The sequence below is a fragment of the Salvia hispanica genome, chromosome 3, assembly GCF_023119035.1.
Source record: "Salvia hispanica cultivar TCC Black 2014 chromosome 3, UniMelb_Shisp_WGS_1.0, whole genome shotgun sequence".
NCBI lineage: Eukaryota > Viridiplantae > Streptophyta > Magnoliopsida > Lamiales > Lamiaceae > Salvia > Salvia hispanica.
The window spans coordinates 13,343,068-13,473,182 of record NC_062967.1 but is presented as its reverse complement, the minus strand read 5'-3'; the positions used below and the strand labels follow the sequence as shown (position 1 = coordinate 13,473,182).

The following is a 130,115-nucleotide window of genomic DNA, read 5'->3' as shown; positions in this document are numbered from 1 at the left end:
ATCTCTCAAAATAAATAGAAATCATTAATCCCAATAATATTAATTAAGAGAGATTTTAATGTATCTGAATGAATAGAAGGTCATGCTTGTGTAAATGAGTACACCTAAAAGTTAAAACCATTGAATTGTGAAATTAATTTATAGTAAGATAACAATTTTAAATAATCAGATGAATTAGTCATAGTTCGGGGTAGGTTGACTAGAACAATAATGTCAAAAGTAGTGAGGCACAAGGATTCTCAATGATGAGAGGGGCCTAAGTAGTTAGGAACCACTTTTAGAATTAATCAGTTATGCAATACAATCGATTAAATTAATTATAATGAAATTGATAGTCTGCATTAATTTACTTATATAAATTATTACTCTCACCGTTTGTCACTAGGAGTTTCATTTCTTGGCGGCACAGATAAGAAAAGTGGGTGGAAAAAAGTTAGTGGAATATAAGTCTCATTTGTATGTGTTCGTTTTAAATTAAATGTGAATGAAATTAGTTAGTAGAATGTAAGACTCTATTACTATTTATAGTAAAAATGAACCAAGACTTCAATTTACAGACGAATTAAAACGAAAAAATAGGATTCTTATTCGCGGACGGAGGAAGGATGGAGTATTGTTTTCTTTATCAATCACTTTCGGGCCACTTGGAGTGACAGACCTATATACAATTAATTAACTAGGGTTTAAGTCCCTACTAGTAAAAAAATTTCCTTCTTTAATTTTATAATCCCATCGCAATTTCAATATGTTTGGTGAATGATTGTTGTGTATAAATCTCCACTACAAAGAAATTGTAAAATTTATAAATGCAAATTAATCGTCAGCGCTGTCGACAACGTTGTTGAAACTTGAAGTCTCATTTCAACACGTGTCCACTTCTGTAGTTGTCAGAAATGCCCCTTGTTGCAAAGTCAAATTTTATTTCCCAATTTCCAAAATAAATTCGTCACTCCAAAATCAAAAACCCTAATCCCCAAATTCCTCCCAACCAATTTCGGCAAAACAAATTGAAAAAGAAAATTAGTTCAATCTCCCCCAAAAACATGTCCTCTCTCGGCGAGATTCATCACACGCCGGCCGCCTCCGACCCCCGAGTCCCGCTGATGAATCTCTCCGCCGTCCAATCGCGGATGGACAACCTCCACCAATTCCTCTCCGAATCAGTCACCACCAACACTCCGATCGGCCGGCCTCAGATGGAAATGGTGAGCTCGGAGATCACCTCCGCGATCCACCAGATCATCGTCAACGGCGCCGCTCTCTTATCCTGCGCCGCCGCGCCGTCTGTCAGCTCGAATCAATTAGCGGAGGAGAAGGCGGGGAAGGTGCCGAATCAGGCGGAATTGGAGCAGAATCCCGACGACGATTACGAGATAATCGAGATCGACGCGGTGGAGCTGCTGGCGGAGCACGTCCATCTGTGCGAGATCTGCGGGAAGGGGTTCAAGCGCGACGCGAATCTGCGGATGCACATGAGAGCGCACGGCAACCAATTCAAAACACCGGAGGCCCTGGCGAAGCCTGGCGGCGGAGGAGACGATTTAATCCGGCGGAAGGCGAGATTCTCGTGCCCCTACGCCGGATGCAACAGGAACCGGCGGCACGGGAAGTTCAGGGCGCTGAAGAGCGTGGTGTGCGTGAGGAATCACTTCAGGAGGAGCCATTGCCCGAAGATGTACGCGTGCGATCGGTGCAATCGGAAGAGCTTCTCGGTGGTGGCGGATCTGAGGAGCCACATGAAGCATTGCGGGGAGAGTAAGTGGAGGTGCTCGTGCGGGACGAGCTTCTCGAGGAAGGATAAGCTGTTCGGTCACATGGCGCTGTTCGAGGGCCACATGCCGGCGGTGGAGGAGGAGGAGGAGGAGGGAAAGGGGAGGATGAAGGCGGAGAGTGATGATGTGTTGTTGGAATTGGATGAGTTTGGGCGCATTGAGGATTATTGCTTTGATGATGTGATGAATTCGCCTAATCTTGGCTATTTCAACTTCTAATGAATACGGGAGAGAAGTTGTTGTTTGTTTATGAGTATCTAAATTTTTCTTTTTCCTTTTCTTTTTTTAGTTGGATTGTGTGTATGTGAATATATGATGATTCTTGGAGTTATCCATGGCAAATAGATTTTTGAAGCTTATTAAGTGCATATTTGTTGGACTAGTTGCTTAGTTAACTTGTCAATATTTGATCAAATTTGAAAATCGTTAACTATTGTTAATATTTGATTCGTTATTAATCGGTGAAAAGTAACATTGTGATAGTTAATGATTGATTATCCTAGCATAAAAATTGTTAGTTATTGTTGGGAGAAAACACAGCATGGGCAACTGTGCTATTAATACGACGGCGTTTTGTGGGAAGTTTCACAAATTTTACTTTAATTCAAACCAAATTCAGCACTAAGACCACTTCCAACCATACACCAAATCCCATTGTTGATGTAAAAATATGCTCCAACCATACTCCATACCCGTACCCATTTTTGGGGTTTTTAATCAAACAACACTAAATTTGAAGTGAACACCTAAATTGAGTATCTACTGCAAAAAAATTTTAAATATTGCATAATAGTCCTTATTATTATTTTGATAGTTGAATCAGCCGGCGGCCAATTTGTATACTGTCAATTTGTGTACTAGTACAGTAGTACTCCCTCCGTTCTATAGTAATGGAAGCAAAACTTTTCAGCACGGAGATCAAGAAAAATTGAGTTAGGTGAGTTAAGTAAAGAAAGAACAAAGAGGAAAATGAAAAAGGTAGAAAGATGAAGATAGAAAAAAGTAAGAGAGAGTAAAGTAGGTGTGGAAAAATGTGTTGACTTTTACTAAAAAGGGAAATGACTCTATTACTATGGAACGAACGGAAATGGAAAAACGTCCCTATTACTATGGAACGGAGGGAGTACTTGATAGTTGATTCAAACTATCAGCCACATAATTTAGACACAATTTGTTCATAGAATTTACATATATTTTTCTAATAAAAATAATTAAATATAAATTAGCAAGCTGACCATATTATAATAAATTATGTTTTTTTATAAATAATAACTAATAAATTTACTAAACAGGAATGAGTATTGCTAAAAAAATCTTGTTATTATTTCAAGAGTATATGATCCGATATGATGCAATAAGAAATAAAAGTACTCATCTGGAACTTTAAAATGCGCTAGTTGATCATTTGTGGGAAAAACACACAAATTTTGAGTCTTGAATTTTAGCTATTTTTTATGTTTATCGTGATATGTTTTATGTAATTGCGATATATTTAAATGAGTTTCAATTTATATTTGAATTTTATTATTGCAAGTTTAGTGTATTTAATTTTAAAAGTAGTGTAATTTTTTTTAATATAAAGTATATTTAATACATAAATATATTAATAAAAAAATTTTGTATAATTATTTAAATTACATAAATTATTGATAAAATATTATGGGACTAATATGTAATTTAAGTAAATATATAGGTATAATTGAAAAGGTATAAAAAAGAATATAAATATGGAATATTCTTTTGGATTTGAGTTTGGAGTAAAAGATTGGAGTAAAACTACTTTTTGGTGTGACCCAAACTCAAAAATGAGTTTGAGTTTGGTGTATATGGTTGGAGATGGCCTAAGTAATCCATAACTAAGACCATCTCCAATCGTAAACCAAAACTCATTTTTGGTGTAGATAATTTCTCCAACCGTACACCAAACTTAACCCATTTTTGGGGTTTTCAATGGAATAACATCAAATATGGTGTTTACTCCAAAATTTTGTTAGAGAAATACTCAAAAATGGTGTAAACTTAAAGATGAAGTAAATGATTGGAGTAAAACTACTTTTTGGTGTGACGTATACTTAAAAATAAGTTTGAGTTTGGAGTAAATGGTTGGAGATGGCCTAAGTGATTTACATTGAGTATTCAAATATTCCACCGTCCACCGTCCACACCTGCCGCTTTCTCATCATGAAATAAAACAATTCTTTGCTAAATACTCCCTCCGTCCCACATTTATAGTCACATTTAGTTATAGCACGAGTTTTAAGGAATTAGTGGAGTATATAATTAATGAAGTGAGAGGTGAAGTGTGCAATAAATGAAGTGAGATGGTGAAGTGAGGTGGTGAAGTGTACAATAAATGAAGTGAGTTAGTTGAAGGTGAGTCCTTTTGACTTTTTTATTTTTGTTTTGGTTTATTTTAATGTAAATAATGATATTTGGGTGTAATTTTAGTGAATAATAAGGTAAAATTTTATGTCCAAATATGGAAAATTCTAAATGTGACTCTAAATGTGGGACGGACTTTTATGGCAAAATGTGACTATAAAACTGGGACGAAGGGAGTATGTTTTTCTGTATGGAACGTTTATTTTACTAATTAGAATTTCAATTTTTTTAAGTCAGTTGCATCATGATCATTTAAATTTTACTATTTAACTATTAATATTATGACAAATTAATATAATATTATTTAAAATTATAGTTATAGCTAATCTGTTGCATATTTATCAATTTCTAGTTATAATTCATTTTAACTAAAAAATCATCAAATTTGGAAGTTATTTTAAATTTAAATTTATTAACTTTCAATTGTAATATAATCACGTAATCATAGGTGTTTTGATAAACTTATGTCTTTGTGTTGATATTTAAATTTTCATGTTGTATTGATATAATTATGTCTTTGTATTGATAATTTTTATAGTACATATAATTGAAAGTTATTAGTTATTGATTACTTATAATTATTATAGCTAAGTTGTAGTTAATCGTATGATTAAATTTATTTAACTTTCAATTATAGCTAATCACGATGCAACTTAATTAAAAAATTGAAATTCTTATTAGTAATTCCATATAGAAAAACAATATTTAGCAAATTATTAAAGAATTCTTTTATTTCATGAGGAGAAAGCGGCAGGTGTGGACGGTGGAATATTTGAATACTCAATATAAATCACTTATTTATGGATTACTTAGTGCTGAATCTGGTTTGAATAATAAAATTTGTGAAACTTCCCACCAAACGCCGTCGTATTATTAGCACAGCTGCCCCTGCTATGTTTTCTCTACTGATGAAAATTTTTGTTGTGATCAGACTTAAAAATTGTTAATTATTGTAAGTATTCAATTCGTTAATTAGTGAAAAAGAATCACTGTGATCTGAAAACAGTTAATTATTGTCGGTATTCCACTCGTTAACAGTTGAAAAGATTTGTTGTGATCTAGCTTGAAAACCGTTAATTATAATTAGTATTTGACCCGTTAACTGTGAAAAGATTCATTGTGATCTATCTTGAAAAGGGTAGTTTGAAAACCATTTACTCCCTCCATCTCTTTGAAATATGCCATTTGGAATTGATACGAGTTTTTGTGTGTAATTGGTAAAGTAAAAGAGAAAGAGAAAAAATAGTTGAAACTGTATAGTTGATTGTGGGCTTATAAATGATAAAGGAAAAAGAAGAATGAAAAAGATTTTCAGAAATGGATATGAACTATTTCTATAGGACTGACCAAAAAGAAATATGGGCTATTTCTATGGAATGGAAGGGGTATAATTCGACCTGTTAATTGATAAAAATATTTGTTGTGATCTGGTTTGAAAACTGTTAATTATTATTAGTAGTATACTCGTTAACTGGTAGAAAGATTCGTTGTAACGTAGGTCGAAAATCATTAATTATTGTCTATATTCGAACTCTTTAACTTGCGGAAAGATTTGTTGTTTTCTAGCTAAAAATTCATTAAATATTACTATAAGTATTCAAATCGAATTTGTGAAATAATCGTTAATTATTATCAGTATGGATTAGGAATTCTGAAGTGGGCTTTATTTAAATTAAATAAAACTCTAGTTCTGAAATTAATTGCTAATGGGCCTTGTTTTCAAATACTCACCAGTAGACTATCTACTCACTCTCATTTGTTAAACAAAAAGTTACCCAATAAATTTTTGAGAACAAATCCAAACTCATGATTAATTTAATTGATTTTAAAGTTATAAAATAACCAAAATTCGACTAAACTTTACAATTCTTTTATAGATAATTCACCGTAATATTTTATACAGCTTCTCGTTATGGGATAATGGCCTTTAATTTAATAAACAGATCATATGGGCTAGGCCCAAACACTAACAACTTTATTAGCCCATACATGAGCCAGACAGAATAAAAATGGCACCTATGATTATTTTGGGCAAATTGTAAGGTTGATCAGTAACCACAAAGTTAAATTCGTTCTCAATAATTTCATCATAATTATTTTCAATTGTATCTAATATGCCGCTAAATTATAACGTTGATTTGTTAAGAGATGTCATCTATTTGCAAAAAGAACAACAATATTATCCGCGTACATGATCTGGTTTTATCATTGTAGCATAGTTGCGTACAAATCCAAATGTTATTATTTTGGACTGATTTTTAAAGTTACGATACAACCCCCGAATTTGATCATAGTTTATAGTACTCCAATAACGACGCCATTATTCGGCTTTTATTACTTTATTAGATCTCTTAATCCAACAACGAGACTACAAACATCATCATTATCCATTACAACATAACTTCCTCCCTTTTATTTGTGTTTCCATACATCCAATTAAATTAAGTTTGATGATTCAAAAGGAGGATGTCGATATGGGCTTCATGAGAATGGTGGAGTGGTTCGAAATGTGGAGGCTGAACTGCCCGGCCTTCTCGGCGGTGTCGATTTTGGAGTGGCCCGGGGGAGGAAGCAGCTCGAAATTCTGGACGAGGCGGCCTATGGTGATCCCGAGCATAGGCATGGCGAGAAGAATCCCGGGGCAGCTCCTCCGGCCCACCCCGAAGGGGAGGAACCTGTAGTCGTTGCCGTTGACCTCGACTCCAGCTTCCTCCTCTAGGAACCTCTCCGGCCTGAATTCTTCCGGCTTTTTCCAGTGCTCCGGGTTGTTGGCCAGCCACCACGCGTTCACCAACACCTTGCTCTCTGCCGGGATGTCGAACCCCCCGAGCTTCGCGTGCTCGAGGTTCATGTGGGGCACCAGGAGCGGCACGGGCGTCCAGAGACGGAGGCTCTCCTTGATCACTGCCTGGAGGTACGGGAGCCTGGCGATGTCGGGCTCCGTTATCTGGACTCCCGGCCCGAGGACCGTGTCGAGCTCGAGGCGCAGCTTGGTCTGGATGTCCGGGTGGTTCACTAGCTCAGCAATGCACCACTCCATCCCCCATAGAGTTGTCTCAATTCCTTAAATTAATTGATTTACAAAATTAATAATCTAATATATTATGTTATGATAATTAGTCATGACAAGAACAGATACCAGCAGAATTAATATTCTCAACAATGCAAAGGACGTTATCCTCATTCAACTCTCCCTTCTGCTGGGCTTCAAGTATGTGATCGATCCCGCATTTCTCGGTCGCCTCCTCCGTGCTCACGAGCTTCCTGTACATGTATATATATGGATGCACCCATTAATTAATTAGTAGTAGAAGAAAATAGTAATATATAAAATTAAAGAAAATTACTTTCGAATTTGAACGAATTCATCGTTGAAGAGGCGTGACCTCCTCTCGGCGACACGGCGGCAGATATCGAGATAGCCTCTGAGAAAAGGCCTCAAAACGGGGATGAAATCGCCATAGTTATACTCGAAGCTCTGCGCCAAACGACTCCTCTCACCATTCAACATCTTCAATTCCACAAAGAAAGGATCCTCATCGCTCTCAAACCTCCGATCAAACAAAATCCGATAAACATTGTTGTACATCATCCGCTGCAGCCGCTTCCGAATCACAACAATCGGCTCCTTTGCCTCCATCGCCTTCACCTCGTCCACCACCGCGGCGGCCTCAGCCTCCCAGCCCGCGCGGTGCTGCTGTGCCACCTTGGCGGTGAAGAAGGGCGCCGTCATGACGCGGCGCATCTTCCGCCAGTGGTCGCCGTAGACGGAGAAGGTCATGTCCATGCCTCTGCCCGTCAGGATGTCGTACACCAAGTTGCGGGGGCGTGACCCGAACGCCACCCCCTGCGCGTGGAGCACCTCCTTCGCTAGGTCGGGAGCCGAGGCCACCGCGACGTTGCGCTGCCCCATGCGCAGGAGGAACACGTCCCCGAAGCGGCGGGCGTATTCGCTGAGGTTGCGGTGGTTGAGATCGTCGCCGACTTGGAGCCAGTTTCCGAAGATGGGGACTGAGATAGGCCCCGGGGGAAGCTTCAGCTTCCTCCCGCGGACCTTCGACACCAAGGCCGCGACGACGATGGCCGAAAAGAGAGCAATGAGCGCCTTCTCAACGAAAAGGAGATCCATTTTAGTATTTTTACTACTAAGGAGTTGAAATGGTGGTTGGTTGAATAGCTTAGAAGGAGAAGGTGTGGGGTCTTATAGTGTGTGGGGAGCTTGCTATTCTAAATTATTAGGAAACTAGAATAATGAAAAAGTGCATGCAACTAGTATATTTTTTAAATAAGAAATTCCAAAATAAAACAAGGAAAGAATTGAGGTTTGGACTAACAACCTTTAGTTGTGACTAATGACTATACATATTTACCACTATTCTATCCCTTCCAAGATAAGCCAGGTACGTTCTTTTTCTCTAACTTTATTCTCTAACATATCTAGATATTGGGTAGTGATAAAATGCAAACTTATATATGGTATAAATTCAAAATTCCTCAACACAGCTTTAACACTGTTTCAATAAGATGTTAATGTTAACATAGTATCAATACAATACCAACACAACATCAATCATTGACTACCGTTGAAATTCTATTGACGTTTTTCTGTTGATGTTTTTTTGTGATCTGTTGACATTTTTCAATGGTCCAAATCATAGTTTTGAGTTTGTACAATATTTAGAGTTTTCATTTGATCACATTCCACTCTATATGTATATAAGTCATAGTTTTGAGTTTGTACAATATTTAGAGTTTTCATTTGATCACATTCCACTCTATATGTATATAAGTTTAAAGGTTTAAGATATTTTTTAAAAATTAGTTATAACTACAAAATTTAGTTTCCACAAATACATTTGGTTGACATTATTTTTCATTATTTAGAAATATTATATACTCCATTTTTCGTATTTCATTCTTTACAAGTTTTTATGACTTTTATGGCAATTCCTTTTGAAATGTTTTCATTCAATATAAGAATAGGTGCTAAAAAGTTGTCATGGGTTAAGTGCACGTTTTTTATTTCAGTATTTATTATTTGTGGACTTATACCGTAGCTTTGTATCATAAATAAATATTTTTGAAATATCACTTAAAATGAGTAATCATAAGCCTATAATATTTTGACCAGTAAAATAAATAATGTGATTTACTCAAGTACCGCATCCACATCTCTATCCCTATATCTCCTCAATTAGAAAAACAAGAATTTAAGGGAAAAGAGATTTTTTTTTTATCTATATGGCTTGTGGTATGTTTTGATAAGCAACACGTCTGTTATAATAATAATAATAATAGTAGTAGTAATATATTGTGAGAATTATATTTATATTCAATATGGAAATTCAAAAAATAACATACTATAACTTAGTGAAAGACGTATTATTGACTTAATTATTCAATTGTCATATTTGTGTAGGGGGTTCGGATTAATTAGAGCATTTGCTTTGACATATTTATAATTTAAATTTGAACGAATAACATGCTAAGCGTAACTTGTTCGGTTTGCTTACAAAACTTAGTTTAAAGCACCCATTGCAACATACTAGTAATTTAATAAATTTTGAATAAAACAATGCACGTATTAATGTTTCAAGTAAATACTTTTCTTCTTGATAAAAATATCATTACTAATTTTATTTTGGTAAATAAAATTATGCTGTAATTTCCTCTGCATGGTATTTATTTTTATGGGAAACACACTTTCTATTCCAACAGTCCACTTTTCTTCTCTGTAGAACTATATAGCCATTTTGAAAGTCAAATGAATGGGTTTATTTTGACAATTTAGAAAGTTAAATGAAAGGATAAACTTGAGGAGGAAAATTATGAATTTTGAAAATTTATTTGCCATTTCATATTTTTTTGCATTGCATGTGGTATTTTTAGGAAATAGGTACGGAATATTCTATATCCTATATTCCATTTTATTACAATATCTCTTTTATTTAAACCGATCCCCAAAAATGTCAAACCCATTACACATTTCATACGCGATCAAGGGTGGACGCAGAAAAATGTTATAGTTGTGGATATACATTCAAATTTATACGAGATAATAATTTTTCTATATTTTGTTGTTTTGATAGGAGCTTTTGCACTTCATTTCACATAAAATACCAATAAAATCATAATATTATATACCTAAAAATTTTGTGTCCGCCAGTGTACGACGATGTTTCACCCTGTTTCACCTTTATTTTGATATAAAAAATCAAATCTAGACACCCCCACTCATCGACTCCCTTTTTTTTCATTATTTATTAATATTATCCTTCCATTTCTATCTTTTCAGATTTTTCATTTATTAAAAATATATCACACCATATAGTTGTAGCACCTATTAAAATCTTAAAATTTATATCATAGTAGTAAATTTATAGTGTATAAATTAATACTTTCTCTTTTCTTAAAAAATATGCACTTTTTTGGTTAGACATGAATTTAAATGCACAATAGATAAAATCAGAGAAAGAAGTAGAAACAAAAAGTAATTAAAGTATTGATAGTGTAGAATAAGTGTCATCTCATTAGATAGAAAAAAGTTTTCATATTTAAAAATTGCATATTCTTGTAGAATGAACTAAAGAAAAAAAGATTGCATATTTTTGTGGTACGAATGGAGTAATATCAAGGGTTGAAAATAAACATTATTAATCTTAAGATGTTATATCACATGATAGTAGTATAAGTTAAGATGTTATTATGACATTATAATTGAATATTTAGAATTTTTATGTATACACAATATGCAGTGTCAATTTTTATATTTAATTTATAGTATGATCTTACATTTGTGATACTAATATAGCTTAATTATCAATGATAAATGTATTATCAATAATTATAATACTGTTTAACAGTTTATAATATGATATAACTATAGTATGAGTATTTCATAATTTAATATGCTCAAATTGTTTATTTCTAATTGATCTTTAATGGAACTAAAGATTAATTATTTAATTTCGATCATATAATTTGAGATTCAAATTAATTTTCATTCATTTAAATAATTTAGATCGTGAGTAGATTTTAAATTTAATTGAACAATGTGACATTTCTATAAAAATCAGACCACATCCAATTACATAGCAGAATATTTCTATTGTTTTTACAATAATCTAATTGAATATTAGAATTGATTTTCGATTTAATTGGGTATAATCCAGTATTAGATTAGATTGGAGATTTGAATTGATCTTCAGCTTAACGAAGAATATTTGTTGGTCTTAGATTTATTTAATAATTGAGGATTAAATTTTCAAGTACTCCTTAAATAACACCACAATCTAAAATCAAAGAAAAACATAAAAATAAAAATTAAAATAAATGACACAAATACCAAAAAAAAAAAAAAAAATACACGTAAAAGACGAAAAATAGAATGTTGAATTGATTTTCCAAAACTTATCATCTACTCCACTATTTTACTATTATTATTTATATTTTTTGTATGCGTTTGATGTTTTAATTTTTTTCATTATTAATATGTTTAAAGTGTAATTGTTATCCTTTGTATAGTTTATATCCCATTGTGTTATAATTAATCTATGTAAGTGTGTTTTTTTTCAAATTTATTTAATTATACAAACTCTTATTATATGTATATATTATTTTATATTCATGTAATGAAAAAGTAATTTTTTATTTGTTTTCTGAAAATTAATTAAGTCGTACATGGAGATTATTACACTACTATAATACACTATGTTAAATATTATTCTTCAATTTCAGTTGGATTGAAATTTTACATATTCAGTTCCTCAATTGAATAGAAGCATAGAAGATGGAGTGAATTAGAGCATCTCCGGTGGCGGACTTCCCACTAGGATTTCCCACAAAAACTTCCTGTCACGTCATTACTAGGACTTCCCATTCCACTGCCACATCATTAGGGCTTCCCCTGCACTAGGACTTTCCACTAGAACTTCCCGCAATAAAATTAAATTCACAATTATTCAATTTACGGAATTAAAATTTACGGAATTAAAATGTTGACACGGAATACGGGAAAATTCGAATGCTTCATTAAAAAAAACTACATAATACTTAAAAAAAACATAATTAAGTTAAAAATTATCTAATCATAAAAAAGTCTAGAAATACAATCCTCGGCTCTCACTCGTCCTCGTCCTCGTCCTCGTCCCCGTCGCCCGTGCCGTTGCCGCCTCCGACGTCCCCGCCACCAATCTCGACGCCATAATCATCAATGGGTGGCATTCCTAAATCGTGCCGACAGGCGTCGATCACATCCTTGCACATCCTTTTGTACACAGGATCGTTCGTGCTATACCACCTATGCATGTTCTGACTCAGGGTCTTCGTTAGCTGCACGTGGGCAAGACGGTCGTACTCATCTGGGGCCTCCAATTCAACCTCGAAGGACCCTCTGCGGCTGCCGCTTCCCCTCGCCATCCGCTGCGCAGCCTTTTGCCCCATTGGGCGACGACGACAGCGAGAGTCTGATCGTGGTAGCGGGGACACTTTCTCGGTTTCGGGGAGCTCATGCGAACCAGCACCGCTGTTGTACTCATCGGAAGAGTTGATCTTCGTCTGCTTCCAGCCCGAGTCGACACCCGCACAAAACTTTTGCGAGTCCCTGACCACGAGAAAAGCCTCCCATTGGTCAAAATCTTTGAACTTCAATTCTTTGTCGGGGTACTGGGACAAGGCCCGGTTCTTCACATCCTCCTCAGACATGCCGCTGATTTCCATGCGCAGGTTGTTTTGGTAGAGGGTGGAAAAACGACTGAGCTTAGGCCTCAACTGATCCCACTTGTTTCCGGCATTGCTCGGGACTGCGAGGCTTCGCCCTAGCTGGTTTGTGTGTGAGGTAGGCCTCACTAATGCGATGCCACAATCGGTCAATATACTGGTTCGCCCCGACATAGGGATCCTCGACTACACCGACCCAGGACTTCGCAAGCGCGGCGTTTTCCCACACGGTCCAGATCGACCTCTTCCCCCGCCCCTCCTCACCCTCCTCCTCCTAAGCCCCCGTTGCGAGGAAGAGCTCGGGGCTTTCCCCTTGCCCTTGCCCCTACCCCTTGCCCCTTGCAGCAGGCTCCGCCTCATTGGGAGTCTCACGGATCGGCGATAGCCCCAACTCCTCAAAAGAGAAAGTCTCGATGCCGGCGTACTGAGTCTCCGGAACAATACTATGGGAATCATGGGACAAAATATCTATATATGGGCGATAGACAGATTCTCTAGGTGTCTGAGGGCTCCTGTGCTGCATCGTCCCAACCATCCCCGCCATATTTGGTGTCATACTCCCATCCCCGAGGCCCTGGGCATCATCCCACCCACCCCGCCATATTTGGCGTCATACCGCCCATCCCCGCTACCCCCAGCATCATCCCACCCATCTGACTCATCCAATTGTACATATTGTAGAACATTTGAGGAGTAATTCCCGCCATCCCTGCCATTTGGGGATTCATCCCCGTAAAGTTTCCCTCCGTTCCGGCGGGAAACGTGGGTGTGTTTGATCCGCTCGTGGTAGGGGAGTTCCTATTGTACTCCATTTAGAGAGAGAAATGAAACTTGTAGATTAGAGAGAGAAACTTGTCAACACAAGTGGTGTGAATGAAATTAAGTTCAACGAGCCGTATTTATAGAGTTTAAAAAAAAATTAAATTTTAAGTCGGACGTTCGAACAAGAGAAACAAGAGAAGTTTTGGGTTTTTGAAAGTAAAAACAAGAACTCTCAAATTTATGCTATGGAAGTAATTGGCAAAAAGAAGATGAAAGATTAGGGTTGGAGGAGGAGCTATGAAAGCTCCCCTTTTGGGGGCTAAGGAAGGGTTGAATTCTATGAATGAGGTTATGGGGTATATATAGGCTTTAGAAGGATTTAAATTTGGTAATAAGTGTCCTCCAAGCATTAGGAAATATGTAATTTTCGTTCCTCATAGTAGAAGGAAAAGATTTGGCTTCACAAGGTAATATCTTCTTTCCTTCTTCAATTTTCCGCCTACACTGCAGCTGGCAGCTTTGCGCGACTTTGGTAGAACGGCCATAACCCTCTCCACAGAACTCCGATTGCGTTGATTATTAAACCATCTTGAAGCTCTTTTCAAGAAGAAGAGAATGGTGTATAGAACGCCCTGATCGGACTTCAGGATCTCCGGAAAATTGAGTTTGAAGACAGCTATCGCGCGCCGCGTTTTTGTGGCGGGCCGCCGCACCTTGGCCGGCGGTCGCCGCGCGCAGTCCAGTAGCTTCTGACTCCTTGTGGTGGTCGCCACGCACTTCCCGGCGGTCGCCGAGCGTGTCTTTGTCTCTGCTAAGTGCCGGCGGTCGCCGGAAGTGTTGCGGCGGTCGCCGGAGAAGCTCCAGATTCCCTACTTCGCGTTTTTACTCCATTTTTTGGCTCAAATATGCACAATTCTCACAAAACATGTCAAAATACTAAAATAGATAAAATATGCAAATAATGGACATGTAATGCAACTTTGACCTTAAAAACGGGCCAAATAATGGCCTTAAAACCGTGCAAAATCCGACCGTATCAGCGGCGGCTCGCGGTGCTCTGGCGGGTTCGACTTGAATTCGTTTGACGATTGGGCGAGCATGTACAACTTTTTGGGTACTCCCGGTTCGTCGCCGGGCACCCAAGGCTCGACGACTCCGCCGGCGTACCAAACACCACATTTTGATGTGGATGCATACTATCGTCCCTCCCCCCCAGAGGTACGGGCAATCGTCGGGATTATCCCAAATTCCGGAGAATTTTCCGGCTGAACGCACTTTGGAATACCGGCCGATAGGTGGAGGCTCCGCCAGGATCGGCGTCAATGCCGAGGAGGAAGAGGGCGGCCACGAGGTTGTGGGGGACGACACCCGTCTTCTATACAGCCAATAAGAGACGTTGGCTCTGTACGACGCTTGGATCAGCGTCTCGTACGATCCTGTCGTCGGGAATCAACAAACTCATATGTGTTTCTAGGAAAAAGTCACCGAAGTTTACAACGCACGAAGGCCGAAGAAGACCTTTGCCCGCAACGTGAAGATGCTCCGCAGTCATTGGGACCGATGCGACAAAGATGTCAAAAAATTTTGCGCGATATACAGGGCAGAAGAGGCGAATTACCAAAGCGGAGCTAGTGGAGACTGTTAGGTTTGGTATACTGAAAAGCATGTTTCGAGCATGTTTCGCTCGAATAGAATCTTGCTTGTATACGTAAAACTCTATAATCCACTTTTAACCCGATTCAATATTATTCGAGCAGTTTCGCACGAATAGAATCGGTATATTATTACATTGTGTTTGCTTGTGCATTTATAAGATGTTTTATAAACATTTAAATGTATAAGAAACAAACAAAGTCTAAGTCTTTTGCTTAGTAGACCGGTTGTGGGCGTCGTCCACTTTAAGGTAACACAGTCGGTTCTATGCAATGCTTTGCAAAAGAAAAAGAAGAATTTCACAACCCAGATAGGCTTAGACTACCTATCGTGAAAGGTTGCAATGTCAGTCCGATTATTTCTAAGCCTTACTGAAATAAGATGACGTTGGTGTGGTATAGCACTGAATGGATCTAACAGCAAGACGTGTCTTTATGCTATCTACTGAAAGACTATGTCTTGATAAATAACTATTTCTTAATCTACATATGTTAGCATTGAGCATACGGTATTGATTATGCACTACTTTGACTTATCAAATGGTGCGGGTTTTTCGCAATCCAATAATCCCGATATATTGGGTAGTGGTGATCAATATCTAGCGGTGCTAGGATTGCTATTATGTTGAATCGTGTGTGAGGTGAGTCTCATTTGATAATGTCCTCAAGAGGAGCTTGAACAAGGTTTTATTATTTAGAAAACTGGCCAGTTGGAGTTTTATTACTCTATGAATAATAAATAAGTGTTTCTTGCTAAGTCCACTCTTGGAATTAATAAGATGTTAATTAATTAAGTCCATAGCAGACATTAATTAATTAATGGACATTTATATCTTAAGCGCGGGAAATAAATAATATAAATAATGGAAACCCGGATTACTTGTAATTTCGGATTTGGATGGGGAGTGCAATATTACTTCTGTAGTGGCTGCTCGTAATATTCCAATATAAGCTTGTATTAAATTGTGGGTTCAATTTAATTAGTAAAAAGCTAATTGGGCGAGCCATATCCAAAACCTTCCATAGATCCCCTGTCTGGGCCCAAAAGGAACTTAATATAAATAGGAGAATAAATGAGACAGAAAATAACACAATTTTCATTATTGAAATTTTCAAAAATTACAGCTTCCCCAGCTGTAGGAATTTTTGAATTCCACTCCTATTCCCAAAAGGATTTCTTTTGTCTTCTTTATTTAAGTCCTAGTATTTTGATAAGATCAGCCCACCCTGATATCGAGATACAGTTCGGGAACCAGAGAGAAGATCCGTGGTCTAGTATTGAAGATCATCGTGGAGAAGGCGCAAGCAATCGACGATTCTTTGGAGAATCAAATCGGTAACTCTAAACCGTAGTATTCATGTTTAGGATTTACTTTCTATGAGCATGAATTATTTGCGTTCTAGCATGCAATTATCTGTTTAACATGTGAATTGATTAATCGCATAATCGGTCAAATAGATCCATATCTGATTTATTTATTTTGTACAAGTCTTCCGCTGTGCAAGGGGCACCAAACCCCATCCAGCCGACATTCTGAGAGCGGCATTGCGGGTCTTCAAAGACGACATAGGTGTCGAGTCGAGCTCGAAACGCACGAAGCACACGGCGCGTGGCCACTACTCGTCTAGTGATGGCGGCGCAGGCAACTCCTCATAAGAGGGTACGCCAACTGATGATGCAGGGGGGGTCTTCCGGTTTACGACGTCGGCCCCAAGGGACCAAGGCGGCGAAGGCGGCTAGAGCGAGGGGGAAAGGGAGGGGGAGGGGCCGCGGCGAATCAAGCCAGGCGGGCTCGGGCTCGAACACCCTAATGTCTATGTACCTGCTCGCCACGATGGCTGACACTTCAAAAATGAATCCTCGCCAATTTGAAGCCCATATGGACGGAATTGAGCATATGAAAGCTCAACTTGGTATTCGGGATCGATCTAACTTGGGTGCACCGCCGACTTCGGGGGATGATTCACCGGCGGAGTAGATTTTATAATTTAATTTAGAGTATTTTGATTATGAATTTTTAATTTTTTTTAGGATTTTAATTATGTATTTTTTAATTTTTTAGGCCTTTAAATTGTAATTTTTATTTTATTTAATGAAGTGTGTTTTTATTAATTGAATTTGTTGGAATTAAAAATAAAAAATGAAATTGAATGAATAGTTAAGGGATGGGATGATTAAGAGATGGAGGGATGCAGATGTTGGCTCTTAGTTAAGAGATGGGGTGAAAAGTACAGTGGGGCTCATGAATAGTGAAGAGATGAGACGGATAAGAGACATGGATGCGAATGGCCTTAGAGTCTCAACGATCCATACCAAGTTTGGTAATGGAAGAGTCTATTATAACTCGAACTGTGGTTATTCCATTTCAATAGGGAGTAAACAAAATTTTTCATAGATTAATTGGTTAATCATTTATTTAAAACTAAGTAATCAAATTGTAAGTTAATGTACACTTCCGAACAAAAAATCAAAATCAACATGGCACATTATTCTTGTTTGATCAATATGTTTGACTTTAAAGCTTAATGCACTATATAAATACTCCATCTAATAAGTACAGATTAAGTAACTAGGACACGTTTTTAGAAGACGACACGACACCCGACAAGCTAAAGAAGAAAGCTTCTGTCACAAAAAGGAAAGCTTTTTATTATATTCATTTTATTGGGAATGGATCCCCTACTGTGCAAAACGCCACAGCAGGGGATGATGTGCCAATCTTCACACTACAAATGAAAACAAACCAAAATAATCTAAGTATTTGAAAATTAATGGATGGTGAAGATTGGCACAACATCCACTGTTGTGGTATTTTGCACAGCAGGGGATCCATTCCCCATTTTATTAGAGTTGTCAACAATGTCTTCTTCCTTGTGCTTCAGCCATTGTTGCTCCTTCCGCACTGCAACTTTTTTTTCTCAAATTTTGCTCAGTCCTCCCTATCATTTAATATCTAAAGATTTAGACTTTAGTAGTGTTAATTTTGTGAGGGCCAGTGATGGTTCTCGAAAATTTTGAAAATTTTAGAAGTAGAAAAAAACATACTCCCTCCGTCCCAAGATAAGTGACTTGTATTCCTTTTTGGGGTGTCCCACTATAAGTGACCTATTTCCATTTTTAGCAAAAAGTCATCTCTCATACTTTATTTTCCACCTACTTTATTCTCTCTTCTCTCCTCTACTTTTCCCTCTCTCATACTTTACTCACTCCACTTTAACTTATTTAAATACCATTCCTTAAATCCCGTGCCCAAAAGAAGTAGGTCACTTATCTTGGGACGGAGGGAGTATAATTTTTTTTTTGGGTAGGGGCTTAAGCCCTCCCCCATGTCTTACTGCGTCCGCCTGTGGAAAAGAGTGTACGATAAAGCTGTCGAATCATCTCATATCTCATTTTCAGGCTTTGCAGAAGGGGAGTAATATTATTGCAACAACTTTTTAATATTATATGTAAGTAAATAGGGGTGTAAAATAATATTCCATCAGTAGTTGACCAGACAGTTTCCGATTTCAGCTTAAACGGCTATCTGAACCATTGGCCCTGAAAGGGTGAAGAAGCCACAACATGGGCTGTTTTCAAGCAAAATATCTGTTTTTTTTTTCTACGTATAATTAGTCTAAAAAGCTGTTACAGATTATAGAGTTGAATAGGTACATGTTTGTGTAAGTTTTGATTACACGAGATATTGTTGATATTATTTCCCTATTAGGGCGCGTTTGATTGCCCTGATATGGGTTGGTGAGATAGGGTAGTTGTAATTGAGTTTTCATGATATACCTGATTACCTTGATAGGCTTTATCTTACTCAGCCGTTTGATTGCCCTCGCTTAATTTTGATATTTACAATTTTGTCCTTGCCAAATTCACAAAGGCGCCCAAATTATTTATTCTCGCGCCATTCCCCTTACTCATTCTTGATGGCACATTTCTGCGAAATTCATTCTTCCACCTGCACGCTACAATAGCCGACGCCAGGTATGTAATTATGTACAACACCATTGATGCAAGAAATGTTATATGATGGGTAATGTCGGTCATTGCATTGTGTTTGAGTTATAATTTGAGGATAGATTGAATAGAAACTGTGAATTTTAGGGCAAACGATTTTTGGACATCAAAAGCCTTCAATTTTTGGGGTAATTGGGATGTTGTGAACAACATAATTAGTACGAATGTGTTGTGATTATAAAACAATACCCTACATCAAATTTAATGTGTGAGTTTGATAGGGTTCCTAATGCGAATTTTTTGTTGAATTCATATAGAGTTTGATTGGTATGGCCTCCCACCACAATGAAGCTAGTGACGATGATGGCAACCCAAAGGGTAATACTGTATTTGATTACTGCTATTGTTAGTTTCACATACAAACACATAAATTCGGTATTCAATTGATTAGTGTCTCTTACCGCGTTAGGCAGCAACAACTTGGCCCCGAACAGAAACGCAAAGGCTGAGAGGTCGAGACGCATATGGTCGGTTCGTGAGGAGGAGATCCTAATGGCAACGCTGAAGGGTTTGGCAGCCAACGAATAGAAGTCCGACAATGGATTTCACAATAGTTACTTAGTTCAGGCGAGGGAGGCGATAAAGCGTGAATTTCCAAATGCCGGTATCTTGGCACACCCGCACATCTACTCAAAAATAACTACTTGGAAGAGGAATTACGGATCCCTTAAGATGATGCTTAACCACAGCGGCATTGGTTTCAACTCAGATGGTACCTACCGAATTGAATGTGATGACGAGCAATGGGCTCTATTTTGTGTTGTGTTATGCGATGGCATGCTATGAATTGATAATTATCCAAACGTGGTTCACTAGTTGGTACTGGTATGAGTGCATAGCTGCCTTGGAATTAGTTAAAGCAATTCTTATTGAATGAGTTAAGTCCATTTATATATGCGTGTCTAATTGTTGATATGTGTGTTGTTCATGTTTGAGTGTGGAAAGACAGACATGCCAAGTATATGTGGAACAAATCTCGGCCTCAATTTGAAGACTGGAATGAGGTTTATGGTATGGACCGTGCTAATGGTGAACGCGGTGTGGACGTTGGAGTTGCTGTCGGGACCATTTACGGGAATAAAATAATGTTCCAACCGAGGATGAGACATCCCACCCCATGACTTTAGAAGAGCTATTTCCTGATGTGGTATTCCCAGAAGGGGTCCTTCTAGAGATGATCGATGAGAGCCAATCTGTCACCGAGGGTGGAGTGCTTGGATCTGCTGCTGGTGTTGGTGTTGGTGTCGGGTCAGGGTCAGGGGCATGGGGCAGGAGGAGGGGCAGGAGGGCTGGCCGGAACACCAATTGGGGCTGCATCTGGCTCTGGTTTTTGGGCAGGAAAAAAAGTGACCAAGAAGGTGACCAAAAAGAGAAAAGTTGAAGAAAAGATGGACGGAGTTCTAACGCTAATGGGGCAGATACACACCGACACAAATGAGCGGTTGAAAGAGATTTCCCACTGAATTGGCTACGAATTCGATCTAAGCAACAAAAGGTCTGAGGTGTTTGAGCAACTAAAAGGTATTCACGGCTTATCTCTCAAATTTCAGTTCTATATTTCGAAGAAGCTTGTTAAAGAACCCGAACTACTGGACCTATTTCGGGGATTGCCCCAAAGTGCTCGTGCAGCGTTTGTGTTTGCTCTCTTGGAAACCGACGGCAAGCTGTAAGAATGAAAAGCATGAAAATGTAGTTGCTGGTCTTTTGGGTATTGTCGAGCATAAGTTAGTTGAGAGGACTATGGTTTTATGTTAGTACTTAATGAGTTGGCGATGCATTTACCCCAGCAGCTAGTATATGCTTGGATCTAACTCTGCTATTTTGTAGTTGTAACAAATATTACAGACTTCTTATGATCTTCATTTATGTCTTGACTTGGATGCTTGTTTTCTGGTGGTTTATACCCCCCATATTATGTTCTTGGTTATAGCAATAGTTGGGGCCATAATTAAACATGGCACTTTGAAGTTCATACTCTATTTCACTTTGTTTTGTTTGTACTGTTTTTTCGCCACTACTACACAGCCATAACGCAGATTTTGTCTAATCCAAAAACACAACACAACGTGGAGCAACACTACAAACGGTCCAGAAAAGCGTATCTAATCACACCACATCTACTTAATTATTTCTTCAAGCACTAACTCAAACATTCGACACAATTAAAAGACCTACTCCCTCTGTCCCATTAGAAATGAAACGTTTTCCTTTTTAGTTTGTCCCATTAAAAATGAAACGTTTCCTAAAATGGAAACATCTCTATCTCTACTTTTTCATCTCTCTTACTTTACTCTCTCTTCATTTACTCACAAAACAACACTACATAAAAACCCGTACCGATTCCCAAATGTTGCATATTTAATGGGACGCAGGGAGTACTTCATAGTAGATTATTTGATCCGTACACATTATACTACGCGTCACTCAATGAGATGGAAAACAAAGCGTGAGTGAGGCCGATCTATGTTGCTACATACCGAGACTTGTGAGAAGGACTCCATGATGCACATGATGAGCCTTTGGTGAAGATAAATTAACACTTTTGCCGGTGTTAATGCGGGTAGGAGATGAGGACCCAGGAAGGGCACCGAAGTATGGAACTTCGACATCGAACAACTTACGCCGCACCAACGTAGAAGGCACCGGCATCGGTGAGGTGACTTCATCAGAGTCGGCGGGTGATGAATGTGGATGGACTCGTATGGGTGCGTCCGGTCCGTCGGATTCAGAAATCACTATTACTTCGCCAGTGTTGTCTGATAATGTAATGACTTCGTGAGGCAATTCGATCTTGACATCGTACAAGCCAAAGAAGCTCGCGAGAAGGCTGTAATCTGGCTCGTCTTGGTAGAAATACGCAGCGGCCGAAGCATCCCTCCGTAATGCCACATTATGAATGCAATATTTGTTTAGATATACTACTAACATTGCAAGTTTTTAGTGGTAGACTTACAAATGGAATTACACCAACCTGGAAAATGCGCTTCCATGTCGCGTCCGCGGAAGTAATAATCCGTTCTTGAGGATGCCACTGAACTCCGTCCGTCTTGACCAATTTTTTGAACCATGTGTACCTAGCCTTTAACAATTTCACACGAACTGCTATGTCATCGGTTGTAAGATCAACTCCAAATGGATGATTAAGCACTGGACGGACATTGCGGAGCACCTCCTCGGGCACATTTGCATCCTCCCATTGACGTCCGCTCCTCAAAGTGATGAGTGTCGAAAGGAGCATGGCATCCATCTCTTGAGTCCATTTCCCTATGTAAAAGAACATTGCTTGCGGAGGAATTATGAAGTTTATTGTGTATATGGTTTTAGGTTTTACAATGGCTGCTGATAATGTGTAGAGGATTGTGCGATCAATCTTTATAGATCATTTTTTGTAGCATTCTTCACGTCCGGAAGCATTTAAGGATTATGGTTGAACCATTAATAAATTCTAGAATGTCTAGCCTAGTTTCTTGTTGAACGCAGACCTTAATGCACCATTCGTACCAGCAATATGTTAGAGAAGAGGTGATGGAGGCAGTTACAAATAAATTAATTCGCCAGAGCCTCATTTGTATTAATTAAATATAACTTTTACAGATATTAAATGCATGCATTTTTTATTATGTGATAACACACATGTTACAACTACAACTAACATATGAACTTGTTTACAAAACGTGCTATCAAATGAGCGATACACGTTTGTACATATATTATATGGTATAGCTTCACGCGAAAGATTATGGATCATACGAATTTTACGGAACAAGCGAATATTAAGCGAAAGATTCACTATTTAGTGACAATTATCGGGACTGAGGCCGTGAATTTGTAAATAAATAATCACGAAGTCACTATAAATAAACACAAATTATTGTTTACGCTTAAAAATTAAATTCCTAAAAAATGAAATAGATGCCAGAATTAAACCTGGTTTTGGACCTCATGCAATTATATTGTATGAGATTACATATCTTGCTAATATATGGTCCGCCCATAGTAACAGAATATCCCAATATATTAGTTTCATAATATTCTAATATTAAATGCAAGCTTTATTAGGGATTTCATAAAATTTTGTTTACCATATTCTGTTTATTTCCCAAGTCAATATTAGATTTTAGAAGGTATTTTTTAACCACCGAGTAGACATATATAAATTTTTTACCTATATAGAATTACACGTAATATCTATTTAAGGAATAATTAAATGTTAGTGGTGCATTATGAAGCGGTTAATTAGGGAAAATAACTGCTATTTACAATGACAAAGCCCGATGTGCCGAATATTGAGCTTCTATGTATAAAATTGTAGCAATAGTTTTGTGACCAATTTTATATAAATTTAATCACAGTCAGTACTATGCATAGCATATACTTCGAAATTCACCCCATAGACATTGATTGCAACTCTGAAACGGCTGAAAATCAGTAGCGTTTGGCGTATGATATTCACCATTGCAGTCAATGCATTATTATTACCACAAGCTACCTCCTTTGTCCTCATGAAGAAGATGGCAGCCTTGGGCCAGTGATGTGGCTAATCAAATCCTTTCGAAACAACAGTCAATAGTGTGATTGAGGGGTGTTAAATAGGCGTCTCCAAACAAGATAAACCCATCCAAACTTCACCATACTTTCACGCTCCATCCATTCACGGAAGACGACGGGGCCATGGATTACTTCACACTCCCTTCATTCATTAAGAAGTTCTCCGAAGACCACGGCTTGAATGAGTTGGTAAAGCTTTTCTGACTCTGTTTTTCATTGTTGTAATCGCATGTATTGATACGGATTAATGCATTGGTCCTTATATTTGTAGCGCATTCCACCCAAATTTGTGGCTCTTCATGGAGCGGATCTCCCTTTCGACTGCCGTTTAATCATGCCGAGGGGAAGGGGTTGACCCGTTCGTCTGTTGAAGATTGCGAGTGGTTGACATTTCCACGCTGGCTGGTCTGACTTTCAAATCGTTAACAACATTGTTCACAACGATTTGCTTACATTCACTATGGTTGATGCGGGCATATTCCATGTGAATCGCTATAACCCGAGAACGGGATGCCCTCCACTCGGTGATGTACAAGGTGCGTTTATGAAAACATCGTTTAAGCTTAAACACTAGTTCGTTGTCTCTGACTTTACTTTATATCTTACACATTATTTTCTGTGAAGCCATTGGACATGGAGACTCCGACCACAGTGATGCCCCGGATGTTGATAGATCGGACGACTATGTGCCCTCCGAAACAGACGGGGCGGACCCCTCCGAAGACGACGCATACGTTCCGGACAGAGAGTTTTTGGATGATGATGGCCACCCGAGTTTCACTGTTACGTTCGACAGTTCCAACATCAATCGGGCGTTAGAGATTCCAATGGCATTTTGGCGCCGCCACATTCGAACGTATGCCCTGCAAGACCCGGTTTATTTCAATGTGAATGGGGACACTTGGTACATCATTCTCGACCACAATGAAACCAAGATTTGGGTGAAACGCGGGTGGAAGCGTTTCAAATATGGTAACAATCTGGTGGTTGGTGTGCATTGCAACTTCAAACTCATTGATCGGAATGAAGTTCAGTTTTATGTGTGGTTTGATCGGCCTTAAGTATGTACCTTGCCTTGGAATTGTATTAAAGTATGTAGTTTAATGTTGGTTTGGGTAGCGCATGATGTAGCTTCATGATTGGTGGTTATAGTTCACCAATTTTTATTGATCGGCTAGGTATTATATTAGTTGTTAGGTGGTTGTGTAGGTGGTCCTGTTTGTGATTGTTTTGCTTCAAAAATCACTTACAGATGAATGGATATTAGGCTTCCTGTTTCTTGCTGAATGGATATTATGCTTTCTGTTTCTTAATGCCTTAGCTTCATGCTTCATGTGTGATTCGCATTTTAAATTCACTCAAGCATTTGGTAATTATAAAGAAAGCAATAAGTGATATATACAAAAATGATATACCTGCATTCTGTGGCATATAGACTAAAATAAATTAATAACTTATATGAATACAGATGCATTCCCCGAAAATAAATCCTCTTTAAATAACAATACAACAATAAGTATCTTGGATGAATTCAAACTGACGAAGAATGAAATATGAAAATTTTAAACCAGTACACAACAAAGTTTTACACAGTCATCCAAAAGAAATTAATTATAAAACCATACAAATTCAGTTTTATTATATTAATTATTCCATAAATATTCAAATTGGTCCATAATTTATAAATATTTCAAAATAAGGATAAAACTTACAAATATTTCAAAAGACGACCAAAACTCGCCTTTTATATATGTATAGATTCCTTCGTTCCATTAGTGTTAAGACATTTTTTTAAAGTATGAAGATTAAAGAAAGAATATTTAGTGAAATAAGTGAAGTGAAAATAAAATTAAAAAAAATGAAAAAATAAAGTAGGATAGAGAATAAATATGTTGGATTCTGTTGAAAGGAAAATGACTCAAATATAATAGAAATGACTGAAAAAGAATACGACATAACACTAATGGAATTGAAAGAGTACCATTTTTATTGGATGGAAATTAGAATTAAATCATCATTTTAGCGGCTAATATACTGTCTACGGCTCTACGCTACAAAAATTTGTACGTATGATTTTTTCAATACTTATACGAAATCCTTTATTTCAGGGAATAAGGAAATGTCATGAGCCCAATCCCTGATATTTCGATCTTTCACCAGAACTGAAGTACTTTATTAAATACTACTAGTTAAATGCTTCCCTTCTGCACAATCATTCTTCAATCTCAAATTCAATATTAATAAAAGTCGATTGTTACATTAAAGAAAGAAAGTAGAAGAGTTAAAGCTGTTGAAAAAGATTCAGAACTATATTTGAGGCAGATCCAGATAGGGGGTATTGAGGAAGCTTGATCTGCAGGTCACTTTTCTTGCCATGTTCATTTAGTACCATATTTTTTCTATGGTAATTACGGTTTAAGAGTATAAAATTGTTGAGATAATGCTAATAAAAAAATTTGATTGATTATTAAAGTGCTATTGCCTATTAAAATCACAAACTTTTGCCCAAATTAGTATTTCTAACTTTAAACATGTTAGTTTGGTGCATTTATCAGAATTTGAAATTTTTGCGAAAGATTGCAAAATAAACACACAAAACAATGTCATTTTACAAGTGCATCATTTCTTATATTCACTGCATTGTTCAACTCCATAATCCAACTTGTCATTTCAAATTTAGTTTAGCAAAAAAATAAACTTATGAATATTAGTGAAAAATACTAAATTTCAGCAAAATCGGATGAAGTAAAATATAGGCTCCCTGATTTGGAGCTTTTTTTTAAAAATATTTTTCGTTCCGGAATATTTAAAGAAACTAGTGTTAGCCACACACAATATTTTCGGTATGTTGGTCAGATATCGTGAATAACTAAATAAAATAAAAAATAATATTATTACATAAGGTTAAAATAAAAAAAATTCAATAATATATGTTAAAATGTTAAATAATTATAAAATATAAAATTAAATAAATTTTAAATTAAATCAATTAAAAAATACTCCGTTTATATTGATACTCCCTAGTCCTTAATAATTCGTCACCATTTGACTCGACACGAGTTTTAATAAATGTAATAGAAAGTGAGTTGAAAAAGTTGGTGGCATGTGGGTCCTACTTTTATATATTAGTTTTATAATAAAATGTGAGCGTAAAAGAGTTAGTGGAATGTAGGGTCCACTACCAAAAATGGTAAAAGTGAAAGGTGACAAATTTTTAGGGACGAACGAAAAAGGAAATAGGTGACAAATTTTCAGGGACGGGGGGAGTATACCGTCCACAAACAATAGATCACTTTGTGTATAGCACGGTTTTTAATGTAGAATTGGTAAAGGAAGAGAGAATGGAGAAAAGGTAAGAGAGAAGTAGTGTTAGTGGAATGTGGGATAAGAGAGAAAGAGAAAAATGTAAGAGAGAAGGAGAAAAAGTAAGAGAGAATCTTTCAATAAATAATTGTAATCTATTTTTTGTGGACGGCCAAAAATGGAAAGAGTGATCTATTGTTTGTGGACGGATGGAATATAATATACAACTAAAAAATATAATAAGGACAATGATATCGTTCCAAAAATATAAGATGATGAACTACAAAACAAATAAAAAACACACACATATGAACATTAGAAAAATAAAACAATTCGTAAGTCATGGAAAAACTTATTTAAACAACCTTAATCGTACCATAGTAAGAATAGCAAAATAAAGAAAAATAATAATAAAAACACAAACTTCAATCTCTCGTTGACTCTTCCTCTGTCTTTTTTTTCTTCATTTTTCCAAATTAATGACTTATGCATATGTGCGAAAACAAATGTGATAGTTTATGATACTCGTCTTCTTTGTTTCCTTTCGCCATTTGGTTGACTTTAGGTGTTTTCCTTTGCATGAAAACTATGAAAGTAACAAAGTTGGCCATAATGTGCAAAACTGCAGCTTCAAAATCACGTACTTAGTTGCCATTTATATTCTGTCTTGGCTCATGTCTGGGCTAATAACGTTGATAAAGTTTGGCCAAATTAGCCCATTATGGAAGATGTATTAAAGCCTATTTGATCCGTTAATTTAAGGCCATTAGCCCATAATGAGAAGTTGTATTAAATATTAGGACAAATGGTTGAAAAAATTATGAAATTTGATCAAATTTTAGTTCATCGTGAAACTGGGATTAATCATGAAGCATGGATTCATTCTCGATTATTCTTATGATAGTTGTTTTCGGCGAAATTGAATCAGATTTGGTAGTTGAAAATCAAACATGAATGTGTTTAGTTAAATATAATACGGAGTACTATTGTTTATTATGGTGGTGTTCGGTTTCCAAGATAAAATAATACCAAGATACAATTTAGGATTGAGTTGTGAGATTATTTTTGTCATAACCAGCTATGACTAATTATCCTATGATTATTCATCTAGGATTAAGTCGTAGAGTTGAATCTCATGAATCAAACACACTAAAAATTTAATCTCAGATACAATCTTGCAAACCGAACATCCCAATTAAAGATAAAGAAATCGCTTGGTTGAAAAATAAATAGAAGAAAGCTGCAATAGAGTTAAAACAAAGTGAGTTTTCTTGCTTTATGACAACATTACACGTCGCCGGCCATATTTTTCACTATAGAATAATGAGAACAAATTCAAATATTAGGAGTATGATTTTTCTAATCAATTTTCAAAATTGCATGCAAACCAGACTTTATGAAATTTTATGATTTTTCTGATAGTTTCCATTTTTGTAAATATTTGTAGGATAGCCGGAAGATTAAGGCTGTCTATGCACTTTTTGTTTGTGGATTGTAGTAGGTACATGACTTTTGTTGTTTTCTTATTTTTCACTTCCATTCATTTGTTGAATTATATTCTTGATCACGCATACACAAGTGGCTAAGCGACGGTTATTGATAAACGTTATTGACCAAATTCGAAACAATCAAATGTTAATACTCGGTCTTCAAATAATAATCATCTTTTGTTCATTTTTTATTCATTTTAATCCGTCCTATAAAAGTAGCCTCACTTTTATATTCGTCACATTCTTTTCTTGTATTTCTTCATTAACAATAAACACTCCAATCATTTTTTTTTCTATCTCACTATTACTTTAACAATTTCACATTAAAACTCTGACATCTCCAAAGTCTTTAATGTTATGAAAGGGGAAATAATATGTATGTAGTAATTCAAAACTTTGCTCAATAAAATCTCTAATATTTGCAAATGATGTAGTATTATCTAGGTCCATAAAAAATAGTGTCATTTGTGGACGACACGGGTTTTAATAAAAAAATTGGTAAAAGTAAGAGAAAATGAGAAAAGGTAGGTATATTAATAGAGATAAGGAGAAAAAGTAGGTACAGTATGGGAAAGAGAATAAAAAATGGATAAAGTACGAGATAAACATTCCATTTTTAGAAATCATGAAACTATTTTCTATGGATACATGGGCGAATTTACATGTAATTAGAGAGGGGCAATTGCTCCACCTCATGTTTTCAATCCCATGTATTTATATACCTATTTTAAATTAATTTCTTTTAATATTCTCCTAAATGCCCCTCCTCAAAAATTTAAAATTCCTTCATATATAAATTTGCCCCCTTTCCTACAAATTTCTAGCTCCGCCCTTGTATAGATATACCGAAATATAAAATAAAACTATTTTTTATTGGAAAGAGGAAGTAGTGTTTAGGGAACTACGCATTGCCTTGCATCATAATATTCATACGCGGCGAACAAACATAGATAGTCAATATTTCATTTGCAAGCAAAAATACAAGTCAAAGTTGGTAATTTCTCAACATGTTCCAGCTATTTGAATTCAGATTGAATTCAGAGTATGAGAGTAAATTATTAATAATAAATCAAAATTGACACGTGTCACCGTGGGAGGGATTTTGAATAAAGAAAATATTGGAGCAAGAATCAAGGAAGAATCAGGCCAAATAATGAAGAAATCAATCTAGTATAGATTAGTAAAAATGGACAAAAATAAATTTACCAGTAATAAACATGGAAACTCGATATTAAAGAGTCCGGTTGTACAATTGGTAATCAATAAACTACTTCAACGTTTTTCCACATTTCCTTAAACTATACTCTAATTTATAATTAATTAACAAACCCTAACTAGATAAATAATCCTAATAAATTAATACGACAATAAAATCTGTAATTAATCAATAACAACTAATAATACAATAGATTAATTTAGTATATTCTACAATAAAATAAAAAAAGGTAATTAGGAGATTAATAAAAAGGTGCGATAAATGTTAATTAATTAAAAAAGACCAAAATATCATCTCATGCGACTTAAACAAAATCACACATGATTTTTCTGGATTACCTTGTTGATCAAATTAATAACATTTGATGAAATACATTCGTTGAATATAGCATAAAATGTGTAAGTTCATTGCATGCCTACTTAATTCTTCTAACACTCGTGATCTCTTTACACGTGAGAATATGATAAATAAATAAAATCTCTAATATACATCGTCACAAACTTCATTTAAAATATGCAATGTATTGCATCATCATCTTACGAGTCAAGCAATCAAACATAGAAATCTAAGCCAAAGTTCACGAGAATGTTGATTTGCTAACAAAATTCAACTTGTGTCATATATTTGAATTATCAACATGCACATTTTCACACATACACTCACTCCTATAAATGAGGCAATCCTGTACTTCTTCGATATATACAAATTCACTCACAAACAAAAAAACAATCTCAGCGATGACAATTTCTTTAGAAGCCTTAGCCATGTCCGGGGCCGACTTTCATGAAGTTGGCCTTGATGTTATAGAGTGGGAGCGGATAGACTCAAAGGTACCTTCATATCTATTAGCTGAAGAAGTAGACGGAGATGAAAACAATGAAATAAGAATGAAATGCCACGATGGACACATTCAATCGACATCGTGTGATGATGATGATGATGATGATGATAATAGTGACTTGGGCTGCATTTCATCTCTCGATGAAAGTAGTTTGAGTTTTGTGGGCGAGAAGAATGAGGGTGTACCCTTGAATTTTGGAAATATGATTGTTTGGGCAATAATAGTTGTTATTTTATTTGATGCAGTACGGATGCTCGAGTCATGAAAATGGCGATCAGAATAAAGTTTAGGGTTTAGGGTTTGTAATCGTAGAAATGTTAGAAGATCATTAATGTTCTTACTCACTTTGAAGTTGAGATGATTTGTATTTATTTGTAGGATGTAGGTACTAGGAATTTTTTATTTTTCTATTCTTTTATATTTCCATTTGTTTAATGAAACGATTCTTTTCTTACTTACGATAATTTCAATTTATTATTTTTTGCGAACTAGCTACTTGAGGTATGATTGTTTGGAAGTTGTACTATGTCGAGCTATGAAGTAGGTAGATGTATACTCATGAAATTTTTAATTGTCTCTCACCCTAAAAAATTGTACATTGAGCTATCAATCGAGCGAGCTAATTTGTCCGTGTTTGGATTAATCCTAGCGGATTTTGGCATTCGGACTACAAGTCATCCGTGTTAAATAAATTTGGGCTAAAACTTTCAGCCTTCAACCATAACCCTGAATAATTTTGGAGTTTCAGGCTAACATTTCAAGTCAATCAAGCTCAAAGCATTAAGATTTGCTTTTATATATATTGATCTTGACAATTATACGTTGGTAACAAAGAAATAAATCTATAAATATCATTATTACCAAGGATATCCATCGATGAACCCAGTGACTATTCCCCATGCCGATTTATAAGCACTTTAATGGGTAGGATAACTGACCCAAGAATTTAAGATTGATCTATACCCAAAATCATGGATCGACTCAAAACTAGTAGTAGTACTTATGCAATTCTTAGAAGAGTACGAACAATCCGGCGATTTTTCGCCGGATATCGCCGACTTATCGCCGGCCATTGGGAGGAGTTCGGCGATTTTTCGGCGAAATTCCTACCGATTTTACGCCAAGCGGCGTTTTAACGCCGGGCTATCGCCGGATCATCGCCGGCCACTGTGGGGAGCTGTTCGGCGATTTTTCGGCGATGATCAATTTTTTTTTTTTTTTTTTCCTCAACGGTCATATTCTAATTTCCACCCCTATAAATATTTCATCCTCTTCCTCCATTCATCACCCACAAACTTCATTCACACAAATTTTCAATCTTTTTTCTCTCCATCTTTATTAAATGAGTTCTGATTCATCGTCTCGTGCTCAGTCCGACGAGGAAATATCACATTCTTCTTCCGAAGAAGAGGTACCTCCCGCTCCCACCGGATGGGATGTAGCGGGTTTCGCCAACAACCCAATCAACAACTATATCTCCCGCTACATACAAAGCGAGATCGCTCGAATGCAGCAGCCACCCCCCCAACGGCCAATCCGCCGGCGGCGCCGATACATCCCTCGCAACCACACTGGTGCGCACGATCGGCTGTTCGCCGATTATTTCGCGGAGGAACCACGTTATCCGGCAGATGTATTTCGTCGCCGGTTCAGAATGCGCCGCTCCCTCTTCCTGCGCATTGTTAATGCGTTGTCCGCGCGTTACCCCGAGTTCCGGCTCCCGGCGAGACGCAGCAGCGGAAGCCCGGACAATCGCCCCTGGCAGAAATGCACTTGTTGCCATCCGGCGTTGGCATACGGAGGGTCCGCCGACATGTTCGATGAGTATCTGCAATGCGGCGAGACGACTGGCAACGAGTGCCTGAAGAATTTCTGTCAGGGCGTGCGAGAGATATTTGGGGAGCACTACCTTCGCTCGCCGGACGCAGCTGACTGCCAGTTCCTACTGGATTGGCACTGGAGGACCCACGGCTTTCCGGGGATGCTCGGCAGCATCGATCGTATGCACTGGCAGTGGAAGAACTGCCCAACCGCGTGGCGAGGCCAGTTCACTACCGGCTACAAAGGTACGCATCCCACCATCATTCTTGAAGTCGTTGCCGACCAACGGCTTTGGATTTGGCATGCTTATTTTGGTATAGCCGGGTCGAACAACGACCTAAATGTTCTCAATTCCTCGCCCCTTTTCAACGAGCGGATCAACGGGTTAGGCCCCTCCATCGAATTCACGGCCAATGGCAATGTGCATAACATGGGGTACTACCTGGCTGACGGCATCTATCCGCAATGGCCCGTGTTTCTGAAGACGATCAGATGCCCACTCGGAGATAGAAGAAGGTATTTTGCCCGAGCGCAAGAGTCTGCGCGCAAGGATGTGGAGAGGGCATTTGGGGTGCTCCAATCGCGATTTGCACTGGTAAAGGGCCCGACGCGCTTTTTCTACCAGGGGGATATTGCCGATATCATGTATGCGTGCATCATCATGCATAACATGATCATCGATGATGAACACGAAGGCGTCCTCGACGTCACCAACGACCCAAGTGTTGCATCATCGAGTCACGGTGTCTCAACCGAGTCCGCCCGCCAGGGTGTACCGCACAACGAACATGAACGGTTCCAGGCGTTCATGGACATACACCAGAAGGAGGCCCATCAAGCACTACAACACGATATCATCGAAGAATTGTGGGCAAATAGAAACCGCGCCCACCGCCCTTGAATTTTTTTTTCTTTGAATTTTTTTTTTGATTTTTTTTTCCATTCGTGTACTTTTTTTTTTTTTTTATTTTCTTCGTTGTAATGTGTACCCGTGTTTAATACAACGAACTTTATTACTATTATTTGTTTTATCTTATAAATTAAATAAGCTAGCTTTATTATATATAAAAATGAAATGTTGAGTTAGGGAGAAATAAGGGAGAAATAAGGGAGAAACCATTGCAGAGGTTGGCTAAAACTTTAATGGGTAGGATAACTGACCCAAGAATTTAAGATTGATCTATACCCAAAATCATGGATCGACTCAAAACTAGTAGTAGTACTTATGCAATTCTTAGAAGAGTACGAACAAACATTTTTCTTAAATGATAGTAGTAGTATTACATTTTCCTTATTTGAAACTAAATGTGGTATATTAAATGATATATGGAAAAGTGAAATGTTTATAATCAAAATGTATTTCGAATAACCGGTATGCATATTCTACCTCTTTTCCATAATAAAATTCCGAGTAAAAAAGCGTTCCAAATTTTCTTATCTCTCGTGATTTTTCAAAAAGTGAGTTTCTTCACGGAAATTTTATGTTGAAAAAATATGCGTAAATAACAAAATAAAACCTAAGGTTTAGCCTAATATTTATAGCTTGGTTTATATCTATAATTGATCAATCTCTACAAAAATTCATAATCAATCATCAATAAAGTAAATTGAGCTAATATAATGAGAAAGTAATATCTTAATCTTGGCAAAATGTCCAAACATTATGGGACAGATTTGTAATGAAAAAATACAGACAAGAACAGGATTATCTGAAATAATTTGATTAATCCAAATGATTATTAGCAGAAAACTAGTAGTAATAAACCTGATCATCTCATCTTCCCCCAGACAACTCAATATCCTCCTGGAGGTTGATTGAATGCTCTCCCCAGTTGAATCTCCTCTGCAGCCTCTCGTTTTCGAGCTTCCGAATCTTCTCAAAGTTCCGCCACACCTCCCACCTCTCCGCGAGCCCTTCTCCCTCCAGCATCCGCACAACCTCAGACATCGCTGGGCGCTGCTCGGGGGTAGATTGGGTGCAGAGTAGAGCTATCTGAACCATAATCTCGACTTGCTCGATGTCGTAGTTCCTCGCTAGATTGCTGTCCACAATGTCCTCTAGCTTACTCTCCTGCTGCAGCTTCTTCACCTTCAAATGTTGAGTTCAAAATCATTATCATACAAATTTATAAACACGAGCTGTTTCGTTGAGAGGAAGATGGTGGGGACTTACATGGTCGAGAAGCAAAACGTCGTCTTCTTCTTCTATGCGCGAAAAATCTATGGCTCGCTGGCCAGTGACGAGCTCCAGAAGCATGATTCCATAGCCAAAAACGTCGGTCTTCTCTGAGGATTTTCCGGTTGACAAGTACTCAGGAGCTATGTGGCCCATTGTTCCACGCACTTGCGTCGTGATGTTGGTTTTCCTGACGTCGACCAGCTTGGCCAAGCCGAAATCGCCAACAACAGCCTGCAAATTGGAATCTAGCAGCACGTTTGCAGCTTTAACATCACGGTGAATGATCTTGGGATTGCAGTGCTCGTGGAGGTACTCTAGTGCACGTGCTGTGCCTAATGCCACCGATTCTCTCGTGATCCAATCCAATACAGGGTGCCCCGGTTCTGTTCGGATGGAAAGATTAAATATTTCACTCGATTTTCGCAAACACATGCCAATATTCAAGCCATAATGAGAACGTACCTCGCAAACGAGAGGCAACACTCAAGTTTTGCATAAAAGGGTAAACGAGAAGGCGTTCGGTTGGAGTGGTGCAGAATCCAATCAAACGCAAAAGGTTTCTGTGAACAGCCACGCTTATCATCTCGACCTCGCACTGAAACGCTGTATCGCTCCCGGGAGTATCAAAATCCATTATGCGTTTAACAGCAATTTTCGTCTTATCACCAAGAATCCCTTTATAAACCTTTCCGGAGCCCCCCTGCCCGAGGACATTCTTTTCACTAAAACCGTCCGTAGCCACCTGCAGTTCTCTCCAAGAAAACCTCTTCAACTGACCAAATTCAATTTTCTGGTCCACATCGCCTGAGCACACGGGTTACAGATTAATAAAAGAACAAAATCAGTAGCACGATTCAACTTCGACATTCCTAGAAATGAAATGATGAGGGCGATAGTACTTGAGAACAACAAACACTTATCAAAACAAACCTGCAACATCAACAAAAACTTCACGCCCGTAGCCTATAGTCCAGCCTTTCCACGTGAATAACAGGACAGAAAATCCAAGTAAAAAGACAGTAAACAGCGGAACCACAATTGCCAATATCAAGCCAGTTCTCGATTTCCTTGGATCACCTGCACAGACAAAAAACTAATGGTCAATATCTTCAACACGGCCTTACTACCACATAACTTTCCCGGATATGGAATTTGATAAAAACCGTGTGACTCTAAAATACATGTACCTGTGTTTTCAGATGCACAAGGCGGGGAAGAAATGACGTCACAGTCCAACCAGTTCTTTGTGAAACTAAAGAAGAAGCAAATAAAATTCTGTCAAAGTAGGCTTATTTAAATTAAATATTTAAGGATATGATTCAATAACATGCGAACATGCACGATATATGATCACGAGATGGAGATAAGAAGTTGATCGTACTTATGTTTAGAAATCTGAAACAAATCCTTCGGAATTTTTCCGCTCAGCCTATTTGAATCGAGCTGGCTGCGAAATAATAATAAATGTTTCATCAATGAAAACATTTAATTATGGTAAACAAATAGTATATCAGATTATTTTTCAAGAAACGTTACATACAGGTCCGTCAAGTTGGAAAGACTTGAAAGTGATTTGGGAATTGATCCAGAGAGATTATTATCACTTAAGATCCTGCTCAGGTAAACAAGCGTATCTTAGTCGACGGGAACAAAATGGAATAATAAAAGTTGTTTGAGTTTCTTATAGTGTGCTTACAAAAATTTGAGCCCCTTAATATTGCCTAGCGATGATGGTATTTCTCCTGTTAAATGGTTATTTTCCAGATCCAACATGGTCAAGCTCGTCAAGTTGCCAAACTCTTCGGGTATCTTACCACTTATACCATTTCCGGGCAATTTGCTGTTAAGAATGAAGACCACATAAGCACTTTCAAATTAGTTGCTAAACGCAAACATAAACAACAGTCAGACCATAGGCTAATGCAAAGGCAAATGAAAGACAATTTCGAGGTTTTTCAGTTGACTGCTGAAATTTAAAATTCAGAACTTATGAAAGTAGTTCATTCAACAGCTATAAAATATCTCTTGCAAATGGAGAGAGAGCAGATTCAGTGCAAAGATTGAGACAATGGACGAGTAATTAAGTGGATTTTCACATTCACTATAAACTAAATTAAGTATAAGTCGAAGCATTATAGACAGACATACAGTGTAGTCAGCATCTCCAGAATTGCTATTCTCGGTGATAAGGTTCCAGAAAATCCCATGTTAGGCAATGTCCTGGTACAATTGCAATAGTGAAAAGACTTAATAACAATATGAAGTTCATAAACATAAAAAATATCAGGTGTGATCTGACATAAAACTACTCAGAGTATCCAAATACATTCTTGAAAAGGGATTTTACACTGATATGACATCGTTGTTACTGTTGCATGTAATTTTGGACCAAGTGCAAGGGTTAACTTGATCGCTATTCCAATCTGCGAGCTGATTGTCTGAAGCATTTAGTGACTTCCTCAAAGCATATAATGCATCCCCTGAAAGGCACCAATGTGTTATCTACTCAAACAACAGTACGTAGAAAACGACCATTCTGTTTTAACTTTGACAACTGAGATTGAACAAACAAATTGAATAAAGGCTGTCATATGCAAGACAATGTGATTTACAACAAAGTTAAATAGACGGCAGCTGAGAAAAAAAAGTACTATTGTTATTCCATGACGAAAAAATTTATGAACATTTATATCTCTTATAGAAAGAACAGAAAAAGGGATTCAATGTTCTGTTAGTCTTTTCACTCTCAAAAGACGGCGCTAGTAATGCTCACTGTCTGATTTATTACACATGACTGCATCATGTAATCCAACATATATAACTCCAATAGCATTAGCATATCATATACTCATGTTACTCTGTTCAAATTCTCAATCTCTCCAGTCTAAATCTAAGAGAAGCTCGAATGATCAATTTGAAGCAGTTTCAAAAATCAATTTTTTTCCCCTCAATTTCTTTGCATAAGTAAAGCACATGCTTTTATATAAACAGCTCATGGTCGGTGGTCACATCAATATACGAGGAGAGAAGGAAAAAGAGTCATTTGAAGCATATAAGGAAGAAACAACAATCGACCATATACGAGCATTTAGATAAGTGGTATTGATAAACATGCTCACCTTGTGCATCAGGAGCCACAAAATAAGATAAATGTGCCAATGCTAAAACTCCAATCAACAGATCCATAACTGATGACAACAACTCATTTCCCACCAGGAGCTGTTGCAATGAGTTCTAACCAAGCAACCTACAATGCCTTGCAGAAACTCTGTTTATGGAAAAAAAAATCCTTCATTTAATTGTTAAGAAACCACATCAGCTAATATCAGCTAACATGAACAGCCATAGAATTATTCATATTGACATCTAGGAAGCATCTTTCAAGAAAACAAAACAACCAATTAGAGAGAGAGAGAGAGAGAGAGATTAACCACACCACTTCAAACAACTAAGCATTACACACATTTCCTCCTCAATCACAACTGAACAACTCAGCCTCTTAAAATTCGAAAATATCCAAAATCAACATGTACTTACGTGAACAGCCATAGAATAATTATATTGACATCTAGGAAGCATCTTTCAAGATAACAAAACAACCAATTAGAAAGAGAGAAAGAGAGATTAACCACGCCACTTCAAACAACTAAGCATTACACACATTTCCTCCTCAATCACAACTCAACAACTCAGACTCTTAAAATTCAAATTTCCAAAATACATAAGCACCAAAACAAATGCCTAAAATCAAGCCCACCAATCAGTTTTCACAAACCATCAACAACCAAGAATCTTCTCAAATCAACAAGAATTCCAGGAAAACCCAAAAATTACACCACACAGATGCTTCAAAGAGAAGAATTAAGACAGAGAGAGCCGTGAAAACTACCTGAAGCGAAAAGGGCCTCGATGATTTCCAAAAGGGAGTCGAAAAAACACGAGCTTTATTCAGTTTGAAAAGCAAGTGAGGAGCCTAGAAAACACACACGCTTCCGAATAAACTCCTTTCTGGTATTCGCTTTTTGCGAGGGTGACGCTCTAAATGCGTGCTCTGGCAAAGGAGTGCGTGTAGATTGTGATACATAAATTGGCACTCCATCCGCAGTTACTTTTTAGGGAGAGAGGTAGATGAATTGGTGAGAGTGGTGGGCCATGCTTGTAGACATTTTTGGCACCTAGTTTTGGAGGTTTGCTTCGCCTTTAATCGATGATGATTTACTATGAAACAATTCGCAGAAAGAGAAAAATCAGAGGCAGCTCAGCTCTCATCTCTTCATTTGTTTCTTTTCACGAAAAGTAAATTCAGATGAAATGAAGATAGACACCATTTTGAAATGAAGATATTTACTGTGTTTTTTAAAGAGATCATTTTTGAAATTATACTCCCTATTTACAAACGAAAATGGTTAATTTATGTGAAATAATAAAACAATTTTAGTACTCCATTTGTTAAGAAAGTATTAATAAATATTTATCACCTAGTGCTAATTAGAGATATACTTTAACAATGCTTTGCGTTAAAGAAATAAAACGAGGGACAAAATGTATATCGGATGTGGTGTCGGTGAGAGCAAGAGTATTGCCAAATGGTAAAAGAAAAGAGCAATGATAGACAACCAAATTTTCGAAGCCAAAGCACCGACTCTATTTGTCGCATTTGAATATCTTTTTATTTTCTATTTTGGGCGGCGCAAACGTGTGGGTCGGATGAGATATACTCGAATTTAAGGAGATTTTGGTTGAATCCGTACGCGAGCCTTTTTTCTCTTTTGGACTACGTAATACGTCATCCTATCATTTCGAGCAGAACATAATAATGTTCCTTTTTTTTTTTGTTCCTAAGAATCTCTGGTCGATACTTTTAGTATATAATAAATATAAATTAGTAAATTATCCTCGAAAAATCGAGTGCGACAAATTTGGATTTATAGAAATTTTCTCTTTATAGATCCAATAGTATTTACTTTGTGTTATGCTACAATAATCTCCATTTTGGTATGTACTAGTATAAATTAATAAATCACGTGAATAATCAAGCACGACAAATTCGAATATATAGAAAATTAATCTTTATAAATAAAAAAATGATGTTTGTTTTGTTTTACATTACAATAATATCATAAGAGCCAATAGTTTATACTATAAAAATAGTGTAGAAAATTATTTCTAATAAGCAATGAGAAAAAATTGTACCCGTATAAGCGGTAGAAATAAATGATTCAATGAATTATTCAAGTCAACCTAAATTTCACCATGAACTTATTATTTTACCAAGAAAGAAAATTTAATGCAAAATCCATCAACACGGGCACGACGAAGCACTGATTTTGAGTGTGGATTTCGTATCCATTAATTAAGAGATGATTAAACATTAATTATCTTATCTGTAATTAGACTATCAGTTAAGTAATTAATTTATTTATCATTAGGTGAATAGGTGACAAATTAACCACAGTTAAATCAAAATGAGAATTACAAAAATAGTAAATTAAAATAACTTCCGTTGCCGGGACTTGAACCCGGGTCTCTCAGGTGAGAGCCGAGTATCCTAACCAACTAGACTACAACGGATTGATGTTCATATTAGAGAATGTTTTTATATTATTCAGAAAAACAACATTAAGTTGAGTTATTTCATTAGATAAATTAATTAAATAGCAAAGTACTACTATCTTAGAGTTAGCAAAAAGGTGAGATATAAATACAAGATCTTACTTCATTTTTGCTTTGTAAGATTGAGATGATTCTATCTCGTCTCATGGTGAGTTTGTTGATTATAAGTCTTTGCAGATGGTGATAGTGTTACCGTTTTGATTTTTGATTTTGTTGTTGTAGGGAGGGTGGTCTTGTTTTGTTGTTTGCTTTGGTATGTTGTTTCGTATGTTTTATCCTTGTTTTGACGTATCTCAGCGATCTTGTATTCTGCCACATATATTTTGATCTATTTACGTAGACTAGTTTGCTTATAAATATATATATGCTTGTAAAACACAACATAAATGAATAAGCAAAACACAACATGAATGTAGAGATTTTTATATATAAAGCTGCAGCTCGAAACACACTTGATAGTATATAACTTCAAAGTATCAGTCTACAATTCTGTCATCCATGCAGCTAAAAGATTCAAGAAATGTTGTTTTCGTTGTCATAAGTAGAAATCTCTAAGTTGTCCTAGTCATCTTCCTCATCGTCGTCAAAATCGCTCACATTGTGATCGCTATCACCACACAGACCCACTTCGTGTTCGTCTTCCTCACTCTTCACGTCATAAGGTTCCGAGTCATCAATTGTCGACTTGCGTATTCCGATTTCATACAACCTTGTAGAGGTGTACATCTCATCGTGGTCGTCCATTGTGATTAAACCTACAAAAGAATCAATTGGTTCAGTTGCAAAGTCGATCACACAATGGTCAACCGGGATCGTGGCAATGTCGGAATAATTGACGGCATCCACTGTGCGGAAAGCAGTGAAAAGAGGGTGCTTCTCGTAAGGAGTGTCAAAAGTTGTTATGATATCCTCGGGATCTATCCTCATAATGCCATAGATCACATCACCACTAGCATTAAACGTAATTGTTGTTTGATCCAACGATGGTATGCTCCGAAGCAGCCTAAACTTTCGAACATCCCAAACCTCGGAGTTTATGATCACCTATTCAAGTGATAACAAGTAGGTTCAAAAGAGAACATAAGACCAAGCTAAAAAAAAGTCATACATTTGCATATATAAGATCAGGGTTGTGTTATAAACCAAACTAGTTATAAACGCCAAACGCCAAACACATCATTATAAAATAATGCGGAATTCATTATAGGGAATTATGAGATTTAAAAACTATGACATCATCCTACAAAATTTAGAAATCTGAAGTTCATTATAAGTTTGTTATTAGTTCATTATAATGAACTTCAGGTTATCATATAATGATGTTTTTCGGCGTTCAAGGTTTAAGAGTGGTTAGGTATTGATCACAGTCCATTTGTAAATGCAACAAGCCCAATTTGAAATATGAACTATTGTCGTACCTCATTCCTAGTAGGATGAAAGCCGCCGCCACCGAAATCTGTAATTTGATCAAATCGATGAATTGGAGTGGAGGCCCTTTGATCCCACAAAACTCCGTTCCAAAGTAGCATAGAGTCGGATGGGCTAAAGTGAACTAGAGAATATGCATGCCCAGTACCAGAAACGTTGGTGGATGTATCTGACAATGTCAAGCCCAACTGACATGTTTGAATATCATACAAAAGAATCTCCGAGCGTGGTAAATCTGATCTTAGTGCTCCAAACATTCGACCTGAATTACTAGCTTTGGCGGCTTTGACTCCACCAAATGAGTGCTTAGGACCAGTAGAAACCGAAGACGCATCCCACAAGCAAACATCATTTGAACTTGAAGAAAGTATAAATTGATTTCCGCCGGAAAAATGAGATTGTACAAATGTAAGAGGAGATAGATGACTTGTACAATGGTCCAAGACAATGTTCTTGTTAGAATCGATAACTTTCAAATCCCTGTTGAGCCCACCAACAACAATTCGAGAAGAATCTCCTAGGAATGCAATGCACGTTAAAAATGACCTAGTATTATAGTGACAACTTCGCCATGGTGTGAATCTACTATAAACAAACTTCCGATCCTCCATATGCCCAATTGCCCTGTGCATACTTCTAAATTCACGCTCCCTAACACGATATGTAACATTTGATGGAGCAATAGCTATGCCACCTCTTTCCATACGCCTCGATCTCGGAGTAGCAACATTACTAGATGCTAGAGTACTCGCAGGTCCACAATTAGTTACAACCTTCAAAATAGCATAACAATATCATGAACCCTAATAAATAAATAAAAAGTTTACATAAGTACTACATGTAGTTTATGATATGTAAATTGGCACACTCTGCCATTACTTTTGGATAGAGATAGGTAGATGAATTGATGGGAGTAGGGGTAATATTTCTACACATTTTTGGTAGCTAATTTTGGTAGTATGATCCAATACAGACACCAACTAAAGTCAATACAGACACCAACTAAAGTAAGATCTTTTGTGTGTTTTAAAGAAATGATGTCATAAGCATTTTCGAGGTAATATCTACAAATGAAAAGCAGTTAATTTTTATGAGCGTAACGAAATAAAAACCAAAAGATGTACCATGGCAACGGTGGGGTAAGAGTATTGCCAAATGGCAAAAGGAAATCCTTGTAGACGCCTAAAAACAGAATTTCTTTATCTCGTTGACAAAGTGTATAGATACTCAAATCTATTGAAATGATGTGGAATTCATACGCGAGACTTTTTCTATCATGGATACATATTCTATGTTTATGTCATCTCAAGAGTAGCACAATAATGCTTCTATTTTATTTGTGAGATTGTCTAATTAGTACTTATGGTATATATATTATATAAAAAATATTGTAAATCAAACTCAAAAAATCAAGTACAATAAATTCAATTTTATTTGAATTTGTTCTTTATAGATTTAATAATAATAATAATTTTGTGGCAATATCCGTTACATTGCAATACTATTCATTTGATTCATATAATATAAAATTCAGTAAATCAGACTTGACAATCAAGTACGATGAATTCAAATATATAGAAATTTGTTATTTATAGATACCATAATACTCATTTGGTCATAATATCCATTACTTTGCAACAATAATTTCGTAACAACAACTAATTTATAAGGAAATGGAGTAGTGTATACGATTGTTTCTAATCCGCAACGAGAACAAAATTTATGCGTATACGGAAAAAATAAAAAAAAATTATGTACTATAGTCAACTCAACCCAAATTTCACCATATGCCTTTTTATTTCACCACGCAAAGATAATTTAATGTAACAGCCCATCATCCATCAACACGCGCACGACGAATATTTTGTTTAGTTTACAATCTTCAATAACTATTAAAACAGACCCATCATCTATCAATAAGGTGAGTATGTGAATAAATTAAAATCTTCAAAAACTTAAAACAAACCATCAAAATGAGAATTTTTAAAAAAATATAGAAGAAATATTTGTATAAAACTTTCGTTGCCGGGACTTGAACGTCCGGCTCTCTCGGGTGAGAGCCAAGTATCCTAACCAACTAGAGTACAAAGGATTGATGTTACGCAACGTGAAGCATTTGTTTTTCACCATGAGTTGTTACGTAGTGTTGGTTTTGTGATTTTAAAAGAAGAGGTAATATAGTAGAAAATAATTATGTTTCCATTTTAGCTAGGAAATTTGTTACTTTAAGTGGGACAATAAAAAAAATGTTACATATTCAGTGGATCAGAGAAAATATTAGTACTATATAATACTTATAATATCAAATTTTTATTTACCAAATGAATGGAAACATAAACAATTACAAAATTAAAATATTCCTAATACTCCTACAAACAATCACTACTAATCATCTCAACATCAAAGTGAGTAAGAACATTAGACGACATAGCTTTTCTATATTTAAAAGTAACAACTATTATTGCCCAAATGATCATAATTCCAAAAGTTAAAGGGCACACTCTCCTTCTCCTCACCCACAAAACTCCGACTACTTTCAATGAGAGACGATGACGGAATCGGCCCATCGTGCCGTTTCAATTTATTTCCACCGTTGTCACGATCTTCGTCTTCTTCTTCTGCTAGTAGATACGAAGGCACCTCCGAGTCATCTAACTCCCACTCTGTGACATCAAGGCCGACTTCAAGAAAGTCGGCCCCGAACATGGCTAGGGCTTCTAAAGAAATTGTCATCCTTAGACAAAAAAATCCGATTTTTTCTTGCAAGATAAAGATTACTTGTGAGTGTGATTGCATATGCTGAAGAAGTAGAAAATTGCCTAATATATATAGGAGTGTTTGTATGTGTGAACATGTGCATGTTGATAATTCAAACGGACTTCAAATACATGAATCAAATTGAATTATATTATCAGATTATTAATTAACATTCCCGTGATTTGGCTTGACTTTCCCTTCTTGATTTTTTTTGACGCGTCAGATTATGATGTAAGAGGTTGCATAATATAATTATGACATCATTGGAAATTAAATTTGTGATGATATACACCCCCTTCGTCCATAAATAAATATCTCGCCTTGACTCAATATTTTTTTTAAATATAAAAAAAATGGATTATTACAAGTTAGTGAAAACTATTCGAATACAACCCATTCGATTTTATAAAACCAAAAGTATTAGTATGATTTTGCATACTGCTCTTCCCAACTATATATGCTAGGTGGTACACCTAATATAAACTTTAACTATAAAAAATACTATAAACTTTAATACATCGAGTGACAAATAAAATATCACATATATTATACATTCTAGCAAATATGAAATTGCTATGGTATATAATAAAAGTATCTCAGTCAAACCTATCAAACCTTATCTCATATCGCGGTACCAAAAAAGGCCCCAAGTATCACATGTATTATACAATCTACCAAACATAATATTATTATATTTTAATATAACAAAAGCATCTCACTCAAACATAGTAGTAAAAATTATTTCATTAATGCCGTACCAAACAAGCCCTAAATGTATAAACATAAATGAAATTACTTTGTGCGTTAAATCGTTGTTTTTTACTACTATAAGATTTGTAGGCAAATAATTGATCGTGTAGACAGCATTTATCCATGTTTGCTTCTTTTTAGGATTTTTTGTTGAACATAATTCTAACCTTCCAAGTGAAATAAACTTCTTTGTTAATTTATAGACTGGGAGCTAAAATGAACTACCAAAATAAAGTTTTAAGGAAATGGTAGAATCAAAGAGAAAAAAACAAATAAATATGAGAGGATAAAAAAAAAATAAAAATGGGAGAAGCAAAGAGAGAGAAAAAAAAGCAAATATTAAAAGATGAGAGGATTAAAAAAATATATAAAAATGGGAGAGTAATTGCAGAAAATGAAAAAATAAAAAATGGGGTGAGAGAGGCTCGAACTCTCGACCTCAGGATTACTCAGAAGCTATGAGACCTACGCGCTAGCCAACTGCGCCACCACCCCTTGATGAAAATATTTAATCATAGAAATACTTCTTATTTAATGAACTGACAGCACCGTTAGCTTTTTTAGTCAAAATGTGTTAATAATTGCAGTCTTAATTTAGTTCTCTCTCTTCCCAAAATCATCCAAACAAAAATTGAGCGGTACATATCTATACACAGATATACTTATATTAGTATTAGGTAGTGTGTATTTGTGTGTGAAAATGAATGAGTTGTGAATTTTGGTAGTACTTTTTTAGGTCTCTTTTTAGAAACTTGTTTTCAAAACTTTAATGCTCTCAATTGTGGCTTTGGGTCAATTACTTCTACAAATAATAATGGCATTCAAGTTTCTGGCCTTAAAGATGTGTGTTTTAATTTGAATGTAACATCTTGTATATCTGTCTTGCTAAATCTATCACTTTTGACTGTGTTATGGCAATGGCATTAAAGATTAGGCCTCATGGCTCACTTCTTTTTCTTTGCTTACTTCCAGTAATTCCCACTTTCAGGTGTAATTCACACATACATACATATATAGTTATGATACAAATTTGTAACACAATGCATTCACATGATCTTACATGTGTCTAAAGGCATCCAATTGGGGTTCGGACTCAAATGCCTAAGGAAGTAAAGAACGTTTATTTTTTGTGTACAATGTCTTTATGATAAAAAAATCTTCACACGTCGAGAGAGACGCCTCGGACGGATGATTCCGTTCGGCCGGGAACTGACAATGAAGCATGGTTTAAATCCTAATGCATATTTACATTGAATGCATTAATCTTGGGGAATATATTATAAGTGCTACAAAACCTACTTGACAATGATTGTTCAAGACTGGGGCAAAGGTACCCCTACATGCTTTGCTTGTCGTTATATATATGTGTTTGCCCTATCATCATCATCATATGTATAAATATATATTGGTAGGAGTTATTGTCATCTAACACCAAATGTATTTAATCTCCTATTTTACTTTTTATTTGAAATAATACCATACTCTCTTTTTTTTTTTTTTTTTTATCTCGGTTTGATAGATACATTTCTTGTTCGAGAGAAAAAAGACAAAGGATTTTATATAAATTTCCGCATTATAGAATGTGGGATTTGATCTCACACTCAAATCTATTAATCGTTAAATTTGTTTTTGAAAGACTTTTAGATATATGTACACATAATATACAAATTTGATACTACCATGTATTTATAAATGAGTAAATTGTAAATTGTAAAAGTCACATTCTAATTTGTTGAATTTGCTCTCCGTTAATCCCATGGCGAGAAACTACGATTGTATATAACATCGTTTAAATGGATACGATATCCATGTACAATTTCATTAAAATAATTCCAATTTGAGATAATTGAATAAATCTTAAAATATGACCAAATTTGAAGATATTTTTTTGTATGTAAATTATACCTTGAATTGAAGCACGTTAAGACTATACCCTATTGAGTAAGAAGCTACAACGAACCTAAGTAGGTTGCAGAGATCGAAAAAGAGAATTTATTGCCATCAGTTATAAAAGCAACAACCCCAGTCAGTCTGAATATAATCAGAAATTATTTCTGTACAATCTGTACTAAATGCCAGGGACCCATAACCAATAATTTATATATATTCCACCTAATTAAAATTATCAGTTAAATAAACAAGCAATTACACAAAATATGAAAATATACACTTACATTATCGACCAAAAATCAAATTAGGCTAATTAGAAATATCGCTTGTGATTAATTAATCATAATTAATTAATTAATTAGTTAGGGGTTATACAAATGGCCTTGGCATCTGCACTTCCATCCCAGCGGCTTGTAATTGGAGTACCTGTTTTCATCGGCGACCGATTCGCCGCCGATCCGACTCGGAAAGGCTCGGCCGCGGCTCGGCGTGGTCGGCACCTGCACCGCCATGCACGGGTGGCACAAATTGCACCGGTTTTGGCAGCTCGGCGGCGTCGATCCCAATCGAGCCTTCTCCTCCGCCACGAAGTTGCCCTAGAAAATTAAATCAGCAAAATTGAATCGATTAAAATGCGAATTTGCAGAGAGAGAGAAATAAGGAGAGATTGAGAGAGATTGAGACCGAAGAAGAGGAAGGATTGATGAGGAGGAAGAAGGCGAGAGTGAAGGCGAAGGAAATTAATGGAGAATTGGAGGTGGAGGCGATGATGACCATGCTTGCATTGTTTTCAAATAGCAGAGTATTTGAGCAATTAAAGCGCTATGAAAGAGGGGAAAATGATCAATCGCAGTCTACCTACTCTAGCGATATAAATTGGATTGGGGGGATTTTTGCAGATTGGTCCTTTTACTTGTGAGCTTTTCCAATTTCGGTACGGGTCGGGTCGAGCCACGAAAATCGGATTCGGCTATCGTTCGGCTATTGTTTCAATGAGCTTTTTTCCGAAAGAGGATCAATAATGGTTCTTCATTAGTTGTTCGAGTTCACACTCAAAGACATGATTTCGACACGAAGCAGTCGTGTTGCATCGACTTCAATTCTTATGTAGAACAAGAATTAGTTAAACTCTGCCAAATATTTATTTTTAATAATTTCTTGAAACCTAAACCTAGCTTATTGAGACATTTATAAATAGGTGGAGGAAAAGAGAATGATAAGAACATGATTTCTTATACACAGAAAACGTGCTTCACTTGATGTTTCTTCAGTCCTAAATTCTTGTTTGACTATTATCTACATAAGCAAAGATGATATGTGAGTAATATATTGAAGATTTATGCATTACTGCATTAGATTTAAGATGATTTTACTACATGTGAAGACGAGTAAGTTATCATCGAATCTTTTGAAATATTGTTTTGTTCCATATATAGTTACTAATAAATATCAAGTATGTATAGAATTTAATTAATGTGCATGCAATGAGATGTGTTTCAGTTTAGGAATAGTTGTTGAATGCATGTAAAAAAAATTCAAGTAATTAGTTAACCTACGAGTATTAATTAATTACCACATATTAAAAACAAAAATTTACTCTTAGACGATTTTTTAATATTGGGCCAAACAGCCCACTTTGCCGAAGGCTAAATTGGGTTTTTCGTTTGTAGATATATGAGCCCACTTCAGCTTGGATTAGCATTTTACTTGGGAGTTTTAAGATCATTGGAGTACATTTTTTTTAACTTCATATCCCAACAATTTAACTACCAACTTATGTTATGATTAAACTTAATAATCTTTATGTCTTTCATAAGCATGCTCATTTTGCCTTTTTAGTAGGTTCTTCCAAAAGTGTGCGTTTCTCACTTTTGGAAACTACCTACCATTAATTCCTTATATTTTATATACATACACGAAGAATGACCCACACATTTATATATACCTAATAATATGCAAACTACAAAAAGGGTAATTCAGCTGCATTATTAGTCAAAATCAAACACAATCGAGTTTAAACTTTTATACTACTAGTACTTTATTTTAACTATATTCTCACTTATTTTTTTATGTCCATATAGAATTTTCACATATTGAAAATAATCTCGAATAAAATAGTGTACTATATTCAAACTTATTTCATATTATTACTCTAAATACTAACCAAATTCAAACTAGAGTATACTGCACGATTACGAATTTCCAACAAGTACTATTATCAATCACATACAGCTTCGAAATGTAATACTACTCCCTTCTTCTCTTATAAATAAAAACTTTTAAAAAGACAAAAAGTTTTAATATGTAATTAGTAAAATAAGAGAAAAAAAAAAATGTCAGGCGTACTATTAGTAGAGAATGAGTCATATCTCATTAAAAAGAAAAAAATTTCATAAAATAGAAAGTATAATTTTAAGGGGTGAATGGAGTAGCATTTATTGTGATCAATATCTTAGATCGTAACATGATTTTGTTGGACGTGAAACTACCGCACACTATTTTTATGTGGATATTTATTTAATTTAATGTTATAGGTAAACGGGTCAACTCATTTACACACTATCAGACACAGTCAAATTTTAGTTATTTTACATCTATTGCTATACAAAATTTCTTACTTTTACGATACGAAGCGACATTAATAAGTCTTTGAATTGGTGGGCCAAGTAATAACAAGTATCGTACAAACTAACTAATTCTGATGAATAATTATCCGGACTAGGTACAACATTAAAAAGACATAATAAAGAACTAAACAACCACACCGGCTCAACCAAACAAAGGCCGAAAGCAAACCAAGAGTACACCGACAAAAGTAGGCACGACAAACAAACCAAAATGACAAATAGCGGATAAACCAACAACATACAATATATTATATCATTGCAATAAATTTTTCGATTTTATTTATCATTGGATCCACGTCTTTAGTTTGTATACATTTAATTCCAACATATGCAAACAACGCCGCAATTTCCTTAAATAAGAAAACTAAAGAAAGATTCGATAACCATAAATGACGAGGTAAAAGAAAATCAAGACAACATAAAAAAAACTAAAAGACTAAACTGCATATACTAATTGTTTTATAAGTAGTAATAACTAATACGACTTATGATGCGCCAATTGGTAATGGCTACAGATTTTAAAGCGAAGAGAATTTAATCAATTTTTCATAACAATGCCTAAGATAAAAACATCATTATATTTTAAAGTGGTCCATACAATATTATTGAATAATACTTGAAAACTATCATAAGACATAGATCATTAGAACAATACATTAAGGGAGTATTTAGAATAAATATTTTTCTTCAAAACACAGTTACTCGGTTTGTAACAGACACTAATTTACTGCAATTTCCCATTCTACACCATTTTCCTGATTCATCCAAATAAAAAGTAACGTCTGATTTCGTCTATCATCACTCATTCACTCTCTAAAATAATAGAAAAGAGGAATTATGTAAATATATCATCCCTCTTCCGAGTAAATAAATAATAAAAATGCTTGAGCATGAAATAAAACCATTAGTTTTTATTCATACACTTATTTAGTTGACTAAAGTAATATTTCATGTCTACTTATATTTACGAGTATTATACACTTTTCATCAAAGTCAAATTGCCATTTTTCAAAATAAGTATCAACTGATTATTACTACTACTTTTATTTATTGTAATTCACAAAAATATCCGAAAATTTAAGGAAGAGATTTCTAGAGAGCGAAAAAGAGTAACTTGGTTATTACTTATTTATTGAAATTTCTTATTTTTCGATACACACTGACATTTAAGTGTTGAGTTGGTGAGCCAAGTAAGTACCATACAAATCTAACAAAATCTAACTAATAATCATCCTAATTAGAGAAAATAAAAAAACAAAATAAAGAAATAAACAACCACACTAGCTCAATCAACGCAAATGTGAAAGCAAATCAAAAGTACATTTACAAAACTAGTCACGACAAATAACGCATAAACCAACAACATATAAAATCTATCGTCATCACAATAAATTTTTCGGGTTTTTTTTATTGTAATTGGATCCACGTCTTCAGTAAGTATAAATCAAAAACGACAAATAACGCATAAACGAACAACATACAAAATCTCTTATCATCGCAATAAATTTTCGGGTTTTATTTATCGTCGGATTCACGTCTTCTATTAGCATACATTTAATTCTAACATATCCAAACAACGCCGCAATTTTCACAAATAAAGTAATCAAAGAAAGATATGATAATCACGAACGATAACAAACAGAAAAAATTGTAGATATTAAAACGGAGATGATTTAACCTATTTACCATAGATATAATTAATAGTAATATTTCTTTCAACACTATCATAATACATGGTAGATCATTTTAACAATATTAGAAAAACAAAACTAAGTGGTTCCATATCCATCATTTGAAATATGGATGGACTAGTAAGGATGGTTTACTAATGAAATTTAGTGGTTCAGCGACTTTTAATAATTCCAAAATAGTTTAAAATATGAATATATATTACTGTTCTTTTCAATGAAGTAACACTATCATCACTCTCTAAAATAAATTGAAAAGAGGAATTATGTAAATATATCATCCCTCTTCAGAGTAAATAAATAAAAATGCTTGAGCATGAAAAATAAAACCATTAATTTTTATTCTTCTACTTATTAAAGTTGACTAAAGTAATATTTCATGTCTACTTATATTTATGAGTATTATACACTTTTCCATCAAAGTCAAATTGCCATTTTTCAAAATAAGTATCAGCTGATTATTAATTACTACTTTTATTTATTGCAATTCACAAAATACCCGAAAATTTAAGAAAGAGATTTCTAGAGAGCGAAAAAGAGTAACTTTGTTATTACTACTTATTTATTGAAATTTCTTATTTTTCGATACACAATGACATTTAAGTCTTTGACTTGGTAAGCCAAGTAAGTGTACAAATCTAATCAAATCTAACTAAATAATCATCCTAGAGAAAATAATAAAAACAAAATAAACAGAAACAAAATAAAGAATTAAACACCACACCGGCTCAATCAACACAAAATGCTGAAAGTAGATCAAAAGTACATCGACAAAATTAGTCACGATAAACAAACCAAAACGACAAATAACGCATAAACCAACAACATATAAAATCTCTCGTCATCACAATAAATTTTTGGTTTTTTTTTTTTATTATTGTAATTGGATCCACGTCTTCAATTAGTATAAACCTAAAACGACAAATAACGCATTAACGAACAACATACAAAATCTCTTATCATCGCAATAAATTTTCGAGTTTTGTTTATTGTGGTTATATCCATGTCTTTAGTTAGTATATATTTAATTCTAACATATCCAAACATCGCCGCAATTTTCACGAATAAAGTAATCAAAGAAAGATATGATAATCACAAACGACAAAAAACAGAGAAAACTGTAGATATTAAAACGAAGATGATTTAATCCATTTACCATAGATATAATTAATAATATTACTTTCAACATTACCATAGTACATAGTAGATCATTTTAACAATATATTAGAAAAACAAAAATAAGTGGTTCCATATCCATCATTTGAAATATGGATGGACTAGTAAGGATGATTTACTAATGAAATTAGTGGTTCAGCGACTTTCAATAATTCCAAAATGGTATAAATAATTTTCTTTATGAATATATATTACTGTACTTTTCAATGAAGTAACACTATCACTCTCTAAAATAAATTGAAAAGAGGAATTATCTAAATATATCATCCCTCTTTCCGAGTAAATAAATAAGTAAAAATGCTTGAGCATGAAAAATAAAACAATTAATTTTTATTAGTTATTAAAGTTGACTAAAGTAATATTTCATGTCTACTTATATTTATGAGTATTATACACTTTTCATCAAAGTCAAATTGCCATTTTTCAAAATAAGTATCAACTGATTATTACTACTTTTATTTATTGCAATTCACAAAATATCCGAAAATTTAAGAAAGAGATTTCTAGAGAGCGAAAAAGAGTAACTTCGTTATTACTACTTATTTATTGAAATTTCTTATTTTTCGCTACAAAATGACATTTAAGTCTTGGAATTGGTGAGCCAAGTAAGTGTACAAATCTAACCAAATCTAACTAAATAATCATCCTAAGTAGAGAAAATAATAAAAACAAAATAAAGAATTGAACAACCACACCGGCTCAATCAACGCAAATGCTGAAAGTAGATTAAAAGTATATCGACAAAACTAGTCACGACAAATAAACCAAAAACGACAAATAATGCCTAAACCAACAACACATAAAATCTCGTCATTACAATAAATTTTCGGGTTTTATTTATTGTAATTGGATCCACATCTTCAGTTAGTATAAACCAAAAACGACAAATAACGCATTAACGAACAACATACAAAATCTCTTATCATCGCAATAAATTTTTAAGTTTTGTTTATTATCGTTAGATCCATGTCTTCAGTTAGTATACATTTAATTCTAATATATCCAAACAACGCCGCAATTTTCACTAATAAAGCAATCAAAGAAAGATCCGATAATCACAAACGACAAAAAACAGAAAATTTTATATTAAAACGGAGATGATTTAACCCATTTACCATAGTTATAATTAATAATATTACTTTCAACACTATCATTGTACTACTTAGTTGATCATTTTAACAATATATTAGAAAAACGAAACTAGTGGTTAAGCAACTTTCAATAGTTCCAAATTATAGTATACTATATATAAATAATTTTCTTCACTCTTACTCTTCTTGTAAGTTGTAACTGACATTTTCCTAAGTCATCCATATCTAAATAAGAAGTAAAATCTGATTTCGTCTATAAAAATTGATATACTCTTACTACTAGTAACTCATAATTTTTAATTCAACAATTTCTTTTTATGAATATTATTCTTTTCATTGAAGTAAAACCATCTCTAAAATAAATATAGAAAAGAGGAATAATGTAAATATATCATCCCTCTTCAGAATAAATAAATAATAACAATGTAAAAATGCTTGACCATGAAATAAAATTATAAAACCATAGTTTTTTATTCTTCTAGAATTCTACTTTATCAAATTTTACTTATTTTATCTCATGTCATCTCCTTTTATGAGTACTATGCTTTTCATTAAATACAATTTGCCATTTTTCAAAAGAAGCAAACTTGTTATTCCTATATATTTGTCACAAATATACGTCACAAATATCCCAAATCAAGAGTGAGATTTCTAGAGAGAGAAGCTTAGTTATACCAATATCGAATCTGCTTTTGTTTGTATTCACTTGTTTTAGCTGTGTTCCCCTCCTTCTCCCTCCCTCCCTCCCTCCCATCTCTCCTCTCCTCCTTCAATTTCGTGGATAAACCAAACCGCATGCTCTCATAGATCCAAATCGCTTCCAATTACAAGGTAAATTAATCATCTTTTTGTGTCTAATTAAGCGTGATTGATACAAGGCTTGCCAAGATTTGAGCTTTCCCATCTGCGCTGCAAATTAAGGTCATTTATTTTTGTGGGAAATTATAAAGTTCTGATTTTGGATTTTCGATCCATTTCTGGAAAATTGTTGAGGCCATCTGATGATGTGGGGGCAGCTACTTTTCTTCCTTAATTTGATGTGTGCTGTTTTGATTCGTATTGGGATTTATCAGTTTTGTTTTTTCTTGCAAATTTGGGAGCTGGATTTGGACTCTGACGTCCTTGTATTGTTCATCGCTTCTGTTCCGTTTTCCGTTTAAATCTGGGGCTTTGCATTTATTGTGTATTTATTATTCCTTACCTGCTGCTGCACCATTCAGTAGAACTGGTCCCTTCATCTAGTGGTCTTTATCATTTCTTCCATGAATTCAATTGGAAAATTGGTAAGATTTTCAGCTTACTGCTTGATTTCATATGTTGTTGAACCTCTCCTTGAAAAGAATGTAGGGAAAGAGTATCAGTCTTGTGGTTATTTAATAATGCTTCTTCATCAATTAAGTGTCTTGTTTCACAACATTTCTCATTGCATTTCTTTATGTTGTCATTGTTAGGAACATTTCCTTTGAATTGATCTAGATTATATTGCAAAGTCTTGATTTTATGCAGTTTGTTTAGAGGGTTGAGATAGAATGGAGGAGGCGTGTGATTATCCGAAATGGGACGAACTGATACCGGATGCACTTGGGCTGATATTCAAGAAACTGTCTCTTGTTGAGCTGCTGACTGTGGTGCCAAGAGTCTGTAAGTCTTGGGGAAAAGCGGTGTCTGGGCCGTATTGTTGGCAAGAGATAGACCTTGTTGAGTGGAGCAGGACTCATGACCCAGAACAAGTTGATCGGATGATTCAGTTGCTCGTTTCGAGAAGCTGTGGCTCGCTCAGGAAGCTCAGCGTCTCTGGTGTTTCCAGTGACCAAAGCATTTCCTTCATAGTTAATCAGTAAGTATTAGTCGTGCTTTCTTCGAATCTTTTTTTTGTTTGAGTAACGTATAACTTGCTCGCAATGAGGTGAAAATGCAGTGGGAATAAGTGGATGATGCCAAATTTGTGCATTGGCCTTCAAATGATTCAAATGAACTTGTGATTTGATTTGGTGTTTGTTCGTGTCGTCCATTAAATTGCATAGATTGCAGCTCTTGCATTGTTATTAGATGTATTAAGAGGAGGATATGCTTAAGTAGAATTATTCTAATACCATAAGCGCTCGTTTGCTAGGCAGTATGTGATGTTTGATTAGGATGTCTTTTAGCACATATGGTATCAATATCATGTTGCATAATGTGTCCACTGTTGTCTTGTCACATTATTTCTCATATTATACCTTTTCAAAATTTTCTTATATGATTCACCTTGGTTTCAAGTGCTCAATCTCTAAAAGCGTTGCACCTGCCCGGAAGCCACATGAACAATTCAGTAATTGAGAGGGCTGCCGCAAAGCTATCATGTCTGACTTCCCTCGATTTGAGTTACTGCGGCAACATAGGAGCTCAAGCCCTCGAAGCAGCCGGGAAGCACTGTAAATCCCTCACCTTTTTGCGAAGGGTAATGCATCCGCTGGAGGTGATCGACAAGCTTTCCCAAGACGATGAAGCTCTTGCCATCGCTGCCACAATGCCAAAACTGAAGCATCTTGAGATTGCCTACTTGCTCGTAGAAACATCAAGCGTAGTCAAGATTATCGAAAACTGCAAAGAGCTCGAGTTGCTGGATATACGAGGATGCTGGCAGGTGAAGCTGGATGAAAAGTTGGCGAAGAGATTCCCTAATCTGAAGGTTATTGGACCCCTTGTTGTGGACTACTATGAAATGAATGGCTGGGATAATTGTTCAGATAACTCGAGTTCTTCCGAGTACCTGCCTTGGGACTTTGCAGACGACGTGGATGATGAGTACAACGAGATGCTGGAGGACGATTTCTGGGAGGACGAACTCCCTGTAGAGGACGTTGGGATGTGGTTTTACTATGACATTAACGTTGCGGATGCTGTTTATGATTGGCCCCAGTCTCCCTAAGTTGGTATCTGCATCTTCTGCTTTGTGATGATACATGTCATGTTAGTCTGCCAGCTTTGAATGTGTGTGCTTTGTAATACATCTAAGTGTGTGAGCTTTGCAAGGTATAAATGTGTAAGGAACTATTTGGCCTAATGAAATAAAAATCAGTTGCTTATTCCTACTTTTCAAATCAATAATATTGACTACTATGAATATTTGATGCTGCATTTCATTTATAGCATCGTTCTCTCCTCCAACAAATTTATATTGATGAAATGTTACAACGAACATACTAAACATAGGGCTATTAGCTCCCTATGTCCAGTTATAACAACAAGATCTAATCAATTTTCTTTCGACTATCAAAAAACAAAACCACAGATTCAGACGAGGCTCGGTGTTTATTGGCTCGCATTCGCAACATCCAGAGTCTCGAGTTTGTTGCTTATTTCTGTGTTGTGTTCGCTGTCCATTGATGATGAGTTTGAAGCCTCTGGTTTGTTAGGGTTGATAATTTGTGTAGGTTTGCTATTCAACAGATTCCTAGCTTTTCCGGTAGCAAGGATGAGGTTCAGCACTTTCTCTTGTTGTTCCTACATGAAATTCAACATTGAAAGGAAAATGAATAGAGATAAGTTTCAAGATATCAATGTAGCACAGCAGAGATGGTGAATATGACAGATTTGCAGTACCTGCATAGCTAGCAGAACAGTGTGAATCTCCCCGAGTTCCTTCTCCAAAACGTCTTCACGTGCTGCCAATGCTCGAGTGACCTCAGAGTTCTTCCGTGCCAACGCCGCAGTCTGAGATTGAAAATGGAAAACAAATAAAAAGCAGAAGTCAGAAACTTCCAGAGTCCATCGAAGCACAAGCAATGCTGCTAAACCACTCCACACGATCCAGAAAATGGTGTACGTTCTGAGCAGTTGAGCACCTCATATAAATATGAAACGGAAAGTTGAAAGGCATCACAAAACATGTTCTAATCAACCCATCTTAAATAGTTTAGGATCCTATAATGCTTTTCATACTCTCAGGCTGATTGAACAAAGTCATTGTAAGCTTCTTATTCCAGCACAAACTTCATAACACTAAATTAGACTTCTCCTGTCAGTAATCCGACTCCCAAAATGACCAAGAACCAATAAGATTTGTTCAACAACCAACACCTACTCCAACATTCGATCCCTAACAAGAAACAGCAGTGGCCTGTATCAAATTTGCAATTTTGAATGATGAATATGTGAAGCACTCATGTCAAACTTGAAAGCAAGTCCTACAACTCAAGGCTGTATCCTTCTTGATTCTTTTCAAGAAAATTCACAATAGTCCTTTACATATAAAGAGAAGAAAGAGCATGCTAGGTTATGTCATTTAAATTATCTGAATCATCAGCACCAACAAGGGAATTTGTGAAACCATTGCTCAAACCTTCTCCTCCTACAAAAAAATAGGCCTACGCCAGACCTATTCGCCATCAACTATACGAAAGGCAGGACTTAGAAACTTCAGAGTCCATCAATGCACAAGCAATGCTGCTAAACTACTCCGCACAATCCAGAGAAGGTCTACATTATGAGCAGTCGAGTGCCTTGTAGTATAAAACAAAAATGCCAGGGTTTTCTTATATAGGTGACAGGCATCACAGAACATGTTCTAATCAACCCATCAAAATCCAAGACTTATCCAAGCATAACTGTTTCCAAAAGAGTCACCACAAAATCCATCAAAATAAATTGTTTGGATACGAGATAGTAGAATTTTCCTGTCAGCAATCTGACTCCCAAAACTTTCACGAACCATTAACATTCGTTAAACGACCAGCACCTACTCCAACATTCGGTTCCCTACCCTTCGATCCTTAACAAGAAACAGCAGCAGCATATATCATATTTTGCAATATTGGCTGACGAATATATGAAGCACTCTTGTCAAACTAGCATATCCTGCAACCTTAAAATATACTCATATCCTTTTAAAAAATATATATATATATATATATATATACTCATATCCTGATTCTATATGAGCGAATTCACAATTTTCCTTAACATATAAAGAGAAGGAACATCATGTTATCATGTTTAACATATCTGCATCATTAGCACAAGCAAGGGAATTAAGAAACCATTGATCAACCCTTCTCCTACTACAAAAACTAGGCCGATGCCAGACCTATTCGCCATTAACTACACGAAAAAACACCAACGAGTAACATGCCTTTGTGTATCTTCAATCCTCATCCAAAACACACTAAAATTGATTCATCCTTTTTCCTTTTTCCAAACCTTACCATTCTCATACAAACACCAACTAAACAACATCCAATTCAATACAAGATACTAATCATTTCACAAAATGCAAGCTATCAAGAAATGAAAACTTCACCATATCTAAACAACATCCAATTCAAGACAAGATACTAATCATTCCACAAAATGCAAGCTATCAAGAAATGAAAACTTCACCATATCTAAAAATTAAACACATAATCCTCATCCAAATTCCCCTAAAACAAAATGTCAACAAGAAACACACAACCAACATCACCTCAAAGATCGGCTCTTTCAGAGATTTCCGGGCGGCCCGAACCCGAACACCGAGCTTCTCAAGCTGCCTCGACAGAGCCTGAATGAGGGACGCCGAGCTCCGCAAATCCTCCTCCAATTTCTCCACTCTCCCCAACAAATTAGCCCCCTTCGAGAACCCGGGCCCGCACACCCTCCGCGACTGCCGCCGCCGTATCACCGCCCCAACCACGACGCTCGCCACCAACACCACACACTGCCACACAAAAACCTTGCTCCCAATCCACCAAAGAAGCGCCCCCTTTTGCAATCCGAAGCTCACTGCCGCATACAACGAGACCGCAGCCGAGATAGTTAGGCTCAAGAATTCAAGATTGGAGAGAAGATCGTCGAAATTGAAAGTGCTGGAGCCGGCGCCGCCCTTGCCGCAGTCAATTTGGAGGTCGCCAAAAGAGGCGGTGGCCTTTCTGAGGGGGAAAACGCGGGATTGGCATGTCAAGAAGGCGTAATTGGGGAGATGGGGCCGTGAATTTAGGGTTGGAAATGGCGAAATTGGCGGTTTTGGGAAATGGGTTGGTGAGAAAGGGATTAGGGAAGAGATTGGATTCTTGTTTGTGAAGATGGAGCGAAAAGAGACTGCCATTTTTTTTCCCTCTCTGTTTGTGATCAGGGTAGTAAAGCAAAGTGACAGTGGAGAAGACGAGAAGGAGGGCAAATTAGTCATTTCATTGAAATTAATTAATTACTGTACATTTGATTCATTACATATTCCGGGGATAATTACATCTTATGTACAAAATGTTTCACCAATGTTTCAATTGAGTACAAAATGTTTTGAGTTAACAAATACTCCCTCCATCCCATTTTAGGAATCCCGGTTGAGTTCGACACGGATATTAAGAAATGTAAAGGAAAGTTGGTGAAAAAATATATTGGAATGTGGGTCCTACTTTTTTATATTAGTTTTATAATAAAATGCGAGTGGAAAAATGATAGTGGAATGTGGAGCCTAATACCATTTATGCAATATTTCAACCGAGACTCCTAAAGTGACACCCAAAAATGTTAAACCGGGACTCCTAAAGTGGGACGGAGGGAGTATTATACAAAAAGTTTGATTATTGTTTCAAATTAGTACATTCCGTCTAAAAATCACTAACATCGTTACTTTTTCTTATTTTCCATCCCTTCGACTCTAAAATTAGCTACAAATATTAGCTGAAAGTTAAATGTGAATTCATTGCTTGATAAAATGCCCATATGGCAATGCATAAGGTATTATTTAGACTAATAATAATATCATGTTTAATTTTGGAGAAAAATACGAAAAAGTAATAGTGTTAGTGATTTTAGATGAAATGTACTAATTCGTAACACTAATCAAACTTTTTGTATGATACTCCCTCCGTCCACGATTAAGAGTCTCATTTCTAAATGGCGCGGGTGTTAAGAAATGTTAAGAAAAGTGGGTGGAAGAAAGTTAGTGCAATAGTGGTCCCACTTGTATATATTAGATTTAAATGATATGTGAGTGAAATGAGTTAGTTGAATGCGGGGTCTCTTTACCATTTATGGTAATTATGAATCGGGACTCTTATTCGTGGATGGACCAAAATGAGAAAACGAGACTCTTATTCGTGGATGGAGGGAGTATTTGTTAACTTAAAATATTCCCCCTTGGACACCATGGCGCAAAACAACTTGAAATTGTTTTATAAATTCAAAATCGATGGACGATAGATTTTGGCATATGACATTGTTTAGAAGGCGAAAAATATAATTTAGGGCACGGCGGATTTTTGGATTTTATCCATCTGACTTGAAATTTGCACGGTGCTTGAAATTTGCACGGTGCTTACTGCTGATGCGTTACGATGCTCATCATTGTTGACACCAAACTTGAGTTCATATATTGTGAGATTTTAGCAGATGGACGATAGATTTTGGCCACCAGACGTTGTTTATGAGGTGAAAAATACAATTTAGGGGACGGCAGATTTTTGGATTTTGTGCATCTGACTTGAAATTCGCACGGTGCTTGAAATTCAAAATCAAAGTCATTGATGGATGATAGATTTTGGTCATCTGACATTGTTTAGGAGGCGAAAAATACAATTTAGGGGACGGCAGATTTTTGGATTTTGTCCATCTGACTTGAAATTTGCACGGTGCTTGAAATTGGATCGATTATTACTACTGATGCGTTACGATGTTCATCATTGTTGACACCAAACTTGAGTTCATATATTGTGTGATTTTAGTAGATGGTTGACCTTCTTGGCGTGAGTCCAAAACTTGTTGAAAATAATGCTAAACTTTAGGAACCACTAACTAATGTTATGCTTAGTGGCTAATTTATTTAGTTTGCTATTGTTATTATTTTGTTCTAGATTTTAGGAGTCACCATCATGTAGAGTGATTTAGTATTTGATTTAATTGAAGTTTTTTTTTTTTTTTTTGTTAGTGGCAGATATAAAGAGTTGTTAGAGAGTTTTTAGGAATTTGTTGAACAGTATCCTATAAATTTGTACTTGGAAGATTTCAATACACACTGATTTTCTACCATAGTTCTTCTTTGTTTTAAAGCTGATCGTACCTAACTTAGTTGGACATTACGTAAGGAGGAAATACTTATATTTAGTTTGAAGGATTTGGTAGCTAATGGGTGGAAATCAGAGAATGGATTTCGGCCAGATTATTTGTGATGAAGCTATCAAGCGTGAGTTCTCATCATCTATTAATTCTCATATCATCTCTAAAAGACCATGCAAAGGAAATAAAACTACCACAAAATGGGTACATTTTGTGTTGTACCACTTTGGATAGAACTCCATCTAGGATGTTTGGTGACATTTTGATAATTTTATTGTGTTTATGTCCTAAACAGAAGGACACATAAGTTTGTATCCGTTTGATATACCAAATAATCTCTTTGTCCCCAATTAAGTGTCCTATTTTGTCATTTTGTGTTCTTCCCTCGTTAAAAATCTTATTTCACTTTTACAATAAATGATAAGCAGGTGTAACACCCCAATTTTTTCCAATCTTTTTTAATTGTTCCCAAAAGAACGTCAAATATTTAAGTAATTTTTGTTTTAGTTCATTTAGTCCATAGAAGGATAATAATATACACATTTGGGCCTATTGCATTTATTCTTTTACAAGTCCAATTATTATTTTTCTTGAGGATGCCCACTTATTTTTTTTGAGCCCAAGTCAACTTTATTATTTCTGCAAATCAGCCCAATTGATTCCCTAAATCTGCCTTATGTTTTTCACAATCAATTTCCACAAAATCTGCACCATCTGAAAATATGAAACATAATTCAGACAGTCTAGATGGTGTCAAATTAGATAGAGGGAACATTTTTTTTGTCCGTGAAATTTGTTAAAATATCATTTTAGGTCCGTGAATTTTGAGAATATCATTTGAGGTTCATAAACTATGAGTTAATATCAATCGAAGTACTTTTTATTACTTTCAAGTTTTTTCAGACGAAAATACTCAATACCTTTAATGGTACATATTTTTAATAAACTTATTACATACTCATACTTTTTTATAAATATATTTACTATATATTTTTGACGAATTTTCTAAATATAATTTGACCTTCAATATTATTACTTAATTTTGTGACATACAAAAAATTAAGTGATAATAATAAAGGTCAAAGTATATAGTAAAGATATTTATAAAAAATATGAGTATGTGATAAGTTTATTAAAAATATGTACCCTTTAAAGGTATTGAGGTCATTTTCGTCCAAAAAACTTGTAAATAATAAAAAAGTATTTCAATTGATATTAATTCATAGTTGACGGACCTCAAATGATATTTTCAAAGTTCACAGACCTAAAATGATACTTTGACAAAGTTCGTGGACAAAAAAAGATGTTCCCTCAAGTAGATAGATATACATAAATACTTGACCCCAAAAATCACGTACTCGATCCCAAAATTTGGCTCAACTCTATACCCGACACTTATCCCAAAACTTATTTTGGTTACATTATAATCCTATACGAGTAATTGAATACCCAAAATCTCAAAATTGGGGTCAAAATTTATAAGGCCATCCACAACGCTATCTCTTATTCATCCCTTAACCATCTCATTCCTTAACTATTCATGGGTCCCACTGTACTTTTCAGCCCATCTCTTAACTAAGAGACACCACCTGTATCCCTCCATCTCTTAAGCCATCCACAACGCTATCTCTTATTCATCCCTTAACCATCTCATCCATTAACTATTCATGGGCCCCACTGTACTTTTCAGCCCATCTCTTAACTAAGAGACAACACTTGCATCCCTCCATCTCTTAACCATCTCATCCCTTAACTATTCATTCAATTTCATTTTTTATTTTTAATTCCAACAAATTCAAAAATAAAAGTTACAATTTAAAGGCCTTAAAAATAAAAGAAATACATAATTAAAATCCTAAAAAAATTAAAAATACATATTAAAATACTCTAAATTAAATTATAAAAACTACTCCGCCGGCGAATCATCCCCCGAAGTCGGTGGCGGTGCACCCAAGTTAGATCGAGACCGAATACCAAGTTGAGCTTTCATATGCTCAATTCTGTCCATACGGGCTTCAAATTTGGGAGGACTCATTTTTTAAGTGTCAGCCATCGTGGCGAGCAGGTACATGGACATTAGGGTGTTCGATCCCGTGCCGGAGCCTGAGCCCGAGCCCGCCTGGCTTGATTCGCCGCGGCCCCTATCCATCCCCCTCGCTCTAGCCGCCTTCGCCGCCTTGGTCCCTTGCGGCCGACGTCGTGAACCGGAAGACCCCCTGCATCATCGCTTGGCGTGCCCTCTTGTGAGGTGTTGCCTTCGCTGCCCTCACTAGACAAGTATTGGCCACGCGCCGTGTGCTTCGTGCGTTTCGAGCTCGAGCCCGACTGGACACCGCCTGCCCACCTTTCAAGGTGGTGGACTTTTAACCAAACATCGACATGCTTGAAATCTTTACCGACGTCGTCTTTAAAGACCCGCAACACCGCTCTCAGAATGTCGGCTCCACTGACTCCGCTTTGAAAATTCGCCTCTTCTACCCTGTATATCGCAACAAATTTTTTTAACATCTTTGTCGCATCGGTTCCAATGACTGCGGAGCATCTTCACGTTGTGGGCAAAGGTCTTCTTCGGCCTTCGTGCGTTATAAAGTTCGGTGACTTTTTTCCAGAAACACAAGCTGGTTTGTTGATTCCCGACGACAAGATCGTACGAGACGGTGATCCAAGCGTCGTACAGAGCCAACGTCTCCTTTTGGTTGTATGGATGACGGCCGCCGTCCACCACAACCTCGTCGTCACCCTCTTCCTCCTCGGCCACCTCGGCATTTACTTCGTTCCTGGCGGAGCCTCAACCTATCGGCCGGTATCCCAAAGTGCGTTCATCCGGAAAATTCTCCGGAATTTGGATAATCCCGGCGATTGCCCGTACCTTTGGGGGGAGGGCCGATAGTATGCATCCACATCAAAATGTGGTATTTGGTACGCCGGTGGAGTCGTCGAGCCTTGGGTGCCCTGCGACGAACCGGTATCGGTAGTACCCAAAACGTTGTACATGCCCGCCCAATCGCAAAACGAGTTCAAGTCGAACCCGCCGGAGCGGCGGCCGCCGCCGTCGGAGTTTCCATCGCCGGACATTTTTTCAAAAATTGGAGAAAAAAAGAGATAAGATATTTGAGAGAAGAATAGATGAGTGTAGTATTTGTGTGTAGAATGGAGAATGGGAGAGGAAGGGAGTATTTATAGAATAATAAAAGAAAATAAATAAATAAATAAAAATTCGACCGTTTGAAAAAAAAATCTCGAAATTTCGAATTTTTTTTAAAAATAAATAAATTATGACGTCATAATTACGACGCCCACTCGCGGGCAGGCGAGTGGACGTCACGCCTAGCGCCAGCGCGCGCCACGTGGCGCTGTCGCGTGGCGAGACAGCTCGTGCCCGGCCCCTTCCGTGCGCGACGTGCGACGAGACGTCCCGTCTCTTCGGGACGAGATGCGTTTTGCAACGCGGTCTCGCCGGGACGAGATCGATCCGGTGGTGAGTCGCGCTGCTGATGCTCTTAAACCGTCTCATCCCTTAACTATTCATTCAATTTCATTTTTTATTTTTAATTCCAACAAATTCAATTAATAAAAGCACACTTCATTAAATAAAATAAAAATTACAATTTAAAGGCCTAAAAAATAAAAAAAATACATAATTTAAAATCCTAAAAATAAAATAAATACATAATTAAAATCCTTAAAAAAATTAAAAATACATAATTAAAATACTCTAAATTAAATTATAAAAACTACTCCGCCGGCGAATCATCCCTCGAAGTGGGTGGAGGTGCACCCAAGTTAGATCGAGACCGAATACCAAGTTGAGCTTTCATATGCTCAATGTCGTCCATATGGGCTTCAAATTGGAGAGGACTCATTTTTGAAGTGTTTGCCATCGTGGCGAGCAGGTACATGGACATTAGGGTGTTCTAGCCGCGGCCGCCGGAGTTTCCATCGCCGGACGTTTTTTCAAAAATTGGAGAGAAAAGAGACAAGATATTTGAGAGAAGAATAGATGAGTGTACTGTTTGTGTGTAGAATGGAGAATGGAAGATGAAGGGAGTATTTATAGAATAATAAAAGAAAAGCAAATAAAAAAAATAAAAATTTCGACTGTTTGAACGGTCATATGACTGTTTGAAAAAAAAAATTAATTTTTTTTCAAAATATAGGATTTAATATATATATATATATATAGGGGTGCGTTAAAATGACAACACTCTTAAGAGCATCTCCATTGGTAGGCTAGCCACCGGCTAGCCGAACCATTGGAGTAGGCCAGCCGATTTTCGGCGGAAAAACCGGCCAAGGCTAGCCGATTGCGTGTGGCTGGCCGATGCGCTGGCCGCCATTGTGGCGGCCCGATCGGCCAACGACGATTTTTAAATTTTTTTTTTAAAAACCTATATAAACGCGATTTTAGTTTCATTTTCATTTGCACCGCTTGTTTTAACGTGTTTTCTCTCTCTCTAACTTTCTGTACAAGAGCATCATCGAGCGATGAGTAACGCGGGTGGTAGCAGTGGTGGTAGTGGTGGGGATGCTGAGGAGTACGAACGGAGGATGAACGAGGCTATGGAGGCCTACATGAACCGCGAGATGGAGCGGTACATGCGTAGGGTGGAACAGCAGGCGATACCTCGCCCTCCTCCGGTTATCCACCGCCGAGAAGTGATTGATCGGGATCACGCCGCTGCACATCAGCGGCTGTACGACGACTACTTTTCAGAGAACCCGCGGTTTCCCGCCAACATGTTCCGGCGGCGTTTTAGAATGCGCAGGGAGTTGTTTATACGTATCGTTGGCGCATTAGAGCGTCGATATCTGTGTTTCCGCTTCAGGCACGATGCGGTTGGCAGACCCGACCACACCCCTATTCAAAAGTGCACGGCGGCAATCGGGCAGTTGGCCTACGGAGGCGCGGCAGACATGTGGGATGAGTACCTCCACATCGGTGAGTCGACGAGCCCTGGAATGTCTGAAAAATTTCTGTGGGGGCGTGATAAACATTTTCGGTGAGCAGTACCTTCGAAGCCCTACTCCCGAAGATTGTCAGAATTTGATGCAGATGCACGGGGAGAAGCATGGGTTCCCCGGGATGTTAAGCAACATAGATTGTATGCATTGGGAGTGGAAGAACTGTCCGACTGCCTGGAAGGGGGCCTACACGACCGGCTACAAGTCAAAGAATCCCACGTTGATCCTCGAGGCCGTAGCTGATTACCGGCTGTGGATCTGGCATGCGTATTTTGGGGTAGCCGGGTCGAACAACGACCTCAACGTCCTGAACTCGTCTCCCCTCTTCAACGAGAAGTGCCGGGGCGTCGGTCCAGCCCGTCTCATTTGTGGCCAATGACAACCGGCATGATATGGGCTACTACTTGGCGGATGGGATATACCCTCGGTGGCCGTCTTTGTGAAGACGTTCAGGCAAACAAGTGATGAAAGGAAGGCCTACTTTGCGGAACGACAGGAGTCGGCGCGCAAGGACGTGGAGCGCGCATTTGGTGTGCTCCAGTCTCGATGGGCGGCAATTAAGGGTCCAACGCGTTTGTGGGATGTCACATGCGTATCCCAAATAATGTACGCCTGCATTATCCTGCACAACATGATCGTCGAAGACGAAGGCGTACAACCGACTAGTTGGGCCAATGACGATGAAGCCGGTCCAAGCCACGGAACGGCCACCCCTAGTGTACGACAGGGGGTACCTCTCGATGAAGTCGGCCGCCTCAAGGAATTTGCCAACATGCGCCAAGTGGATGCTCATATTCAACTCCAAAAGGATATAATTGAAGAGTTGTGGGCACGGAGGACTGCACGGCGATAGTTTTTTTTTCTTTATTATATACCTTTTTAAATGTAATTTTTTTTATCTATGTACCTTTTTAAATGCAATTAATGAATTTTCCCGTATATGTCTCGTAAATTTAATTCCATAATTTAATCGTAATTTTAATTCCATAAATGTAGTATATTTTGAATTATTTTTTTTGCGACTGGCCTATGGCTGGCCTAAATCTGATGTGGCAGGTGGATTTTTAGTGCTGCTGACGTGGCAGGGAGAGAGAGTGGCTGGCCTATGGCTGGCTTAATAGCATTGGAGATGCTCTAAAATGACACTGTGACACCACGCCAGACTGCAATATTATATATGCTGGACTGCAATAGTATAACGCTAGACCGCAATCTATAGATTGCAGCCTAGCGTATTGGATATTGCAGTCGGAAAAATTGCGTCTAGTGTATAGGATATTGTAGTCCGTGAAAATTTACCCTTGAGCAATTTTTATGATTGCCACATGGCAGCTTATTATTCGTCCACATGTACAAATGATTGGCTAGGAATGGTGGTATGGTGTTACTTTAAGAGGTGTTGTCATTTTAACACAACCCTATATATATATAGGGGTGCACTATGGTGCCACCATAGATAGGATAACACCATACCACCAATATAGTCCGTTAGATCTCATCTATGGACGCCCAGGATTAAATTTCGCGAAAAAACACGAGTTTGCAGTCTACTGTATTAGATATTGCAGTCTACTGTATTAGATATTGCAATCGTGGTAAACTGCAATATTATTGTGGTAAGACTGCAATATTCAATGAACAACACTGCAATCTGGTAACGTAAAATTAGAAATTTCCTATTTTACCCCTCCGTGTTTTTACACGTGGCAGCATGACAAGCACACGATTTTCAAATCCAATGGCCTAAAATGGTGGTATGGTGTTACAATAAAGAGGGTTGTCATCTTAATACATCCCTATATATATATAGGGAGATGATCAAAACAAGTATGTGTTTAAATCCAGAAATGCAGCCCAAATCTTGGCCCTAGGATTAGATGATCTAATGGTCAATAATTAACCCAAAACACGGAAGGTCATAATTAAGTAGTTTTAGGTCATATTATAAGATTTGGATTTATGTCATGTTAAGATCATTTTAGGTCATGCTTTGTTAGTATGACCTAAAAATAAACTAACTATGACCTAAAAATGTCTTACGTATGACCGTGTTCTGCATTTCTGTATTTAAATCTGGTCTTCATAGATCAAAACCCTACATATATATATATATATATATATATATATAGAGTCCTATTATCCACAAATCCACTCTTAAAGACCGAACCACCGAACCCTACCAAATTAGGGCTTTTAGATCTAGTTTTTTATGGATAAGATACAGAAATTTATAAATTATTTTCGCCTTCATCACGAGCCTATTTTAATTCATCTGAAGGTAAATAAGTCATACTAACATGTTACGAAGATTTAACTTCGTTCCAGAATATATTACTTCATTCTAGTAGGTTTTTACTTCATTCTAGTGAGTTTTTACTTCATTCCAGTAGGTTTTTACTTCATTTCAGTACGAAATGTGGTTTCGCCGTTGCGTGTCGGTCTTTCTCTCTACAATATCTATCACCAACGCCATGGCGCTAATATGGTTTAATAAACACATTGAATAATGTAATAAATTGTTGGAATGAAGTATGTGTAGAAGCATTTGAAGTACAGAATGAAGTAATAAACATATATAATGAAGTAAAATGGGCTAGTAATGAAGAAGAAAAAATTTTCGCAGCAGCACATCTCATCAAAAAAACTAGATCTAATGGCCCAGATTTGGTCTCTAGTTTGGTCTTTAAAATTGGTTCGACATTGATCACAACTCTATATATATATATATATATATATAGGGATGTATTCACATCCTTTTTGCATCTTTTGTTCTTTTTCCTTCTCAATCTCCACCATCAATTTTCAAGATCTAAGGGCCGAAAATAGGGCCTGATTTAATCCTTTTTATTCATTAAAAAAATAGAAAAGGGCGTTTAGGGGATACACATTTACGTCGGTTATGGAAAGTCCATGATTCTCTCCATCACAAAATATTCAAGCGATTTTATTTATAAGATTACAGAATTATTTCTTCTCTTTCATGATTTTTCTCCCATCATTCTCCATAGAAGAAATTTCTGCTTCTAAAATATCTTGCGAAATTTGTATTGTTTTTAATTCTCGTTGAAATTATATTTTTTCGAGAGTACCGGTAATTTCTTCTGTACCCGTAATTACCCGTAATGCACAGAATGAACCTAATAATGCAACACGGATGATTTTGTGAGGCTTCATCTAGTCCGTCCATCATACTAATCTAATGGATGATATTAAGAAGGAAATAGACACTAAGGGGGCAATAGGACCTTAATGCTCCCCTATATATGGGTTTTCATCTACCAAAAGAAGTCCCTAAGTATAGAAATACATACCATATATGAACCGTTGGATTTGGAGATTAATGGCCACGATCTGGAATGACTCATCGTTTTTGTTGGGTCATAATAAGACGGATTTGTGTCATGTGAGGGGCAAATTAGGAATCAAAAAAATTAGGAACCGTCACCTACTGTTTTAATGGGCGGATTTTATGGGATTTATTAATATTGACAGCAAATTACATTTTCATTTCCTACGCTAGATATTAGGTGAGAGAGAGAAAAGGTTTATCATTTCTTCAAAGCAAATAACACAAAATCATTCACTCCTAAACAAAAAACCCTAGTAATTTATTTCACACGCTTCAACGAAATCGGCGATCTCTCTCAACAGCGACGCTTCTTTATCGACGACGAGCACTTGCTCTGCCGGAGCAGGGATCGTGGACGGTAAAGGTTAATTAAACTTTCTAATAATTTCTATTTTTAGTTTTGGGTCAAAATTAATTCACGATTTCTGGTATTTTTATTCGCTATCCATAAGTTTATGAAAGGATGAAGGTGAACAAGAAAGAAACACAAAACCAACCTCCGAAAAATGGTATTTGGCCACCTAGATTTGGTTCATTTCGGTGTCGATTGTTTGGATTTTTAAATTTTGCCCTAATTTTCTAACCTTTATTGTGTTTCGAATAGCCGCTCAATCTGGTTGGCGAACTTTGAAGAACAATTGAGAGAGAGGGAATCATTAATGGCTAAGGCGAGGCCTAAGCAAATATGAATGGTCCTGAAAAAGGTACTTACCGAGATGTCTTTTTCAGTAATGGAGAAATGTGAACTAAACTTTAATATTTTTTGTTGGAAATGGGTAACAGATTTACAGAAAAAACTCAGAATGTCTCTCAAAATTTCATTTCATATACATGAAACGTATTAGGTCATATATGTAACAGTTTTGTGTCATGTTTATAAACTGTTATTGTTTCTATAAGTTGCATTCAATTTGGAATCACCTAAAATAAATGTATGGTCACTGATTAGCATTGGAATAGTTTTATGGGTTATGTAGTATAGCAATATATGAATTTGGTCATGTTTGTATCACTTTTATGTCTTAAGTGAAATATATGAATTAGGTCATGTTTGTATCACTTTTATGTCATAAGTGACTGCAATGTTTATTTTCTCAGATGGAAGTCAACATGGGTGAGAGAAGGCCATTGGAATTGTGGACTATCGACTAGATATAAGGGTGTGCTTCAGTATTTAAGAGCTAAAAACTATTGTGTTGAAGTTAGCTGAAAATAATCACAGCTCCCTTTCCAATAAATCATTGACATCCAAAAATTATGCAACGGACAACAAGAAAATGATGATCGATGTTGAAAAGATGGTATCAAGCTACAAATGGTAGCAAGCTACAAAGCTTTTGTAATGGCCATGTCATAAATTTTGGATTTAAAGTATGTTTCATTGATATAATTATGTGCGTATTTAACATATGGATTTTCAAACATTTTATTTCATCAATGGGTGATACTTTAAAATGACATTGGATTTAATTGTTTCTTCAAATTAGATTTTAATATGAATTATTTTTCAGACTCTATGACCAAGATAAAATATGTTGGTTGTTTGATCTCTTCTGAAAAGTAAAAACACAGTATAAGATGACTCTATGTCATACTTCGTAGATGTTAGAGTCATTTTGAGCAAAAAAGATAAAAATAAAATCATTAATTTGTTGTGGCAATTTTTGTAAAGTAACTAAGCAACTTGTGAGAAAAAATTGATTATGTAAATTAGCCGTTCATGTCATAATATATGCATGTAAGAGTCATAATGAGCATAATCAGGCAAAAAAAAATATAGTATCTGAGAATTCATACATTGGGTCATAATAAATTAATATTTGGGTCATATCATCGTATGGTTAATTTGTGTCATAATAAACCAACATCCACATTTTTTCGATTTACGTCGTCGTTTGAGTTTTTGATCGCTAAATTTCTGTTCACCTTCTATGTTACACACCATGTAAAACCATATGGTGAGATCATCAACCTTCTTTGAACCGTTCTTCCTTGTGTCAAAACCAACACGGCAACCATAGTTCTCGTAAAATTCAATGGCGTTGTCCAATGTGGGGAAGCTACGACCAACAAAAGGTTTAGCTCTATAGGGCATTCTGGTGTATTTAAATCTGTAATAATTCATGATCAGAACACACCTAAAAACTAACGATGATGAAGTAAAGACAAGTTTCCATCTACTGGATTTAGAATGATAATAGGTCATAATAGGATGAAATCGCGGCATACAACAATTATAACTGTCTTATACGGAAATGGGTCATACTAAACACAAATCGAAGCATAGCGAAAAATCAATCAAATAGTATAGGTGAAAATATTCATACAACAGAAGACCATGACAAACACAGATACAAATATATGAATTGGAGCATAACAAACAAATGAAGTAGAAAACAATAACCATAACCTGTATTCTCAAGAACGTCATCGGAGTATGATTGATTATCTACGTGCGAAGTAGAATGTGTTAGGATCTGCCAACGACGATGATATAGAATTGAAAATGGAACAGATTAATATGGAACACGCTTGGAGTTGGGATCTGCCAACGACGATAATATAGAATTGAGAATGAAACAAATTAATCTGGAACAAGTATAATGGAAGTTTGATGGTACAGTGGCTGAAGAAGATGAAGATACGAAGGAGATGAAGTTGAGGAATGTTAAATCATAATTCACGCATATGATTTGTTAGTGGAAAGAGAAATTGCAAGATTATAGGAGTTGCCATAACAATCGAGAGGTAGCTAATGACTTTAGTAACCTTATTGGATTTTTAGTGAATAAAATAATAAGATTTAGTGAATTAATTGAGCCATTAGATGTTTTAATTACAAGATGATCTCGCCAGATCCTAAGGCTGAAAGTTGGCCTGTATTTCTTTATTTAAAGCCATTTTTGTTTTGATCAAAATCATATATATATATATATATATATATATATATATATATATATATTTGATCTATGAAGACCAGATTTAAATACAGAAACGCAGAACACGGTCATTAGTAGGACATTTTTAGGTCATAGTTAGTTTATTTTTAGGTCATGCTAACAAAGCATGACCTAAAATGATCTTAACATGACATAAACCCAAATCTTATAATATGACCTAAAACTACTTAATTATGACATTCCGTGTTTTGGGTTAATTATTGACCATTAGATCATCTAATCCTAGGGCCAAGATTTGGGCTGCATTTTTGGATTTCAATGCATTCTTATTTTGATCACCTCCCTATATATATATATATATATATATAGGATTGTGTTAAAATGACAACATCACTTAAAGTAACACTATACCACCATTCCTAGCCAATCATTTGTACACGTGGACGAATAATAAGCTGCCATGTGGCAATCATAAAAATTGCTCAATGGTAAATTTTCGCGGACTGCAATATCCAATACACTAGGACTGCAATTTTTCCCGATTGCAATATTCAATACGCTGGACTGCAATCTATAGATTGCAGTCTAGTGTATTGGATATTGCAGTCTAGCGTTTATAATATTGCAGTCTAGCGTGGTGTCATAGTGTCATTTTAAGAGTGTTGTCATTTTAACGCACCCCTATATATATATATATATATATATATATATATATATAGAGAGAGGAGTGATCAAGGTCTAACTAATTTTAAGTGTATAACTAGAGACTAAATCTCAGCCACATATCTTATTACTCCAAATTAATCCTATGGCTTAAATAATCTTTCAGATTTTTCTCAAAATAAAAGCCCAAGGGCATTTTCGGAACTCATAAGATTAACGTGAATTGTGTGTAGCGATTTGTACAATCTGAACCAAATTCAGCTTATGATTTCTTCCATAGATTCAAAATTGTTCATCTTCCGTCCAGATTTCTTATTTGATCTTCCTAATCAAATCGCGTTTTTCCTGAATCATCCAGATTTCTGATTAGTTCATCGTGAATCGTCCAAATTTGTGAATTGATCAGTCATGATTTACGAATTTTCTCCATCACAATTCAACGATTCCTGATTTATTCATCTCGATTCATTCCTCATCGCGATTGGTCAGCCACGATTCAATACTGCAGCTCGATTTCTTTCTGATTCATTTCTCCAGCGAGATTGATCAACGACATTTGAATTTCTGATCGCATGGAGTCAATTCCGTAACCATCGTTGGCAGATTATTCTGATTCAGATTCCCCTTCATCAGAAGAAGAAGAATCTAAAGGTAATTATCAATTATTATCAGTTAAAGTGATGAAGATGAAGTCTATGTGTTTGTTCTTATAGCATGATTAGTGTGTGTATGATGCGAAAAAAGATGTCAGAGTGAGGTATATATGCTTTAAATGGAAGTGTACGCGTTTTGTGAATTGCACAACATGATTAGCTCTAAAACTACTTATATTACGTTGGAGTGAAGTATTTATCATTTATAGTGATGTAAATATTTCATAGAGTAAAGTATAACTTTGGTTTTTTATACACTAGTGATTTAATGTTTACACTGATGTGTATATTTCATATAGTGAAGTATATATAACAAACAATGAAGTATAACATTGCCTTTTTATACAAACAGTGATTTATTGTGAATATTTCATAAAGTGAAGTATATTGAGTATATAGTGAAGTATATTGAACATATAGTGAAGTATATTGAGTATATAGTGAACTAGTATATGCTTATAATGAAATATATTTTGCATGCTTTATAGTGAAGTTTATATTACTTATAGTTAATTAAAGTTGCTTTATAGTGTACTTATATGAAGGTTTTAATATGTAACTACTGTATGATATTTGCTCCTTTTACGGGTAAGGATAATCATGATCACCATTTGACATTTGTTGTTGCCCTTCTGTCCCAGGTAAGAAGCATCTTCTTGCAGAAGGTGTTGTCCTATTTTCCACACAAAAGAGAGCATTGATTGGGGAATTGCAAAAAGGGGAATGAGAAGGCAAAACATAGGCAGTGAGGATTTTGACATAAATAGTTCACTTTGTAGAGCACTTATGACTCATTTTTAGTACACTTTTGAGTGATTTTTATTTCAATTACATGTTTTGGTTCATTTATTGTGAACATATACTTGCAGTGAAGTTGAAATACTATATAGTGTAGTAACTGTTATGTACAGTGATATAAAACTGCTCTATAGTGAAGAAAATATGCTATGCAGTGAAGTAAATTAATAGTCAACATAATATTGAATTTAATTGCAACGGATAAGCTTTATATTGTATTAAATGACACATTATGAACTAGTTTCATACAAATGGTCATGAACGCTTGAAGTTTACAATCATTTTTCCACATTTATCTCCATGTTGTTGCTACATTCTTGATAATGCTTTGATGTTGTCGCCAAGTTATTCAATGACTCATGGTTTGTTTCCGACAATATTAATGAGCTGCAATACTTTGTTCTTAGCCTTTGGAGCATTCACTTGCTGCTTTTTTTAGGCAATATATTTTCAATCGTGTTCCGCTCGCCATAGTAACAGTCATCATGTACTTCACTCTAAGGTGCAATGCAGCTTCTTGAATCTATATATGGTGCAGTGTTACTGAAATCAATAGAAGAAAGATAACATTAGCAATGATTACTAAAATTTTCACCTTTGTTAAGAATACATTTGTATATAGAAGCTCCATAGTATTTCATATACAAGTATTATTATACTAACAATCAGCTATACATACAATCATCATATCATAACAAGAATTCGAAGCCTTCATATTAGTAGCATTGTTATTTGTTTACTATTAATTCATGCATAGATCACAGACACTTCACTCTAACACTGGAATACTTCACTCTAACCATGTTTTACTTCACCGAATTGGAAAAACAAAGCACTACAAGCATAGATCACGGACACTTCACTCTAACACCGGAATACTTCACTCTAACCATGTTTTACTACACCGAAATGGAAAAACAAAGCACTACAAGCATAGATCACAGACACTTCACTCTAACACTGGAATACTTCACTCTAACCATGTTTTACTTCACTGAAATGGAAAAACAAAGCACTACAAGCATAGATCACGGACACTTCACTCTAACACCGGAATACTTCACTCTAACACTGGTTTTTACTTCACCGAAATGGAAAAACAAAGCACTACATGAATAGATGACAGACACTTCACTCTAACACCGGAATACTTCACTCTAACCATGTTTTACTTCACTGAATTGGAAAAACAAAGCACTACAAGCATAGATCACAGACACTTCACTCTAACACTGGAATACTTCACTCTAACCATGTTTTACTTCACTGAAATGGAAAAACAAAGCACTACAAGAATAGATCACAGATACTTCACTCTAACACTGAAATACTTCACTCTAACCATGTTTTATTTCACCGAAATGGAAAAACAAAGCACTACAACGATAGATCACAGACACTTCACTCTAACACTGGAATACTTCACTCTAACACTGTTTTACTTCACCGAAATGGAAAAACAAAGCACTACAAGCATAGATCACAGACACTTCACTCTAACACTGGAATACTTCACTCTAACCATGTTTTACTTCACCGAAATGGAAAAACAAAGCACTACAAGCATAGATCACAGACACTTCACTCTAACACTGGAATACTTCACTCGTAGGCATGTTTTACTTCACTGAAATGGAAAAACAAAGCACTACAAGCATAGATGACAGACACTTCACTCTAACACTGGAATACTTCACTCTAAGCATGTTTTACTTCACTGAATTGGAAAAACAAAGCACTACAAGCATAGATGACAGACACTTCACTTTAACACTGTTTTACTTCAAACCAATGAAAAAATAGAGCAGAATAAGCATAGATCACAAACACTTCACTCTAATAATGTAATACTTCACTAAATGAAAAACAGAGCAGGTAGTTGTTACTCACGATCGAGAGTCTACGGTTGTTGTTTTTCTTTTTTTTCTGTCGATCAAAACCTACAGAAAACATAGAAGTAGTTAACTGTAGTAATTAACTGTAAGCTAACATATGTTCTATTCAATTTGGATTCCATAATAAACTACTGCATATCTCACTTATTAAAAACTCTCGGCGTTTGAATTTGCAGAATTCTCAAAACTAAATCTAAATAAGAATGAGAAATCTAAATCAGAAACTAGTAGAACAACTTACATTTTGAAAAATCTTTCTCATTTCGATTCATTGTTCGACTATGGATGGAGGCGACGGCGATTGCAGCGACAATGGATGGAAGCGATGGCGACGATGGATGGAAGCGACGGCGACGGTGGATGGAAGCGACGGCGACGATGGATGGAGGCGACGGGAAGAGCAGTGATGGCGGGAGATGAATTCTGCAAATGAGAAATTAATTCAATTGTTAACCCTAATTTTATTAGTGAAATGTCCATTATACCCCCGCCTTGTATAGTGAAGTAAATCTGTGATAGAGTGAACTGATTTCTCCTTCAAATTCGAAAATCTCATGTGTTAAAACTAGCCCTTGATTTTCTTGATCTTGTGGCTGTGATTTGTTCTCTAGTTATATACTTAAGGGGCACTTTCCCCATATCACTACTCTATATATATATATATATATATATATATATATATCATAATTACGACGCTACTCGCGGGCCGGCGAGTGAGCGTCACGCCTAGCGGCACAAGATGCGTTTTGCAACACTGTCTCGCCGCCAACCCGTCTCGGCGAGACGAGATCGAGCCGGTGGCGAGCCGCGTTGCTGATGCTCTAAGACATTAATAATCCAAAGAATCACACTACTCACACAACACATAAATTATCTACAAACTATGTTCTCGTAGTTGAATATTTCCAATAAGAGATTGGGTAACCCGACTCACAAAATCCTATGAGATGAACATAAAAATTAAAGAACCATATATAGAAAACAGTAAAGGCCAAAACAGGTTGTGAACATATGCCCATTTTACGATTTTGCTTCTGAATTTTTGCATCCTGAACATTTCAACTCGGATCACAATTGGTTCTACACTAACAATTCCGTCAATTTTTAAACGGTTTTAACCCGATTTTGATGGTTTTAACAGTCCCATTCGGGTTTAAATCGTTTAAAATCGGTCAAAATCGAGTTAAAACCGTTTAAAAACTGACGCAATTGTTAGTGTAGAACCAATTGTGATCCGAGTTAAAATGTTCATAATGCAAAAATTTTAAAAATAAAGTATAAGACCAAAATCATAAATTGGACATATGTTCAGGGCTAGTTTTAACCTTTACTTTATAGAAAATTCAAATTGTACGTGGTAGTTATGTCAAGTACTAGTATCATTTATACCCCAAAAAAAAAGTCGTTTTGTATAATAATCTAACATTCCCAAATGTATTCCTCAAGAAATTCGAATTTAACATGATCATAAATAGTGTACTTTTCAATCTCGTGTTTCCCAATAATCTCACGTTTCATTCATGTTATGAAAGCGAAGCACAATAATAAATTAAATATTTATCGATGCAAATAATAGAGCACACGACATGAAGAGGGACCACAAGACTGAAGGCAACCACATGACTTATTCAATAATAATTCAGACTGTAAGTTCACAAAAGAAACATAAATTCGACATGACTTCTACAACAGAACAGACACATTTTGAGTAGGTGAGCAGGTTGTTGTAATTTTTATCTGGGCTTTTTCGGCGGATTCACATTCAAAATTTAAGACAGGAGACTGTGAGATGCCATCCTCTTCTTCCTTAACCTCTCCGAGACGATGAAGGCCAGCTCCAGGGACTGCGACGCGTTCAGCCTCGGGTCGCAGTGGGTGTGGTAGCGCGAGCTCAGATCGTCGAATGTCACAGTCCGTGATCCTCCAATGCACTCTGTCACGTTCTGTCCAGTCATCTCCAAATGGATTCCACCGGCGTGGCTGCCTTCTTGCTCATGAACGTCGAAGAATGCCCTCACCTCAGCCTGCATTTAGTGAAGCTCGATAAGTAACTTGAACTCGAGTGATAATTTATTACAGATTTACAGTGCAGATCTAGATAGGAAGACGATGAGACACTCCTGGTTAAAATATTCAACGATGAGAACATTCGTAGCATAAGCAACTTGTCAAAGATGGCCTACTTAGATTTAAATAATTCATGTGGCAAAATGAAGAAAGCAACAGCTCAAATAATGGCACGCACCTAATTATATTGTTCAACTACCACAACTCAACTATGAGCTTAATGATTTTTTTAGAAAACACTAATTTTTTTTAACGATTCAACCATTCTATCAATTGACATAGTCAAAATTGGTAGAATCCTTGCAAAGAAACCTTACACGCTTTCTTCAAGGCACTATTGACTAATGTTGATGTCAACAATCTACCAACATTTCGGGTTTTTATCCGTACAACATAATGTTTAAACTAGTGTTTTATTAGACCAATATATATGTACATCTAGTGATCTAAGTCTAAGTCTAATACATACGGCAGGCATTAACAGAATGAAGTAATTACTAAATTCGACTGAGGTGCGTTATAGGAAAAATGTTATGGTATTTGCATAAGACGAGGAAAGAAAGTGAACATACCAAGATTGCATCAAAAGGACGGGTTTTGAGTCCGCAAGGTGCCTTGATGGTGTTTCCATGCATAGGGTCGCATACCCAGGTTACGATTTGGCCGGCTCCACGGACTGCCCTCACCAAATGAGGAAGCTTGACTCTCATATTCTCAGCGCCCATTCTGACAATGACAGTAATTCTTCCAGGTTTGTTGGTTGGGTTCAAGATGTCGATGAGTTTAGTAAGTTCCTTCGGGTCCATCTTCTGGCTCACCTGCAAAACAGATTCCGTAGATATCTTAGCATGTTGCCTAAATTGATTGAGAATTGGTAACTCAGAATTACTTCTATAAATATATGTTAAAGTTGCTACCTTGATACCGAGAGGGTTAGAGACTCCTCTCAAGAATTCAACATGTGCACCGTCGAGCTGTCTGGTACGTTCACCGACCCAGAGCATGTGGGCTGAGCAGCCGTAGTAGAGACCAGTTGTTGAGTCTTTACGGGTGAGCGCCTGTTCATAAGGAAGCAGCAGACACTCATGGGAAGTCCAGAACTCAGTTGTCGACATCACAGGGTGGTCAATTGTGAGTCCAGCAGCCTCCATGAACCCCAGGGCTTCGTCAACCCGGTGAGCTAGTTCTTGATACCTATTGAACAATTCAAACATGGAACTTTAGCAACTTGAAAGGCCAAAAATAGTGTACTATCATTTAAAAAATTAAACGACGAGATCAAACTATAGAACTCTGATCGTTTCAATGCCACACACCTGTCGCCCTGTTCACTGTTCTCGACAAAATCAAGATTCCACTGAGTAACTCTCTGCATTGCAGCGTAACCTCCGGTGGCAAAGGCCCTGAGAAGATTAAGGGTCGACGCAGACTGGCAGTAGGCCCTGATCATCCTGTTAGGATCCGGGATTCTTGATTTTTCAGTGAAGGCGTCACCGTTAATGTTATCGCCCTTGTAGCTCGGCAGCTTCACTCCATCCTTTTCCTCCATAGGGTCCGATCTTGGTTTGGCAAACTGCCCAGCCATCCTCCCAACCTATTGAAAACCATACACAAAATTGTCAGTCACTGTTGATTAGCAGAATCTGGAAATTTGAAACCTCAATAGCTTTAATTCCTAAAACAAGAAGGCATCTATTAATGGCTTGTTATACTCATTTAAAGCAAATGTACGTCAAACCAATAATGATTTATGCCAAATCCCCAAACAGAATGGGCTCAAATAGCAACCTAAATCACCGATTCTGTTTCAGACTTTTATTCAAATAGAATGTTTGCATGAAAACACTGAAATCCCCAGTTGCAAGCAGATCTAGCTTATGTGCATTGAATCAATCAAAAATCGGCCTCAAAATCAGGAGAATACACTCATTTTTTTTACGATCATCGTTTCGCTAGCTACTGATGCAACTACTTCAGATCTAAACACAATTACTCGAAATCGAATCGCCAATCAATAGATTCCATTCAAAAATCGAGTTAATCAAAACAGATTCATACCTTGATAACCGGCAATTGACCTCCGAAGGAGAGGACGACGCTCATCTGGAGAAGAATCCTGAAGGTATCACGAATGTTGTTAGCACTGAATTCCTTGAAGCTCTCAGCGCAGTCGCCGCCCTGGAGCAGGAAGGCCTTTCCAACAGCCGCCTCCGCGAGACGCTCCTCGAGGCTCCGCACCTCTCCGGCGAACACCAGCGGCGGGTACGCCGCCATGGTGTCGAGCACCGACTCCAGCTCCGCCGCATCGGGGTACTCAGGGAGCTGCAGAGCATTCTTCGTCTTCCAGGTCTCCGGCGTCCACTTGGCGGCGGAGGAAGTCGCCGCCGCCGGCTTCGCCGCAACCACGGGAGCCTTCGCCGGCTCCGCCGCATGCACGGCGGAGATGTGGCGGCGAGCGGCGCCGGAGGCCGGGGCGCAGGTGAATGAGGGGGAATGGGAGACGCCGGGGAGGAGAGCTTGGGATTGGATGGCGGATTTGGAGGAGAAGGCGGTGGTGTTCGGCAAAGCAGCAGCCATTGTTAATTCGTTTTTTGATCGGAGATTTTTTGCTCTCTCTCTCTGTTAGTATGTGTTTAGGGGGAAATGTGTGAGAGAGAGTGGGGAAGAGAGAGAGATGTCTGCAAAATGCTGAAATGAAGAATGGCTTTTTATAGAAGGAGAGTTTGGTAGGTGAAAATCTTTCTTTTCCCTTTTTATTTTTTTAGTTGTTTTTTTATTTATTTATGATTATTTAATTTGGTTGGTGAAATCTAAAATGGAGTTGTCAAACAAGTTTTTCAGAAGGTTAGGTGTCTGCTTCTTCAACAAAGGAGGTTGTTGGAATTTGGAACTGTTGTTTTTAAAAAAAAAAAAGAGTGAACTACAAAAATGGTCCCTGGACTATGGGTTTATCTCGTCCATAGTCTCTGGACTTTAAAAATATTGCCAGTAGTCCCTGGACTAAGGATTTATCTCGAAATTGGTCCTTTTGGCTTTTTTTGGTACAAAAATACCCTTTGATATTATTTTGGGGGGTTTGGGCAATTTGGTCTTTTTACACTTTTAACATTTTAAATCTGATATTATTTTAGTTATGTACTAACTTTGATATTATTTCAAAATTATCATTCTTCTTTTCATTTTGTTATCCTTCACTGAATTTTTTTTTATTTCAATATTAGATTTAATTTTATAAAAATTAAATTTAATATTTAGATTTTTAAATATCAATAAATTTTTTAATGAAAACTATTAATTCATGGACACTATAAATATTGATTAAAACTATTAATTTTTGTTATTTAATATAATATTCAATTGAATTGAAGAAGCACAGAAAAATAATATTAATCATGATGGAAAAATAAGAGTTATTCTATTTAGCCTCCGTTCGGTTGTTATAATTGCTTGTGATTAAATATTATGAAGTTGACTAAAAATTTGATCCTACTTAAAATTTTATATAGGAGTATTTTTGTTGAAATTTTCTAGTAAATTTTGATTGTTTTCAAATTAATAAACAAAAATTATATTAGTCTTACATTAGATGCATATTTATTTCAGAATAAATTGTGTTGTATAATCTATTTATGATTAAAGCTATTTAAATATTGATTAAAACTAAGGCGTTGTCATACCTTATTGATTACATAGTACTATACACTATCAAATATTGATTATAACTATTAATTTTTGCTATTTAATAATTTTTATAATTAAAAAAATTTATTGATATTTAAAAAATAAAATTTAAAATTTTGTAAAATTAAATCTAATATTGAAATTAAAAAAACAAATTCAGTGAAGGATAACAAAATGGAAGAAGAATGATAATTTTGAAATAATATCAAAGTTAGTACATAACTAAAATAATATCAGATTTAAAATGTTAAAAGTGTAAAAAGACCAAATTACCCAAACCCCCCAAAATAATATCAAAGGGTATTTTCGTACCAAAAAAAGTCAAAAGGACCAATTTCGAGATAAACCCTTAGTCCAGGGACTACTGGCGATATTTTTAAAGTCCAGGGACTATGGGCGAGATAAACCCATAGTCCAGGGACCATTTTTGTAGTTCACTCAAAAAAAAAATTGAAATGATCACAACAATTTTATGTGAACTCGCCTTTTAAAATGATAAAAATAAATTGAGCTTAGTCAAAATAAAATTTGGCCAGGATTAAACTAGTTATAGGGGTAAATATGATATTTACGTAGTACTCCTAATCAAATATTGACATTGTGGAGACGCAATGGATCGAGCTTTAAAAAAACAATCAAATAACGGATAAGGTTAGACGACATGCCTTTAGTTACAAATAAATATATAACCGAACAATCCCCTTACACTGTGTGTAAACTATGAGATCGATGTCATGATATTATATTGACTCATCTAATTATCAAAACCATCAAATTTAATTATTCTCTAATCTCATAATATAGCTGAGGCATTTCGATACGAGATTTAAGAAAATTATGTCTATGTGAATTTACGTAAGTACGTAAATAATAGAGAATAAAGTATATAAAAAAAATAATATTAAGAAAGCTAAAGCAAAAGAAATTAAAAGTATCAAGATTGTTTTTTATATAAAATGAAATTCAAATATAATGGTATAACTACAAAATAATATTGTAAATCAGTTAAAAAGGTATTAGATGAAGTATACTATCAATCTATCATCATTACTCTTTTCCTCAATTAGAAAAGGTCCCCAAATGAAAACAGAGTTCTTCAAGTAGAGATAAAAAGTTGTATCGATATAGATAAGATCTAGCAACAAAAATTTAATGCCTTTTCATCTATTTGTTGTTTTTTGGCATCCTTTTGCAGTTAGAAGTTTAGATAAAAACAAAAGAAAATAAAGGGGAAAAATTATTCTTTTGATTTATTTAGGGCGAAATATCTATGCAAACACTTACGTAAATTAAATTTATTGCATTGAGGTTTTTATTTTATTTTTAGGCATCTAACTGTTGATTTTTAAATAGGGAATATAATTTGAATGACTTAAACGGTAAAAAAACATTAATATATCATATATATAAATTATGTATTGATTATTTCATGACAAATTAACTATGTATAGAACGACTAATTAATACTCCTTAGGTACTTAGTACTATGTCTAGATTGACCAATAAATAGTTACTGCATTGCACTAATTGCGCACGATAAACATCAATGTGATTGGTTCATTGATTTTTCCAATTGACATATAAATGTTGTAAATGATGAAAACAATAGTAGTATGTGTGTATATAATAAAATAGTTAAGATTGTGTATATGTCATGGTGTTTTCTTTAAATTAAATTTACAAAATCATCAAGTTTGTGATTAACATTTACTTTACATTGACTTATCTACTTATCAAAAGCATCAAATATGTAATTTAGTTTAATTCGATAGATGTAATGTTATTTGTATTTTTTCTTTTTTTTTGTCAAAATCAATTTAATCGTTTTTTCCACGATTAGAAAAGGCTCCCCAATGAAAACAAAGTTTTTTTAGTATAGATAAAAGGTTTTATTACTATAGATAAAATATAGCAACAAATTTTGAATTCTTTCTTTTTTATCTGTTTTTTGGCAATATTTTGTGGTTAAAATGTTAAAAAAAGAAAAAAAGGAAAAAAAGTCAAAAGATTCTTTAAATTTACAATTTCAATGACTTAATATGTAAGAAAGACATTAGTGTGTCAAATCCATATTGATCAAGGGAAAAGGTATGATATATAGACTATTTTATGACAAATTAATTGTGTATAGTTTGGCCAATAGTAGCTAGTTATATATTTAGTCATGACAAATTAACTATGTATAGATCAGTCAATAGGTAGCTAGTTAGTTTGTTATCGTCGTGAGAATCAATTGTGTATAGATCAGCTAATAGGTAGCTAGTTAGTATGTTATCATCGTGACGAATCAATTATGTACAGATCGGCCAATAAGTAGCTAGTTAGTATGTTTCGTCGTGACGAATCAATTCTGTATTGATCAACCAATAGGAAACTAGTTAATATGTTTCGTCATGACAAATTGATTACGTATTGATCGGCCAATAGGTAGCTAGTTAGTATGTTTCGTTGGTGTGATGACTTATTTTCTCAGACGTCATGTATGAATGATTTGTCGTAAATCGATCAGGATAAATCTACTTTTATAGTATTTCATTGGCGTGACATTGTGGGTTCTTAAAGTCATGTATGGCTTGACATGGGTTGGCCAAAAAGTAGTTACTATGTTCGTTGGTGCGATTAGTTTGTGCTTTTTTATGTTATGTATAGATAATGTCATAACTCAGTTATGAGAAATCTAATTATATGTTGTGTTGGTACGACAGATCGTGTCTTTAAACGTTATGTATATATCGACCAATAGGTAGTTACTACGTTGCACAAGTTGTGCATTGTTTGCAACAAAGCGATTGATTCATTAATTTTTGTAATTGACTTTGAGATGTTGCAAATGAATATAACAATTGTGTATGTAGGTGTACATTGCCCTGATGGAAAAGTGCTTGATATTTAAGGTCAAAAACCTTAATTCAAATGAATTAAGATGTTATATTTTCATTTTAATGTTACAAAGAGTACAAAAATGACTATAGCAATCTCCTTTTTTTCTCCGTTTTCCCCATGGAAATCGTGGCCTTTTAATAATGTTCAGATTAAATGTGCAATCCATTAAGTAGGCTAGTTTATGGAGTAATTATTTACTTTAGATTTAATGTAAATTAGATATAATATGGCCAATTTTCATTTTTATCTATATATAAATCCTTTTATTTTATTTCAAACTCAAACTACAAAATTTGCAATTTGACTTTATATTTTCCCACTATATTTCCATTTGAAAAAAGATAATTAATCATCATATAAGTCACTCAATTATTAATGGGTAATAATGGTATTTCTTTGCCAAATTATACTGCATAATACAATTAGCAGGGCAGTGTTGGAATCTAATGAAAGAATCAAGCACATGCTTAACAGATTCCATCTGTATCTATGTGATATTTATATTTTTTTATTTTTAAGGCTAGCTGTCTTTTTATAATGTTTTTTTGTGTGTGCAATTTTATTTTAAAAATTGGGGGAACATTTACATTAATATATCAAACCCATATTCAATTATTCATCAAGGGAAACTAATTATGTATATGTCGTTTCATGACATATTAATTATGTATAAATCCGAGCCATTTGATAGTTACTATTCCCTCTGTCCCACTTAAGGTGTCCACATTTTTAAGTTGTCCGAGATTTTAATGGGAAGATATAGAGAATGACTTATTAGTTATGTATGATAAATCAAATTTAATATTTTGTTGATACAATAATTTGTGTTATTAGACGTTATGTACTCCTACTAATCAATAATACTTAGTTACTAGTAGTATGTTGCACCAATTGTTGCTATTGTAAGTAGCAATATATATAGTTGGTTCATTATTTTTTTAATTAACTTATACATGTTGTAAATGACGACATTAATTATAAGTGTTACTTCAGTGAATAATCTCAGATTTGTGTAGTGTTTATAAATACTACTACTACTCTATGTTATAAATAGTAAAAAATGACAACCACGTGTAAATTTAACGTTATAAATAGTAAAAAATTACGATAATAATTGAGTAATATGATATTTTCTTCGTTTTATCCCTCAAAGTCGTATCCACTTAATTATGTTAGACTAAATCAGTAGGCCATCAACTAGGCTGGTTCATGAAAAATTACTTTGTTAAATGTAAATTAGAGATAATAAGGCCAATTTCCATTCCTATCTTTTATTTCAAACTCAAACAAAACTAGCAATTCGGCTAGATATTATCCCATTATATTTTAGATTGAAACAAAGAGATAGTCGGAAATTATCTAAAGTATAATCCTAATCTAAGTCCCCCATATATTTTAAACTCTTTAGTTTTATTAATTTAAAAAGAAGATTAATACTAATAATTTTTTACCTTCATACAAATACCACAACTCGAACACTCACTTTATTACTAGAATATCAACTAAGCATGTTTCATATTTATTGATTGTATCTCTTTGTCACTATATACAAATAGTAAGGGCAATATTGGAATCTCAAGAGAATCAAGAAAATGCTACCAATATGCCATCTGAATCTATATATTTGCTCTCTTTTTATTTTGTTTATTTATGTGCAATTTTTTTTTAAAAAAATAATTGGCAGAGCATTTTTCACGTTGTTTGACTCACTTGAGTCGTTTCTTACCTCTGACAAATATTGATAGAAACACTACCTCGACTTCTTTAACTAATTTCGTACTAGTACAAAAGATATTTTCTAACTAAAAATCACCATATTTAATCGATTTTGCACCACAATTTGGGTATATGTGACAATTGACAAAGGATCTAGTATTGATTGGAAATTCAAGTAGAGAATTCGACATGCATATGTCTACATGCTAGCACGATAGTATTATCAATAAGTCGTAGTTTGCCTAATTTTAATTTAATTTATATTAATATAATTAATTTTGATACCAAACAACAAATCCCATGCTCCCTCCTTCTCATAAGAATTAATGGCATGACTATTAATGTAATTTTTGTGTGGGTGGAGAAAAAAGATCTACTTTTATTGTAGTGTTACGTGAATGGGGAAGGATCCCCTGCTGTGTGGGACTGTGTTTAAAACACAGGAGTTTTATAAAAAAAAGGCAGCTTTCCTTGTTTTTATCTTTTTTCTTTTTTCTTTTCTTTAATTGTGTGTAGGAAATAGTACAGCACATGCTGAGCACAACAGATGATCCATTTCCTACTTGAATAGTTGTGATTTATATGTGTTGTAATATTATGAATGTATATATTGAGAAAGTTAGAATAAAAATAGGAAACTGATTTGTGGTGATAGTATCCAAAATTGGATTGTGTACTGTGCACACTTTTATTGAATTAAAATGACAAAAAGATTCACACTTTTATTTAGAAATAAATTTATACATTTAAGAGAAGTAGAGAAAAAGAAAATAACATTAAAATAAAGGAGAAAAAGGAAAGAAGAGTCGTAAAACTTTAGAAGGTGATGACTTTAATCATGAGTCCCATTATCCACAAACCCACTTTTAAAGACTGAACCACTGAACCATACCAAATTAGGGTTTTTAGATCTAGTTTTTTATGGATGAGATTTAAAAATTTATAAATTATTTTCTCCTTCATCACCAGTCTTTTATTATTCATCCGAAGGTAAATAAGTTATACTAATACGTTACGAATATTTAACTTCATTCCAGAATATATTACTTCATTCCGGTAGGTTTTTACTTCATTATAATAGGATTATTACTTCATTCTAGTACGTAAATGCAGTTTCGCCGTCGCGTGCCGTTCTTTCTCTCTACAATATCTATCACCACCGCTACGACGCTGATATGGTGTAATAAACACATGGAATAATATAATAAATTATATGAATGAAGTATGTGTAGAAGCATTTGAAGTCCTACTGGAATGAAGTAAAAACCTTATCTAATGAAGTAATAACGTTTCTGAATGAAGTAATAAATTCACTTGAATAAATTGCATTTTTTAATGTGAATAAAGTAAAAACTCATGTCAATGAATTCGAACGAAGCATATGTTGAATCATTTCAAAACCTATTTGAAGCAAGTAAAAACATGTTGTAGTTTCAATGCATTACGTACAGAATGAAGTAATAAACCTATACAATGAAGTAAAATTGGCTTGTAATGAAGAGCGAAAAAAATTTACACAACAACATATCTCATCAAAAAACTAGATCTTATGGCCCAGATTTGTTCTCTAGTTCGGTCTTTAAGAAGGGTTCGACATTGATTACAACTCCTTTAATCATATACATGCTACAAATATCGGATTTTATAGGCTATATAGGCTAATTTTGTTCAACTAGTACTAGTATTAACTTTCTTTAAATTTATAAATTCTGATTAATAAATAGAAAAATTATTTATGGGCGTCTTTTTCATACAAGTACAAACCCAACTACTTCGAAATTCTATGAAAATAACTTTGTGTTTGTGATTTGTTATTATTTTCAATGGGAATGAAATGCGAGTTATAGTCCAAGTTTTATTTAGTACTATTATTCAAAATATATTGGATATAATTTTGAACAAAAAATGAAGCTGGAAATATTCCTAAAGAGTTCCAAACCATTTTTTGTTTGTTAAAGTAAATGCTTACAATGCGTAAATAAGAATATGAAAATTTCTAGTGTTTTACTTCAAGATTTTACAAATTCATTTATAAAAAAAAATCATAAAGAAAGACGTTCTTGATGTGCAGTTGGACTCACCTAATTCGCTTTTATGATATATTGATATTAAGAGTTGCGTTTGAAAATAAAATAAAAGTAAACATATAAATATATAATGGCTTATGATGAAAGACTTTTTTCTTTGGCATTTTGTAATTAATGAATATTCTGTTATACAAAGTCAAATAATTTATGTGAAGGCTAACTTAAGGTTGATTTTCCATATTTAGCATTTTTTCAATACAAGAGCACCTAAGGCTAACGCCACTCTTCAACCTTCTTCATCTCACTTTCCGTACAATACTCCCTCTGTCTGTAAAATATTATCCACATTTGACTTGACACGAGTTTTAAGAAATATGAAGAAAAATAAGTAAAAAAGTTAGTTGAATGTTTTTTTTTTTTGATAAAAATAGGCTCAAACCAAAAGATGGTGAGCAAGAGTTCAATAACAAAACCCAAACAAAAAAACAAACCTACCAAGACCAACGAAAAAACTAAGCACCAACAAAAACCAAAAACAAAAATAATCAAACGACCAAAGCTCACCCCACCTCAGCTCATACCAAAGCAAAAGCCACCAAGTAACCAAGCAAGCAAGGCAAACAAAGTGGGAGAGCTGACATCTCACTTCATGTACAATAACACCTAGCTTTTCATACATATGCATATCTAGGATTTCATAGTATGACTATCGTCACCGTTTTGGTATCCAATCACGTAACTAATCATTAATTTTCAGTATCTCTTATAAATAATTATCATGCATTGACATGGCATTTAATGCATAGTGAACATTAATTTAATGATTACTATACATTAACATAAATTATGCCAAGCACTTCATGTGTATATTGAACTTAACGTTGATGCCACTATTGAACCTTAATACGGAACACTTTTATGTTCATTCAATAACTTCGATACAATATCTTTTATGCCTTAAGTGACCAATAATGTGCACTAATTGCTCATTTTTTGAAATATTAAATATAGTAATCAAAATACTTCTTCTATCCTATCTAAAAATCAAAACAGTCCTCTTTTATTTTTCACGCAAAATACGAAAATACATGTTCTTTGAAAATTACAATCTATGCTATTTATTCTTTTTCTTTTTTTGCCTTTTATTTATTGCCCCAGCCCCCACGTATTATTTTCACAAATGGTGGTAAAAGAAAATTTTAATAAAATTCAAATATAAAAAAAATGGACTACACATTAGGACATTCCAACAAAAAGAGAAGACCAATTTTGTGACACAGTCCATGTACTTACAAATTAAGTGTTGAATTTATGTTCATTAATTTCAAGTAAACATCATACTTAAATCTAACTTAGTAATCACATGAATAATAAAAGATTGTTTACCCAACATGAATCATCCTTTGAAAGTTCAAACTCAAAATAAAATATTATTAGAACGTGGGTGTATAATATAGTAATACAACCAAATCAATTTTCAACTGGGCCGAATCTGTATTCAAGTGGAGAAAGATCTAAACTGAGTTGGCATTTTAATATGTTGTTCACTTTTACTAGTAGTTATTTATTTGGGCATACACGTGATCACAACATTATTATTGTATGAGAATATTTTATAGAGACTATTCATGTTAGGGTCTTGTGCGTCCTTGGGTTTCAAACTACCAATATATAGGTATATTTTATGGAAAACTGTCCGAAAATTATGAAGTTTGAATTTGTTAATAATTATTATAAGACGAATTTTTCTAGAGAGATTAAATCTGAGATGAAATCATACATAGATGTCGTTGTCGGTCAGTAAACGATGTTCTCTGCTCGTAAAAGAAATGATGTTGTTTGATTGAAAATATCAACACTATAATATACGTAAGCGACTAGATTTCATCATTGGGATAGTTGCGAATAGATCCAAATTTTTTAATTTTTCTGACTGGTAAAAATAATTGCGGACAAACTAGTTAGAAATTGACCAAGCTTCATGATATTTTTTTAACTTACCTATACTTTAGATATATGTTCTTGTTATGCAAATAAGTACTCCGTACTAAGTATGATATAATGATAATGGTTGCTATAGTCTACAAATTAAATCTGAAAATTTACCTATATTTTAGATATGTATATATTCTTAGGGTGTGATATAAGTATATTTTAGTAATTGATCACATCTCTATATGGAGTGTGTGATATTATTAACTTTCTTAAGTTGCAAACTTTGTTAAGTCATTAACGCAGTGTATTAAAAATATCAACACATAATATCAACAAAGTATATTGAAATGTCAACAAAATTATGTGTTGATATTTTAATGTCTTCGTGTTGACATTTTATAATATATTGCGTTGATGAGTTAGCAAAATTAACAACTTAGAGAAAGTTAGCGATCACGCCTCTATATTCTTATTATGCAAATAAGTGATAAGTTTGTTGTAGTCCTACAAATAATTATTGAGTTGATGTATTTTGGAGATGTATAATTTATTGGTCACCTACCTCTTTGGAGCACTAAAATAAATTGTTATGATGTGCATAATTGGTAGTTGGCGAAACCTACTTTTGTAGAACAAACGTGTTAGATCTTGGTGGCTTATGATTTAGGTGGAAATTGAGAATGAGTACTAAATTACCACTAATTGTGTCACTGTGATACAAAAACATGACACGTGCATGAACATCATAATAATACTAGTATAATTTCATGCTAATACTATTAATACAAACAACCTTGTTGTCTCTCTATTTTTATTTCAACTTTCCTAGAACAAAAAAAAAAAAAGGAAATGTAAACTGATTGCATCATTCCATTAAATTGATGAGAGGAAAAGAAAAAGGGCAAAGTATTTTTGTAAGATCAGTTAGTCAAACAAGAAGTTGCGAAAGCATTTCGAGCTGGTCAAGCCACGACTCTATATAGTTATATTATATATACTCCATATTATTAGTGCTCGGCTGCTCAATATTAAATGATCTTGAGATTATTATCTAAAGTAACTTAAAATTAATGTTTGTAACTGAGAAGGAGAAAATTCATAAGTCAATGAATTGCATGTGACATTATAACAAGATTCGGTATATATCAGAATATGCCTATCCAACAATATTCATAAAATACAATTTTATCTAATTCATCAAAACAAACACATTTATAAACAGTGTGTGTATAAGAAAAAAGAGAGATGAATCATTATACTATATTGATTTTGGCCAAACCAAAATAAATTTTAGGCAAAGAATCAAGCACATGCTTAGTTACTTCTACAAATAATAATAATAAAAATATCATCAACTTGGATCAATTTCGTAATTTTTATAAAGTAGTAGACTAAATATCATAATTTTGATATTTTTCTTAATAGGCCCATGATTTTAGATTTGAAGAAAAATAAGTTACGGAAAATATGCTAGTCGAAGCCAAGCCACATCTTTAATTTTTTTTTAAATTAAAAACGATGTCGTTCAATACACCTAGTCAGCCATGTCTAATTTTTACACGTGTACACAATGTCATATCAATATATTAAGATATGCAATAAGCCCTTACTTTTTCTCCATGACACAATTAAGAAAATGTGAAATGTACAACATCATCGGCAATTTTTTAAAATCACAAAATTGACCGAACTTAATATTTTTTTTCTAACAATTTATACTTTCATTTTCCACTTCATTAACTACAAGATTTCATTTCATAAGCTATCATACTTTTATATTTAATCATATCAAATCCTTCAATTTTTCTGCATTCGTTTAACTTTGCCCATATATAGTAGTAACATATTGCCACCTATCAATTATTGAAATAAATTCCGCATAATTAGTCTATTTTTATGGGACATTCCAAAATGGAGTAGCAAATATAGACTTATTTTCAAAGGACGAAGGAGTATTATACAAAATGCCCAAAATATTATCAATGTGAGATTTTCTTTTCATCAATCTATGTAGATGGTAATGAATCAAAGAATCTAAAACAAAACAAAAATGAAGAGAATGAATGAACCAAATTCATTAGGTTGTTAATCGAAATCAATAGTACGATATTTTCAACTAAAGGTCACATCCATTAGATCTCTTATGGTGATAACTGATATCACATGTAGTATTTTGTCTGTGGTAGGATCCATTATCTTACAAAATCAGTACTTATATAAGAAAAAATTACTATTCCCTCCGTTTTATAGTAATAGAAGCAATTCTTTTCGGCACGGAGATTAAGAAAAATTGTGTTAGGGGAGTTAAGTAATGGGAGAATAAAGTGAAAAATGAAAAAGGTAGAGAGATGAAAAGAGAAAAAAGTAAGAGACGGTAAAGTAGGTGTGAAAAAATGTGTTGACTTTTACTCAAAAAGGAAATGACTCTATTACTATGGAACGTACCAAAATGATAAAATGACTCTATTACTATGAAACGGAGGAAGTATAATACTAGAGTACTTCTGTTGCTCGAAATTGTGTTAGAGAGTGACAGCTTGTAAATTCGAATAAAACTAATTAGAATACGACCAACTATTTTTATATCACATGCTGTTTTCTGGAAGATATTTAAAAATATCGAATACATTTTATGTATACCTCTTTTAGTGTTAATAATCAACAAATGACGTGTTTCGATATACACCTTAATTATTATCTCTTATTTAAAATTGGATTTTGTAACTTTATTCGCATATTAAAATCATAGTAAGGAAAAGTTTTTTACACTAACTAAAAGTAAAGACAATTAATATTATCCTCAATAGTTTTTTACTTATTTATGTAGGTTGGAATGAAATATTTTTACAGTAACTAAAGTCAAGACAATTAATTTTATCCTCAATAATTACCCAGAAACTAAAATGTGACACTAGCAATCAAATAATATATAGAAAAATGCTACTCCATATCATAGATAGCATCACCACAGAAGATTCATAATGAGTTACTCAAAATGTAAATAATTCAAATATGATGCAAAATGTTATATTATGCTGAAATGAACGTCATTTACTGGATAGAGAGCAGTACACATGAGGCGTGGATTATGCATTATCTAACCAGCAGCAGCTAACCGCAACGACCCGTGCCACCATGGTGTGATGGCCGGTTGCTGCATCTGAACAAACCAAATAGCGACTCGGGTTTCAGTAATACGGCATGTAGCGCGGTGGGCGCCTGAACCTAGGCACCTTGCTGCAGCAGGACATGTACGGAACCATCGGTTATTCACTCGAATTTCAATAGAGTAAGCGGGTCGGGGGGGGAGTGAGAAAAGGACTCACCCGTAGCCATAGGGAGAGTAGAGAGGCTGGTGTCCGAAAGGCCTACGATATCCATATGCAAGGTAAGGATTGAATCTCCTCGGCCGGTACTGTTTCATTCCAGGAACATTTGTTCTCTTCACCATTACCTGCAAATACGAGAGGGAAAGCGTCTTCGTTAGTGACAAACCTACAAGTGAAATGGAAATTTTATTAGCCGAACCTTCAATTGGCGTCCGTGCAACTCAGATTCATTCAGTTGGAGGGCCTCCTGAACGGCTTCTACCTCAACAAATTCAACATATGCAAAGCCTTTGGGCTGCCCAAACTTGTCGGTCAAAATAGTAACGCGGTTTACAGTTCCACATGTTTGGAAATGCTGCTGAACTTCCTCTGGAGTGCAAGCATAATCAACCTGGAAGAAATAGAGCAATTTCAAAATCTTCTATCCATCACCGATGAGTTATTTCCAATGCGATAGTAGTAGCGCTATAGGTCATGTTTTATGCAAAATAGTAGGACCGTCTACCATATACACTAAATATTCAAAATGACTAAATATCATGCGCAATTTTAGAAGAATAAAGTGGGGAAAGAAGCAAGATCCTCCTTTCAACACTTCAAAGACAGAGACCAGAGAAATAGCTAAAATTCATTACTGCTTAAGTTACACTACTGTAATAGTCGGTCCGGGTCATAGCTTTCTATCCAAATTAGAAATATTTACTCCTAATGTAAGCGCAAGATTTTATCTGCATAAGAATAATCTCAGAGCAAACATGTCTACGCTATATGTGCAGGCACCAGAGTTTTTCCAAATTTTCGAATGAAAACACCACCACGTAAACAAGTAAATCCAATTAGCTCTATTACTATGACAACAGTTTTCAAGTATAGACAGATTGTGGCTAAAATCTAGTACTCCCTCCGTCCCATAAAAGTTGAGACAAAACTTTTGGGCACAGAGGTTAAGAATTTATATTAAATAAATAGGAGAGATGAAAAAGTTAGGAAAGATAAGAGAGAGTAAAGTAAATGATGGAATAAAAAAAGAGTGATTAGATGTTTTATCTTTTGTTAAAAAAGGAAATGACTCAACTTTGTTGGGACGGACTAAAAAGGAATACGACTCAACTTTTTTGGGATGGAGGGAGTACTAAATTAGTGTCCCCGCTTTTGGATGCGATTTAGAACCCGTACAGAAGAAAACCCCACCACATAACACAATCATTCTTAGAGCAGTAATGAGCCATAAAATTGTACTCCATTTTTGTCACATTACCTTGACAAAAACTCTCTAAACCAGAAAAATCGTTTGATCAATCAGCAACCTTTAATATATAGAATCACTCAATTAAAAGCACTGAACAAAACCAGCACCTAAGCTTTGGCAAATCTAATGAACAACAGAAACATGTCCCATTACCATATTGTTACAGGGATCTTTCTCGCATAATCTTCCCACTCACTTGCAAACAATCAACAGAAATCACCTTTTCCCATTTTCTAACTAAACAGCCTTAAAACTCTACTATATAATCATTTAGAAGGAAAAGAAATCGAAAAACATTGAGTAGCCTAAGACTTTTCACTCACTTGCAGTTCCATGTATAAAAAACATTGGCATGAGAATTAAAAGGTCAACAAGTTTTTTGCAGAAATTGTAGGAGTATTTGAAAATATGAGGCACCGACATTTCAAGAAAGTACAATCTTAACACACTATTTTCACAGAGCACTATTTCTTTGTAGTAAAAAACAATAAAAGATGTGGCATTATAATGACACAAAGCAGAAAAGAAATGAAAACAATATGCATGGTTTTCGCTGAGGTGTAGATGTAACACTATTTTCTGCATACCAGCTTAAACTATCGGAACTTATATACTTCATTTTCTATCTGAGTAATACCAAGTGATCTATTTCTATATATAGACGCATAGATGGCTTCAAGGAGAGAAACAAAAGAGCATTCTTAAGTGGTTCTTTAATACTGATCTAGGGCAAATAGGGAGAAAAGAGAAAGAGCCACATCAAGTAACTCCTCACCACATCACGCTCTTAAAACCAACCATTTGAAGCCAAATCTGTCAGCCCAATCAGCAATCATATTGGCCCACTGAAGTAGCCAGCTTGTCACCAGCCTCCTCACTTCAAATGCACTGGAAGGATTTGTGGCAGAAAGCAGGACTCTTGAGGGAACTTTCAGGTACTATTACATTCGACAACTCAAGGAATTTGTCACAGGTGGAGCTAGCCTCATCACTATGGCATGAACTCAAAAGATATACTTCATGTAACAGTGTATCTTTTTCCTTTTTGCTTTTTTTCTTTTTTTTTTCTTTTGATTTTTCTTTTTCCCCGTCCTTCTGTTTTAAATGTTTTTGCTTTATCATTTTTACAGGAGGGGTATCACTATATTTTTCCTCTCTTGACTTTTAACTTTTTTTCCTCATTGGTTTAGAACTCGATAGGTTACAAACATATAGAGATACTGACAAGAAAAGTCCACGTAAGGGCAAAAGAACTGCTTTCGCCACAAATATACAAGGCTAAATCCAATGATTCTCAGGAATATGACCGAGCCTGCGATCATAGTCAGAAGCATTAAATACATAATAAGTCTAACTGTGAGTCAAATATTTTTTCAAAAAGAGAGAATGGTCAGACTAACTAAAACAAGTGGCCACATCACAGAGGCCACCATATTACTGCACATCATCAAACTTGAAAGCAGATGAGCAGAGACTTCATGTGGAAGTAAGCGCGTCAGAGGAAGCAAACATCATCATAATCGTCTTAATTACAAATAAAAAACTAAAAAATCAACATAACCCCCAAACACGGCCGCTGCACCAGAATTTAACCAGAGAGGTTGAACGTCTTTCCGAAACACCTTATTAAGTTCAGTTGTGATACTACATATAAGAAGGTTTTAGGCAACATTCCATATTCCTAAACTGAACTCTGTCACTTAAAGATATTGCAATATAAAAAAGTGTTAAAACGTGGCCTGAAAAGAAAATACAACATTTTTTAATGGAGACGATATGATCGAACATAGGTACAATGTACTTACTAAACTTTTTAATGACAGTTTTGTAGTGGCAAAACTCCCAAATAATGACATAACAAAAATAAATGTAAGACCTTTGCCATGATTTTGGAGTTCAGCAGCCTTAATTGGTACATCCATCTATCCTGATTTGCAGAAACTTTCGGAAATTTCATAGAATCAAAAATCATTCAATCTAACAGTCCGACAATAGATAGATAACAATACTATATGTACAAGGATAAAAAATATACTATTATAGAACATAGTAAAAAAATTCCAGCAGAAGACTACTCTAAAGAGATGATACATAAAACGCTCAATCACTTATAAAGTACGCAGTCAAACAAATCAATTCATAGGTCATAGGCTTATTAAAACAATTAACCATGGGACAGATAACTCACATTGCCAACAAAGACAGATCTTGCATCCACCTCCTCCTTGTTTACCTGAGCTGCAGCAACACTAGCAGGATCTACAAGACAGCAGAATAAGAACATGTAACCAGAAACGTAGCAAAAAAATATGTAGCAGCTGAATTACTTTATTCAACAATCAAAAGTAGAAAACACATTTATCATGTAAAGATGCCACAAATTATAGAAATCTAGCTAGTGAAATCAATTTATGTGTTGGAAGTTGAAACTTGTAAGTCGGAAGATTTTCATATTATTCTCTATGCACCTTTAATCTTTACCATATAATCACTAATTCACTTGATTGTGAATATTTTCACACTATTCTTTATGCACTTTTTATCCTTACCAATTAATCACTTGATTGCCTCCACTTATGTCCCACAAAGATGAATGTTGAATCTCTAAAGAGAAATAAAACACTATCCTTCCCTCATTTTAAAACCATATAATTCCCAAATTCCGAATATTAACATTTAACGAGAACCTGGAAAATACGAGTTCCTACATAATTCTGTACATGATATCATTAATCAGCTACGTGAAACAATCTAATTTCTACAACAATGGCAAATGCACCTTCCAAAGAACAAATTGTTAGGATCTAATCCAAATTCGACAGTGAAAAAAAGAAACAGATCAACATAACCAAATTATAAAAATTCACGGAGTCAGAGATCAAAGATCACATCTTCTTCTCTTTTCTCCCTTATTTTCCAAGACCAAACATGTAGATTCGCTCGAAAAACTACTCTTTTAAGCATCAGAATTGGAGGGTAAACGTATACAATAAAACAGGGGAATTAAAATTGTCAAATTAAGAATTCATTCAACAATTCTTAAACCTTGAACAGAGCCCATCTCCTTCTCTACTTTCGCCTGCATTTCACGAAGCGCCGCGGCTTCCTCTTCCATCTCCTTCAATCGCTTCTTCATCTCATCCAATTCCTAATTATCATAGATCAAATCAATCTAGGGAACATGCATAACCCTAACCTAATGAATCAAACACAAATTTACAATTTTGAGATTAAATTTAGGGAAAAATTGATTAGTCGATAATAACCTTGGCGGCAGCGTCATCGTCGGCTCCCGGCATGTCGACGTCTGCATCGGCCTCCATCTCGGCTACGTCTGGTATATCGGCGCCGTAAACCTCATGCTCTTCATCCTCCATCTCTCTCTCTCTCTCTCACTCTCTGCTTGTGTGTGTGAGCTGAAAGGGATAAACAACTGATTTTGATTTTTGATGAATAAAATTATAAATGAGGGCTCAGTGATTGAAGGCCCATAATAAAGCCCGATACAGGCCCAGTCATTTATGGAAATTGGCCCATCATTAAATGAATTATGGCAATCATTATAATTTGTAATTTGTATGTTTGACTGATAATAATTACATTGTACTATATTACTATAAATATACGAATATAACAATAATAAAGAATTATATTTTAGTTATTTGACATTATACTAATATCTTTAACAACAATAAATATATTACTCCCCAAGCCAAGCATAATCCCTAACAAATATGGAGTATATTTTTATCAATTGATTTTGTACATTGACAAATGAATAAGAAGTTCAAAATCATAGGTCGATATAATAATATTTGACATTATTATTTATAAAATTATAATATTTAAAAATAATATATTCAAATCTAAAAGTTACATTATCTAGTGATATAATTTTATCTTTTAAAATAAAACTCAGAATAAATTATATCAATTGAAAAACCACAAATTCACAACTATAAATATCTGTAATTGTGAATTGTAGCTAAAACTCATTAATGTATCACTTGTGTTTTTTAGTTTCGAAACCACTTGTTAAAAATGTGAATTCAGTTCTTTTATAAGTCAATTTTTATTATTGACGTTTTTTTTTCAATTAATTTACTACATGAATATTTTATTGCAGTAATAAATTGGATAAAAATTGTTGTGGTGCATAAATAGTGAGGAGAATGAACTGTTTTGGTGACAATGATGTGAATACCTAGGAATACTTTTAAGATCCATTCAATAAATATAGTACTCCAATGTAAAACAAACATGATGTAATAACACTATATATTGATGAAATCACATACGAACACATCTTTCAATTTGATCATGTATATACAGTACATGCGTTATTTGTAGGAGAAGGCAAAAGATGAGAATCGGAAATAAAGCTTTCAGTTATAATTATGTTTTATATCTTGGAATGGAAGGTTTGCTACTTAATTAGGAGTATTTTTCAAGTGGGTTCTCACGATAATGATGTGACATCCATTAGGACCATTTCTAAAAATTGGAACATATAAACACTATCGAATGTTACGATTGTTAACTATTACTCGAATAAAGTAATTTAGCACAATCTTTATAAGCCACATCTAACTACACGTAAAACAAATCTAACGTTTAAAGTTAACTTCAACACTTAGTGGATGATCTAGGTGGGTCGACAGGTCTCTTATTAAATCGCTTTTGAAACTGTCATCGCTTATATAGTGTGTGATACATATACCATCATACATGAACCACCTCTAAAAATCTACGACGCCACAGGCCCACAGCTGATCTGGACTCCACCACACAATTAGAACAATCTTTATAAGCCACATCTGACTCAACGCAGTAACTAGCCTCTCGGCCCAAACGTAGCAAACAATTCGAGCATATTATTTAGATTTTCTTTCTCGATTTTCATTTTCGCAAAAGAGAGACAAATTGCATAGGATTTCTAGTCTATTATTCAAACGCTTGTTATCTCATCTTTAAAACAATAAGAAAATAGTTTTATGACATCTCTCTCCCTAATTCAATCTATCCTTCCATTTCTATCAAATATTTCAAAATATTTGACAAAACTTTGGCATGGTTCCACCCTTTGCGTAGTTTATTCTCCCATTCACATAGGCAACATGTCATCGTCCCCGATATCTCCCTTAGGTATATCAGTGCAGCAACTCCTTCCCAATCATTTGAGGTTATAAATTATTTCATTCTCTGTCCATTATTAATTATCAATAACAACTACTGCACCACCTCTATTTTTTTATCGTCATTGCCAGCAATCAATATACTATATGGGGCAAGTTGAACAATGCTTATAACTCAAGCGTATAGTTTTGGACCAACAAGACCATGTGGTTCTTTGATTACTTTTCCAATTTCCGAATTTAACTAAAATTGATCTTATTGAGGATATACCAACTTGTTAAGTTTTCTCTAGACTATCGTTTTCTACTTGTACGAATTATTTTAAGACAAAAAAAACTTGTTTAAGATCGCGTGAAAAAAATCCATCAGACATACTATCTCAATATGTGTTCGAATTGTACCTTAAATACTAGAAGTAATTTACTACTAGTACTATTTTATTGTAATGGAAACACAATGACAGTTTATACATAATATGATTACTATTAGCACTATTTTCTGAAATGCACTAATGTGTTTACAAATGATAGAAGCACTAATTATGCTTCTCAAGTCTAAACATACAAGTAGTTGAATTTATATTTCGCTCTCATCTTTCTACAAGTTCATCCATTGAGATCCAATTAAAATTTTAAATACTGATAAGAGTATACAATCTTAATTTAGCTTATAGTACTATGATCTAACAAAAACTCAAAATAATAGGTATACTTCAAAGAAAACTGGAATTATAAATATATTTAATATATTTTGAATTCGCTAAAAATTTCTTGAAATAGATTTCAGTGCGTAAAATACCTATCAAATAAATATATTACAGAATATGAACATCAATTGATCAGAGTGGCGCAGCGGAAGCGTGGTGGGCCCATAACCCACAGGTCCCAGGATCGAAACCTGGCTCTGATATATTTCAGATGCAAGCTTCCTAGCACATAATTTTTCACTCATAGGTTATAGATGTACAATTAATTCACCTATAATGTTTTTTTGCTAGAAGAGAGAGGGTATGTAATTGTACTATATTCAAATTAATAAAAACCTTCTTTTTTGTTTATTTATTTCAACCATTTCTTTTAAATTATAATTTTAGAATTTTAGTTACTATACTTTTGAAATTATGTAATTTTAATCATAGAGAGAAAATACATTATTACAAATTTTATATCATTTTAATTACTCCACAGTCGTAAATTATACTACATTTGTCACACGGTAAAATTCACATTTTATCATTGGTCTGTCCCAAAATAAAAGTCACGTTTCACTTTAATTTACCATAAATGGTAATAATTAAGCCTCACGTTCCATTAATTTATTACACTCACATAAACCAATAACTTATTCAACCCGCTTTTCTTAACCTTTTAAAATCAGTGAGAGATCACTAAATATGACTCTTATTATATGACGAAGCTTGCGAGGGTAGTGTAAAATAAGAAAAATTGTATTATAGCTCTAGAATGTTCCATAATGCTCATTCGTTATAGCTGTAGATGTAAAAGCATAAATCTTTTTCTCTTTGTAAAAGTAGTTGTTAGATATCTACGTACTCTAGCCATAAAAGCATTATGCGTTACAGTTGTTAATGCGTTAAAAAGTGTTCACTTGATTTTGTTAGTAAAGCTTATCTTGAACTCAAAACAAATGAAGTATTAAACTTACTTTAAAAATTGAAGTTCTAAAGATTCTATTTTGTAACTCAAAGATAGTATTAATCATAAAATAAGAAAAAATGACGTATCTAGAAAATGAAATAGCCATATAATTATAAAATTGACATTAAATAAATTTAGAATTCTCAAATATGAACTGAAAATATTATTTTCATCTATACCACAAATTCATTGAATATAACTTGATTTTTTTATGTAGATGTATACATTCTAAATAATTGAAATATTACTTTTATATTTGCTTTTGGAAAACAAATAAATAAGTGTCGAATTAAATCAAAAGAATATAAGATAAATGAAAACAAATAAATAAGTGTCGAATATTTTTATATTAGGCCTGGGTCCCATCATCATGTTTGCCGCAGTGGATGCAGCTTTCTGCCCACGCAAAAAACACACTCCCCTTTTGTCTCACATATTCCAACACACACACTATTTACAAAAAAACTAACCGAAAATGGAGAAATATGAAAATTTCAAAATATCCCAAAAGCCAATATTCGATGTATGGAGTATGTAGATAATCGATAAAACTGAATGAAGAAAACAACAAGACATATACAGCTCAGCGAGTAGATACAAAATTAACTCATCTAAGTACTAGTAAAACTTATATCCCTCAAACAAAACAAAAGATAGCATCCATTTCTTATTAAAGCAATGATAAATTACATGAAATTTGCATCTACCCCTCTATTAAAAAATAGTTGGAAAAAATAAAGTTCTACCCCTCTATTAAAAAATATTTAATAGTTGGAAAAAATAAAGTTTAGACTATTTTGTAATTCATCGACGCAACTAAGAAATCATACGTGAACACTAGTGCTAGTAACTTAAAACGACATCGTACAATTCATAAAGAATATGACATTGTTTACATACATGAACAAACTGATATTTTTCGCCCTGAAAACAAATCTAAACTTCATAACTGTTACGAATGATTTTTTAACTTATGGCGTGACCAAGATAATAACTGAAACATTAAAGTTTGTCAACAATTAACCCTTAAACACTTCACAAAAAAAATATTAATAAGAATAAAAAGTTGCATTTAGATTTATATTTCTAAACTTTACCAAATTCTGATTTTACATACCAACTCTAAACTAGTCTATAAATTACTAAATGATTGGTTTGCTCTAGTTTTACAACCAATCAAAATTTTAACTCTATTATAGATTAATGTAATACCACATTGTTACGTTGTCTAAAATGTCAAGTCATTTTGGTTGGCGTCCAATAATGCCACATAAATAAGTCATCAATTTACGTTACCATCAGAATTTACAAATCAATAATTTAGTTGAAAATTTATAAAAGTAAATATTTTTATAATTTATAGGCAAATACTAAAGCTAGCATACAAAATCCAATAATATTTTACAAATTTATGGACAAATTACCCCAACATTATAAAGTGAAAACTCCCTATAAAACAACTACTACTACAATCTTAGTAAGACTACTAAAAAAGAATGTCTGATCCCATCCTCCTACTTCTCTTCCTCGTCCTCCTGAGCTCCGCCGAGGGCGCTCTCCTCCGGCAGAGCTTCTACTCGGAGAGTTGCCCGGGCGCCGAAACGACGGTGCGCGGCGTCGTTGGCAGGGCCATGGCGAGAGAAGCCAGGGCTGCGGCCTCCGTGATGCGATTGCAGTTCCACGATTGCTTCGTCAATGTAAAAATCTTACTAATTCATTCAAAATTCTTTGAAGAGAGATGATTGTTTGATTGATGAGCTTGTTTGTTTTTTGATTGTTTTGTTGTAGGGCTGTGATGGATCGGTGCTGTTGGATGAAACGCCGGAAATGGCAGGGGAGAAGGCGGCGCTGTCGAACATAAACTCGTTGAGATCGTTTGAAGTTGTCGACGAGATTAAGGATGCGTTGGAGGTGTCTTGTCCGGGGATTGTTTCTTGTGCTGATATTCTCATCATGGCTGCCCGAGATGCTGTTTTCTTGGTAACTTTACTCTTTCTTTCTCTTTTTTTGTTCGATTATTAGAGTTAATTAAACGCGGAAAAAAAATTCATTTCTCGATTTTTTTTTTGTTCGATTATTAGAGTTAATTAAATGCGGAAAAAAAATTCATTTATTCGCCTCAAGTTTAAGAATGCCTCATTGAAGATTGACATTTCTTACGATTTTAATGTTTATAGTTAAATCTATAGACACTGGAATAGGGATAAGGGCTCGTCAGGATAGATATTTAAGGACTCATTCGAGTCATATAAGAATAAGATCATTGGTTTTAAGCTCATTGGGATAAAGATAATTAAAAGAGAAATTTTTGTCGTTTACAGATCACGTGGTTTAAGCTCATCGGGATAGAGATAATCGAAAAAGAAATTTTCGTCGTTTGTTAAAGGGAATAAAGGTATCTACGTAGAAATTTTAATTATCTAATCAAATCTACTAATAAATATTTCAGAGTGGTGGGCCGAAATGGGAGGTGAAGTTAGGAAGGCAAGACAGCTTAACAGCAAGCCAAGAAGATTCAAATGATATAATGCCAAGTCCAAGGACAAATGCAACATCTCTCATAGCTCTCTTCACCAAATTCAATCTCTCTGTGCAAGATTTGGTGGCCCTTTCTGGAACCCACTCCATTGGCCAAGGAAGGTGCTTTTCTATAGTCTTCAGGCTCTACAACCAGTCAGGGTCGGGCCTGCCCGACCCCGCCATGGACCCCCAATACTGGGCTGAGCTCAGCCGGCTCTGTCCGCAGGGGGGAGATGAGGAGGTCACTGGAGACTTGGATGCGACGCCTCAGAGATTCGACAACCAGTATTTCAAGGACCTCGTCCGGGGGAGAGGGTTTCTGAATTCGGATCAGACACTGACGTCATTGCCAGAGACGAGGAAGTATGTCGAGATCTTCAGCAAGAATGAGAAGAGGTTTTTCGAGGCATTGGTGGAAGGGATGATAAAGTTGGGAGACTTGCAGAGTGGGAAGCCTGGAGAGATTAGGAGGAACTGCAGGGTTGTTAATGGCGTTTCTGATGATCAATTAGTGAAAACAAAATGAGATTTATAAATAAACATTGTTATTGGCATTGAATTATATATAAAATCTTGTTTAAGAAGTGCTACAGTAGTAACAATTGTAGATATATGAACATTGTTGGACACCAATAACTTGAATTCAAGAATATAGATGAAATAAGATTTGATTACTCGAATATAAAAAGCTGCTCATGAAATTCAAAGAAAATAGTATCATCTCAAAATTTATCCAAAACAAAATAGGCAAAACTCATGGTTTTGTAACATTCGGCAAAAGATTCAAAATTATCTAAAACTCAATCAGTTCTGAGAAGACATGAGCAGATTCAGAAGCATAAACGCAGAAGGTGTCGATTATGCAGCAGCTGATAGTTTTGTTGCAGCAGACAACTTAGACCTCTTCTTGGCCAAACTCTCGCTTCTCCTATCCCTCTGTTCCTTCATGCGGGTCGCAAGAAGCTTCTGGTACTCAGCAGCTTCTGTCTTGGCCTTGGCGATCCTCTTCTTCTTGTCAGCGATTCTAGCTCTCTTTCTCTGCAATGTCAAGGGAGTGACAAGCCTCTGAATCTTAGGTGCCTTGCTCACTTCCTTGCCTGTTTAAGGACACACAATTCACAATTTAAACGTAAGATGATGCCATGGGTAAGGTTAGTGTGCGCAATACATATGACAAGTGGTGAAAGAAGTTACCTGCTTTGGTGGTGAAAGTTCGGCGGTAAGTGTTAACATACTTCCTCACATCATCCTCCTTGTTAAGGTTAAACAGCTTGCGGATCTTTGAAGCCCTCTTGGGGCCTCTCATCCTTGGCTTCTCGGTATCAGTGAGTCCGGGAAGCTCGTTGTCACCCTTCTTGACAATCACCAGATTCAAGACAGAGAGATCGGGGCTAACAATGCACCCACGGACAGACTTCCTTCTCCTCTCCCCAGTTCTTCTTCCATAACCACGGAAGCAAGGAGTTCCTGATGAATAATCATGTTAGCTCTTGTACACAGTGTGGGAAAAGTAATTACAGCAAGTATATATTAAAACAATCATCACAGACCTCTATGCAACAGAAGCCTGACACGGCCAGTAGTCAGCACTCCCTGCTTCATGGGGAAACCTTGCTTGTCGCAACCTCCCATGATCTTGAAGACGTAACCCTTGAACTCCTGAAATAATCAATCCACAAGGTAAACACAAGGTCATGAATAAAAAAGTCTAATTTGATGAATAAAATGGACATGGCTGAATGGAGAAGAGGCGTACATCACCCATTGCTTCCCCATTGACCTCCTGCGAGATCCTCTTGTCCCAGAAAGCACGACTGCAATTATAGACAGAACAGTAAGTTTATCCATGTTGATATCACTTGATAACTCCTATACACTAACTAGCTAAATTACACAAAGCTCAGGAACGCAATTAGGACTGCAATCATAGACAGAACATTAAGTTTATCGATGTCTCACATTATAACACTCTATACACTAACTAGCTAAATTACACAAAGCTCAGGAACACAACTTCTATAAACAAAACTAAAATCAATACAACCTATATTATTTGAATCGACGCATAATCAAGCTATGCCATTAATTGATTTCAAGCACCAGTACTTGTTGGAGCAGTAGTTGATGTAGAATACAGTTATATAATAAACATGTGTTCATGTGTATAAGAAAGACATACTAACATAAAAACCTACAATACAAGTTCAAATTTATCATATAGCATATTTTTGGGTAATTAATTGTACAAAAGAGAGATAAGATGCAAAAGCCACACAGCTACAATCTAGCTAAACAAACATTATCACAGAGAGATTCAACAAAATCATCAAATTGTATCAAATCAAGCATCGAGCAATATATAGAAATTGTATTATCGCAATAATCAAACATTAGAATTCCGACGCAAACACATCTATCAACAAAAAGCTCTATGTCATCACGCATTGAGGAATAACAGAATCAATTAAATAAAAAACACTTACAGCTTGAGGTCATCGTCGATCTCCAGCTTCTTCTGGCATCCAGTCGTCGGGTTTGCGATGTTGAACTACACAGCGAAAAAGTAAATCACTTAATAACAAAACAAAAACGAGAAAACTCACACAAGAATTTCAAAATCACGGAGAGATTCAAGAAATTCATGAACTCGAAATCGTAGAGAACCTTCATCTTCGCGGAGGCTGCGGAGAAAATCTGCTAATTTGAAACGCTCAGCCTGCGATTAGGGTTTAGAAGAAGGCGCATTTCATTTATAAAGGCTCAAAGCCCAGCCCATTTAGTTCTAATTAGAATTGATTTTGGGCTTGTAATTTTTCAATAACGTTAGCTATATTTATTTTTAATGACATTTGAAAATTAATTTATTAAATTTTATTTTATGAATATGTGATTTATCAATATAAATAAATATACTTGACTTAAGGAGATATTAGAGGTTTGGAAAATCTTTTTGTTTTCTAAAATTTTTAGCAGTTATAAGAAGCTATCATATTTCCGATGCTCCAAATTATTACGAATACATTTCATGAAATTACTTTATTAACTGCACATACTTATATCTATTAAACAAACTAACTAATCTTTTTTCTGTCTATTTTATCACAATTTGTTCAAGGCCTTGGCTTGTTTGTGGTCGTTGCAATATCTTCTGCCTCAAAATTTTTGCTTGTCTTTGCGGTTGTGCCTTGTCATTCCGAAGTGATCAATGGCGATTCGACGATGATTTTCGCACGTTAGATGTGGCTAGCCATGTCAAGTGGCATCACTAGGCAAGTGATGGTGATTATTAGCATAATAAGGCTGGTTGATGTTGTCCCTGCGGAGTTGGGCTCGCCCGTTGGCCCATAGTCGCCGTCTGTTGGTTGTGTACCGTCACCACTGTCCCCGCCCGGGGCGTAAGGGTCGAAGGTCGTTGTTGGACTGGAATTTGCAAAAAAAATTAGGCATAATCTAAGTCTCTCATATTTGTTAATTGAATAAATATAACTCAACTACGATGATTTTGTTGTTACAAAATATTGGGTTGTATATATGAACTTGGTGGCTTACCTAGGTGGTGGTAGGGCCGTGGGTGTGGCTGGAGGCGCCATAAGGGCCGGTGGAGGCGTCATGGGGGCGGGAGGAGGTGTCGTCGGGGTGGTGCTAGCTGCTGGGAAGCGACAGCTGCCGTGACCTGAGACAATATGATGAAGATACATAGACTATGTTAGATATTGAACTATAATTAATAATCAACGAATATTTCAGTTTAAGTTATTAATGGTGATAAGAGAATACAACCTAAGATAAATGGACTATATTATAAGATTAAGCTTTAGATAATTATGATTTAACTTTAATTAATTAATACATATAAAAGAACGCAATGTCATATGTTAGTGCAGTTACAATATAATTTCTTAGGTAAAATAAAATAATAGTAGTACTTTAATCAGAGATTTTCTAGCTTTATTTAGTAACGGATTTAGAATCAAGCTTTACCTAATAGCGGATATAGAATCATTGTTACACAAATTAATATGCATGTTCGATCATATATTTCCTATCTAAACAAATTTTGAATTATTCTTTTATCAGATATAATAATACTCACTACTAACGTATATAAGAAATTTTCTAGCTTGTATTGTTATCACAAAGTCAAGATTAATTCATCTTACTTGGATCAGTGTTGGTGATCCGTGCGGCCCCTCCGAACACACAGCTCGTAGCGACGGGATTCCTCCGGTAGTAGTCATTAAAAGCATACGAGGCGTGGTCAGCCACAGTGTTTGGCTCCCAGCACGCCCCGTTTGGTTGTATGGCGGAACAATCTGTTCCGCCATACCCACAAGCATAGTCCAAAGCAACTTGCATAGCCGTCAGCGAGACCGAGGGGTTGGCTACGCACCAAGCCCCTCCGCCCGACTGCCCAGTCGCTGCTGGGTTCACCCCGGGCATGTCGTCCCTCCGCACCTCTCGAAAGGCCGGTTTATTAAATGGCTTTATTGGTGCTTTCTCTGCACCCTTTGTGGCTAAAAAAAAAACAGTTTCATGTTGTCATGTCTTTTTTTTCTTAAAAAAGATCAAGAAATGGCAAATGTTGTACCTGACATGAAGAGGAGAAAACATAGTAAAAACAGCATTTTGTGATGGACTATTTTTGGATCCATGGAAGCAATTTTAAGGTGGGATTGAGGTGGCTGAATGGAGAAGCTACCTCCATTGGCTTGGTGGGGTTTATATAGAATAAAGGGGGGGGGAAAGAATCATCAATTTCTTGTAGTGAAGAGAGAATGTAAGAAAACTTAAGGAAGGAGGAATTTGTGTTGTGGGAAAACTTGATGCCTAAATAGGGAAGCAAATGTGCAGTTCAGTTTATGTATTAATGTGATGTACTAGATCTAATGCTTTTTTCTTTCTTTAATTTGTCTTTCACTGTTACACAGTATCTGGTCGAAAAAGCATGAGAGATAGGGAGGAGAGAGAAGATGTGCCAATATAAACGGTTTAGTTTTTTTATTCAAAACTCAATTTTTATTTTAAAAATGAATCAACTACTACTATACAATCTTTCTTTTTAACTTTCCCTCTTATGTTGGGAGAAAATTGTTGAGAGGCACAATAAAAGACAAGGGTGCCCATACAAGACAAGGTTCTTATTTATATATAAAGTATTTACTAACCTTGTTTTGTTCTAATTCTTTTTTTTTTACTCAAAAAATAATCTACAAAGAAAACCAGAATCAAAGTTTATGACTATGCTTAACTCGATTATATTCATTACACAAATTATATTACAAGAAATAACTAAACATAATCTCGCATACGACGAGGTGGCACGATGTGGCGCCTCGGGCGAGCTTGGGCACTAGGGGAGATGGTAAGCATATTGATGGACGGTCTTTGGAAGTCTCTAACCATTTTCCGTTTATGCCACAATTAGAAACTTTGGTATAACTTTGGAGAAAGCCTAGGAGTCATGACAACATCAAGAGGCTTCAATTTAGGGAGAGCAATTCCCAACCCTTCACTCATGTCAACCGTCTCCCCATCTGGCATCGACAAGTCGAAACCTTGGAGCAAACGAGCTAGGGTTAGTTGTATAACTTGTATCCCGAACGTCATCCCAGGGCACATTCTCCGTCCCGAGCTAAACGGGATGAACTCAAAACATTGTCCTTTAAAATGCACCTGACTTTTCTCGTTTAAGAATCTCTCAGGCCTAAATTCCTCCGGGTTGGACCAAACATTCGGATCCCGATGCAACTTCCATAGATTAGCAACCAAACGTGTACCTTTTGGGATATGATATTTGCCGATGCGACAGTCCTCAAGAGCCTCGCGGGGCCCTGATAAAGGGCCAGGTGGGTACAACCTTAGGGTTTCTTTGAAGATTGCTTGTAGGTAGGGGAGGTTGTTGATATCGGATTCTTGCACAAATCTGTCTCTACCCACAATTTTATCGATTTCGTCTTGGGCCAGTTTTATGGTATGGGGATTGCTTAGGAGCAACGAGATTGCCCATATTATCGTCTCTGATGTGCTTTCGGACCCCGTCATGATCAGCATCTGAATTTAAAATTAAAATATTAGTTAAATGATAGTGGATAACATAATTGAAAAATATCACTTACAAGAATTGTGGCCTTGATGACAGTTTCCCTTGTGTAACCATGTACCATCTCATTCTCCTCCATACTATTCAACATCACTTCCATGAAATCTGAGACACTTTGATCATTATTTTGCTTTCTTGTGTGAATTCTTTCTTGAACCCAACCCTCAAGAACATGGTCTATTTCCTTGTATGTTTGTTTCATGCTTTTGATGTATCCTCCAATATCCAACCATTCAAGGGATGGGATTGCATCAGAAAAAACGAACACTCCACCGAGGTACAATGCTTTCTTTATGGCTTCTTGAAATTCTCCATTTTTGTGATGAGATTCTCTATAGGAGCAAACCTTATTAGTTAAAATTGGGATATTGAAGCAAGATACTAGTAAATTAAAATGGACTTGTCACACTAGTGAATTCATAATTGAAAGATTGAGAGTTTGACTTTGTTACTCCTTTCGTCTCATTTATTCAAAGCGAAATATTTCTTTTTGAGCACAAAAAACTATGTTGTGTTATTTAGTGTGTTACCTTTAAAAAAAAAAGTAAAAAATTATATTCTATTTTCAGAAATATTATTTTAAGTGGGACATCACCTGGAAAAAAAAAAAAGAAATTATGTCACTATTTTACATTGACATATTTTGTGTAACCCCACAACTAATGACTTCGGATGTCCTACAACTTTTGTGGTCATAAAATTTTGTGGTCCTAAAAATTTATAGTTGTAGTCCTATATACTATCATGTCCAACTAATCACATCTACAATGCAATTGTTAGTATCAATTAGACAAAAAATTTGAGCACTGAATTTTTATTCTAGATTAACACGCAACTCTTCTTCATTAATTCTCTTAATTACTCTCTCCGCCCGCCAGGAGTCTCGGTCATTTTTGCACTTCTCAACATTATTCACTCTCAACTTTATCATTTCTCCACTTTAACTATTTATTTTACTCCATCCGTCCGCGAATAAGAGTCCGGTTCACTTTTACCATAAATGGTAATAGGATCTCACCTTCCACTAACTCATTCCACTCACATTTCATTTAAAACTAATATGTATAAGTGGGACTCTTATTCCACTAACTTTTTTCCACCCACTTTTTTTAACATTTCTTAAAACTCGTGCCGCTCATGAATGAGACTCCTAATGGCGGATTGAGGGAGTATCATTTTTATAAAAACGAGTGCGCAAAAGTGACCGAGACTCCTAATTTTGGACGGAGGGAGTATATTTTTACATATTTTATATTTTCACAATTGAAACATGAAATTATCTAAAGTTTTCAAATTACTTACTTTGTAAACGAGAACCTTTTCCCAACTAGCATTCTCAGGATGATATTGAACGTCAAGAGCTCAATCCGCTCACTCAACGCCACCGCCTCCTCCGGCCGCCTCATCGAGTACAGATCCTCGGCGAAGCGGTCGACCTCCTCCACCCGCACGTGGCCAAAGTCGTCGAGGCGGCGTGCGGTGAGGAGGTCAACGGTGACCATCTTCCGGACGTCGCGCCAGTAGGGCCCGTACTGCGACATCCCGAAGCTGGCCCCGTCGTAGAAGTACTTCCCCACGGCGATGCTCGGCCGCGTCGCGAAGACGCGGTCGTTCGTGGTGAAGCACTCCCTCATCGCCTCCCAGCTGCTCACCACCACGCCGCGGTGGCTGCCGAGGCGGAGGGAGAACACGGGGCCGTGGCTGTCCGCCATGGCCCCGAGCACCCGCGCCACCGGGCGCGGGCCGTCGAGGAGGTGGAGGTGCCCTATCAACGGCCACGCGCCCGGCGGCTGCGGCGGAGTTGCTACTAATTTGCTATTATTAGTAGATTTGAAGTGAGATAAAATTGTTTTTATTATTAAAGGGAATAGTAATAGTAGAAATGATAAAATGATTTTTGTGGTGAGAGAGAGGAAATCCATTGGAACAAGATTTTGATTTTAGAGGATGAGATTTATGCAATTAATTGCTCTCTATTTATAGAGTATAATATTTCCTTATTCAGTTGTTGCAAATTTTTACATTTTTGTAATTAACGTGACTGATTAATTAGTGTCGCTATCATCTGGTAGTTGGGAATGATAAACATATGGTCTAAAATAAATGGTACTACTACTCTGCAGATATTTTCTAATATTGCATTTAATAAATGTTAGTGAAACGGTGTCGTGGAGTTTATTGGCTATGACACAGATTTTTTTTGTGATAGAATTCTTCCTCAGCGACTTTTCTTTAGATTTTCCACTTAGCCTTGCGTTTTTTGTGTTGGGAATTCTTCAATAGCGACTTTTGCGTACATTTCCCCCGAGCCTCACGTTTTTTCGTTTTTCACTTGTGACATTTTATTTTCCCTCACATAGTAGTACTCCCTAATTTATAGCTATTTTTTATACTTTGTAATTTAGATTATAATCAAACATTACATGCTCTTTATGGAGTACAAGAAATAACATAGTTTAATACTATAATAAAAGAACTTTAATTCATTTCTTTACCATCTATACTATATTAAATTTATTTGTGAATTTTTATGTTAAAGATGCTTCAAAAATTATCAAAAAATCATTTACCATCAGTTATAAATATATAGTGTTAGTATGACTGAATCTGTATTGTTTGCCGCTAGCCAAATGGGGGCCCGACGCTATGCTATGTTTCTGTTTTAGGCCCTATTTGTCTTATTGGGCCTAGCTCGTAGTCTGTCTGCCTATTTATATAGAAGTAGAGCGCATAGTTCTATAATCCGAAAACAATCTAAATACAATCTGTTCTCCTTTTCTGCCCGTGGACGAATCCAACGCAACGTTGGTGAACCACGTAAATCTGTGTCTATTTACGTCGAGACATTACGGGCCCAACTCAAACACCTAACTCTGATACCACTTGTTCGAATTGTTGACTGTGTCCGCTTTGGGTTAAGCCCGTACAAATTTATTTTTGCGTCACTCCCAAAAGGTCTCAAACTAGTTTATTTAGTGATATGAATCTAGGAATAGTGTTACTGCAATTTTCTCAACTTCACAGTATTTAACTAAATTTCATGGTTTTTTCGGCAATTTGTCTTTCATTTTAGAACATTTTTGTGGTTTTCTTTTACTTATTCAATGTTCACGATTTTTAACATTTTTTGGTGTGTTTTCACAATTAATGAGACACGATTAAATAGTCTGGGCTGATAAATATATGGTTTAAAATAAGTCGTACGCTGCATAATTATGAGACATCAATCATTCATTATGGTCTACAATAATGCAAATCTATTCCACGTGATTTAGTTTCAAATAAACGTTTTGTGAACCGTGTCGTGTATATACACCCCATTTCAGTTTTAACTTTCAATTATTTGTATCACTGTATGGTACGATAATAGTATACGATTTATACGCATACATCGAATAAAAATATAGAAGCTTATCGAAGAAAAATATGTCTCATTATAATATAATTATAATTACATTGAAACATCATAAATAACATGTGTTTATAATAATAATTGACAGCTGTTATTTGCGACAGTTATAAAATCTGAAAATACACTCGTAATATTGAGTTTACATCATCATGATAAAAATTAAAAACACTAGCAATTTTAAGTTGCACATATAAACGTACAATATATCAACACCAACAAAGACAAAACTATCTATTAATCTATATTTTTTTTTTTAAAAAAAAAAAAGAGCGACGAGCAGATTTTTTAAATTCATAGTTTCTAAGTTTCATACCAAATTAGAGCATTAAGAATATAACTAAGATAAGATTAAAATGCATTAAAAATGCATACCATTACAACCTGATATATTAAAAAATATAAATATGCAAACTACCTGAAAACGATAATTGAAGTAATTGAGATTAATAAAATATATAAATGCAATAGTGCAAACCACATTAAATATTTGAAACTAAAATAAAAAATGCAAAGTACTTAGATATCTAAAATCTAAAATATACAGTACTAACGGTCAAAAGCGACGACGGAGAGATCCAAACTTAGCTACGTAACTAGAACAAGTCTTGCTTGACCATTATTTATTTCTTACTCCCTCTGTCCCAAGTTACTTGAGTCATTTCTTTTTTGTACTCGTTTTGAAAAGATAATAATAAATAGTTAAAGTAGAGAGAAAGAAAAATAAGAGAGAGAATAATGTAGAGAAGAGTCTTAACTATAGTATTCTCTTTTTTACTTTATTTTTTCTCCACTTTAACTATTTATTATTATTTTTTCAAAACGAGTGCAAAAAAGAAGTGACTCAAGTAACGTGGGACGGAGGGAGTATTTATTTATTTTATTATATATTTCAATTAAATTAATTTTATAAATTAACTAAAATGTGAATTTATTAAAAAATTAAACTTCCAATACCTAAATAAAACTAAACAAATCTGAAATATAACTTAACTGCAAATACAAATTTTTTAGGAGTTCCACAATCCATTGGATCATATGGTGTGATGTCGCACTGCTTGAACCATTGACTTTTTCCTTACCTCTGCTCTTTATCGTCTTTATTTTAACAGCATGACGCTTCGACTCGTGGTTTACACCTCGCTAGCACCCACGGATGTGGACCCCGCTTGTTGAATATTGGCCCGCATCGGCCCGAAATCCTACCGTTTAGATTTCAGGTCATAGATTCATAGCATGTCCACATCTGATTAGTATGCAAATAGGGCTGATCCGTAACTAGATGGATTGCCCCGATTGACATTCCAAACGAGACATCCTCTTGTATAGGATTACAATTGTAATATATAGATAAGTAATGTAAAAAAAACGTATCAATTACAAATATTTGATTAGAATCTAACTCCGTGAACGTCTATTCCTTTTAACGGTAGTTCATCGCAAGTACTTTATGAAATTGAGCTCAAAACTGATCTCAGTGATCATTAATGAAAGGGAGCAAACCATATTCCACATCGAAGAATGAACAAGAGTTGCAAGCATATATAATGGCTACCCCAACTCCATTAGTATGAGGCCTTTTGGGGAGTACCCCAAGAGCAAAACCGTGAGGGCTTTGCCCAAAGCAGACAATATCATACTGAATATGGAGTTTGGGTGTGCACCACTGAGACCCAATAATTAATTAGTCTATCTAAATATCTAACAGTTTGGTTGAGTTCAAAGCTGTAATTATTGTTAGAGTTCCATTAAAAAACTAATCGAATCGAATCGAATCGAATCTACAAAAAGATTGTTGATATGATGTAGCAACTGTTGATGTTAGAGTTCATCGGAAGTAATTTATGTATTTGTACTAGCAATTTGTGATAACAAAATGTTGATCTAATTCAAGATTTTGTACTCATAGAAAACGTAAAAGGTCACATCGTATTATTGATTTTTCGAACCATAGAGATAAGAGCAAATTTGAGTTCAACGTTATTAGCCTTAATCGTTGGGCTAATAGGTGGTACATTAATAGGCCCATGAGTAAACACCTCTCGGTTAGGTGTGTATTTTAGATCTTTCTCATACCGTTACACGAAGCTCTAGTTATTGTTGAAGGAGTTGAACTAACTACTCAAGGTGTGAGTTGTTTAGACATATTTGCTTTTTCGAGCGTTTCTAGGATGGCAATTGGCTTCAATCTTAAGATTGATTGGCTCTAAAAATCGTGTCTCTGAGCGTGTGTGCATGCACTGCTTGCCCGATTGACACCGAACACGACTAAGAAATCTTCTTTCAACGAACGTTCATATAATGGCAATGGACCTTATTTTGCCTCCCTATTAATAAGGGTGATCACCCAAAATATTCTTGTGTTACATGTGTTTTTTTTTAAAAAAGTGTCACCTAACAATTAGTACTAGACTACTAGTACTACTAATTAGTAGAAGAAAAGTCTGAAAATTATTTTCTCTCATAAAGTCAAGGTTTGATAGTATAATCAAGAAATATTTTTCTTTATTATAATCAAGAAAAATTAAAATAAAAATTATTATATTTTAGTTTCAAAAAACAATAAAAAAACAATAATTTAAATAACAGTCATCCCTAAAATTAATGCAGACTATGATTTTTCAGAATTTGGTGAGCTGTGCTTGTATGTAAGCCCACTGACTCAGCATCCAATGCTATTAAGGTACATTTACTGCATGTGTCCCATTTTAAATTTTATACGCACATTTTTGTCACAAAGGAAATGGTAGGTCACTGTGTCCTAAATGATGATATTTTTGTGCATCCAATTGCATTGAGTACTATAAATAGGGAATATATCTTGTACTATTTTTATACTCACTAGTCACTAAGGTTTCCAATTGAATATCATGGAGTTCAATCTACAACCCCAGAAGGCTGACGCCACCGTGGTCAAAGGAGAAGGCGGCGGTTACTACGCGTGGGCTTCCATAACTCCTGACGTTGTCGGGGCCGAAATCGGCGCCGGCATATTTGTTTTGCACCCACGAGGCTTTGCTTTGCCTCACTATGGTGACACTCGCAAGATTGGTTATGTAATTGAAGGTAATTGCATGAATTTAGTTTAAAATTTAAATTATGGTTTAATTTTTGCATCTTGCCACATGACACCCACAGATTAAACAAATTGGATAAAATTATTGAAAATCAAAATAACTAGGTAAAATTGGCTGGCTTTGAACTAAAATGGAGCCCTGATTTCGGGCCTAAAATCCTTCTCGGGCCAGTTTCAAGTCCAATCAAGGCAGAGATATGTGGTGGGGCTTGGCCCTTTTAAAATTTTAAGGTAGTTTAGTTATTTTAATTCAAATTAAAAATTATAATATATTAATGTTGAGTAATTATTTAAGTTTTAGAGTTACGTTTGTTCCACGTTGGAGATTTAATCAAATGGCGGGACGGATAAAAATAAAGTTTGTAGGAGTTTTATTAAGCACATTATTTTGTAGTGGAATTATTATAAAATAAAATATCGTACAAAAAACTGGACCAATAATATACTACTACTATGCAAGACACTATTTGATCTTTTTTTCATTTATTTTCTATTACACGTTTAAGTTTTAGTACTAATATTTACTTCTTGAAGTACCTCCCCATGATTGCGACCTAGAATATGTTCATGTCCACCAATTAAGTAATTAACTATCAAAATGAAGAAATCTTTTATTTTTTATAATGCGAATTCATCTGCGCCAGCTTAATAAAACCTAAAGATGATTTCGGACAATTTCATAAAATTAATAGTAATAGAGAATAGAAAAAAAATACTACTAATCTTAAGCCCCTTCACCCTGCCCCTGCTCCTGCCCTCTGCCTATGACTAATTAATTTCTATGTCTATGTTATTTCTATTTGTTGCAAGATTAATTTCAAGAAATTTTAATAACAATATTAATTTTGCATGTATGTTTCAAAAGAAATGTTTTAATAAGCTATGAATTGTCTTCTTGGACTCGGCATAAAAGATCTGGCTCTGACACTGATTCCAACATTCGTGAAACAGGAACTCGCGGTTTTTGAACCCTCGGCATGAGCAATTTTTTTCTGTGATTAATTATTTGTTATATATTTCTAAGGTACTTGCACAATGGGAATCATATCACCAAATAGCAAAGAAGAGAAAATCGTAGTGCTCAACAAGGGAGACGCCGTTCCGGTAGAATCCGGCGCCATATCATGGTGGTTCAACGGTGGAGATTCCGATGTCTCCGTTATATTCCTAGGCGAAAGCAGCGAGTCCTACACTCCTGGCCAGTTCGACTACTACTTCTTAACTGGCGCCATGGCCCTTCTCCGCGGCTTCTCCACCGAGTTTATAAGCAAAATGTATGATCTCAACGCCGATCAATCCAAGGAGTTGCTCGAAAAACAAACCAACACATTGGTCATTAAGATTGACAAAGGCATTGAGATGCCTAGAATTTCCAACTGCAAAAGAGAGGAGTATGTCATCAACCTTGATGAGGATTCTCCTCTAGTGGACCGGATTGGGCTTAGCCCGAAATTGGTGAGGCTCGAACCTGAGAGCGCGCTCGATGCTTACTATAGCACGGCGCATCAGGTGATTTATGTTGTCAAGGGTGGAGGCAAGGTTCAAATTGTGGGGCTCAATGGTGCAAGAATGGTGGATGAGGTTGTGGAGGAGGGACAAGTCATTGTTGTGCCTAAGTTCTTTGTTGTTGCAATGATTGCTTCACATCAAGGGTTGGAATTATTTAGTGTCTCCACATCTCCAAGGTATGTAAGGTTTACATATAGTATCAAATGTATATTCTGTGATATTATGTTTTGGTAGGCATCGTCTTATTTAAGACTATGGTTTAGTTTTGTTTTCCTTCGTGGACTTTCTTTTTTCTTGGTACTTGCGATCATCAGATCTCAGTTTGAGGAGTTCATATCCTTTAGTATGTGGGTGCCCTTGGTTTGTAATGCGCTGCAAGATCGATATTTTTGGGATTCTGATATTATTTGGTGATATTGTTTACTATATCTGAGTATGTTGGTTTTTGTTATTACTAGTATTTTTAACTTCACTATTGTGTGTTTAGTGGGCTTTTGAAATTGTTTTGGTTTGTCAATATTCATGGTGGACTATGTTCGTCAATTTAGTCTTGAGCGCTTTTTTCGTTCATCAAAAATAGGGGTTATACAACTATTTTAGCCGTATATTTGGGTTCGAATAAATGTATTTGTTGGGATTTTCATACATAAAGTGATCTTAAGCGGGAGCTTTTAGTTTCGAGGACATATTTTTGTTGTGGTTGTCACATATCGGAAATGTGATGTATCTAACTTAAATATCTAGTGAATTATGCGTATTATCAATTGATTTTCTTTGATATTCCTTTGACATATCAGGTATGCTTAGATCTGACTCTCGTAAAATCTAACAATTTTGTGTTGTAGGCCTACATCCAAGTCGTTGGCAGGGAACGGATCAGCATATAAATCGTTGTCTTCATCTATTTTAGAGATTGCGTTGAATGTGCCTGCTGAGTTGGTGGAGAGACTCAAATTTGAAGAATGCAAGAGTGGCTAGTTTGAAGTTTAATTTTATGCACTCTTGATTGATGCTATAGAATATTTATGTGTGTTGGACTTGATAATAAAACTTAAGAAAATATGAGTGGAATATGTATTTGTGCCTAGTTTGAAGTCTAATTTTATGCACTCTTGAATCTTGATTGATATTATATGATATATATGTGTGTTGTTGGACATGATAATAAAATTTTATGAAAATAAAAGTTTATTATGTATTTGACCCTAGCTTGAAGTTGAATTTTATGCACTCTTGATTGGTGCTATATAAGTATTTATGTGTGTTGAACGTGATAATAAAACATGAAAAATAAAAGTTTTTTCCATAGTTGTCAATTTATAGTATATTTAATCCGTCTCATTAGATTATATATTCATTATATAATATATAGTATGGTTTACTAATTTTAATGACATAAAGAAGGGATTATGGTAGGTATGCCGCCGGGTCCATAACTGTAAACTCCAGGATGGGTAGCTCTAGTACCAGTTCGTAATTGGTGATTACAATTTTAACGGAAGTGAAATCGTAACCAACCTAAAAAGTAAATTTTCGGTTGAGTTTTTTTATCGAATATTCCACATTTTTTTGACTTTCCATAACTTTTATCTGACTTTTCTGATTTGATCTAAGCCAAAAATCATCTGTTACGATTTCAAAAATTGTAGAACTAGAATTGAACCAGTATGTTGTTCAATCCAACATGTGTGAAATAATTATGATTTTAAAATGAAAATACGATCAATCAGGTTTTGATTTAATCATGCATTATTTATAAACAAAGTATATTATAGGGACTAGACAACTTAATGATAAAAGACTTATCATATATTCATATTCTTGTCCTTTTGGATAAAAAAACAAAATTTATCTCATTAGCACTAGACTGAGCCCCCTAATTGAACAAAAATTGGCTCTAGACTAATCCCCTAATTGATTGTAAAAAACAAAATAATTCATTCAATAAATAGTTATTGTGTATATTTCTTGAAATAATAATGTAAATCAAAATGAATATAGTTTTCATATTTCATTCCATCCATAGCTTGCGTTGACTCTTTTGAGGAATCTTTACTTAATTTAAGATACAAAATCATGGTTACACCTAGGGCTGACAATTTTTGACACGACACGATAACACGACACGAACCGGCACGAAATTAATGGGTTTGGGTCAGAGCTTATCGTGTTCGTGTCCTTATCGGGTTGACCCATTAAGGACACGAAAATTTCGTATCGTGTTCGTGTCGAGTTCGTGTTATCCGTTAACAATGCGTGTTCGTGTCGTGTTCGTGTCGTGTTCGTGTTATCCGTTAACACATAATATTTTAATATTATTATTCTTATTAACACATAATATTTTAATATTATTATTCTTATTATTTTCATTTTTCAATACTTATTTTCGTGTCATTAATGGGTTCGTGTCGTGTTCGTGTCGTGTTGACCCGAAACGGTTCGTGTCGTTAATGGGTTCGTGTCGTGTTCGTGTCTGAGGGTAGCGGGTCGTGTTCGTGTTCGTGTTTGAGGTTTTCTTAACGGGTCGTGTTCGTGTTTGTTGTTATCGTGTTCGTGTCGTTATCGTGTCGACACGATAACGACCCGACACGCACGATTTGCCACCCCTAGTTACACCCACGCCTAACGCCTTCTTTTATATGTTCTCATATTATAAATGCTTTGCTTGGATAATTTGATAAAAAGAAACTAGTATAAATATACTGAATTTTATTGTAGAGATTTAAGCTAATTCCATAATCATCAAATCAATCATACGTGAATGAATTTATTTGAGGGTTTAACTCAATACTAGTATAGAATAGGAACTTGTGAAGCCCAAATAACTAATGAAGCATTTATATTGTGGGGATCTATTTATTTAATGTAGACATATAGATATTTAATGTAAAAACACAACAATAGTAGTAGGAACTAATAACTTGTGATAAGACAGACGACTTAATGATAAAAACTAATTAAATTCTCACAGTATCAAATTTGATCTAATGAGCACTAGACCAGGCCTCCTAATTAAACAAAAAATGGCTCTAGACTGAACCCCCTAGGCCCTAACTGACTGTAAAACAAATCAATTTATTCTATAAATAGTTATTGTTAGTACTTAGTATGCATATTTGTCACCATATTTTGGTTTATATCACTTTATTTATTGTTAGTATGTATATTTGTGGACAAATTTTGGTTTATACTATCACTTTGAACAAAGCATCCGAATTATTGAACTTTCGATTTGCTCTAATTTTCAACTGACTAACATTCCAATGAATAGCATCCCCTAGTACCTTCGTTCCACAAGAATATATACTCTTTTTTTTTAGTCCGTTCCACGATAATACTACGATTAATTGATTAGGGTTGAATTTGCGATAATCACGTTGTTTCTAATGGGCCCAATCCATTGTTCCTCGCTGCCGCCTAATATTAACTAAGATTAGTGCCAACTCAAAATTAAAAACTACAATTAGTACTAATTGACCTTTACTATTAATTCACTAATATTCCTTTTTTTAATGTTTTTTGAGACATGACTCGTGATATGTGTCAGCCTAATTTTGAAAAACAGAGTGACTTCCTATTCAAGACTTGGCAATTGGCATGAATTATTTAATTTCAACCTTACATATTTTTCAAATCAACCTTATATTGTGAAAAGTTATTGCCAGTTGGCTTGAATGTATAATTTAATTTTCAGCCTTCTATATTTTCAAATCCTCCATATTATAAAAAGTTACTCCTTGCTGCTTTAATTATCTATTAAATTGGATACGTCAGTCAACACATCTTTATACAACTATATACAACTATAATCGTGTATTGGGTCCAAAAAATTAAAAACTGTCGTGGACTTATTGTAATACCTGCTTAAGTTTTAAGTACTACTTCTCTAGATTTCTCCTTATTTGATATAATTAGTATTCTAATTCAATTGAGAAAGTAATCAGCCCTAGTCGTATTGATAATTTTGACACAACACGAATATCAGATACGAACACAGAACACGTACGAAATTAATGAATTTAAGTCAAATTTTATTAGGTTTGTGTCCCTATCGGGTTGATCCGTACAAACTCAATAATTTTAGATTAGACTCAGGTTGGGTTGAGTTCAGTTAGGATTGAGTTCACTATCCATTAAAAATGATAATTCTATTTTAATTTTTATTTTTTTAAAAAAAAGTATAGTTAAAAAATAAGTACATTTTAACTTTATTTTATTAATGTTCATGTAAGTTAGATTTAAATTATGTAATATCAGATTTTAATCATGTAATCTTAATAGCAGACTTTTATCGTGTAAACCAACAATTTTAGCCATTTTTTCTCTATCAATCTTTCAATAGTTTTTTTAAAAACTCTTTTTTTTCACGAGATTTCTCAAATTTTTCTGATTTCGTGCCAAACTAGCTAACCACCGATTCCAAATACAAAAATATTGAAATCGAAATCGGGCGGGTAGAATCGGTAAATCGAGTACGAATTGGCCAATATAATCGACTAGTCGATCACTATTTGATAACCGGAACTGCCGATCCGGGTCCGAACCATACTAGTAGTTACAATCTCTCCAGCCTATATTGCTCAAGGAATTCAAGGCCCATTAAACTCATACACCCGATCCGTATATTTCAATATTTAATTAGTAAAATATTTGAATTTAATTTTGTGTGATTCAAATATTTAATTTTAATTCATTTTTCGATAAAGGAGGAAGAATATAAATCCCTCTCTCCTCCATTTCTCCACTACCGCACTCTCTCTATCTCTCAGAAACCAAAACACACACTCTCTCTCTCTAAAAAATCAAAATCTGCAATGGCGTCCCCGCGAGAGGAGAGCGTGTACATGGCGAAGCTCGCCGAGCAGGCCGAGCGCTACGAGGAGATGGTCGAGTTCATGGAGAAGGTCGTCAACGCCGGCGACGGCGACGAGCTCTCCGTGGAGGAGCGCAACCTCCTCTCCGTCGCCTACAAGAACGTCATCGGCGCCCGCCGCGCCTCCTGGCGCATCATCTCCTCCATCGAGCAGAAGGAGGAGAGCCGCGGCAACGAGACGCACGTCTCCGCCATCAAGAGCTACAGATCTAAGATCGAGACCGAGCTCTCCAACATCTGCGACGGCATTCTCAAGCTCCTCGACACCAAGCTCATCGGATCCGCCTCCAACGGCGATTCCAAGGTCTTCTACTTGAAGATGAAGGGCGATTACCACCGCTACTTGGCTGAATTTAAGACCGGAGCCGAGCGCAAGGAAGCCGCTGAGAATACTCTATCCGCCTACAAATCCGCTCAGGTTCTTCTCTTCTTCTGACTTATTTCTTAATCTAATTTGACTGTTTGTTACTTTTGATCTATAATTTCGGTATAGTTATAACCTAGATCCCTAATTTTCGTATTGATTGAAATAATTAGGGTTTTGAAGCTCATAAACACTGCTAAGCTATCAAATGTATTGTTGACCTAGATTTGCCTCTCTCTCTCTCTCTGACGAGTAATTACTATAGTTGAATTCCATTAATTTAGTGAGAAAATGCAGTGATTCTGGTTGTTGATTCGTGCTGTGGAGTGAATTTTGTAGCTGTATACCTTATTGTTTGGTAAATTGATATCAATTACTGTCTCAATTATTGACTATCTAACTAATAATTAGGTTTTGAAGCTCAATTGAATTTTATAGCTGTATCTGTCCTTATTGTCCAGTAAAAATTGATATCAACTACTGCAACAATTAGAATTCAATACACTTTGGAAGATTTTAACTGAGCCCGCCTTTTTCATCTGTAGGACATTGCTAATACTGAGCTCGCCCCTACTCATCCAATCCGTCTCGGCCTGGCACTGAACTTCTCGGTCTTCTACTACGAGATCTTGAATTCCCCTGACCGTGCTTGCAATCTCGCTAAACAGGTCTGCAGTTTTACCAAATTACACATTGCTTTGCACTTCCTTATGTAGTTATGTCGAAACCTGTATTGAACGATTTGGGGCTTGATGTTTATATAGGCTTTTGATGAGGCAATAGCTGAGTTGGACACTCTTGGTGAGGAATCCTACAAGGATAGCACCTTGATCATGCAGCTTCTCCGTGACAACCTCACCCTGTGGACTTCGGATATGCAGGTTTGTCGCGATCTCCTCCTCTGCCGGGTGCTCTGGTTTCATTCCTGGTGTAAGAAATTGTTGATTCACGGTGTTGTTCCTCTTTGTTTTGCAGGATGATACTGCTGAGGAGATCAAGGAAGCACCTAAGCCCGACAACGAGTAGAAATGGGTTTTGTGGTTTAGGATTCTCCCGTTCGGGTGATGTTGCTATCATCTCTCTCTACATATTTGTGTTGAAGGAATCAAGAATTGCTGGTTGTAGCATGTAGTTAGGCTAATAGTCTCTGCTTCTTTGGTGATGTCCAGTTTTAGATGGGTTTCTCACTCATGTGCTTGTGATTTCTTATCTTTGACAACTTTCCTAAAGATTGATATTTGGTGTCCTCTTATTTATCTTTTCACAAAAGCAAAAATCATCTATATCTCTATTGTCGTTCGAATTTGGGTGTTTTGTGATTCTTGATTTTGAAATTCAAAAATGTTCTTACTTTAAAGCAATGTGGGCATCTTTGCTGATTCCTTTTTATACAGACAATTAACAGTTAACAGTTGCAATATTAAATTTCATCCTTATCATTTAGGTTGAAACTTGAATTGGCACAACCCCCACTTGGTGTATATTTATTTGTTGTGAATTTTTTATATAACCTAACATTTAAAGCCATTTTCATACAAAAAAAATTAGTTGATCTAATAAATGTTTTGGATATGTTTAAGGCCTATATTATTTTCCAGATAAATGTGGACTATTTTGGTTTCATGAAACTTAACAAACAATTATTTTGATATGTGAATGTATATAGGTTGTCACATTGTCATGTCTCTCATAATAAAAAGTTGAGAACTTTCTTTTTGAAAACTTTACAGTTGTGTTTGGAGTAGGCAGAAGCAACCATAGGTGGTTGTAGTGACCGAGCATGTGAATTACTATTTGATTGATTCTCCACTACATACCAACCTTCATCTATATTTCTATATCTATTTTGAATTAATTGTCAACTAGTATAAAATATTTTGGTTTGTCCCCTAAACATATTTGAGCAACATCAAGAGGCACATAAATGAGAAAATGAGGTTGCTAAGGGACAATCTAGTGGCTTAGTGGGATTTTTTATAATCTTTGGGAAAATCATCAATAATTGAATGGTGTGGAACTTGACAACTCTATTCTAATGGTATGTATAATTAAATTAATAGTATGTCAAATATTTCTACCGTCTTAATTATTTCTTTTTAATTCCATGGATTTCAAAACTGATTAGGTGCGTCAACGGTCAACCACGACGTTGAGACTCTCAATTTTCATCAACAACTAAATGTAGACAAACTATCACTGCAATCAAACAATTTCATCTTTTTTTTTGTCACGATTCAATCTTTGCTTATTTCATAGTATTATATCTCGTTTAAACAAAATCTCGCGCGTCCTATACATATAATGATGAAGGAATGAATGTGTTTTCCATGTTTACAACAAATGATGAATCAAAATAAGCAAACACTCAATTCCTCTGTGCCAAGATTAGACTTGGCTAGGTTGCTGCGTTTGCGTAGTTGTGGTCTTCTGGTCAATCGATGGCTCCTTCCTATGGAAACTCTTCCTTATAGTCAAAAGCCCCCCAACTCGTTGGAACATCGTCTTTGACCGTCTTGGCCCGTGCTCGTGCTTATCCCCCTCCCCGTCCGCCTCCCCATCCGCCTCATCGTGCCCGTCTTCCCCTCCGGTCCTATGCTCGTCCTCGAGCGGGGACGAAGTCGACTTGGTCGACTTGAGCCTAAAGAACGTCGCCTTAGGCGTCCTCGCCTCCATCTTGGGCGTTTCCACACTCGTGTCGAAGATGGACCCCTTGAGCGCCTCAGCCTTCTCAGGGTCCTCATCCTCGTCCTCGTCCTCGTCCCCATCCTCGGCATCGTTAATAAACTTCACCTCATCCATATTGAAGCTAATCTTCCTATCCTCGTCCCCGTTACCGTCCTCGTCGTGTCCGTGGTCCGTGAACATGACGAAGCCGATCTCGTCCTTGTCGTCATCGATCTTGATCTCCGCGGAGGCCAGCGTCAGCATCTGCTTGAGCTGCTTCACGTGCTCCTGCGCGGCCGCCTCGCTGATCCGGAGGCGCTCGTTCTCCCGCGTGGTGAAGTGCAGCGCCTCCTCCTTCTCCGCGAGGCAGTCCTTCAGGAGGGAGTTCTCGTCCCTCGCGAGCCCGGACGCGGCCTTGGCCGCGTTCGACTCGTTTATCGCCTGCTTGAGTATGTCCCGGAGCTTGTACGTCTCCTCCCGGGCCGAACGAGTCATGTTCTCCGCGGCCTTGAGCGACTCCGCGCTCTTGTGGCTCTCGATCTGTGCCAACGCGCGCTCCTCGTCCGCGCGCTTGATGCAACTCATGAACCCGATCTCCTTCGCGTTCCACGCGAAGAGCGTCTCCTCTGTTTCTGCGCGGAGACGCTCGGATGCGGCCCTATGTGTCTCGGCTGCTTCCTTCGCTTCCGCCAACTCCCCCTTCATCCGTTCCACCTCCGCCTCCTTCTCAATCAGCTCCATTTTCGCCTTATTCGCCTCCATCGCCACCTCCTTCAACGCCATCGCAAGATCCTCCATCGCTTTCGCGCTTTTATCTTCCCCCTCCATAGCAAACTTCCACTCCCCCTTCAACACCTCCATCTCATCCGCCAAGCTCTCGGCCTTCGCCACCGCCCTCGTCTCGGCCTCCTGCGCCTTCAACAGCTTCGATTTCAAATCCCGAACCTCCTCGTTGTTGGTCGCCTCTTTCCCAATCCGGTGGCAGAGATCCTCGAGCCCGTCGATCTTCTCGTGCAACGACGCGATCTCGATCTTGGACTCCTCGAGCTCGAACATGGCGGAGTCGAGCTGCCTGGCCATGCTCGACTCCGCCATGGTCTTCCGCTCGAGCTCCCGCTCCAATTCTTGGACCTTGGTCTCTTTCTCCCGCAACTCGCGGAGCTCCTTCATCAGCTGCCCGAGCGAGGCGTCCTTGTCCGCCTCGCCCTGGCGCATACGGCCAAGCTCGGCCTCCAAATTCGCCATCTTCTGGTCTTTCGCCGTGCCTTCGTCGCGGGCGGAGGCCACCATTTTCTTCAAGCTCTCCACCTCCATCAAAAGTTCCTCACTCTCACTATCTTCCATCTCCCTCATCGGTTGCTGCTGCAATGAGACGTCTCCTCTCACACCATGTTTCTACATTTCCAAAACCAAAAGCCTCTCAACATCTTTTTTTCCCCTTTTTACCATAGAGAAAAAAACAGAGCAAATTAATGGAAAAACATCAAATTTGATCAAATTCTGGTCCGTTCCTCAACTTTTAAAATAAGACAGAAGAATCCACGAAATTTTTGTGTTGAAATTAGCAGACAGGAAATTATACGTGTATGTATGTTAAACGATCTCGTGTATTCATACAAAGAATAGTGTCGTTTTGTTGAAAAACGGCTACAAATCCAAATTTGATGTTTTTTCTAACTCATTTTCAAAGTTGCTAGACACACCAGAATCAGAATCATGGTATATTGGTATGTTTCCTTTCACACCATGATTCTACATTCCAAAACAAAACAAAAAAAAACCCTTTTATACATTTCTTTTCTATTTATCATAGATTAATTGTTGGAAAAATCATGAAAACCTACTCAAATTCGATCCTTTCCACAATTTTAAAACTCGGCTAGAAAAAGCATGAATTTTGCCACCGTGGTGAAATTATATCTGATATGACAGCCACTAAATAATACTACCAGTAAGTTAGACGATGTTCGTTTGTTAAAGAATGTCAACAGTACAAAATAAGATTTTTTCCTCCGTGTAATAAATGCAAACAAATCCAAACTTAATGTTTTTTCGACAAATTGTCGGGATGCACTCAATTCGTCAAACTTCACGATTTTTCCGGCAATTTATCGACATAAACAGAAAACAGTTATGCGTGTGATTATAATTTATACCTCGGATAAATTCGAAACGGATTTGAGTGCTCTATTATCAATCTGTGCAGCGATTGCATCTCCTCTGCAGAGCTTCGATGCGAAGATGGATTTCGAAAATATCGATGAATGTCGACCACTCTTTTGTCCGAAATCAACCGATGCTGATCTGGTTTTTTTTCTCACAAGAATCACAACAATTCTATGAGAAAAATGGAATAACAACGAAACCGAAAAAAAGATTCAAACTGAATTTTTTTGACAATATTAAGAATAATCCGAGAAATTCTCTTGATCACACACCACATTATATATGAATTCCCAAAAAAAGACAAAAATATAGCGCCGGTGTACAAGAAAGACTGCGGAAAGTACCTCGATCTTGAACGTGACATTTCTCTGAAATTTCAGCGGCAGATTATTCTCGTTTTTGCTATCTTTAGTAATCAACGAAAACACATCATATTTTTTTCTTCTCGAAGTGAAGATGAGCAAATTAATTGATTATGGAGAAAATTGACTTATGCCAAAAGTGGGAGATTTTGGAAATTGAGGTTTAATGTGGATTTGAATGGGAATGTGAATCTGAACTTGCCAAAATACAAAAATGGGATCAAATAATTGAATTTATTTAATCTTGGTAGATTTTTCGAAGTTTGACATTGTCGTATGACCGCCCAACACGATGTCGTGAATTGTGCTTTTCTATTTGGTAGAATGTGGAAATTAATTAAGCGAGGAGATTAAGGCCATCTTGATTATATTAAATTGGAGTTAATTATTTCTGTGCCGATTTCAGTTTTATATGTCAAGTTGTTAGATTATAGTAGTAAGAATA

At 35.6% G+C, this 130,115-nt stretch overlaps 16 protein-coding genes, 2 long non-coding RNA genes and 3 other non-coding genes across 25 annotated transcripts; 8 read left to right on the top strand and 13 right to left on the bottom strand.

Moving 5' to 3' along the window:
• Window positions 1-937: 937 nt before the first annotated feature.
• Window positions 938-2,140, top strand: LOC125214378 (protein SENSITIVE TO PROTON RHIZOTOXICITY 1-like). The gene has a single exon (XM_048115379.1). It carries the CDS (start codon window positions 1,044-1,046, stop codon window positions 1,989-1,991), a length of 948 nt encoding a protein of 315 aa, XP_047971336.1. The 5' UTR covers window positions 938-1,043; the 3' UTR covers window positions 1,992-2,140.
• Window positions 2,141-6,532: 4,392 nt separating this feature from the next.
• Window positions 6,533-8,283, bottom strand: LOC125214377 (trans-cinnamate 4-monooxygenase-like). The gene is made up of 3 exons (XM_048115378.1): window positions 7,502-8,283; window positions 7,294-7,418; window positions 6,533-7,217 (listed from the first exon to the last, which is right to left on the bottom strand). The coding sequence occupies exons 1-3, from the start codon at window positions 8,281-8,283 to the stop codon at window positions 6,610-6,612; spliced, it is 1,515 nt and encodes a 504-aa protein (XP_047971335.1). The 3' UTR covers window positions 6,533-6,609.
• A 23,752-nt stretch (window positions 8,284-32,035) lies between these two features.
• On the top strand, window positions 32,036-33,674 carry LOC125209325. The gene is made up of 3 exons (XM_048108928.1): window positions 32,036-32,759; window positions 32,904-33,385; window positions 33,666-33,674. Exons 1-3 carry the CDS (start codon window positions 32,036-32,038, stop codon window positions 33,672-33,674), a joined length of 1,215 nt encoding a protein of 404 aa, XP_047964885.1.
• Window positions 33,675-34,132: 458 nt separating this feature from the next.
• Window positions 34,133-38,963, bottom strand: LOC125213389 (probable LRR receptor-like serine/threonine-protein kinase At5g10290). Of its 2 annotated transcripts, none has more exons than XM_048113906.1 (12): window positions 38,583-38,963; window positions 37,813-37,961; window positions 37,041-37,173; window positions 36,842-36,913; window positions 36,390-36,533; window positions 36,234-36,305; window positions 36,075-36,140; window positions 35,881-35,945; window positions 35,624-35,770; window positions 35,156-35,497; window positions 34,688-35,076; window positions 34,133-34,597 (listed from the first exon to the last, which is right to left on the bottom strand). In XM_048113906.1, the coding sequence occupies exons 2-12, from the start codon at window positions 37,877-37,879 to the stop codon at window positions 34,289-34,291; spliced, it is 1,806 nt and encodes a 601-aa protein (XP_047969863.1). In that variant the 5' UTR covers window positions 37,880-37,961; window positions 38,583-38,963; the 3' UTR covers window positions 34,133-34,288. The 2 variants fall into 2 exon arrangements, with proteins under 2 accessions (XP_047969863.1, XP_047969862.1); XM_048113905.1 differs by having other exon boundaries at window positions 34,133-34,603; window positions 38,583-38,958.
• Window positions 38,964-40,191: 1,228 nt separating this feature from the next.
• On the bottom strand, window positions 40,192-40,264 carry TRNAE-CUC. Its single transcript has one exon. It is a non-coding gene; the product is annotated as a tRNA-Glu (tRNA).
• A 603-nt stretch (window positions 40,265-40,867) lies between these two features.
• LOC125209324 (DDB1- and CUL4-associated factor homolog 1-like) lies at window positions 40,868-44,467 on the bottom strand. The gene is made up of 3 exons (XM_048108927.1): window positions 44,234-44,467; window positions 41,725-42,507; window positions 40,868-41,350 (listed from the first exon to the last, which is right to left on the bottom strand). Exons 1-3 carry the CDS (start codon window positions 44,465-44,467, stop codon window positions 40,868-40,870), a joined length of 1,500 nt encoding a protein of 499 aa, XP_047964884.1.
• A 1,184-nt stretch (window positions 44,468-45,651) lies between these two features.
• Window positions 45,652-45,736, bottom strand: TRNAM-CAU. The gene is given in 2 exon segments: window positions 45,652-45,687; window positions 45,699-45,736. It is a non-coding gene; the product is annotated as a tRNA-Met (tRNA).
• Window positions 45,737-47,210: 1,474 nt separating this feature from the next.
• Window positions 47,211-47,978, bottom strand: LOC125216906. The gene is made up of 2 exons (XR_007175502.1): window positions 47,816-47,978; window positions 47,211-47,727 (listed from the first exon to the last, which is right to left on the bottom strand). It is a non-coding gene; the product is annotated as an uncharacterized LOC125216906 (long non-coding RNA).
• Window positions 47,979-54,392: 6,414 nt separating this feature from the next.
• Window positions 54,393-56,787, top strand: LOC125213324 (F-box protein FBW2). Of its 3 annotated transcripts, none has more exons than XM_048113807.1 (3): window positions 54,393-54,544; window positions 55,229-55,550; window positions 55,973-56,787. In XM_048113807.1, the coding sequence occupies exons 2-3, from the start codon at window positions 55,243-55,245 to the stop codon at window positions 56,622-56,624; spliced, it is 960 nt and encodes a 319-aa protein (XP_047969764.1). In that variant the 5' UTR covers window positions 54,393-54,544; window positions 55,229-55,242; the 3' UTR covers window positions 56,625-56,787. The 3 variants fall into 3 exon arrangements, with proteins under 3 accessions (XP_047969764.1, XP_047969762.1, XP_047969763.1); XM_048113805.1 differs by having other exon boundaries at window positions 54,402-54,544; window positions 55,220-55,550; XM_048113806.1 differs by having other exon boundaries at window positions 54,407-54,544; window positions 55,204-55,550.
• An 18-nt stretch (window positions 56,788-56,805) lies between these two features.
• LOC125213325 lies at window positions 56,806-59,799 on the bottom strand. The gene is made up of 3 exons (XM_048113808.1): window positions 59,157-59,799; window positions 57,299-57,409; window positions 56,806-57,199 (listed from the first exon to the last, which is right to left on the bottom strand). The coding sequence occupies exons 1-3, from the start codon at window positions 59,775-59,777 to the stop codon at window positions 57,008-57,010; spliced, it is 924 nt and encodes a 307-aa protein (XP_047969765.1). The 5' UTR covers window positions 59,778-59,799; the 3' UTR covers window positions 56,806-57,007.
• A 10,702-nt stretch (window positions 59,800-70,501) lies between these two features.
• LOC125211970 lies at window positions 70,502-71,332 on the top strand. The gene is made up of 3 exons (XR_007174586.1): window positions 70,502-70,546; window positions 70,642-70,741; window positions 71,136-71,332. It is a non-coding gene; the product is annotated as an uncharacterized LOC125211970 (long non-coding RNA).
• A 7,220-nt stretch (window positions 71,333-78,552) lies between these two features.
• LOC125213467 (phospho-2-dehydro-3-deoxyheptonate aldolase 2, chloroplastic-like) lies at window positions 78,553-81,701 on the bottom strand. Its single transcript, XM_048114029.1, has 5 exons — window positions 81,072-81,701; window positions 80,330-80,607; window positions 79,931-80,207; window positions 79,586-79,831; window positions 78,553-78,970 (listed from the first exon to the last, which is right to left on the bottom strand). The coding sequence occupies exons 1-5, from the start codon at window positions 81,588-81,590 to the stop codon at window positions 78,716-78,718; spliced, it is 1,575 nt and encodes a 524-aa protein (XP_047969986.1). The 5' UTR covers window positions 81,591-81,701; the 3' UTR covers window positions 78,553-78,715.
• A 12,460-nt stretch (window positions 81,702-94,161) lies between these two features.
• On the bottom strand, window positions 94,162-99,260 carry LOC125215719 (polyadenylate-binding protein 2-like). Its single transcript, XM_048117240.1, has 6 exons — window positions 99,100-99,260; window positions 98,879-98,981; window positions 98,022-98,092; window positions 94,784-94,975; window positions 94,582-94,709; window positions 94,162-94,492 (listed from the first exon to the last, which is right to left on the bottom strand). Exons 1-6 carry the CDS (start codon window positions 99,208-99,210, stop codon window positions 94,444-94,446), a joined length of 654 nt encoding a protein of 217 aa, XP_047973197.1. The 5' UTR covers window positions 99,211-99,260; the 3' UTR covers window positions 94,162-94,443.
• Window positions 99,261-101,806: 2,546 nt separating this feature from the next.
• TRNAM-CAU lies at window positions 101,807-101,878 on the top strand. The gene has a single exon. It is a non-coding gene; the product is annotated as a tRNA-Met (tRNA).
• Window positions 101,879-104,123: 2,245 nt separating this feature from the next.
• Window positions 104,124-105,796, top strand: LOC125215717 (peroxidase 17). The gene is made up of 3 exons (XM_048117238.1): window positions 104,124-104,324; window positions 104,416-104,607; window positions 105,077-105,796. Exons 1-3 carry the CDS (start codon window positions 104,124-104,126, stop codon window positions 105,671-105,673), a joined length of 990 nt encoding a protein of 329 aa, XP_047973195.1. The 3' UTR covers window positions 105,674-105,796.
• A 31-nt stretch (window positions 105,797-105,827) lies between these two features.
• LOC125215718 (40S ribosomal protein S6) lies at window positions 105,828-107,940 on the bottom strand. Its single transcript, XM_048117239.1, has 6 exons — window positions 107,812-107,940; window positions 107,631-107,695; window positions 106,904-106,961; window positions 106,698-106,806; window positions 106,342-106,614; window positions 105,828-106,244 (listed from the first exon to the last, which is right to left on the bottom strand). Exons 1-6 carry the CDS (start codon window positions 107,815-107,817, stop codon window positions 106,006-106,008), a joined length of 750 nt encoding a protein of 249 aa, XP_047973196.1. The 5' UTR covers window positions 107,818-107,940; the 3' UTR covers window positions 105,828-106,005.
• Window positions 107,941-108,145: 205 nt separating this feature from the next.
• Window positions 108,146-109,820, bottom strand: LOC125217027 (PLASMODESMATA CALLOSE-BINDING PROTEIN 3-like). The gene is made up of 4 exons (XM_048118849.1): window positions 109,736-109,820; window positions 109,308-109,661; window positions 108,697-108,820; window positions 108,146-108,567 (listed from the first exon to the last, which is right to left on the bottom strand). The coding sequence occupies exons 1-4, from the start codon at window positions 109,797-109,799 to the stop codon at window positions 108,381-108,383; spliced, it is 729 nt and encodes a 242-aa protein (XP_047974806.1). The 5' UTR covers window positions 109,800-109,820; the 3' UTR covers window positions 108,146-108,380.
• A 535-nt stretch (window positions 109,821-110,355) lies between these two features.
• LOC125209099 (dimethylnonatriene synthase-like) lies at window positions 110,356-113,179 on the bottom strand. Its single transcript, XM_048108700.1, has 3 exons — window positions 112,550-113,179; window positions 111,264-111,579; window positions 110,356-111,198 (listed from the first exon to the last, which is right to left on the bottom strand). Exons 1-3 carry the CDS (start codon window positions 113,167-113,169, stop codon window positions 110,569-110,571), a joined length of 1,566 nt encoding a protein of 521 aa, XP_047964657.1. The 5' UTR covers window positions 113,170-113,179; the 3' UTR covers window positions 110,356-110,568.
• A 4,326-nt stretch (window positions 113,180-117,505) lies between these two features.
• On the top strand, window positions 117,506-120,439 carry LOC125212321 (12S seed storage protein CRD-like). Its single transcript, XM_048112449.1, has 3 exons — window positions 117,506-117,722; window positions 118,757-119,417; window positions 120,087-120,439. Exons 1-3 carry the CDS (start codon window positions 117,527-117,529, stop codon window positions 120,217-120,219), a joined length of 990 nt encoding a protein of 329 aa, XP_047968406.1. The 5' UTR covers window positions 117,506-117,526; the 3' UTR covers window positions 120,220-120,439.
• A 3,538-nt stretch (window positions 120,440-123,977) lies between these two features.
• On the top strand, window positions 123,978-125,730 carry LOC125213856 (14-3-3-like protein 16R). The gene is made up of 4 exons (XM_048114616.1): window positions 123,978-124,532; window positions 125,024-125,146; window positions 125,243-125,359; window positions 125,454-125,730. The coding sequence occupies exons 1-4, from the start codon at window positions 124,056-124,058 to the stop codon at window positions 125,502-125,504; spliced, it is 768 nt and encodes a 255-aa protein (XP_047970573.1). The 5' UTR covers window positions 123,978-124,055; the 3' UTR covers window positions 125,505-125,730.
• A 1,016-nt stretch (window positions 125,731-126,746) lies between these two features.
• Window positions 126,747-129,853, bottom strand: LOC125211521 (unconventional myosin-XVIIIa-like). 2 transcript variants are annotated; one of them, XM_048111351.1, is made up of 3 exons: window positions 129,653-129,853; window positions 129,299-129,446; window positions 126,747-128,537 (listed from the first exon to the last, which is right to left on the bottom strand). In XM_048111351.1, exons 1-3 carry the CDS (start codon window positions 129,670-129,672, stop codon window positions 126,864-126,866), a joined length of 1,842 nt encoding a protein of 613 aa, XP_047967308.1. In that variant the 5' UTR covers window positions 129,673-129,853; the 3' UTR covers window positions 126,747-126,863. The 2 variants fall into 2 exon arrangements, with proteins under 2 accessions (XP_047967308.1, XP_047967309.1); XM_048111352.1 differs by lacking the exon at window positions 129,653-129,853 and having other exon boundaries at window positions 126,747-128,580; window positions 129,299-129,558.
• Between the last annotated feature and the right edge of the window lie 262 nt (window positions 129,854-130,115).

Bases quoted from the DNA above. Each gene is read 5' to 3' on its own strand.
- LOC125214378 (XM_048115379.1), top strand. From the start codon at position 1,044: ATGTCCTCTCTCGGCGAGATTCATCACACGCCGGCCGCCTCCGACCCC.
- LOC125214377 (XM_048115378.1), bottom strand. From the start codon at position 8,283: ATGGATCTCCTTTTCGTTGAGAAGGCGCTCATTGCTCTCTTTTCGGCC. The intron at 7,419-7,501 runs GTAATTTTCTTT...ATACATGTACAG, and splicing joins GAATTCGTTCAAATTCGAAA to GAAGCTCGTGAGCACGGAGG. The intron at 7,218-7,293 runs GTATCTGTTCTT...AATTAATTTAAG, and splicing joins TGAGAATATTAATTCTGCTG to GAATTGAGACAACTCTATGG.
- LOC125209325 (XM_048108928.1), top strand. From the start codon at position 32,036: ATGAGTTCTGATTCATCGTCTCGTGCTCAGTCCGACGAGGAAATATCA. The intron at 32,760-32,903 runs GTACGCATCCCA...TCAACGGGTTAG, and splicing joins GTTCACTACCGGCTACAAAG to GCCCCTCCATCGAATTCACG.
- LOC125213389 (XM_048113905.1), bottom strand. From the start codon at position 37,879: ATGGATCTGTTGATTGGAGTTTTAGCATTGGCACATTTATCTTATTTT. The intron at 36,914-37,040 runs GTAAAATCCCTT...CAATTGTACCAG, and splicing joins AACAACGATGTCATATCAGT to GACATTGCCTAACATGGGAT. The intron at 36,534-36,841 runs GTATGTCTGTCT...CATTCTTAACAG, and splicing joins CTGGAGATGCTGACTACACT to CAAATTGCCCGGAAATGGTA.
- LOC125209324 (XM_048108927.1), bottom strand. From the start codon at position 44,467: ATGACAATTTCTTTAGAAGCCCTAGCCATGTTCGGGGCCGACTTTCTT. The intron at 42,508-44,233 runs GTGCCCTTTAAC...GCTATTTTGAAG, and splicing joins TGGGTGAGGAGAAGGAGAGT to GTTGTAACTAATTGTGGACC. The intron at 41,351-41,724 runs GTACGACAATAG...TCACTTGAATAG, and splicing joins TTCATCCTACTAGGAATGAG to GTGATCATAAACTCCGAGGT.
- LOC125213324 (XM_048113807.1), top strand. From the start codon at position 55,243: ATGGAGGAGGCGTGTGATTATCCGAAATGGGACGAACTGATACCGGAT. The intron at 55,551-55,972 runs GTAAGTATTAGT...CTTGGTTTCAAG, and splicing joins ATTTCCTTCATAGTTAATCA to TGCTCAATCTCTAAAAGCGT.
- LOC125213325 (XM_048113808.1), bottom strand. From the start codon at position 59,777: ATGGCAGTCTCTTTTCGCTCCATCTTCACAAACAAGAATCCAATCTCT. The intron at 57,410-59,156 runs GTGATGTTGGTT...TTTCAATCTCAG, and splicing joins TGAAAGAGCCGATCTTTGAG to ACTGCGGCGTTGGCACGGAA. The intron at 57,200-57,298 runs GTACTGCAAATC...AATTTCATGTAG, and splicing joins CTGTTCTGCTAGCTATGCAG to GAACAACAAGAGAAAGTGCT.
- LOC125213467 (XM_048114029.1), bottom strand. From the start codon at position 81,590: ATGGCTGCTGCTTTGCCGAACACCACCGCCTTCTCCTCCAAATCCGCC. The intron at 80,608-81,071 runs GTATGAATCTGT...GGTTTTCAATAG, and splicing joins GTCAATTGCCGGTTATCAAG to GTTGGGAGGATGGCTGGGCA. The intron at 79,832-79,930 runs GTAGCAACTTTA...TCTGTTTTGCAG, and splicing joins CTAACCCTCTCGGTATCAAG to GTGAGCCAGAAGATGGACCC.
- LOC125215719 (XM_048117240.1), bottom strand. From the start codon at position 99,210: ATGGAGGATGAAGAGCATGAGGTTTACGGCGCCGATATACCAGACGTA. The intron at 94,976-98,021 runs GTGAGTTATCTG...TATTTCTTCCAG, and splicing joins GATCTGTCTTTGTTGGCAAT to GTTGATTATGCTTGCACTCC. The intron at 94,710-94,783 runs GTTCGGCTAATA...TCGTATTTGCAG, and splicing joins TGCACGGACGCCAATTGAAG to GTAATGGTGAAGAGAACAAA.
- LOC125215717 (XM_048117238.1), top strand. From the start codon at position 104,124: ATGTCTGATCCCATCCTCCTACTTCTCTTCCTCGTCCTCCTGAGCTCC. The intron at 104,325-104,415 runs GTAAAAATCTTA...GTTTTGTTGTAG, and splicing joins TCCACGATTGCTTCGTCAAT to GGCTGTGATGGATCGGTGCT. The intron at 104,608-105,076 runs GTAACTTTACTC...TAAATATTTCAG, and splicing joins CCCGAGATGCTGTTTTCTTG to AGTGGTGGGCCGAAATGGGA.
- LOC125215718 (XM_048117239.1), bottom strand. The intron at 106,807-106,903 runs GTACGCCTCTTC...TGATTATTTCAG, and splicing joins ATGGGGAAGCAATGGGTGAT to GAGTTCAAGGGTTACGTCTT. The intron at 106,245-106,341 runs GTAACTTCTTTC...GTCCTTAAACAG, and splicing joins AACTTTCACCACCAAAGCAG to GCAAGGAAGTGAGCAAGGCA.
- LOC125217027 (XM_048118849.1), bottom strand. From the start codon at position 109,799: ATGGATCCAAAAATAGTCCATCACAAAATGCTGTTTTTACTATGTTTT. The intron at 109,662-109,735 runs GTACAACATTTG...TTTTTTTTTTAG, and splicing joins TTTTCTCCTCTTCATGTCAG to CCACAAAGGGTGCAGAGAAA. The intron at 108,821-109,307 runs GTAAGATGAATT...ATATTGTCTCAG, and splicing joins GATCACCAACACTGATCCAA to GTCACGGCAGCTGTCGCTTC.
- LOC125209099 (XM_048108700.1), bottom strand. From the start codon at position 113,169: ATGGATTTCCTCTCTCTCACCACAAAAATCATTTTATCATTTCTACTA. The intron at 111,580-112,549 runs GTAAGTAATTTG...TTGCTCCTATAG, and splicing joins AAAAGGTTCTCGTTTACAAA to AGAATCTCATCACAAAAATG. The intron at 111,199-111,263 runs GTAAGTGATATT...TTTTAAATTCAG, and splicing joins TCATCAAGGCCACAATTCTT to ATGCTGATCATGACGGGGTC.
- LOC125212321 (XM_048112449.1), top strand. From the start codon at position 117,527: ATGGAGTTCAATCTACAACCCCAGAAGGCTGACGCCACCGTGGTCAAA. The intron at 117,723-118,756 runs GTAATTGCATGA...TATATTTCTAAG, and splicing joins GATTGGTTATGTAATTGAAG to GTACTTGCACAATGGGAATC. The intron at 119,418-120,086 runs GTATGTAAGGTT...TTTGTGTTGTAG, and splicing joins AGTGTCTCCACATCTCCAAG to GCCTACATCCAAGTCGTTGG.
- LOC125213856 (XM_048114616.1), top strand. From the start codon at position 124,056: ATGGCGTCCCCGCGAGAGGAGAGCGTGTACATGGCGAAGCTCGCCGAG. The intron at 124,533-125,023 runs GTTCTTCTCTTC...TTTCATCTGTAG, and splicing joins CCGCCTACAAATCCGCTCAG to GACATTGCTAATACTGAGCT. The intron at 125,360-125,453 runs GTTTGTCGCGAT...TTTGTTTTGCAG, and splicing joins TGTGGACTTCGGATATGCAG to GATGATACTGCTGAGGAGAT.
- LOC125211521 (XM_048111351.1), bottom strand. From the start codon at position 129,672: ATGTCACGTTCAAGATCGAG. The intron at 129,447-129,652 runs GTACTTTCCGCA...AAAAAAAACCAG, and splicing joins ATGTCACGTTCAAGATCGAG to ATCAGCATCGGTTGATTTCG. The intron at 128,538-129,298 runs GTATAAATTATA...TTGGAAATGTAG, and splicing joins CCGTTTCGAATTTATCCGAG to AAACATGGTGTGAGAGGAGA.